A 144,179-nucleotide genomic window follows, 5' to 3' on the forward strand; every position below is an offset into this window, starting at 1 on the left:
AAGTAAAACACTGGAATGGTAGTTTTGCAATGGAAGAATGTGCAAAGTAGAAATAAAAATAATGGGGTGCAAAGGAGCAAAATAAATAAATTAATTAAATACAGTTGGGAAAGAGGTAGTTGTTTGGGCTAAATTATAGGTGGGCTATGTACAGGTGCAGTAATCTAATAATGTATTTAATGATGTTCAAAGTTTCGGATATTTTTGTATAATCCAACCCTGATAATTACTTCTCCACAACTCTGTCCCTGACCTGTTTGGAGAGCTCCTTGGTCTTCATGGTGCCGCTTGCTTAGTGGTGTTGCAGACTCTGGGGCCTTTCAGAACATGTGTATATATACACTGAGATCATGTGACAGATCACGTCACACCAAGTTAAAAAAAATCCATCTGTGTGCAATCTAACTAATGCAACTTATTTAGGGGCTTCATAGCAAAGGGGGTGAATACATATGCACTCACCACTTTTCCATTTTATTACATTTTTTAAAACAAGTTATTTTTTTCATTTCACTTCACCAATTTGGACTATTTTGTGTATGTCGATTACATGAAATCCAAATAAAAATCTATTTAAATTACAGGTTGTAATGCAACAAAATAGGAAAAGCGCCAAGGGGGATGAATACTTTTGCAAGACACTGTATATCATTTTTTAATTTTGTATTTATATACACTGAACAAAAATATAAACCCAACATGTTGGTCACATGGTTGATGAGCTGCAACGGAGACACAGGTGCAGTCCGTGAGATTAATAATAACGAACAGATACAAAACAAGAGAAGCGACTGGACAAGAAAACAGAACCAGTACTGCCTGATGAGTGAGGCTACAAAGTGCTAGATAAGGGGGGAGTAATCAAGGTAGTGATGAAGTCCAGATTTGCATAATGATGGGCACAGGTGTGCGTAATGATGGTTGCCAAGTGTGGACAATGATGGGTTGCCAGGACTGGTGGTTAGTAAACCAGCGATGTCAAGCACCCAAGCGGGAGAGCGGGAGTAGGCGTGACATGAGCTGAAATAAAAGATCCCAGAAATATTGCATACGCACAGTAATCTTATTTCTCTAAAATGTTGTGCACAAATGTGTTGACATCCTTGTTAGGGAGCATTTCTCCTTTGCCAAGATCATAAATCCACATGACAGGTGTTTTATATCAAGAAGCTGATTAAACAGCATGATCACAGGTGCACCTTGTGCTTGGGACAATAAAAGGCCACTCTAAAATGTGCAGTTTTGTCACACAACAGATGCCACAGATGTCTCAAGTTGAGGGACTGTGTAATTCGCACGCTGACTGTAGGAATGTCCACCAGAGCTGTTGCCAGATATTTGAATGTTAGTGTCTCTACCATAAGCCACCTCCAACGTCATTTTAGAGAATTTGGCAGAACATCCATCCGGCCTCACGACCGCAGACAATGTGTAACCACACCAGCCCAGGAACTCCAGATCCGGTTTCCTCACCTGCAGGATGGTCTGGTACGAGCCATCCGGACAGCTGATGAAACTGTGGGTTTGCACAACCAAAGAACTTCTGCAAAACTGTCAAAAACCGCCTCAGGGAAGCTCATCTGTGTGCCTGTCGTCCTTGACCTGACTCCAGTTCTGCGTCGCAACAGACTTCAGTGGACAAATGCTCACCTTCGATGGTCACTGCTATGCTGGAGAAGTGTGCTCTTGATGGATGAATCCCGGTTTTAACTGTACAGGGCAGATGGCAGACAGCAGCGTTGTGTGGGCGAGCAGTTTGCTGATGTCAATGTTGTGAACAGAGTGGGGTTATGGTATGGGCAGGCATAAGCTACGAACAAAGAACACAATTGCATTTTATCAATGGAAATTTGAATGCACAGAGATACCGTGACGAGATTGAGACCTATTGTCATGCCATTCAACCTCTGCCATCATCCCATGTCTCAGCATGATAATGCACTTCCCCATGTTGGAAGAATCTGTACACAATTCCTGGAAACAAAATGTCCCAGTTATTTAATTGCCTGCATACTTACCAGACATGTCACCCATTGAGCATGTACGACAGCGTCTTCGCACAGCCAGACACAATTCCACAGGCCGCAATCAACAGCCTCATCAACTCTATGCGAAGAAGATGTGTTGCGCTGTATGAGGCAAATGGTGGTCACACCAGATACTGACTGGTTTTCTGATCCATACCCCTACTTTTTTAAAAAAGGTATCTGTGACCAACAGATGCATATCTGTATTCCCAGGCATGTGAAATCCATAGATTTGGGCCAAATTAATTTATTTCAATTGAGTGATTTCCTTATATGAACTGTAAGTCAGAAAAATATTTAAAATTGTTGCTTGCTGCTTGTATTTATTTGTTCAGAGTAGTTAGCTATTTATGGAGCCATCCCGTGTATAATTTCTAGGCCTCCCAGGTATTTGCAATGACAGTAATGTATATGATTATTGCCGCTAGGGGGAGCTGTGATGTCAATGGGGAGCGTAGTGGGATCGTGAGGTCTTGGATGTTTTTTCTTCAATCTTGGAGAATGCTAACTTTTCTCAGTTTCATCATTCCACCCTGTTAATTTGGGTATATTATCTGCTGACCACATCTCAGTCCGATGCGTGTAACAGTAACAAATTGGTGTACCTTGAGCTGACACTCCTAACAAGGTGTCTGTGTCCTTTAACCGTCTCTGAAAAGTAATAAAGAATGACCTGACCATGTCATCAAACAGAAAGCAGCTGTGTGATGTGCCAGCAGAGGGCAGGTTCTGGGGGCAGGACATAGGCCATATGGCATCACCCTGCACTGCCACGTTGCCCGCCACACTCCTGGACAGAGCAATTAGACCTGCCGCCTCACACACTGTACTGTCGCCACCGCAATTAACAAGTTCCGGAGGAGCCTGAATAACGACAGAGTGAAAGACTGCACACACAGCATGCGGGATGAGAGGAAGGTGGGTGAAAGAGGGAGGTGAGAGGTAGGGTGAAGGGAGAACGGAGAGAAAACCCATGCAAAAGGGTGGACAGGCCCGGTTGCCGGGTTGTAGTGAACAGCCGGTGTAGGCGGGTGGCAGAATCATCACAACAATCAATGCTGTCCATTTACTGAGAAAATAATGCTTCAAATTCTGAGAGTTGGATGCACATCTTTCTTCCTTGACACAAACATGATTAAACTGTTTTGGGTTGAGTCTTTTCATGCTCCGTTTTGATGATGCAATCCAGGGTTCCATTGTTTTGTTGTTACCTGTACCTGTGGGAGAACAGAGAGTTTGGATTATAAACTCCTGGAAACTGTTGCGCTTTTTTCTCTCACACCCAGAGTCGTGAATATGATTCATCATCTGTGTTGTTGAAATTCTGCACCTGGGAGAGGGGGAGACGGGGGGAGAGAGATGGTGGGGGTGGAGAGAGAGAGAGCGCAAGTGAGAGAGTGGGAGATTTGCTACGGCTCCCAGATGGAACACCAAGAGGATGGGTATCTGCCGCAGCCTTACATTTTATTCAAGCACATGTTCAGTATTCACCGACTGAGAAGGAACCAACCATCTCTACACACACACCCAGAGACAGACAGATTCAATGGGCTAACAGACCTAGAGCAGACAGAGAACGCAAACAAGGACAGACAGACAATTCCAGACACACAAACTGATCTAGATCCAGTGAGAACCAGAAAGACCTACAAACAGATTGATGGACAGGAGGTCATGTTGTAGGCCGAGTGACAGAGAAGAGCGATGAAGACTGTCAGTGAGAGATGGATCTCTGGACCCTCTCATTTCCACACAGTCATCGCTCATCAGTGTGTGTTGCCAGACACCGGTCTTTCCTTGTCACACCTTACAGATGCCTCCTGTCACTCAGTCTGGGATTGGCCAAAGCCTCAGACAACGTTATCTGTCTCACTCATGCACACACGGACGAACTTAAAGATGGAATACGCATTAGGGGAAACAGTGCCACTGTCCACCACATGGTCATTGCTTCTGCTCTATCGTGTGTGCAGTGAATTCCAAGGGAAAGAAATACAGTGTTTGTTGTTTGCAGTAATTTCTTTGTTGTTATATTATCAGAAACAGAAGTGACAGTTTAAGGATTTCAGCTTTAAGGACACAAATACACACACAAACACAGGACAGAGCTTTGGTCCCTGCAGCTTCTGATTCAGGTATGAGCCTCCACCTGCAATGTAGGACAGGCAGTTGTGGAAGTCCCACTTTTCATCCCGTCGGCTCCCGAAGACCAGATGATGACGATGATGAGCCAAACCCCAGACCAAACAGTCACTCTTTGATTCAGAGCTCCAGGAATAGGCATTTTAGTCTGCTGTGTTTTCAACTAGCCCAGACAGACACAGAACTAATCAATCTATTGAAGCAGTCCTCTTTCAGGTTAAAACATCTTAGGGCTAGGCCCCCTTTTTTCCCAATATCCGTCTGAATGAGGTGCCCAAAGTAAACTGCCTATAGCTCAGGCCCTGAAGCCAGGATATGCATATAATTGGTATCATTGGAAAGAAAACACTTTGCAGCATCTGCTAAAATTGGTTTCCCATTGAACATACTTCTTTCTGTAAAAAATATTATAGTTTGATTACATTTTAGGGTATCTGCGGTGTAAATATTAATGTTTTTTGACTTGTTGAAACAAAGTTTAGGGGTAGATTTTTGGATTCCTTTCTCTGCATGTTGAACGAGATGATTACTCAAATCGATGGTGCCAACTAAACTGACTTTTTGGGGCCTCTATGGAAAGGTGAGTCTCTCATGTCCATTTTGCTCTAGGACGCCACAAGCCTCACAACACTCGTCTGAAGGTAGCCCGGTACCAATTAAAAACATTATTGGAAGTATTAATACTCCTTGACTTTCAGGAAACTAGGCGTATGTCTCACATCACTGCTTCACAGGAGAGGCATTTAACAAAATGCATTTTTTGGAAGAAATGCCTTCTGGGACACGTGAATTTTATGTGCCTTAATTCCAAACTTGTATATCGTCCATAAATACAAATAAAATTGGTAAATTACGAGTTGCCGAGAGATGAGCTTGGATTGGTCTGCCATGTAGCATGCTTCTGTCTATAACGTGAGCTGCTCAGTATACGTTGATAGTCCTTTCTACCATGCCGTTTTTGAAAGATATAATGCCAGCCATCAAGAACTACTAAAGTTTGGCTACTTTTCTCAACAACATTGATGTCCTGAATTTACCAGGCGCTGTTGACAGATCAGTTGGAAAAAGTGATGGGCTACTTTCTGCACAAGCCACGGTCAGTGTTAACCAGAGTGACTTGACACAACACCTGCCAAACAAGATGAAGCTACAAACAAAACTGAGTTAAATGGTTCCAGTCTGCCGTGAAGCACTCATCCATGTTTACAAGTAGGAGTCGAGCAAAATGTTCAGATATTATACATTTTAATTTTAATTGCAAGTTAAAGTGTACTGTTAGCCAGCTAGAAACATTAGCTAAAGTTATGTGTATGATCTGTGTAGTAATATTATTTGAATCAGAAAACTATTTGCATTACTAGTTATAGCCTAATGTTAGCTAGCTAACATTGAACCTAGTTGTTAGCTTTAGCTACCTGCAGATTCATACTACAGCTGTGACAATGTTTGTATTGGTAGTAGTATGAGTCGGGATTATGCTCGTTCATTGTTTAGCTAGCTAGCTAGTAGCTACGTGTTAAGATGGCACCAGAGATGAAGGTTGATGCTTTATGTGTTCATATCCAATTGTGTTTTTTTGTTTAACTTATTTTTTTTAAACTTATTTTGTACATAATGTTGCTTCTAACATCTCTTATGACCGAAAATAACTTCTGGACATCAGAACTGCTATTACTCACCACGAACTGGCAGAATCCTTTTTTCCCCGTTAACTTCTTATGGCTGCAGGGGCAGTATTGAGTAGCTTGGATGAAAAGGTGCCCATTGTAAACGGCCAGCTAATCAGTCTCAGTTGCTAATATATGCATATTATTATTAGTATTGGATAGAAAACACTCAAGTTTCCAAAACTGTCAAAATGTTGTCTGTGAGTATAACATAACTGATATTGCAGGAGAAACCCTGAGGAATATCAAACCAGGAAGTGGCTTCTATTTTGAAAACTCCATGTTCCATAGCCTCCCTTTGCTCCATTTAAAAGGATATCAACCAGATTCCTTTTCCTATCGCTTCCTCAAGGTGTCAACAGTCTTCAGACATTGTTTCAGGCTTTTATTTAGAAAAATGAGCCAGAACGATAACATCGCGTCAAGTGTTCGCATGAGTTTTGCTCGTGCAACAGAGTTTGGGCAGACATTGCCGTTCCCTCTCCTACTGAACAAGACCGTTGTGGTTGATATATTATCGATTATATATTTTAAAAACAACCTGAGAATTGATTACAAAAAAACGTTTGACATGTTTCTGTGGACATTACGGAAACTATTTGGAATTTGTCTGCGTTGTCGTGACCGCGCTTTCCTGTGGATTTCTGAACATAACGCGCCAAACAAATGGAGGTATTTTGGATATAAAAATTATCTTTATGGAACAAAAGGAACATTTATTGTGTAACTGGGAGTCTCGTGAGTGAAAACATCTGAAGATCATCAAAGGTAAACAATTAATTTGATTGCTGATTTTCGTAACCGAGCTACTTGATGCTAAGTGTACTGAATGTTTTGTTGAGCGATCGATAAACTTTGCTTCGCTGTAAAGCATAATTTCAAAATCTGACATGACAGGTGGATTAACAAAAGGCTAAGCTGTGTTTTCCTATATTGCACTTGTGATTTCATGAATATACATATTTTTAGTAATATAAATTGAATGTAGCGCTATGCTATTCAGCGGTTGTTGATGACAATTATCCCGTTAACGGGATTGCAGCCATAACAAGTGACGATCCCGAGGTGAATATACAGTAACCATACTGTTTTCCCGGGAACAGGCCCAGGCCCAGATCCCCGTCATTTGCGTGAAGAGAAGGAAAAGGGGCGGGCGGGCTTCTGAGAATTCGTAGGTGATCATATAAACCCCCACTTCCTTCCATTCTGCTAGCAAATGTGCAATCTTTGGAAAATAAAATCAATGACCTACGTGGAAGATTAAACTACCAACGGGACATTCAAAACTGTAAAATCTTATGCTTTTTTATTTTACCTTTATTTAACCAGGCAAGTCAGTTAAGAACAAATTCTTATTTTCAATGACGGCCTGGGAACAGTGGGTTAACTGCCTGTTCAGGGGCAGAACGACAGATTTGTACCTTGTCAGCTCGGGGGTTTGAACTCACAACCTTCCGGTTACTAGTCCAACGCTCTAACCACTAGGCTACCCTGCCGCTCCTGCTTCACGGAATCATGGCTGAACTATGACACTATCAACATACAGCTGGCTGGTTATATGCTGTACCGGCAGGATAGAACAGCGGCGTGTTGTAAGAAGAGGGGAGGCGGACTACTTATTTTGTAATAAGAGCTGGTGCACGATATCTAAGGAAGTCTCAAGGTTTTGCTCGCCTGAGTTAGAGTATGATAAGCTGTAGACCACACTACCTACCCACTTCTATTGTACTCCACACTTCCCTTTCCGATCTGGACAAAAGGAACCCTCAACGTGATCAAGACAAAGGAGATGATTTTGGACTACAGGTAAAAGAGGACCGAGCATGACCCCATTCTCATCGACGGGACTGTAGTGGAGCAGGTTGAGAGCTTCAAGTTCCTTGGTGTCCAACAAACTAACATGGTCCAAGCACACCAAGACCGTCGTGAAGAGGGCAAGACAAAACCTTTTCCCCTCAGGAGCCACTCCAGCCACCCTAGTCATAGACCGTTCTCTCTGCAACCGCATGGCAAGCAGTACCGGAGCGCCAAGTCTAGGTCCAAGAGGCTTCTAAATAGCTTCTATCCCCAAGCCATAAGACTCCTGAACATCTAATCAATTGGCTACCTAGACTATTTGCATTGTCGCCCTCCTTTTATACCGCTGTTACTCTCTGTTGTTATCATCTATGCATAGTCACTTTAATAACTCTACCTACATGTACATATTACCTGAATTAGCCCGACTAACCGGTGCCTCCGCACATTGACTCTGTACCGGTACCCCCTGTATATAGTCTGGCTATTGTTATTTTATTGCTGCTCTTTAATTACTTGTAACTTTTATTTCTTATTCTTATTTCTATTTTTTATTTTTTAAACTGCATTGTTGGTTAGGGGCTCGTAAGTAAACATTTCACTGTAAGGTCTACTACACCTGTTGTATTCAGCGCACTAATGTCACTAATAAAATTTGATTTGATGTCTAAACAAAAGACTCAACTTCAAAGGATGATTGCATGAGCCATCTAGTTAGCCAGGTGTGTCTGGGGGTGATTACGACATATATTTTAATTCATGAATGTGTAGATGTCTAGACAATAGTGACCCATCCACTTAGCTAGATGTGGCTGGGGGTTGGTTATAGTATTTCCTTCACATGCCCATCAATTTAGACAAGTGTGTTAGGTAAGCATCATCTAATTATAAACTATTTATATCCATACACTTTCTGTTTTTAATATTGCTACTATGCATGAAACCATTTCAATGTACCATTTACACCTTCTGAATCATGTGCATGTGACAAATAAACGTACATTTTATTTGATAAAGAGTGTGTTTACCAGAGATGTTAATGTAAAGGACAACATGACCTGCACCAAATTCAGATTAAGGACTAGATAAAGTGTATATTTACCTGCAGTTGTTCCTTATTGTAGGTTACTACTTTTACCACTTTTAGTCTTGAAATCTTTGGTTGTTTAATAAATGACTCACTCTGTTTAGCACATGGCCTCACATGTGAATCCTTAAAGAGATGTGTGGGGCTAAGGCTTAAGAGGGTGTGAATGATTCTGAATGGGTATGTGATAAAGAAGAGCTCTCCAGTAGTAAATTATTTATCCTGAAAATCTTGTTTCACTCAGTACTTTATTGAAGCACCTTTGGAATCAATTAAAGCCTTTATTCTTCTTGGGTATGATGCTACAAGCTTGGCACACCTTTATTTGGGGAGTGTCTCCCATTCTTCTGTGCAGATCCTATCAAGCTCTGTCAGGTTGGATGGGGAGCGTCACTTCCCAGCTATTTTCAGGTCTCTCCAGAGATGTTCAATCGGGATCAAGTCAGAAACTTATCCCGAAGCCACTCCTGCATGGTCTTGGCTGTGTGCTTAGAATCGTTGTCCTGTTGGAAGGTTAACCTTAGCACCAGTCTGAGGTCCTGATCACGCAGGAGCAGGTTTTCATCTGTACTTTGCTCTGTTAATCTTTCCCTCGACCCTGACAAGTCTCCCTGTCCCTGCTGCTGAAAAACATCCCCACAGCATGATGCTGCCACCACCATGCTTCCCCGTAGAGACTTTTATAATACATTATTTTGTCGTTTTATGGGACTTCAATCACGGCCGGTTGTGATTCAGCCTGGATTTCAACCAGGGCGTCTCCACTGAGATGCAGTGCCTTAGACCGCTGCACCATTCGAGAACGCCAACCCCATGTTTCCTCCAGACTCTTGTTACTCTTGGCATTTTTTTTGTGTAAATGTAACCTTTATTTATTTAACTATTTAAAGAGTTCAATCTTGGTTTCATCAGATCAGAGAATCTTGTTTTCATGGTCAGAGTCCTTTAGGCGCCTTTTGGCAAACTCCAAGCAGGCCGTCACGTGCCTTTTACTGAAGAGTGGCTGCCTTCTGGCCACTCTACCATAAAGGCCTGATTCGTGGAGTGTTGCAGAGATGGTTGTCCTTCTGGAAGGTTCTCCCATCTCCACAGAGGAACTCTGGAGCTCTGTCAGAGGGACCATCGGGTTCTTGGTTACCTCCCTGACCAAGGCCCTTCACCCCCAACTGCTCAGTTTGGATGGTCAGTCAGCTCTAGGAAGAGTCTTGTTGGTTTCAAACTTCTTCCATTTAAGAATGATGGAGGCCACTGTGTTCTTGGGGACCTTAAAAGCTGCAGAAATGTTGTTGTACCCTTCCCTAGATCTGTGCCGACACAATCCTGTCTCGGAGCTCTACGGACAATTCCTTTGACCTCATGGCTTGGTTTTTGTTCTGCACTGTCAACTGTGGGACCTTATATAGACAGGTGTGTAATCTTCCCAATCATGTCCAATCAATTGAATTTACAACAGATGGACTCCAATGAAGATGTAGAAACATCTCAAGGATGATCAATGGAAACAGGATGTACCAGGATGTACCTGAAATCAATTTCGAGTGTCATAGCAAAGGATTTGAATACTTACGTAATTAAGGTAACTGTTTTTTAATTTTTTTTATACATTTGCAAAAATGTCTAAAAACCTGTTTTCACTTTGTCATTATGAGATATTCTGTTTAGATTGATGAGGAAAATGTTTAATTTAATCAATTTTATAATAAGGCTGTAACGTAACAAAATGTGGAAAAAGGGAAGGTATCTGAATACTTTCCAAATGCACTGTATGTGTGAAATTTGTTTTGATTTAGAATGGACAAGTATAATGCACCTGTCTCGAAACGGGCAGGGAACCGAAATAAACTCAGCAAAAAAAGAAACATCCTCTCACTGTTAACTGTGTTAATTTTCAGCAAACTTAATATGTATAAATATTTGTATGAATATAACAAGATTCAGTTAACAACAGAGGTAAACTGAACAAGTTCCACAGACATGTGACGAACAGAAATGTAATAATATGTCCCTTTAACAAAGGGGGGGGGGGGGGGGCGGCAAAATGGCCCTGGCCCTCACCCTCCAATCCAACAGGTTCCAGACGTGCTCAAAGGGATTGAGATCCGAGCTCTTCGCTGGCCATGGCAGAACACGGACATTCCTGTCTTGCAGGAAATCAGACACAGAACGAGCAGTATGGCTGGTGGCATTGTCATGCTGGAGGGTCATGTCAGGATGAGCCTGCAGGAAGGGTACCACACGAGGGAGGAGGATGTCTTCCCTGTAAAGCACAGCGTTTAGATTGCCTGCAATGATAACAAGCTCAGTCCGATGATGCTGTGACGCACTGCCCTAAACCATGACGGACCCTCCACCTCCAAAATCAATCCCGCTCCAGATTTCAGGCCTTGGTGTAACGCTCATTCCTTCGTCGATAAACGGGAATCTGACCATCACCCCTAGTGAAACAAAACCGCGACTCGTCAGTGAAGAGCACTTTTTGCCAATCCTGTCTGGTCCAGCGACGGTGGGTATGTGCCCGTAGGCGACGTTGTTGCCGGTTATGTCTGGTGAGGACTGCCTTAAAACAGGCCTACAAGCCCTCAGTCCAGCCTCTCTCAGCCTATTGCGGATAGTCTGAGCACTGATGGAGGGATTGTGCGTTCCTGCTGTAACTCGGGCAGTTGTTGCTGCCATCCTTTACCTGTCCCGCAGGTGTGATGTTCGGATGTACCGATCCTGTGCAGATGTTGTTACACGTGGTCTGCCACTGCGAGGACGATCATCTGTCCGTCCTGTCTCCCTGTAGTGCTGTCTTATACGTCTGACAGTACGGACATTGCAATTTATTGCTCTGGCCACATCTGCAGTCCTCATGCCTCCTTGCAGCATGCCTAAGGCACATTCACACAGATGAGCAGGGACCCTGGGCATCTTTATTTTGGTGTTTTTCAGAGTCAGTAGAAAGGCCTCTTCAGTGTCCTAAGTTTTCAGAACTGTGACCTTAATTGCCTAACGTCTGTAAGCTTTTAGTGTCTTAACGGCCGTTCCACAGGTGCATGTTCATAAATTGTTTATGGTTCATTGAAAAAAGCATGGGAAACAGTGTTTAAACCCTGTACAATGAAGTTGTTTGGATTTTTACAAATTATTTTTGGAAGACAGGGTCCTAAAAAAGGGACGTTTATTTTTTTGCTGGGTTTACATGTTATCTATGCACTTAAATAGCGAATGGAGGATGCTTTTCCAGTGGCTAATTTTCATGCCAGCCAGGTAGGCTATACATCTGTTGTAAAGAGAAGCAATGTGCTTAAAATTATGAAATAAATAAAGCTGATTGGATCCTCCTCTTTCTAAGAGGCCATCCCTCTGTTCTCATGCAATTGCATAGTCTATAGAAATGTTGCACAACATGAGCTTATGGGCTCTCATGAAGTGTTTGATTAGATTTTTGATTTCATTTGCATTGATGTCAGAATTATTAGAGGGACAATAGAGTGCTGAGTAGCAGGCAGTTAGCAAGTTCGGCAGGCTACGAATGACAATCAGCAGCATAAGAGTTTTGAGCAGCCTAATTACCATGACTAAATGGTCACGTGGAATTAGATTGCCGTCATGACTCGTGACAGCCAGTGTGGCGTTAATACGGTCACCATAACAGCCCTAGGCAGGGGTGGGCCTCGTCAAATAAATGGATGCCATCTTAGACAGGCACACACACACCCACGCAAACACAACCACAGGCTGTCTTGTAAAGCTAACCTTGTGGGACACACAATTCAGTCCCATGCAAAATTCTATTTTCCCCAAGCCCTAAACCGTACTCTTTCTCTAACCTTAGCCAAAAACCTAACCTTAACCCTAACCAAATGTCCCCAGTTAGTCACATTTTTGTTTGTTTACTATTCTTGTGGGGACTTCTGGTCCCCACAAGAATAGTTAAACACTTCCACGTGCACACACACAAAAGTACAGCCACATATTGAAAAGGGCAACCGTACAACCAGGTTTGAGCCTCTTGCAGTGTGTGGTACAATTTCTCCCTGCTACTCCAGGCTTGCATGCCAATAAGCAGAATCATTAAAGCATGTCATAGTGGGAAGGTGGGCGTCTGAGCTGCTCTGTTACTCTGAAACCACAGCCTACAGACGTGTTTTAAAATTATTAAACACACTAATTAAAGCCACCCGCCACTAGCATCCCTATCACGTAACTAATTTCATCTCACAACCCACAAAGCAATTAATTCCTGTCAATACAAACAAACATATTGTCTATTTTGCCCATCGGGAAAATGGAGGTCTAACAGATGTGTGCGTGCGTGCTCTGCGAGGTGAGCCCAGCCTGGGAGAGCAGGTGTAATTGGATGTGGGAAAAAAGGAAACTTGTGGTCTCTCTCGCTCAATTAGATCAAACAATCTTCTCCTCTCCATTTCCTCCTCAGACAACAGGGTGCATTGTTCCCCCTCAGGTCTGTTATTATTGCTTTGATCATGTTGGAATCAACGATCGAGGCGACGTAGATGACAGGCTAATGATAACGCGTTGAAACCAGCCCTCCTTTGATAGCATAAAAGCCCCTCTCCATCTATACATCTTGTCTGGACAAAATCAATTTAGCTGCACAAAGAGGAAAAATATGCCCCACTAATAGGGTTTTAGTGCTTTGGTCCGCTGACACTCAGCAGTGGCTTAGCCATGCCTGCATGGGGATCAATGACTCCTACAGTAAGTCATTAAGGCCCATGTCTATAAAGGGAAACAGGTGAGGAGAGAACATGTAGAAAGGCATACTAAGCTCCAGCTGACCATGGCCAGTCGTTTATAGTCGTTGAGTTCTCAATGCAAAGACATTGGCAGGTCTGCTGAAACTGCAGCTCCACACTTGATGGAGCGTTCCATATACATTTGAAAGCAGGTGTGAAGCCGCAGTGTGCTCTGCGCCAGGATTCTGTTAAATGCGTAAAAAGGGAAGTGGGGGGAGCGGAAGATGAGACAAAGAGTTTTCGACTGTGACTGTGAGAGAGAGAGAGAGTGGTTCTAGCTTGGCGGAAGATGAGACAAAGAGTTTTCGACTGTGACTGTGACAGTGACAGTGACAGTGAGAGTGAGAGTGAGAGTGAGAGTGAGAGTGAGAGTGAGAGAGAGAGAGAGAGAGAGAGGGGTTCTAGCTTGGCGGGGTTTACGGGGAATCTCTTTCTGGCTGTTGACTGCAATTAAATGGTGCCGGCTGTTAGAAGACATAATTTAAGAGCAGCTATCCTTCTCCCCTTTCCCTCCATTCCTCTACTTCCCCAACCCCCAGTCCTGTCTGAATGAAAGGGTGCCATGAATCTTGATTAAGGAAAGACAGAAAATTACTCCCTTCCTTACCCAGCTCATCTACCCCTCCTTCCCTCCCTCCCCTACAAAGAAGTGCTGTTGAGGTGCCGAGAAGGACGGGTGATGGCAGATGTTTTGAGAAATGGACCTCACAGATGGAGGTGGAAAACACCACAGAACTTAGCTTGTCTAATAAATAATTAAGGGAGAAAATATGCTTGTGAAACAATTATTTGTCATTTCATTTATTAAGTCATTCAAGGCAACAGCATTAATAAACAATTTCATATCCTGACTATTTACCTTTACTCTTACCATGATTGCTGAATCAAAATGAATCTATGTATATGTGTGTGTGTGTGTGTGTGTGTGTGTGTGTGTGTGTGTGTGTGTGTGTGTGTGTGTATATATATATATATATATATATATATATATATATATACATACTATGTATACAAAACTATGTGGACAGCCCTTCAAATGAGTGGATTTGGCTATTTTAGCTACACCCGTTGCCTATACTGAAGAGCTCAGTGATTTTGAACGTGGCACCGTCATGGGATGCCACCTTTCCAACAAGTCATTTCGTCAAATTTCTGCCCTCCTAGAGCTGCCCTGGTCAAGTGTAAGTGCTGTTGCTGTGAAGTGGAAACATCTAGGAGCAACAAGGGCTCAACCGCGAAGTGGTCGGCAACGCAAACTCACAGAACGGTACCGCCGAGTGCTGCCTCTGTAAGCAATGTCAGCCCAAGAACTGGTTGTAGGTAGCTTCATGAAATGGTTTTCCATGGCCATGCAGCCGCACGTAAGCCTAAGATCACCATGCGCAATGTCAAGCATTGGCTAGAGTGGTGTAAAGCCTGCCGCCATTGGACTCTGGAGCAGTGGAAATGCGTTCTCTGGAGTGATGAATCACTCTTCACCATCTGGCGGTACGCTGGACTAATCTGGGTTTGGAGGATGCCAGGAGAGCGCTACCTGCCCCAATGCATCGTGCCAACTGCAAAGTTTGGTGGAGGAGGAATCATGGTCTGGGGATTTTTTCCCATGGTTTTGGCTAGGCCCCTTAGTTCCAGCGAAGGGAACATCTGAACACTACAGCATACAATGACATTCTGTGCTTCCAACTTTGTGGCAACAGTTTGTGGAAGGCCCTTTCCTGTTTCAGCATGACAATTCCCCTGTGCACAAAGCGAGGTCCATACAGAAATGGTTTGACGAGATTGGTGTGGAAGAACTTGCCTGCACAGAGTCCTGATCTCAATCCCTTCGAACACCTTTGGGCTGAATTGGAACGCCGACTGCGAGCCTGGCCTAATCGCCCAACATCAGTGCCCAACCTCACTAATTCTATTGTGGCTGAATGGAAGTAAATCCCCGCAGCAACGTTCCAACACCAGAAGAGTGGAGGGTGTTAGTTATAGCAGCAAAGGGGGGATCAACACCATATTAATGCCCATGATTTTGGAATGAGATGTTCGACGAGCAGGTATCCACATACTTTTGGTCATGTAGTATATATATATACATACTTTTGGTCATGTAGTATATATATATATATATATATATATATATATATATATATATATATATATATATATATATATATATATATATATATATATATATATATATATTACATGACCAAAAGTATGTATATATAAATAAATAAATATATATATATATATATATATATAACTTATTTTGTAGCAGTCATGAAATTATTATATATCTTTCTATTAATCATTTCATGACTGCTACAAAATAACATGATCCATTGGGTAGGGCTTGGTCCTGGTCACAACCCAAATCATATTGATTAGGTTAAAGGTTACTTTCTCCTTTAAGACTAAATAGACCGCATCAAAATAAAATAAAAACTTGTGTGTGATTATTGAATGACATGATGGAGTAAGACAAAGTACTGTGTGCAGTTAGTCGTCAGGAGTCAGGACTGCACTGTCTGTTGTACACTGCAGATTGTCTCGGGTAATGAGGCATGGTATTACAGAGAACGCTGACACTGCACAAAGAGCTATTACATACAGGCAAAATACACTTCGATTCCCCGTAACATGTACGCAGCAGCTCTCAGAAATCAATATGTGCCAACGCATCATCTGATGAGGAATCTGACAAACACAAGAGGAAGGAGGGGAGATAATTTGAAGGTGAGGACAAACAAGAGAAGAGGAGAGCAGTTAGTAAGTACTAGGTTGTGTTTATACATCAAGGCAGATTTAAGACACTTGTGATATATTTCCCTTCAGAGTATAAAACAGGAACACCCACCTTGTCCTGTACATTCTATATTCCTCCTCTGATCTAAGGTGTTCTGTCAACTTATTTTGCCTGGCTTTTTTTTTGGTCAATGCTGCTTGTCATTACTAAATACATAGAAGAAATGAATGTAAAGCACAGCGTGTCACATTCAGAATTTCATGATCCAATCCTGACATCTGCTGGGTTTTAGCAGGTCCTCAGCTTTTCTACCTACACTCCTCACTGAGCACAGCTCACCAGACAAGGATCTGATTGAGTGTGAAAATTTTGCCTGACGGGAATAGATTGCAATCGACTCATGAACCTCAATTTAAAAAAAAGACTTAGCAGAGTTTTAAAAGTTCTGAAAGCAGAAAGAAAGAGCCATCCATTTTGTTACAGCCTTCTTCATTCTCACTCCATTTTCGTCAGACATGGAGAGGAGAATCTCTCTGGTTTTGTTGGTCTCCTGGACAGAAGTAGGAGGAAAGAGAGGAGTGGGAAGTGATCTGTGATTGGGCAGATGGTGTCAGGGGGCGTGTCCCATTGAGGATCTGGACCCACCCTCTCCATAGTCCCTGGGGTCCTGAGGGTCTCGTCTCGGCTCTGGGAGTCTGAAGGAACGAGACACACAAGAAGATCTGGTGAGAGGAACATCTCTTTTTTCTTTCTTTCTTTCTCTTTCTTTCTTTCTTTCTTTCTTTCTTTCTGTCTTTCTTTCTTTCTTTCTTTCTTTCTTTCTTTCTCTCACTCTCTCTGCCACACACACATACAAACATTTGTTTTACTATCCTTGTGGGCACCAAACAATTGACTCCCATTCAAAATCCCATTTTCCCTGACCCCTATCCCTATCCCTAACCTAACCTTAACCCCAAACCCTAAACCTAACTAATTCTAACCCTAACCACTAAGCCTAAAATGCCTTTTTCTTTGTGGGGACTAGTGAAATGTCCCCACTTGTCCAAATTTTCCTTGTTTTACTATCCTTGTGAGGACCCAAAAAACAGACACATTTGCGGGTGCATGCACAAACACTACAGTACATGTCACCAATCAAAAGTATTAGCTTGTATTATTTTGAGATGTTAAGTAGAAATGCTTTATTCTACTTAGTGGCTGTCGAGTGACGCAGGTAAAGTGATTGCCAAATTGGTGGAGCCTATTGCAATCAGAGACAGTGTGATAGATTCCATTCCACCGGGGACAGGCTGCACTAATCATATCCCCTAATTGGACAACCTTCTGAGGGTGACAGAATGACAGAACAGCCCTCCTCCCAGAGGGAGAAGGGAAGGGACAGGAAAAAAATACTTCTCTCTCCTCCCAGAGAGAGAGAGAGAGAAGCCAAGAAACAGACAGACCCCTCCTCATTTCTTCCTCCCCTTATCTGCACACTCATTCTCCTCTCTTTCCCTCTATATCCTTCCCTCTCTTCCTTCTGCCCACTTCCTACCCCCTGATCTCCTCCCAAAGACCACATCTTTGCTGGATCTCACTTTGTCTGAATTCAAACATCCCTCTCCTGCCTCTAGGACCTCCTCAGAGGCTACTACTCTGTTATCTCCTCTTTAACAACCCAACAGCCCTCTTCTGCCTCTAGGACCTCCTCAGAGGCTACTACTCTGTTCTCTCCTCTTTAACAACCCAACAGCCCTCTCCTGCCTCTAGGACCTCCTCAGAGGCTACTACTCTGCTCTCTCCTCCTTTAACAACCCAACAGCCCTCTCCTGCCTCTAGGACCTCCTCAGAGGCTACTACTCTGTTCTCTCCTCTTTAACAACCCAACAGCCCTCTCCTGCCTCTAGGACCTCCTCAGAGGCTACTACTCTGCTCTCTCCTCCTTTAACAACCCAACAGCCCTCTCCTGCCTCTAGGACCTCCTCAGAGGCTACTACTCTGTTCTATCTTCCTTTAACAACCCAACAGCCCTATCCTGCCTCTAGGACCTCCTCAGAGGCTACTACTTTGTTCTCTCCTCCTTTAACAACCCAGATATTTGGCCTTTCCCCCTCTCCTCCTCACTCTCTTGCTCCTCTCAGACTGTGGTGCAGCCTCAGGCAGCAGAGCAGCATATCCATGAAATCATCCTAATTTGTGGATGTTCATCACTCATTTCGTACCATATCTTACGAATTTCAAATCGTACAATATGTTATACATTTGCAATTTGTTGTGGCTAACATTAGCTAGGTTAGTGGTTAAGATTAGGGTTACGTTAAAGGTTAGGAATAAGTGTTAGGGGTTAAGGTTGGGGTTAGTGGAAGGGTTAGCTAACATGCTAAGTAGTTGCTAAGTAGCTAATTAGTCAAAATGCTAAAGTTGTCCATAATGTTATTCAACCTTTGGGTTGCTAGATCTTCACGTTATACGCTCACCTTCTTTTCGTTTTTTGATGTAACCTTCTGTCTTATGTAACCGTTTACTATGTTATGTCTTTTAGGGCAAGTTGTTGTTGTCTTTATATTTTTCTTCAACAAAGTCAGTGTGAAAGTATACACCTTCGCACCTCTGATGCCTGTTATACTCTAAACGCCTTTTCTCAGAGTGAGAGCAAGACAGAGAGAGAAGAGAGAGGTTTGCGAACACACACACACACACAGAGACACTGTTATCCCATGCCTGATATGAGGGGGAGAAGCCGTGTTTTGGGAGTAACTCAGAAAGTCTTATTTGTGTAAGGCAATTTCATCTTTCATCTCCAGTCAACCAAAAAGTCTCCCTGCTGTTTGATATGAAAATGTAATTATACATATATTCACATGGCTCCCCTACGGTGGGAAATTAACTATTTCTATTGCAATAGTCCTGGCTCAGCCCTTGGACGTAATAACTTATTTATTTCACCCGCAGGAGACAGGGCAGTACGTCAAGAGAGAGAACAGGGATAGCGTTAATAAGGAACAAAATGTCAGGATGAAGGGAGAAATATTCCCTACAAGGTTAGATTCCTGCTCTCTGCTTTTCCCTCTCTCTCTTTCTGTAAACGTGCACAAGTTTGTACACACCTCTCCTCCAACACCTCTCTTAGTCGCTCTCTTTCTTCCTTTCCCTTCACCACCACCACCACCCACTCCCTCCATCTTAAGTACCGTCTTACTGAGGACTAATGCAGTCCATGCATTATTGATTAACATCGATACGTTTTTCGTCCCTTTGCCTGTGATCGTGGCCTGCGGCTAGGGGGCACGTTGAGCTGTTAAGCCCAACGCGGGGCTCACTGTCTGGGGTCGGGAGAGTTCTGAGACCCCTGGGTGATGGATGCATAGATGGGGTCTCAATGGATGGGATCAGATGTGTATGTGTGCGAGAGACAAATGTGTATGTGAGAAAAAGAGCGTGCTCTAGGGGAAAGGGTTTCCAAAAAGTCTCTGAATCTTACTAACATCCACTGACTGTGTAAATTGGAAATGTCTCACCCTTCCTCTTAAAATGAACCAATTGTTCATTTTGGAAAACTTTGTTCTCCCCGCGAGGAACAGGGGGCAGGATCAAGCACGGTGTTGCTGACTTTGTTCTTTATTTTTTTTTGGGGGGGGGGCTGGGTTGCTGAGGCCTATAGAGACAGACAGAGAGGAAAGGAGAGAGGGAAGGAGGGGAGCTGTGGCCTGATTAAGTTTGATTCCCAGGATATGAGAAATTGCAGGGCTTCTAAGTCATCATCCGGAAATGCGCCCATCAGGCTCCAGCCTTGCCCCGTCAATCTAGCATTACTGCTCCGTGCATAATCAGACTGCGATACTCTGGAAAGGCTCAATGTGGGGGGGCAGGGGTGGCAGGGGTAGGGGAGGTGGGGGGCGAGGTCCCTACTGATTTAGCAGTACTTTAGTGCTTGAAGGCGACTGGGGGAAAGCGGGAGTAGTGGAGACACGAAGAGGAGAGGCTGATGAGGAGGGGACAGGGAAGTAACTTAGGTCTTTCCTGGTTAAGCATAGAGGTTGTCGGAGTGAGCACTTCACCAGAGCACCAGAGTAGAGACACTCATGCCAGTCATCCAAGTGGTAAATAAATATCCCCCATTTGCATTTCCAAACAGCGGTGATGCCGCCTGGGGAGAGAGGCCCATTTCTCAGGACCCTTGGGGCCTGTGAGGGAAGGGGGCTGTAATGAGAGAGGATCCTTAATGGTTATCGATAGGGCCTCCAGGACAGTCTCTTACCCTGGCTCTCCAGTAAGCACTGTACTCTGCCACTACTTAATGAAGTAAAACTTGAATCTTCTCCGGGATGATTTAACATCGCACACAGCTCTGAGACATGGACCAATCGAGAAGTAGATGGGGGAGTGATATAGGAAAGGAGGGAGAAAGGGATGAAGAGAGGATGAGAGGGAGTATGAGTGATGAAGATTGAGTTGAGGGTTATTAGCAAAAGAATGAGAGAAGAAAGAGAGAGAGAAAGAGAGTGAGCGAGAGAACAAAAGAGAGAGAGAGTCCAGATGGCAGTCCGTTGTGGAAAACGGAACCAGGAGTATGATGGGTAATTTGACATAGCAGAGTGAACACTCCACTGGGCCTAATTGGCCATTGTCCTGCGAGGCACTACATCCCTTTCCTCCTCTCTCTCTGTCTCTCATTCTCTTTATTTAGCGCTCTTCCTCTTTCCCTCTCTATCCTCTCTCCGTCTCCATGTCTGCCTCGCTCGCTCTCTCTCTCTCTCTCTCTCTATCCCCATCTCCCTCTCTCCATCCCACCCTCTCTGTCTCATGGTTAATGTCAGTAGATCTGTCCTCTTCCATCTGACATCTGCTATGTGTGAAATGTGTAATTTAGAAATGGCCCCTGCTCATCCACCTGTCCCTGGGAGACCCTGTGCCATCCCCCAGCACTTTGTACTGCAATCATCCTGCCACAGAGAATCTGAGCTGGGGATGGAGTGTGATGAGGGGAAATGCAGAGTGGAAGGAGGCGTTGGAGGGAGGGTAGGGAATAAGGGAAAGGGAGAGATGGAAAGGCAGAGAGGAAGACAAAGATATACTGTATCAGTGCTTCACATGAAGCTTGAGGAGGAAATGGATTCTCTGTCAGAGTGATTCAGAGGAAGCAGGAGGAACTACTATTATGTAAATTGGAGATTGTGTGTTTGTCAGCGCATAGCGTTTCATAGGTTGAAAGGGTGAGAGAGGATTTTGTAAATGTATGCTTTCACCACCGCGCCTCTAGATAAGAGCTGTCAATAGCGATTCAGTGCGCTGGATAAGAGTAGATATTCTTTCTATAAAAAGCTGTTATTGATATTGGAGTGTATTATAAACTGGAGCGGCTTGGTGATGCAACCTACCCCTGAGAGGGAGTGAACGCCTTCACGCCCATCCACCCACACATCATCTCCCTCCTCTTCACTTCACACCAGCCCACACACAAGCATGCACACTAAAATAGAGACAAAGAGTGAACAGACGGGCTAATAAAGCTGTGAAACAAAGCCGCAGAGGGAAAAATAACAAGAGTAGAGGGATATTTTTCCATGAGAAAAGAGATATCATCGCAAACCATTCAGTGATGCCTGACATAATTCCCAGAACATTCTTGAAAACAATTCCTTTGATAGAGCTACCTCACACCTAAGTTGCAGTAGAGAGAAAGTGAAAACGCAAAAGCTATCTAGCCACCAATCATGTCCTGAGTCGATGGAGAAGCCTGTCATGTGACGCACACACATACCATTCTATGTACTAACCATTCTGTAATCTCAGCCCACAGCCAGATAGATACTGCATTCCCTCTCATCCGTATCCATACATATATTTATACAGTACTGTCAAGGGTACAGCAATAGTGTACACCAATGGGAGAAGTGTGATGCTACAGGCAGAGGAGCATAGGATATGACCTTTAGTTTACATTGCATGTGATTGATGTGAGCAAAATGCTGCTCAGTGCAGTTGGAGATGAATCCATCTCATTAGCTTACTGATCCACAGCCTCCAGCCGCCCTGATTCCAGCTCATCTTCATACATGCCATTATGTAAAAATTTACATTATGAAATTCACTGGATACTACCACCCACTCGCCAGAAGAAATCCATGCAATCCCCCCACCATATGAAGTGTAGCATACATTAGCCTGAAAATGCCTCTGTGTGCTACCGGCTCTGAACCACAACTCTGGAACACACAAGGTCAGTGATGTGGAATTAAAACAAGCGTTGGTGATGTTTATCCAATAGAATAATCATTGAGGAGATGTGAGTTAGCAGCAGTTTTGCAGCCGGTATGAACACTTATCCACCCAGAGCCAATTTCCTGTGCGTGTCCGACAACGTACGCACCTGCCTTAATCGTTTACAGGAATTAACAAAGAGCCGTTCTGATAAGAGCATTAACTATTGTAAAGAGTCAATCTGACACAGGCTCATTTAGTGCTTTTACAATCACTTGTTGCCACAGGGAAAATTGAGGAATTAGCCTAATTGAGGGGAGTTGCATTGAGCAACACTGTCTCCGCCGCCTGCGTAGGCCGCAGAAATAAAATCTCTCATTAATTAGTAGTGTGAAATTTCATTTGGCGGCTCTGTGCTCCGGGGAGGGCTGTTAGTGTAGCGCGGCATCACGTGGCTGATAATTCCCCCATAAAGCTAATTTTCACAGAGATGTAAATAGATTGATAAACAATTAGAGAGCATTCAGCACATCCTGGATCAGCCGGCGCCTGCCTCCTATATCTCCTTCAGAGTCGTTAAAGTCCTATTAGGCAACTTAATTCATGTCTTAAAGAGCATCCTAGAGAAGATAGGAGAGAGAAGAAAAAACCCAAAAGTGGAGGGCCAGGTATAGAAAGAGGAGCCGGAGGGAGAGAGAGGTTTAGTTTATTCATTCGACCATTTAAAAAAAACGGCACACTTGAAACTTGAAAAGCCATACATGCACATGAGTAAAATCACGGAGGATAACACACAAAGTCTGGGACTTATTTTCATTGTGATCTTGAGACAAGATGACTAGGCAAGATCCAACACGGCTGCGCACAGTTTGACAGCGAGATAATAAAACATAAAAACAAAGAAGAAAACATCTCATCATTGCAGTTGCATCGTAAGGTACATTCAAACAGAGCACATCAAACTGTTAACTGTATTTTTAAAGTTGCCCAGAGAGGACATCGTTTTTATGGGCAGAGCCAACACATTCTACTCTGAGGTTCCAGTATACAAGAAAGTACCTTTCCCAGCATTACTCTTGAACCTGTATAAGCACACATCAGCAACACCTGATCTGGTGCTGTGATTGTGTGCATCCCTAACATGGGGAAAGTAATCAGTTAGATATCTGGGCGCAGAACCATAAATTCTCCTGTAAACCAAACCCAGTCTAAATCTGGGACACCCTAGCCTCAACAGGCAGCCAGTTGAGTTCCTGAAAGCAGCTCCTGCCTATGTAAGCATGTGGACTCACCTTCAATACTACCCTGATCAGCTTATTCTGAACTATCTGGAGCTTCCCCCCAATCTGGATAAGCCCCCAAACCAGGAAGTACTAGCGTAGTCAAAACGGCATTGAATGAGGGTAGTTGCTAGCACTATCATGGAGTACTTATCAAGCAGATTGGACTTTCTAGCCACAAACTTAGTCCAGGCATGAACCTTTCCTAGCACTTTAGTGGCCATGCTCACACCTCCCAAACTCCCTAACTCCACTCTGACTTCCGAGGACCTACACAATTTAGGTCTGGATCCAAAAGTAATGGCCTCAGTTTTACCTAAGTGCAGAGATAGCAATTGGCTTGGAGATAATAAGCTAATGTTAGTAAGCTATGTGCAAACTATCCTCTCCAACAAAGTTTTACTTTTATGAGACACCAGAAGTGTAGAGCCATCCGCATAAAAGGAAAAGACGGAAAGAACAAGCATATTTCATATCGTTTATATACAGTAAAAACAGTAGAGGTTTCAGTTTGGAAATTAGACAGTGGTTAACTGTATCAAAGGCCTTCTGTAGGTCAAGCAGTACCAATCCACAGCGTTTTCCCTCATCAAACTCTTTCCTGATGTAGTCAGTCAAGTAAAGTCAAATTGAATCAGTGTAATAGGTTTTTTTTAAACCACGACTGAAAATCATACATTAGACTTAGCTTTTTTTTAAACATTTATAAATATCTCATGTTCAACTCTCTCCAGGATCTTTGATGTTATACTGAGGATAGATACAGGCCTATAGTTCCCAGGGTGAGACTTGATCCCCTTCCTATACAGAGGTATAACTTTAGTGTGTTACATGTCCCTAGGAAAGATGCCTTGTTCAAGAGAGAGATTAATGATATGCGTAATACAAGGGGAAATTTGCTCAGCAGAATCTCTAAGAAACCTTGCAGGAATATTATCCAGGCCTTTGGCTTTGGAGCATTTAAGCTCTGCTAATATACAGGCTACTTTGGTTGTTGCTACCTTTGCAAAAGAAAAACGTTTTAGCTGAACCCCTAACTCTGCATAATACTCCTTGACTTGGGTGTTTCCATACAAACCAGAATTGGTGATCAGCTTGCTAACCAGCTTGCTGGCAACAGACGTAAATAAAGAGTTGAATTCATTGGCATCCTCTGCTTTTCATATACCATCTCCCCCCTGATGTTCAGTCCAATACTGTTTAGTTTGTTTTTGGTAGTACTACAGCCTAGTTCCTTACATTATTTCTAAAGCTTTTTAGGGTCATTTTTGTTCTCAATTATTTTCTCAGCAAAGTAACCCCTCTTAGCTTCATCCATCCTGCTCTGTGCTTCATTTCTGTTATGTTTATAAGGGAGAAAATCTGGCTGCTCTTGAGAGTTCCTTTTTCCTTGCTTTAATAGATTCTAGAATCTCATGATTAAACCAAGGAATAGATCTCAGCTTTACTCTGACCCATCTAATGGGAACCATCACATTCACCACCTCAAGGAATCTACATTTAAAGGCTTCCCAGGCACTGTCTACCCCTACACTATCCAGCACAGATGCCCATACAATTTTACCCTCTTGCGCCCTAAATATTTCAACATGGTATTTTTTTTTAGTTCATTTGATTCAAATCGTTTTGTGACACTTAACAATATCTTGAAAAACCCACCTTGTGCAAAATTTAATAAAATGATCACTGATTCCATAGACTATTACTCTGCAATATTTTGGATTTATCAGACACCAATATTAAGTAAATCATACTTTGCACTGTTTCACATACCCTGGTGGGTACAGTACACTGACAGCAAAGGTAAGTTTCATTGAGCCCATGCCCAAAGCTAGGATCGCTGTATTTTAGATGAATCCACTGCGTGTATTCCAAACATACCAGAGCTTTGCTGTTACTCTAACCCAATGTTCGCAGGAGGTGCATGACTGCATAGGCCGTTTGTGTTCATGATAAACTGAGGCATTGATGTATATCACCTGATAAGAGAAGGCATAGAGTTATTATAAGATCTCCATTAATTTGAGATTTCAGACTGGCCTTGGATGATCGTTTTGATATATAACATTCCTTCCAAATCCGAAGTGTGGGATGCCATCAGAAGTGTTGGCATGACAGAAGTTACTGAGAATGTATCGTTCTTTAATGTAGAGTAAAGTAAAAAAAGTGCTGCCACCATGCCGAACTTGCCAATAGCCATCTGGCCTTGCCGAGAGACAGAGAGAGAGATAGGGGAGAGAACAATCATCTCTAATGGAAGTGATGGATCAGGCCTGAAAGGCAGACAATATTTGTTTCATTCTCCACCATAGTTCTATTTGGGGCCAAATGGAGAAATGGAGCATATCAGTGCCTCCAGTAATGCTGTAGTATAATGCAGGACAATGTGCCGGGATCCCCGGCAGTGTGTTCTGCAGCCTGCAGAACACACTAGACAGCCTGGAAATGAGGAAGTGAAGGAAGGACCCGTAACAACCAAGGTCTTGGTGCTGAAGCCCTCTCTGTTTACAATGAACTATAAAGACTGTCCCCATAGTGCTGCAATGCCATTTGGTCCTGGGTTTCATTGGGACTGCATATGAGAACAGGGCCTGAAGCGGTATGGTACTGCACTACTAACTAGCTCCCAGACGATGACAGTATAGGTTGTGTCCCAAATGGCAGCCTATTCCCTATATAGTCCACTACTTTTGACCAGGGCTCTGGTCAAAAGTAGCGCACTATGTAAGGAACAGGGTGACATTTGGGGTGCAGTAGTGACTGTAGAGTATAGAGTTCCACCATGTGTCAGAGGGTAACAGAGTAGAGGCTCTAATCAGCTTGGACAAGCCATTCTTATGGAACTGCTGAGCTGTCACACTACGATCACACTGCATTCCGGAACATTGCTAAAATTATAAGCTCTAGAATGTGGTTGAATGGAGAAAAAGTCCTTCGGAGTGACAAGGGGGTGGTAGAATTATTGAATTAGAGCAGGGATGGACTTTGATTTACTGAATCAGCTGATTCGGAGAAGGGCTGGAACAAAATCCTTCGTACCCAGTCAGTGCTCCAGGAGGAGGGTTGGGCACGCCGGAATTATAGTTTTGTGTGGGCTCCACCCCTGGAATAGGTATTTGTATCTTTCTGCGGTATACTCTGACATTTCTACAGAGGAGAGCAGAGTTTGGAGGAACCTTTGTCATTTCTCTCCAGCTTCTTGAAACAAGGTTTATTTTCCTCTCAGTTTAAAAAGCCTCTTTCTTCACCACTGCTCTAAATATACCTTAAACTTCCCTTCAAAAAGCTGGAGCGTCAAGGCCAGCAAAGAGAAAAACGATTTAGAGCCAGATAAACTTTTATCTATCCCTCTATTGAACAACACCTCAAGTGTGTTGAGAAACCATATCAATAGCTAACAGGGGATAAATAACAGTGAAACCCTGCCCTATCCCTACACTCTTCCTCCCCACCACCCCCCCTCCTCCCAGAGCCATCAATCCTGCTCTACTAGAAGTGGCTCTGCTAGAGGTGGACTCCCCCTGGTTTTATTTGCATATCTGTCCCATGTGATGTATGGGAGTCGTTCTAGGCTGGGCCATTATGAAGAGTGACTGGTCACAGTGCCCACGCTCCCACGAACACACTCGGCAGACTGGCACAGCTGCGTCCCGCCCTCATCTCCCTCCCTAACGGTGGACTACTGTCGCCGCCACCATGGAAAAAAAACAACAATTGCCCAGGTGCCGAGGCAAGCTGTCCGGGAATGCCTTGGAATGCTGTGTCTGTGTGTGCTGTGTCTCTGAGCGATGTCATGGAAAGGACTTTTCCCCATTCTCTCCCTTCATCAGAGATGGAGAGATGGTAGAAGACCATATGGCAGCAGAGGAAGAAAAGAAGGAGAGATTAAAAGAGAGAGAAAGAGAGAGAGTGTGACGGAGAAGAGACAGCCTGGCTAAGTCTTCTGTTATGTGAACGCTCCCCATCCAAGTTCTGTCATCCACACGTACATAGCCTAAGTCTGAAGGACACAAAGGAAGACTATAGCATCCTCTCTGCCTGCTGCCTGCCTGTATACTGCCGTCACAACCCTTTTCTCCTGATAAACATTCCCTGTCCCTCAGTTCCACCTGTCCTCTCAAAAAAACAAACACAGAATTAGAACCTTCGCCCAGAATACTTACCACTGGGGATATCACATGTTTAATGTTTGAGCATACAATCCTGTGCTAATGATGAATACAATAGAAAGAAGTGAATACAATAGAATAGAGCTGTGTTGACGGGTCCCTGTAGTTGTGTGTTCCTGCAGTAGCAGCAGTAGACTCGACAGTAGGTCAGAGACCTGGCAATGTGGTGCCAAGACAACAACCTCTCACTCAATGTGAGCAAGACAAAGGAGCTGATCGTGGACTACAGGAAAAGGAAGGCCGAACAGAACTCCATTAACATCGACAGGGCCGTATGTGGAGCTGGGCGAGAGTTTCAACATCACCAACAAACTATCATGGTCCAAACACACCAAGACAGTCGTGAAGAGGGCACGACAAAACCTATTCCCCCTCAGGAGACTGAAAAGATTTGGCATGGGTTCCCAGATCCTCAAAAAGTTCTACAGCTGCACCATCGAGCGCATCCTGACCGGTTGCATCTCCGCCTGGTATGGCAACTGCGCTGATCTGACCGTAAGGCGCTACAGAGGGTAGTGCGTACGGCCCAGTACATCACTGGGGCCAAGCTTCCTGCCATCCAGGACCTCTATAATAGGAGGTGTCAGAGGAAGGCCCCCAAAATTGTCAAAGACTCCAGTCACCCAAGTTATAGACTGTTTCCTCTGCTGCCGCACGGCAAGCTGTACCGGATCGCCAAGTCCAGGACCAAAAGGCTTCTTAACCCCGTCCATTTGTTTTGTACACTGCTGCTACTCACTGTTTATTATCTAACCTGTACCCCTGCACATTGACTCGTTACCGGTACCCCCTGTATATAGCCTCGTTATTGTTATTTTACTGTGTGTTACTTTTACCTTTTGTTTATTTGGTTAACTCTTGAACTGCACTGTTGGTTAAGGGCTTGTAAGTAAGCATTTCAAGGTAAGGTCTACACTCATCGGTGCGTGTGACAAATAAAATTTGATTTGATTTGACACTGAGCTGGGACAGGAGCAGAAAGAGAAACAGACACTTTCACTGGGCCCTGACAGCTCCACAGTGCTAGTTGGATGACTAATACATTTTTATGGGTGCTAATGCGTCTTGTAAAACATCTGTCATAAATGCCTGCCAGCCCCTGGAACTAATATTCCCCCCATTATATTTTATCATAGCACAAGACAGAAGGCAATTTCAGTGTTTTGGGAAATCCAGTGGCCTGTCCATCCATGCCTATAAGTTAAAACACAACCCCCCCTCCCCAGACAAACACCTTCAGTGGAGGCTAGGATGGAAACAACACTACACTGTCATTTAAATCAGGACCAAGCCCGCAGCAACCACCAAACCTTTACATATATATTTTTCCTATATGAAGATATTTCTCACCTACCACCAGAAAGATGGAGAAAAAAAAACCTCTAAAATGTCATTCAAACAAAGAAAAACTGATCTGTAATCTCCCTCAACACCCCTCGCACCATCCAATGCAAAAGAGAGAAAAAACAAAGTCCAATAGTAAAAGAGAAAGAAGCTTTTCTTGATGTGTGACCAGTGAGAGGTGGTGTGCTATGTGGTGTGCATACTAACACTCCTCTATAGTAGGGTAATTAAGAACCGTCTCCCTTCACACTCCTCCCGTTCTTTACATTCCACTCAAGGTTGCCTTCTCCCGCCGCTGCCGAATACTGATACTGATGTGCTAGGCAACATAACGCCACAGCAACACATAAATTGCAACAGTGACAGCGCCTGTCGGGAGGCTGCTGAATTAAACATGACCATGACAACCTTCGTGCTCTCCCTCTCTCTCTTTGCGCTCTCTCCAGCAGAGGAATGGAGGCAGTAAAAGAGGAAAGGATGAGAGAAGAGACAGGCATCTTCGGCCCTTCCACTCTGCTGAGCCTGGGGTCCGTGAGCCGTGTGTTGTGATGTCACACGATTCAGCGGGCCCCCGTCTGCATGTAACAGTGTTAACAGTATATTGGTGGTGTAGTGGGCCGGGAGGGAGCAGGGCTAGGAGATGAGGCGGTGTGATATGGTTCTGCTGCTGCCGTGTTGACAGGTCATAGCGAGGGGCAGGATTCATCAGCCTTTGTTCAGCTCACCACTATCACCCCGCCAACATCTCCACTGAGCTGACACCAGACCTGGAACCCTACCCCGGGGTGTCAGACTGTGTGTATGTTTGTGTGTGAGAGAGAGGGAGAGGGGCACAGTGAGCATCGTCTTCATGTGGCTGAAGGAAGGAATATTTTACATCAGGCTCAAGAAGTATGTGTGCATGTTGTGTTTAGTACTTGGGAATGCAATAAATAATGTTTGTGTGTTCTGTAACTTCTAGAGTGGTGTGTGTGTGTGGGATTACCCTTAACAGAGATACGGGGTGACAGTCTGCTTTGGGAAAACCACTGGCACTCAAAGAGAGAGAGATTGCAACTTTGTTGTCTGTATCGGTTTCTGTATGTGACAGAGGAGGGAGTGTTATACTTATTTTACTAAGTCACATCACCCAGTTATTCCAACTCAACCCTCTGTCTCAGTAAACACTGAAGCAGGCATTCACGGTCTTTTACCCAAGATTCTACCAGCCTGGAGACTGAGACTGCTAGATTGACTGGCATCTCCTAGTTTGAGTGGTTGACATACGTGGCCAGTGTTCAGTTAGCCATCATAGCCCATTACAAACCATTAAATGTTCTCCATCGTTCCTGCGTCAGCTCCTTACCGATGGCGATGCCATCTGGTCTCGTCAAGCTGTACCAGAACGACTCCCTATAGACGATGACTAGTGTTTGATGGAGTCACACTGTACACACAGAATCACAACACATCTGTGTTCTACTATACACTGCTCCTATCTTCTCCAGCAGTCTACCTCTCTCATATAGGCTCTCTCTCTCTCTGACACGCACTCTCCATTTTCAGTCTGTCTTAAGCTCACTTCATTTCTTACTCCCTCGCTCTCCCTCCTCAACAGCCCAGTCTTTCAAGCTAGTGCTGACAACGAGTGGCATGATTACTTTCCAGGAAAGGAGAGCAGACTAAAAGAGGAGAGCAGACCCTTTTAATGAGCAGGTGCAGAGAGAAAGAGACAAAGAACAAACAAATGAGAAAGGATGAGTGTTTCACAAAAACAAACCATCAACGTTGTGATTAACCAGCAACCAAACAAAATAAATATTCAGATATAATGTATTAGAGCCACAATTTGGAGTCTGTTTCAGCCCAAAAGCAGCCCCACTACTTGGTTTGGAACAGAACAAGCTAAACATACAACCACTCAATTTAATTGACAGAGCTGCGGATGCAAGGACTGACAGTCCATGCAGTCAAAACAGAAACAATCCGTTAATACATTTGGAGTTTGATAGGGTCAAACAGTTGTACTGAGCTCATGAGGTATTCATAAACAGTACATGGACTTGGTAGGAAGTGTAATACTTGGTAACATATTGGATACCACAAGCTTATCAGCAAGGGTATCACTGGAAGCAGATATAACTCAATGTGCAACACAGGAGAAGATAGCAAACTGTTTAAACCACCGTACATGGTGAAGTTGGCTGTCAGACTAAGTTATTGTTGTTGTCTTGTGCACTGGAGCCCTATGAGATATGATTCACCAGGCTTGCTCCCATTTTTCATGCCCTGTCCTTCTATATTACCCCGTGCCCAGAAAGCTTACCCCCCCATTTTACCATCTCCCCTCTTTCCCTTCTCTATTCTGAGTTAAACATGATCTCTCCTTTCTTGAATAGTTAAAGCGGTAACTGGGGGTATATATATTAATATTTTAAGTTATCCTCTTGATTCCCTTGTTAAATAGTTAAAGTGCATCCTCTTCTGGCTCCTTTTCAATGTCAGCAGAAAACTTTAACGGATTTCAAATGAATTAGATATAAATAGATATACTTAACTGACGAACCGACAAACACGCACTAACACACACAGAACTACTGTAGACAATCCATCATTTATAGCCACTATAGATTTGAAACATTAAAGGGATACTTCGGGATTTTGGCAATGATGCCCTTTAGCCCCGAGTCAGATGAACTCGTGAATACCATTTTTATGTCTCTGTGTGCAGTTTTAAAGGAATTTGCTAACTAGCTTTAGCACAATTGCTGACTAGCGTTATCGCAATGACTGGAAGTCTACGGGAACTTCTAGCATTCTAGCTGTTCCTGTAGACTTCCAGTCATTGTGCTAATGCTAGTTAGCATTTGTTCGCAAAACTACCTCTAACTTCCTTCACACTTAACGCAGAGATAAAAATGATATCCACGAGTTCATCTGACTCTGGGGAAGTAGATACATCCCGAAGTATCCCTTTAATGTTTCAAGCCTATAGTGCCTATAAATAATGAATTGTCTGCAGTATTTGTGTGTGTGTCGGTTCGTCAGTTAAGTATATCTAAACAGTGTGTTTGCCTACTCATTCATTTGAAAGCAGTTATCCTCACAGTTTTCTGCTGCTATTTAAAAGGAGCCAGAAGAGAATGCACTTTAACAATTTTACTGCCAGAATCCCTTAATAATACATTGCCCAAAGTATCCATTAAAACTAACCATATTTCATTGAATTTTATTGAGCAAGGATAATCCACTCAGTAACACTTGCCACTGTTTTCTTAGGAGTTCTGGGATCAAAGTCCAGGCAGATAACTAGTCTGAGATTGGCACTTTACACCTCCCTTCTTCTTACTGGGGATGATAGTCAACACAGAACAACACACATGACCAGAGTCTATTATTTACTCCAACCCCTAGGATTCAAAACTTAACTCCACAGACTATATCTAGCTATGGTTGTTTAAAGTCTACCTCTCTACAACTCAACAAAATCTGAGCTCCTCCACATCCATTATAAAGCCAGACACTTTCAGTCACATCTTTTATCAAAATATATTATTGTCAACTGCACCATTTTCTTGATGTGCGAGAATACAATCTTATGATTCAGATTCTGACATTTCAGAAACTCTATTAATCTAAAAAGCTTTACATTTTCCAATCCGCTTTAAGCAGCACTACCCTTTCCATTTAGGTCCACATCTCTTCAGAATGGCTGAACAGGGGAACAAAATACAAAACCATAATGTACGAGTTGCTATGGCAACTCCCAAGGTTAAATTGTGATTGTTATCGGAAGCCTTGTTGTGGTAAATTGACCTTTTTTGCATTCCAGTTAACCCTGAGATAAACATTATAAAAAGATCACGCAAGACACCCGAGCACGCACGCACGCACGCACACAGGTTTAAGATTAGAGCTGCTGTGGCTGTCTGTCATTCGATAGTGGACCTCAAAGTGAGTACCAGTGACATGAACCTAAAGAAGTCTGTGGGTTGTGTGTAGTACATGTGACTCTTTCGATTAATAATGCATATTTATTTGTGGTGTGACATTCAGTGAGTGGTGTGTGTGAGTGTGTATATATGTGCTTGCACAGAGAACAGTGTTATGTCAGTGTGTGTGTTAGTGCACACATGCCAGTGCATGTTTAGCAGGATAGTGTAGAGGGTGAAGTGTGGGATGCGAGATCCACAGTCCCATTGGAATGTGAAAGGAAAGGAGTGTGATCCTCCATCATCATCCAAAGCAGCCAGCTGGGCCTTGTTACTCACGCACGCATGCACGCAAGGACGCACGGACGCCACACACACACGCACCAGCAGTCACTTAAACCATGTTGGCTGGTGTTTCCAACTACAGCCACTTAAATTATTAAGTGAGGGCATGTTGATTACACCGCGGCATACAGTTACACACAGTAAGACACACACACGTTCACGCGCACACACACACACACACAAATGTGATGGGATAATGGAGAGGGGGAGGAGGCTGCAGTGCCTTTGTTCTCTCTGGGGATTGTAAATATTTCATTAGCGGAAACCAAGCTCTGTGTTTCCATCTCAGGGGTCTTTCCCCAGCCCTCTACCACTTAACTCCTCTCTTTCCTCCCTTCCACCCATCTGGTTGACCCTCTGAAGGGCAAAGGGCTCAACATAGTTTCTAAAGCTGAGCCAAATCATCTCAACACCACACCCTTCCCTCTCCTAACCCTGGATGTGTTGACTGAACATCAGGAGGGCAACGCCAGAGAGATACCAGTTCCTCTTCCTGTACAGCCTTGCCAGCACAACCAAAACACTACTAACTAACCATCCATTCAAGGAGAGAAAGATCACAACAGCAACCGATTTCACAGTTCAGGCTGTGTGTGTTACAACAATGTCTTGGAGTTAGTAGCGTATGTGAGAGCGAGCGAGTGAGAACGAGAGAGCGAGTGAGAACAAGAGAGCGGGTGGGGGGGTGAGGGAGATAGCCAGGGGGAGAGAGTGAGAGAGAGCGCAAGGGATGGAGAAAAGGAGCAAGAGAGAGAAGAGTATGTGTGATTACATAAAGGCTCTGGTGAGAGCACTAGCCCTTAGCCCTGCAATCGCTACTCTCCGAGGTAACGCTATTTCTGCTCAGGTCTTATTCATGATAAAACAGAGGAAATGGGTGTGTATGTACGCGCACAGGTCCCACGCATGAAAAAGCGGGTCTGGAAATCAGGGTGCATTGCATGGCTCCAGAGAAAGACCATAGCGATGTGACAGAGTGGAGGAATAAGTGGAGGGACCTCCTATCATCCTTATAAGTGCCAGACTCCCCAGCGTGCCTTATCATATTAGTGTGATTACACTGCATGATTTATATGCTTGCCAAGCCTCCCCTGCTAAGCAGACTTTCTGCACATCACAGTCCCGTAACTCTTTCTGACACACATATCTTCGTCACAACTGGGGTTGTAAAGTGATGGTACATTACTGGAAACTTTTGAAGTTTGCCAGTAAACTACCCGAATTGTGGTATCTTTCAAGGATTTAATGTAATCTATCACAAGACATGTACAGTGGGGCAAAAAAGTATTTAGTCAGCCACCAATTGTGCAAGTTCTCCCACTTAAAAAGATGAGGCCTGTAATTTTCATCATAGGTACACTTCATAGGTACACTATGACAGACAAAATGAGAAAAAAAATCCAGAAAATCACATTGTAGGATTATTTATGAATTTATTTGCAAATTATGGTGGAAAATAAGTATTTGGTCAATAACAAAAATGTATCTCAATACTTTGTTATATACCCTTTGTTGGCAATGACAGAGGTCAAACGTTTTCTGTAAGTCTTCACAAGGTTTTCACACACCGTTGCTGGTATTTTGGCCCATTCCTCCATGCAGATCTCCTCTAGAGCAGTGATGTTTTGGGGCTGTTGCTGGGCAACACGGACTTTCAACTCCCTCCAAAGATTTTCTATGGGGTTGAGATGTGGAGACTGGCTAGGCCACTCCAGGACCTTGAAATGCTTCTTACGAAGCCACTCCTTCGTTGCCCGGGCGGTGTGTTTGGGATCATTGTCATGCTGAAAGACCCAGCCACATTTCATCTTCAATGCCCTTGCTGATGGAAGGAGGTTTTCACTCAAAGTCTCACGATACATGGCCCCATTCATTCTTTCCTTTACACAGATCAGTCGTCCTGGTCCCTTTGCAGAAAAACAGCCCCAAAGCATAATGTTTCCACCCCCATGCTTCACAGTAGGTATGGTGTTCTTTGGATGCAACTCAGCATTCTTTGTCCTCCAAACACGACAAGTTGAGTTTTTACCAAAAGTTATATTTTGGTTTCATCTGACCATATGACATTCTCCTAATCTTTTTCTGGATCATCCAAATGCTCTCTAGCAAACTTCAGACGGGCCTGGACATGTACTGGCTTAAGCAGGGGGACACGTCTGGCACTGCAGGATTTGAGTCCCTGGCAGCGTAGTGTGTTACTGATGGTAGGCTTTGTTACTTTGGTCCCAGCTCTCTGCAGGTCATTCACTAGGTCCCCCCCCGTGTGGTTCTGGGATTTTTGCTCACCATTCTTGTGATCATTTTGACCCCACGGGGTGAGATCTTGCGTGGAGCCCCAGATCGAGGGAGATTATCAGTGGTCTTGTATGTCTTCCATTTCCTAATAATTGCTCACACAGTTGATTTCTTCAAACCAAGCTGCTTACCTATTGCAGATTCAGTTTTCCCAGCCTGGTACAGGTCTACAATTTTGTTTCTGGTGTCCTTTGACAGCTTTGATCTTGGCCATAGTGGAGTTTGGAGTTTGACTGTTTAAGGATGTGGACAGGTGTCTTTTATACTGATAACAAGTTCAAACAGGTGCCATTAATACAGGTAGCGAGTGGAGGACAGAAGAGCCTCTTAAAGAAGAAGTTACAGGTCTGTGAGAGCCAGAAATCTTGCTAGTTTGTACGTGACCAAATACTTATTTTCCACCATAATTTGCAAATAAATTCATAAAAAATCCTATACTTTTTTGCCCCACTGTATGTGGCCCTTGTGCACTTCAGATTATCACAGGTGTCTGTAATTATCTCTGGACATCTATGTGGCCTCATCACAAAAACAGATAATTATTAAATAAGATCCTTTTAAAATACAAAAACTAGAATAACAAAGTTGTAAAACATTATCCTAAATATAAACCATCAACTTAGTTAATAGCACTGTGTTAAATAATGGGGTTTCGGCATGAAATTTTTTCCTTTTTTTTACTCACTTATTTGACTGTCAGTGTGTATTTGGTGCTAATGTTTTGGTGTCAAACCGGTGGTACTTGTGAAGAAAGTCTATAGTTGGACGAGTTGCAGAGGTAATTGATTGTCTCTTAAACCATATGGTCTACATACTGGAAACTAACAGACAATATGGACAGATAAAAAAGGAATATAATACAGTAACAGTCAAAAGTTTGGACACACCTACACAATGAAGGGTTTTTTATTTGTACTATTTTCTACATTGTAGAATAATAGTGAAGACATCTAAAGCTATGAAATAACACACATGGAATCATGTAGTAACCAAAAAAAGTGTTATATCAAAATATGTATTATATTTTAGATTCTTCAAAGTAGCCACCCTTTGCCCTGAAGACAGCTTTGCACACTTTTGGCATTCTCCGAACCAGTTTCATGAGGTAGTCACCTGGAATGCATTTAAATTAACAGGTGTGTCTTGTTAAAAGTTAATTTGTTTTATTTCTTTCCTTCTTAAATGCGTTTGAGCCAATCAGTTGTGTTGTCACACGGTAGGGGTGGTAAACAGAAGATAGCCCTATTTGGTAAAAGACTAAATCCAAATTATGGCAAGAACAGAATAAATAAGCAGAGAGAAATGACAGTCCATCATTACATTAAGACATGAATGTCAGTCAATGCGGAACATTTTAAGAATTTTCAAAGTTATGATGAAACTGGCTCTCATGAGGACCGCCACAGGAAAGGAAGACCCAAATTTACCTCTGTTGCAGGGGATAAGTTCATTAGAGTTACCAACCTCAGAAATTGCAGCCCAAATAAATGCTTCACAGAGATCAAGTAACAGACACATCTCAACATCAACTGTTCAGAAGAGACTGCATGAATCAGGCCTTCATGGTCGAATTGCTGCAAAGAAACCCCTACTAGAGGACACCAATAATAAGAAGAGACTTGCTTGGGCCAAGAAACATGAACAATGGACATTAGACCAGTGAAAATCTGTCCTTTGGTCTGATGAGTCTTTATGAGACGCAGAGTAGGTGAACGGATGATCTCCACATGTGATGTTCCCACCGTGAAGCATGGATGAGAAGGTGTGATGGTGTTTTGCTGGTGACACAGTGAGTTATTTAGAATTCAAGGCACACTTAACCAGCATGGCTACCACACCATTCTGCAGCGATAAGCCATCCCATCTCATTTGCGCTTAGTGGAACTATCATTTGTTTTAACAGGACAATTACCCAACACACCTCCAAGCTGTGTAAGGGCTATTTGACCACGGAGAGTGATGGAGTGCTGCATCAGCTGACCTCGCCTCCACAACCACTCGACCTCAACACAATTGAGATGGTTTGGGTTGAGTTGGAGCGCAGAGTGAAGGAAAAGCATCCAACAAGTGTTACACATATATGAGAACTCCTTCAAGACTGTTGCAAAATAATTCCAGGTGAAGCTGGTTGAGAGAATGCCAAAAGTGTGCAAAGCTGTCGTAAAGGCAAAGGGTGGCTACTTTCAAGAATCAAAAATATATTTGGATTTGTTTAATACTTTTTTGGTTACTACATGATTCCATATGTGTTATTTCATAATTTCTACAATGTAGAAAATAGAAAAAATAAAGAAGAACCCTTGAATGAGTAGGTGTGTCTAAACTTTTGACTGGTACTGTATATGAACACATTTTTTTAAAGTTATTCAAGTATAAATTACCAAAGTTATGATTTGGTATTTTTGGGGCATTTTATTAGGATCCCCATTAGCTGTTGCAAAAGCAGCAGCTACTCTTCCTGGGGTCCACACAAAACATGAAATAGTACAGAACATTAATAGACAAGAACAGCTCAAAAACAGAACTACATACATTTGGTAGACTGCCATAGATTCTGTTAATTACCAAAATTATTGAAGATTCCGGTGGCATAGGCCTCAGTGAATGTCCAGCCTTTCTTTTTATCAGAAAACTAACAAAAACCCTGCTCTCCTAATCTTCGTCCCTTAAGGACCACCTGTCTAGCATAACTTGCAACTCACCCAGGGTGAAAAACAATCTAAAAATGCAAGCAATGATCAACTTTTAGAGATGTAGAGACTCCATCGATTGGGATGTTTAATTTGCTTTCTTTAGTACAACTCACCCTTCTCATTTGCAAAGTTGCACAATGTCTCTGTCTCTCTCTCCCTCTCATGCACTCCACCTCCATCTCACCTCTTTTGCTGTCCCTCTCCCCCTTTCTCTCCAATCCTCCTATATTCTCCAGGGAGACACATTGGCTCTGTGAAATTAACTGTTTATGGCCCATCCCCTGCTGTCCCAGGATGCTGTGAGGAGGTGTGTGTGGAGACACTAAGCACCTCTCCTGTTCCTCCATCGATCAGAACAAACTAACACACACCCATGCGCACACACAAACTATTGATCAGTGGGCCTACCATCTCCCAAACCAACACCACTCTCTGATCAGGGAAGAGTTATTTCAAGGGGGCTCAGGGACGATGATGAGAAACCATTAACCAAATCAATGTGTGTGTGTGGTGTATTATGTGAGAGATGTGCAAGGGGGGCAATGGCACCTCTTGGTAGGATATAAATTGATTCAATTAAAGAGAATCTCATAATACATCATTAGCACACACAAACAGGCAAACCATGACCAAGTTCATAAAGAGGCTTCAATTGTGCGATTAGAGCCAGATGACAAGTATGGTCATGACCTGTGTCTATGTAGAACTAACACTGGGGAGAGGGGGCTAGGGAGAGAGGCTCATCACTAACACTGGGGAGAGGGGACTAGGGAGAGAGGCTCATCACTAACACTGGGGAGAGGGGACTGGGGAGAGAGGCTCATCACTAACGCTGAGGAGAGGGGACTAGGGAGAGTGGCTGCTCACTAACTCCGAGGAGAGGGGACTAGGGAGAGAGGCTCCTCACTAACACTGAGGAGAGGGGACTAGGGAGAGAGGCTCATCACTAACACTGGGGAGAGGGGACTAGGGAGAGAGGCTCCTCACTAACACTGAGGAGAGGAGACTAGGGAGAGAGGCTCCTCACTAACACTGAGGAGAGGGGACTAGGGAGAGTGGCTCCTCACTAACACTGGGGAGAGGGGACTAGGGAGAGAGACTCATCACTAACACAGGGGAGAGGAAGCTAGGGAGAGAAGAGTACAGTCGTGGCCAAAGGTTTTGAGAATTTTCACAAAAAGTCTGCTGACTCAGTGTCTAGTTATTTTTGTCAGATGTTACTATGGAACAATGAAGTATAATCACAAGCATTTCATAAGTGTCAAAGGCTTTTACTGACAATTACATGAAGTTGATGCAAAGAGTGAATATTTGCAGTGTTGACCCTTCTTTTTCAAGTCCTCTGAAATCCGCCCTGGCATGCTGTCAATTAACTTCTGGGCCACATCCTGACTGATGGCAGCCCATTCTTGCATAATCAATGCTTGGAGTTTGTCAGAATTTGTGGGGTGTTTGTTTGTCCATCCGCCTCTTGAGGATTGACCACAAGTTCTCAATGGGAATAAGGTCTGGGGAGTTTCCTGGTCATGGACCCAAAATATTGATGTTTGGTTCCCATAGCCATTTCGTTATCACTTTTGCTTTATGGCAAGGTGCGCCATCATGCTATGAAAAGGCATTGTTCCTGGATGGTTGGGAGAAGTCACTCTCTGAGGATGTGTTGGTACCATTCTTTATTCATGGCTGTGTTCTTAGGCAAAATTGTGAGGGAGCCCACTCCCTTGGCTGAGAAGCAACCCCACACATGAATGGTCTCGGGATGCTTTACTGTTGGCATGACACAGGACTGATGGCAGCACTCAGTCTTCTCTAGACAAGCTTTTTTCCGGATGCCCCAAACAATCGGAAAGGGGAATCATCAGAGAAAATTACTTTACCCCAGTCCTCAGCAGTCCAATCCCTGTACCTTTTGCAGAATATCAGTCTGTCCCTGATGTTTTTCCCTGGAGAGAAGGGGCTTCTTTGCTGCACTTCTTGACACCAGGCCATCCTCCAAAAGTCTTCACCTCACAGTGCATGCAGATGCACTCACACCTGCCTGCTGCCATTCCTGAGCAAGCTCTGTACTGGTGGTGCCCAAATCCGGCAGCTGAATCAACTTTAGGAGACGGTCTGGCGCTTGCTGGACTTTCTTGGGCGCCCTGAAGCCTTCTTCACAACAATTGTAAGCTTGTAAGCTATAACCCTACAGAAATGAAAAATACATGTATTCCCTCCACTTTCCCAGTCACATTCCTCCCTCTCTCCTTCCTTTAGTTCCCGTTCTTCTTGCATTAGGACTTCATTATGTTTTATACGAGTTGGTATCTGATGCCTTCATCCAGGCAGGGAGCTGGGCTAAATTCTGCATCCACAGCATTTTATGAAGATGGAAAAGAGTAGTGTATGTGCATACATTTGTGTACACTATCGTTCAAAGTATTAGAACACCTACTCATTCAAGGGGTTTTCTTTATGTGTACTATTTTCTACATTGTAGCATAAGAGTGAAGACATCAAAACCACAAAATAGCACATATGGAACCATGTAGTAACCAAAAAAAGTGTTAAACAAATCCAAATATATTTTATATTTGAGGTTCTTCAAATAGCCACCCTTTGCATTGATGACAGCTTTGCACTCGCTTGGCATTCTCTCAACCAGCTTCACCTGGAATGCTTTTCCAATAGTCTTGAAGGAGTTCCCACATATGCTGAGCACTTGTTGGATGCTTTCCTTCACTCTGCGGTCAGACTCATCCCAAACTATCTACATTTTGTTGAGATCGGGGGATTGTGGAGGCCAGGTCATCTGATGCAGCACTCCATCACTCTCATTCTTGGTAAATAGCCCTTACACATCCTGGAGGTGTGTCGTGCCATTGTCCTGTAGAAAAACATAGTCTCATTAAGCGCAAACCAGATGGGATGGCGTATCGCTGCAGAATCCTGTGGTTTAACACTTTTTTGGTTACTACATGATTCCATATGTGTCATTCCATAATTTTGATATCTTCACTATTCTTCTACAATGTAGAAAATAGTAAAAAAAAAAAAAAACAACAACCTGTGAATGAGTAGGTGTTCTAAAACCTTTGACTGGTAGAGAGTGTGTGTTAGATATCTATCTATGTGGGTTAACCTTGACCAAGGGCATTGTAGAAGCGTTATCCAACCGTGGGGTCCCAACTCTCAGCCATCTGGTCTGGATAGAGAGTAGTGGATTGTGCTTGGGTCTCAGCATTACCATTGGCAGGCCCATCAGTTACAGCCCCTGAGCTGGCAGTTATACTGGGCCTCTCCATGGCTGGGTCAGGGCCATTAAAAACAAAACACTAGAATCTGCAAATATTGTACATTTCTCCAAAACAAATACTCCAACTCCTCTATGTACTTGCTCCATATTCTGCAGGTGTGTGACAAAACAAGGCAATGCTGATTGATGTGTTTATTCAGTTTCCCTGCCGTAGCTGCTATTTGGTTATTTGTGTTATCACTTATCTGTTCTGAAAATCCAACAACATTCCAAAGATAAAACACAGAGCTGTCTGTCTTTCTCTAAAGCTTTTAGTTCAAAGCTTGTTGATGGTGTCTGTCTTAAAAGACACTGTCTTCTTTAACCTTTATTCAACCACAAAGTCCCTTTCAGATAAAGCATTTATTTCCCACCGGATATACTGAGGCTGACATTTCAGAAAGGCAGACAGAGGCACTGCCTGTGTCTCAGACCTTTACTGAGCGAGCGAGTGAGTGTGTGCGTGTGCATGCGTGTGTACGTGTGAGAGAGAGGTGGGGAGGCAGCCTGACATCAAGGCCGGGAGAGACACACACACCAAAGGGACACAGCAGGGGGTGATGGGAAGGCAGCTGCTCCGAGCGAGCAGCTCCTCTGAGATCCATGTCAGTGTCAGGGAATCAATATGTGTGTGACTGGGTAAAGGCTATCTGTTACACCTACTGTCCCACACTAGCCTACACACCTTTACAAGTCAGACAGTCGGAGAGAGACAGGTGGACAGATGGACGGCAGGATGAACAGACAGACTTACAGATAGTAGGCAGGCAGGCAGACAGACAAGACACACACACACCCTACACGACTACCTACCAGACCGCTTACTACAACACAGACCGTGCTGCCGAAGCACGGTCGATCCACCTGAAGGCTTGAGTTGACCCCAATAATCAGACTACAGCTTGACCACACACTAGTGGACAGTGTGTCTCTCCAGCATCCAGCCCGGCTCGGCCCAGTGTCCAATGAAGCGGACAGGGGCAGGTCATTCTGTGTTGCCGTGTGATTAAAGAGGGCAAGTCGTCACCTTTCCAAGCATTTAATTCCAGCGGGGACAGAGATTAGAGCAGCTAATTGCCTGGCTGGGCCACGGACGTGACACACATACAGTACTAAAGGTGAGGAGGAGGAAAGGAGGGGGGGACACTGTGCAAGGGCTGAAGAGAGAAGTGTGTGTGTGTGTGTGTGTGTGTGTGTGTTTTTAGTTTTACTATCCTTGTGGGGACCAGAAGTCCTCACAACGATTGTAAAACAAGGAAAGTGGGGACATTTTGGCTATTGCCTTATTCCTTGTGGGGACCGGCGAAATGTCCTCACTTTCTTTGTTTTATCATCCTTGTGAGGAATTCTGGTCCTCACAAAGACAGTAAACGCAACGTCCGTTAGGTTTAGGTTTGCAATTTTGAGTTAAGGTTAGGAGTTAAGGTTAGGGAAAATAGGGATTTTGAATGGGAATCAATTGTTTGGTCCCCACAAGGATAGTAAAACAAGTGTGTGTGTGTGTGTGTGTGAGTTTACTGTACGTGCGAGTGTGAGCATGGATGTGTGTCACATACTGATCCCCTCTCCCTGTAAGCCCACTGTAAAACCACCTGAGTGTGGGGATTTAAAAGGGTATTTTTCTCCCAGTTCTGCCAGATGCTATAAAAAGAGGTTGTTATGAATCAGTCTTACCTTGGCCTGGCCTCAATGTCGCGCTGCTGAAAAAGACAAGAGAAACAGCAGTTTAAATACAGGAGACTATAACACAGAACTGTGGTTGACACTGACACAATCAAACATCTACACAGATGGCAAGACCTCACACAGCTGGCATCACATATCAAAAGCTATTCTCAAAGATATCGGTGTGTTACATGAGAGGAGAGTAAATGAGCCCAGTGGTGGATCAGTTCTCTGACAGTAGACACTGTTCACACTTTAATTAGCAGCCACCTCAGTCACCATCTATAGCCAGCCGCCAGCTATAGAGGAGAACCGCAGAGACTAACAAGACAGTACTATACTGTAGCTTCCCCTGGAGGGCCCTGCTAACTCCATCTCTCGGCTCCGTTTCATTAAAACAAATGAAATCAAATGTTGTTATTTGTCACATGCGCCAAATAAAACAGGTGTAGACCTTACAGTGAAATGCATACTTACAAGACCTTAACCAACAATGTTTTAAGAAAATACCTAAAAAAAGAAATAAAAGTAAAAAATAATTAAAGAGCAGCAGTAAAATAACAACAGCGAGGATATATACAGGGGGTACCGGTAGAGTCAATATGCGGGGGCACCGGTTAGTCGAGGTAATTGAAGTAATATGTAATGTAGGTAGAGTGACTATGCATATATAATAACAGAGTGTAGCAGCAGCGTAGAAGAGGGAGGGGCAATGCAAATAATATGGGTAGACATTTGATTAGATGTTCAAGAGTCTTATGACTTCGGGGAAGAAGCTGCTCAGAAGCCTCTTGGACCTAGAGTTGGAGCTCCGGTACCGCTTGCCATGCGGTAGCAGAGAGAACAGTCTATGTCTATGACTAGGGTGGCTGGAGTCTGACAATTTTTAGGGCCTTTCTCTGACACCGCCTGATAAAGAGGTCCTGGATGGCAGGAAGCTTGGCCCCAGTGATGTACTGGGCCGTACGCACTACCCTCTGTAGTGCCTTGCAGTCGGAGGCCGAGCAGTTGCCATACCAGGCAGTGATGCAAACCGTCAGGATGCTCTTGATGATACAGCTGTCGAACCTTTTGAGGATCTGAGGACTCATGCCAAATATTTTCAGTCTCTTGAGGGGGAATAGGTTTTGTCGTGCCCTCTTCACGACTGTCTTGGTGTCCTTGGACCATGTTAGCTTGTTGGTGATGTGGACGCCAAGGAACTTGAAGCTCTCAACCTGCTCCACTACAGCCCCGTCGATGAGAATGGGGGCTTGCTCGGCCCTCCTTTTCCTGTAGTCCACAATCAAGACACAATGAACAGAACTACCCTCCTTCTTCCCACTTAGTTAAAAGTGGACTATTTGATATTAAAATATAAGTTGAATAGGTGCAGAATTAAAATCAATTGTAAAAATAAGAACATATTGTGAGGCTGGGTGGGCCAGATGGGTGGGGTCTAGTTTACTATAGTAACCCAGGTCTGATTGAGACTGGTGAAATGTCAAATGAGTGATATCTACAGTGATGGCATTAATTTCTCTCTCTATGGCTGCGTTTAGACTGGCAGCCAAATTCCCTTGCTTTTACATCTGCATTGCCTTGGCGTTTTAGGCTGTGTTTCTGTATAAGCACTTTGTGACCTCAGCTGATGTAAAAAGGGCTTTATAAATACATTTGATTGAAATCTGATTTTTTCACTTTTGACCAATCAGGTCAGCTCTGATGTGAAAAGATCTGACATGATTGGTCTGGTTTAGGAGCAGGTCAGGTTGAGGCCTGGGTCAACATGGTCAGCACACTGGGCATCTAATGACAAGCTAATGGCTGATTGGACCCTGTCCGAGGCCAGTTTGAGGCCAGGAGGCTTTACACATGATTGTACCCACTGCTTCTACTCTCTATTGTCAAACACTCACTTGCTCACACACAGGCATGCATGTACAAATGAGGAAACTACTGTAACTTGCTCAAACAAACAGCCACACTAATTCTAGTATGCACACTAACACAGATTCATATGGGTGCAAACACATCTCACACAATTCAATGGAACGTGTTAGTCTGTGTATTGGTGCACTGCGGCATGTGAGAGGGTCAGTGTGCATGATTGTCTATCTGTATGGGTATCATTCCAGTCTGTGCACTTTGCTGTGTGTGTGTTTATGCTCTGCGGTGTGTATTTGTCTGTATGCTTAGCTGTGTGTGTTCTGCAGTGTGTGTGTGTGTGTGTGTGTGTGTGTGTGTGTGTGTGTGTGTGTATTCTCTGACTATGTGTGTGGTTGTGTGCATGTGCTATGTGAGACTTTGTGTGTGTGTTCTGTCAGACAGGCTGAGGGATGATTTCCTCCGGGGTGACAGATCAGTGCTCAGTAATCATGGTGGGTGGTGTTTGGAGGGTAAACACAGCGGGCGTACGTCTGTAGAGCTACTTGCCTACCTACCTACCTACCGCCCGCCAGCCCGCCCCGCTCTCTATTGATTTAATGACAGATCTGTAGATTACACTGCAAAACAGGAGCCCATTCATTCTGTAATAAATGTACACAGCAACTGCCATAACAGCTGGCCCATTCTTTATCAGCTTTACCTCTATTTAGGCTAACTGCCTAGCGAGCATTAACACAAACACACACGCACAAGCATCATTCTCCATTTATGCACTGGACTTCTCAAACTAGTATGTATCTTATAGGATAAATTATGGGATTATGTTAATGTTTTTGCCTAAAATTGCAAAACTATCAGATAATTTGGGTAATTAACAAGTCATGTATGACAATCTATGGTAACTTTGGTAATTTACACTTGAATAACATTTAAAAAATTTAGTTTTTCTAAATTGTGTCCATATTTCCCATGAGTTTCTGGAGGATAGACCATATGGTTCAATAGAAAATAGCCTAATTTATGAAAAAAAGCATCTAATCAACAATGGAATTATTTTGAATTAACTCTGCAACTCTTCCAACTATTGACCTTTTTCAAAACTGCCACCAGTTTGGCGACAAAACATTTTCAACAAAGACATATTGACATAGTACAATTCATGCTGAAGCCCTCATATTAAACACCAGTGGCATTCACTAAGTTGATGGTATATATTTAGGATAATGTTTTACAGCTTTGTCATTCAATTTTTTGTTTAAAAACCATGTGATATATTTTACATGTGAAAAGGCAAAACAGAGGGCCAGAGAAAATGACAGACACCTGTGATAATCCGAAGTACCCAAAAGGGAAACTAGATGTCTTGTGATAGATTACCTAAAATCCTTCGAACATTTCCAGTAATATTCACTACGTTTGCCTGATCTAAAGCAAGCGGACTCATCTCAATTATGAGAAGTATGCTTTAGAGAGGGGTTTGAGGAAGGATAATTATCAGGATGATATTATTCCATCCTAAATTATTTCCATAGTCTTATTCTTTCAGATGTGGTTTGTGGTTGCTGGTCTGTTGGTATTCATACAGTGCATTTCTGTTGCTTTCCTCTCTCAGATCTTTTGGCATCTTTTCCATCTTGTAAGTAGATACTGGGGCCACTACATCAGAGAATACAGACGGCAAGAACTGAAACGAGCTCGAGAATGTGATTAGATTGTGTGTATAAATTGGTATTAGGGTCTTCTCTCTAACTCGTTCCCTATCTTGTATCTCTTGCACACACACAAATGTTTATATTTGTACCTCATCATACACACACATATATCCCTAAGGCATCTCAAACACTGTACATGTCTCTCTCTCTCTCTCTCTCTCACTCCTATAGACATCTCTAAGTCACAGCGGGGCATTACTCAGAGCAGAAATTACTTACAGGAGAGAACAAACAGGGCAACCATCACCATTCAATTAGGCCCTTAATGAACTCGGACCACCACGAGCTGATCATTTCACACAGGAAAGCAATCTGCAGGCTGGCCATAGACTGCCAGCCACCCTGACTGGCTCATGCCTGAGAGGCTCCACCAGGGAAGACAATAGTCCAGTCTCCAACAGTTAAACTATAGCAGTTGAGTAATGGGCCAGGAGGATCTTTTAATTTACCCCTGTAGAAATAAGAGCCTTCTTTTAACTAGTATGAGGGAGGGGGAGTGGGTGGGGAGGGGAAGTGTGCATGTGAGTGAGTGAGAATTCATATGTGTATGTGTGTGTAGATGTGTACGTATGTAAATGTCAGTGTGTCACTGTATGAGTGTGCGAATAATGGTGTGGGCGTATGAGAAAGTAACCTTGGCAGGGATTGGTATGTAGAAGAGGAGGTACAGTATTTCCAGCTGGCGTCTCTCTCTCTCTCTCTGTGTGTGTGTGTACCTGACAAGCAGCCAGAGGACATACATAGTTACACTTAAGCCCCCAGCTATGCAGTGCTAAACATGTTTACATCTAAGAAACCACCCTAGTTTTACACTCGCAGCTTCCCAAATAAAAAACCTGGTCTCAGGGCATTTTGTATTATTCTGTGGGTAAATCCGGGACAATCCATTTAGCATCATATGTTACGTTTCATATAGTTTGTATTAATTTGTGGATAACCATCACCCATTTTATATGATATGTTATGAATTACAATTCGTATTACATGTTACGAATTTGCAAATTATATAATATGTTACGAATTTGAAAAACGTATGATATGTTGCAATTCTAGCTAGGTGGCCAACTTTAGCTAGCTGGCTAACGTTAGCGAGGTTAGGGTTAGCTAACATGCTAAGTAGTTGAAAAGTTGCTAATTAGCTAAAATGCTAAAGTTATCAGTGATGAGATTTGAAATCTAAACCTTCGGGTTGCTAAACATTCGCGTTCTACGCCTGCCCATCCACCAAGAACAACCACCCTAATTTCATTTTTGCCTTAAGTAACCATCTGGTCTTATGTAACCATACCAAACATAACATATAATACTAATTTGAGTGAACCGTATTTACATTTACTGTGTTAGCCTGGTCTCATAGACTAAACATGAGTTTAAAAAAAGTGGTGTAAACTGATTTTATCCCTTTGTACTCAGCACCGACCTTATAACTGACCTTATAACTGACCTATATAAATGTTTCATCCTAACCCACCATCATACTAGGATATCTGAAAAGGCACAGCATGTTGAATTACCAATCAACATGCTGTGGCTTTTCAGATATCCTAGTATGATGGTGGGTTAGGATGAAACATTTATATAGGTCAGTTATAAGGTCGGTGCTGCGTTACACACCCAATGATGCACTGATCCAAGATCAGTGCCTACAGTGGTAACATCTACCCTGACAATGGTGGTGTATAAGGGAGAGGTGCCTCACCGCTGGTCTGGGGCATGGTCCTCCCTGGGCTATGGCGGCTACTCCGGCTCCAGGCTGTGCCTCAGCCTGGTCCAGCTGGCCCAGCTGCTGCGTGATACAGGCCATCTCCTCCTGGAGCCGCTCGGTGTGGACGGTGATCTCAGCGATCTTCTCGGCGGCGGCGGCGGTCAGGAAGGCTTCTTTCAGGTCCACTAGGTGGAGGGTCCTCTTCTCCTCCAGACGAACTAGCCGGTGGAGCTCATCAAACTGACTGTTGACATACGCCTCCAACTGCTCTGTAGACATCTAGAGAGGAGAGGAGAGCGAGAGAGCAAGAGAGAAAGCGAGAGAGAGATGGAAGGATGTGAAAGAAGGTGAAGAGATGTGAGGAAGAATAGTAGGATGAAAAGGTGCAACAGTCGCATTGACGGTCTACAGACAGTCGGCCTGAGTCAGTGTTTCCCCTATATCAATTTCTCAAAAAAAGAACAAACACATTTTTTTTAAGTAGTTGAAAAGTTGCTAATTAGCTAAAATGCTAAAGTTATCAGTGTAAACTGATTTTATCCCTTTGTACTCAGCACGAACCTTATAACTCACCTTATAACTGACCTATATAAATGTTTCATCCTAACCCACCATCATACTAGGATATCTGAAAAGGCACAGCATGTTGAATTACCAATCAACATGCTGTGGCTTTTCAGATATCCTAGTAAATATATATTTTTTTGTAAATCGGGATTGTAAAAAAAAATCTGTGTAAACTTAAACAACTAAGACCATCTTCTGTGATGTGGTTCACAGCAGCACTAACAGGTGTGTTGACATGACAACTGCGTTGGGGTTTTGAATGACCCTTGCCCCCCTTTGTTCCATCCTGGCTGAAGATCTAGCTAGCCAGTAACTAGCCAACAACAGACACAGATGAAAAGGGAAAACATAAGTATCTTTACCATAGATGAATATGGTAAACTTTTAATTATATAATACTGGGCCTCCCGGGTGGCGCAGTGGTTAAGGGCGCTGTACTGCAGCGCCAGCTGTGCCATCAGAGTCCCTGGGTTCGCGCCCAGGCTCTGTCGTAACCGGCCGCGACCGGGAGGTCCGTGGGGCGACGCACAATTGGCTTAGCGTCGCCTTGCCTTACTGGGCGCAGTGTGCGCTAACCAGATCCTCTAGATCTGTGTGCGCTAACCAGATCCTCTGGCGCATTGGTGCGGCTGGCTTCCGGGTTGGATGCGCGCTGTGTTAAGAAGCAGTTGGTTGGGTTGTGTATCGGAGGACACATGACTTTCAACCTTCGTCTCTCCCGAGCCCGTACGGGAGTTGTAGCGATGAGACAAGATAGTAGCTACTACAACAATTGGATACCACGAAATTGGGGAGAAAAAGGGGTAAAAATTTTAAAAAATAAAAAAAATAAAAAAAATTATATAATACTGACACCCTACAGTAAAATGTTCCCAACATCTAGCTATTTGAATCACACCACTCCTTCTTTGATGTTGGTTACGGTACTTATTTAAATTAGGGAAGAAAATATCATGGTGTATTAAAATTATGATGTCACGCTATACCATTAATAATCCTGCCTCCTGAATCCAAGTGTTTGATACGGGGGAGACGAGTAATTTTATGATCAAACTTTATCAATGTAAAAGCAACATTCATTATTCATAGGAAATTATCTTTAAAATAGTCAAATGTCTCTGCGGCCAAGAGGAGAGCCACTACAATTTTAGGTCGGAGACTGCATCATTGACTAAGCCCACCACCACACCCACCACCTAAGCCCCATTTTGATCCAGAAAAACACCTGAAGTGGCAAGTTTAAACGTGTATTTGTAGAATATTTTGGGGGGTTTCAATTAGGTAAATGCAGATGGGCAGCCTATTTATTGAATGACGCAATGCTGCATTAGTTGGGATACAGGTTATAAATGCTTTTAAAGGGAAATTATATTTCGGATGGTGTCACCATAATTTAATTTAAATGGATTTTGGTGTAGAATGTCCTTTTAAAAAGTCACCAGAAGTGACCTCAGTTGTTTTACAAATTGATTGGTGTTCACCTGTTGTAAATTCAATTGATTGGACATGATTTGGAAAAGCACACACCTGCCTATTTAAATGTCCCACAGTTGACAGTGAATGTCAGATCAAAAAACAAGCCATGAGATCGAAGGAAGGCACATATCTGGGGATGGGTACCAAAAAATGTCTGCAGCATTGAAGGTCCCAAAGAACACAGTGGCCTCCATCATTCTTAAATGGAAGAAGTTTGGAACCAACAAGACTCTTCCTAGAGCTAGCCGCCAGCCAAACTGCACAATCGGGGGAGAAGGGCCTTGGTTAAGGAATGGACAGATAACCTGATGGTCACAATGACAGAGCTCCAGAGTTCCTCTGTGGAGATGGGAGAACCTTCCAGAAGGACAACCATCTCTGCAGTACTCCACCAATCAGGCCTTTATGGTAGAGTGGCAAGACGAAATCCACTCCTCAGTAGAAGGCACATCACAGCCCACTTGGAGTTTCCCAAAAGGCACCTAAAGGACTCTCAGACCATGAGAAACAAGATTCTCTGGTCTGATGAAACCAAGATTGAAATATTTGGCCTGAATGCCAAGCGGCACGTCTGGGGGAAACCTGGCGCTATCCCTACAGTGAAGCACGATGGTGGGAGCAGCATAATGCTGCGGGGCAGGGACTGGGAGACAAGTCAGGATCGAGGGAAAGATGAACAGAGCTAAGTAGAGAGAGATCCTTGATGAAAATCTGCTCCAGATCACTCAGGACCTCAGAGTGGGGACAACGACCTTAAGCACACAGCCAAGATAACGCAGGAGTGGCTTCGGGACAAGTCTCAATGTACTTGAGTGGCCCAGCCAGAGCCCAGAATTGAACCAGATCAAACATCTCTGGAGAGAACTGAAAATAGCTGTGCAGCGACACTCCCCATCCAACCTGAAAGTATCTGCAGAGAAGAAAGGGGGAAACTCCCCAAATACAGGCGTGCCAAGCTTGTAGCATCATACCCAATAAGAATGAGATACAATAGCCGGACCCCTTCTACTGCCGGTACGGGGCACGGAACCCCGCCGGTCCTTTACGACCGGACTACGACGTGGTCTGCTCGAGGGGGTACTCAACTGGCCCCTACATCATGACGTCCCCTGAATGCCCATCTGCTAGCCGCAGCCCGCTAGCTGTCTAGAGAATATTGGACTGTTAGCTGTATACACCCATCGGACAATTTCTTGGTCCTCTATACCTATTTTGTCAATTGGACTTGGACCCCTCTGCTACTCGGAACCCTACTAATCCATCACGACTGGTTCTATCGACGTCACCGCACACGGAGGCTAAAACAGACTTTTCCTCCATCAAGACGTCCCTCTAAGGCCCCTCTGCTAGCTTGCTAGCCCCGGCCTACTAGCTGTCTGAATCGACGTGTCTCCAGCCAGCCCAACCACTCACTGGACCCCTATGATCACCAGGCTACGCATGCCTCTCCTTAATATCAATATGCCTTGTCCATTACAGTCCTGGTTAGTGATTGTCTTATTTCACTGTAGAGCCTCTAGCCCTGCTCAATATGCCTTAACCAACTAGTTTCACCTCCCACATATGCGGTGACATCACCTGGTTTAAACGTCTCTAGAGACAATATCTCTCTCATCATTACTCAATGCCTCGGTTTACCTTCAATGTACTCACATCCTACCATACCTCTGTCTGTACATTATGCCTTGAATCTATTCTATCGCGCCCAGAAACATGCTCCTTTTAATCTCTGTTCCGAACGCACTAGGTGACCAGTTCTGATAGCTTTTAGCCGTACCCTTATCCCACTCCTCCTCTGTTCCTCTGGTGATGTAGAGGTTAATCCAGGCCCTGCAGTGCCTAGCTCCACTCCTACTCCCCAGGTGCTCTCATTTGTTGACTTCTGTAAGCGTAAAAGTCTTGGTTTCATGCATGTTAACATTAGAAGCCTCCTCCCCGAGTTTGTTTTATTCACTGCTTTAGCACACTCTGCCAACCTGGATGTCCTAGCCATGTCTGAATCCTGGCTTAGGAAGACCACCAAAACCCCTGAAAATTCCATACCTAACTATAACATGTTTCGACAAGATAGAACTGCCAAAGGGGGCAGTGTTGAAATCTACTGCAGAGATAGTCTGAAGAGTTCCGTCTTACTATCCAGGTCTGTGTCCAAACAATTCGAGCTTCTACTTTAAAAAATGTACCTTTCCAGAAACAAGTCTCTCACCATTGCCACTTGCTATAGACCACCCTCTGCCCCCAGTTGTGCCCTGGACACCATATGTCAATTGATTGCCCCCCATCTATCTTCAGAGCTTGTGATGCTAGGTGACCTAAACTGAGACATGCTGAACACCCCGGCCATTCAACAATCTAAGCTTGATGCCCTCAATCTCACACAAATGATCAATGAACCCACCAGGTACAAGCCCAAATCCGTTAACACGGGCACCCTCATTGATATCATCCTAACCAACTTGCCCTCCAAATACACCTCTGCTGTTTTCAACCAAGATATCAGCAATCACTGCCTCATTGCCTGCATCTGTAATGGGTCTGCGGTCAAACGACCAACCCTCATCATTGTCAAACGCTCCCTAAAACACTTCAGCGAGCAGGCCTTTCTAAATCGACCTGGCCCGGGTATCCTGGAAGGATATTGACCTCATGCCGACAGTAGAGGATGCCTGGTTATTCTTTAAAAGTGCCTTCCTCTCCATCTTAAATAAGTATGCCCAATTCAATGTTTTTTAACCATGAACCAATATAACCCTTGGTTCTCTCCCAACCTGACTGCCCTTGACCAGCACAAAAACATCCTGTGGCGTTCTGCATTAGCATCGAATAGCCCCCGTGATATGCAACTTTTCAGGGAAGATAGGAACAAATATACACAGGCAGTTAGGAGGCTATATTCTTCAAGCAGAAATTTGCATCCTGTAGCACAAACTCAATAAAGTTCTGGGACAATGTAAAGTCCATGGAGAATAAGAGCACCTCAAGAGCTGCCCAATGCACTGAGGCTAGGAAGGGATGACAGTGTTTCCCCGATCAACAGACCTCCACAGCAACTCGCCCAAGCCTTCCCCATTTCTCCTTCACCCAAATCCAGATAGCTGATGTTCTGAAAGAGCTGCAAAATCTGGAACCCTACAAACAGACGGGCAAGACATCTCTTTCTAAAATTATCTGCCAAAATTGTTGCAACCCCTATTACTAGCCTGTTCAAACTCTCTTTAGTATCGTCTGAGATACCCATAGATAGGAAAGCTGCCGCGGTCATCCCCCTCTTCAAAGGGGGAGACACTCTAGACCCAAACTGTTGTAGACCTATATCTATCCTGCCCTGCCTTTCTAAGGTCTTCGAAAGCCAAGTTAACAAACAGATCACCGACCATTTCGAATCCCACCGTACCTTCTTCGCTTTGGAATCTGGTTTCAGAGCTGGTCATGGGTGCACCTCAGCCACGCTCAAGGTCCTAAACGATATCATAACCGCCATTGATAAGAGACATTACTGTGCAGCCGTATTCAACAACCTGGCCAAGGCTTTCGACTCTCTCAATCACCACATTCTTATCGGCAGACTCAACAGCCTTGGTTTCTCAAATGATTGCCTCGCCTGGTTCACCAACTACTTCTCAGATAATAGTTCAGTGTGTCAAATCGGAGGACCTGTTGTCCAGACCTCTGGCAGTCTCTATGGGGGTGCCACAGTGTTAAATTCTCAGGCCGATTCTCTTCTCTGTATAAAACAAAAATGATGTCGCTCTTGTTGCTGGTGATTCTCTGATCCACCTCCACGCAGACGACACCATTCTGTATACCTCTGGTCCTCCTTTGGACACTGTGTTAACTAACCTCCAGAAGAGCTTCAATTCCATACAACTATCCTTCCGTGGCATCCAACTGCTCTTAAGTGCAAGTAAAACTAAATGCATGTTCTTCAACCAATCGCTGCCCGCCAGTCCAGCATCACTACTCTGGATGGTTCTGACTTAGAATATGTGGACAACTACAAATACCTAGGAGTCTGGTTAGCCTGTAAACTCTCCTTCCAGACTCACATTAAGCATCTCCTTTCCAAAATTAAATCTAGAATCAGCTTCCTATTTCGGAACAAAGCATCCTTCACTCATGCTGCCAAACATACCCTCGTACAACTGACCATCCTACCGATCCTCGGCTTCGGCAATGTCATTTACAAAATAGCCTCCAACACTCTACTCAACAAATTGGATGCAGTCTATCACAGTGCCATACGTTTTATCAACAAAGCCACCACTGCGACCTGTACGCTCTCGTTGGCTGTCCCTCGCTTCGTAGTCATCGCCAAACCCACTGGCTCTAGGTCATTTACAAGTCCCTGCTAGATAAGCCCCGCCTTATCTCAGCTCACTGGTCACCATAGCGGCACCCACCCATAGCACGCGTTCCAGCAGGTATATCTCACTGGTCACCCCCAAAGCCAATTCTTCATTTGGCCGCCTTTCCTTCCAGTTCTCTCCTGCCAATGACTGGAATGAACTTCAAAAATCACTGAAGCTGGAGACTCATATCACCCTCACTAGCTTTAAGCACCAGCTGTCAGAGCAGCTCACAGATCATTGCACCTGTACATAGCCCATCCAACGACCTCACCCCCATACTGTATTTATGTATTTATCTTGCTCCGTTGCATCCCAGTATCTCTACTTGTACATTTATCTTCTGAACATCTATCATTCCAGTGTTTAATTGCTATATTGTAATTACTTTGCCATGCTATGTATTGCCTTAACTCCCTTATCCTACCTCATTTGCACATGCTGTATATAGACTTCTTCTACTGTATGTTTGTTAGCCTACCTGGTTAAATAAAGGTGAAATAAAAATAAATACAATTTTTAAAAGAATCAAGGCTGTAATCGCTGCCAAAAGTGCTTCAACAAAGTACTGAGTAAAGGGTCTGATTTTTTTAATCTACAGTTGAAGTTGGAAGTTTATTTTCACTTAGGTTGGAGTCATTAAAAATCATTTTTCAACCACTCCACAAATTTCTTGTTAACAAACTATAGTTTTCGCAAGTCGGTTAGGACATCTACTTTGTGCATGACACAAGTAAGTTTATCCAACAACTGTTTACAGACAGATTATTTCACTTATAATTCACTGTATCACAATTCCAGTGGGTCAGAATTTAACATACGCTAAGTTGACTGTGCCTTTAATAAACAGCTCGGAAAATTCCAGAAAATTATGTCATGGCTTTAGAAGCTTCTGATGCTGAGGCTAATTGACATAATTTGAGTGAATTGGAGATATGGATGTATTTCAAGGCCTACCTTCAAACTCAGTGCCTCTTTGTTCGACATCATGGAAAAATCTAAAGCAATTAGTCAAGACCTCAGGATAAAAGGTGTAGACCTCCACAAGTCATTCATCCTTGGGAGCAATTTCCAAACGCCTGAAGGTACCACATTCATCTGTACAAACAATGGTAAGTATAAACACCATGGGACCACGCAGCCGTCATACCGCTCAGGAAGGAGACGCATCCTGTCTCCTAGAGATGAACGTACTTTGCTGCGAAAAGTGCAAAAAAAATACATTATTTTTTTAATTTTACCTTTATTTAACTAGGCAAGTCAGTTAAGAACAAATTCTTATTTTCAATGACAGCCTAGGAACAGTGGGTTAACTGCCTGTTCAGGGGCAGAACGACAGATTTGTACCTTGTCAGCTGGGGGATTTGAACTTGCAACTTTTTTGGACTACTAGTCCAACGCTCTAACCACTACGCTACCCTGCCGCCCCCCCAAAAAATAAAATCAATCCCAGAACAGCAGCAAAGGACCTTGTGAAGATGCTGGAGGAAACAGGTACAAAATAATCTATATCCACAGTAAAATGAGTACTATATCAATATAACCTGAAAGGCCGCTCAGCAAGGAAGAAGTCACTGCTCGAAAACCGCCATAAAAAAGCCAGACTACGGTTTGCAACTGCACATGGGGACAAAGATCATACTTTTTGGAGGAGTGTCCTCTGGTAGAATGAAACAAAAATAGAACTGTTTGGCCATGATGGCCATTGTTATGTTTGGAGGAAAAAGGGGGAGGCTTGAAAGCCGGAGAACACCATCCTAACTGTGAAGCTCGGGGGTGGCAGCATCATGTTGTGGGGGTGCTTTGCTGCAGGAGGGACTGGGGTACTTCACAAAATAGATGGTTCATGAGGAAGGGAAATTATGTGGACATTTTGGAGCAACATCTCAAGACATCAGTCAGGAAGTTAAAGCCTGGTCGCAAATGGGTCTTCCAAATGGACAATGACCCCAAGCATACTTCCAAAGTTGTGGCAAAATGGCTTAAGGGCAATAAAGTCAAGGTATTGGAGTGGCCATCACAAATCCCTGACCTCAATCCCATAGAAAATGTGTAGGCAGATCTGAAAAAACATGTGCGAGCAAGAAGGCCTACAAACCTGACACAGTTACACCAGCTCTGTCAGGAGGAATGGGCCAAAATTCACCCAACTTACTGTGGGAAGCTTGTGGAAGGCTACCCGAAACATTTGACCCAAGTTAAACAATTTAAAGGCAATGCTAACAAATACTAATTGAGTGCATGTAATCTCCTGACCCACCGGGAATGTGATGAAAGATATTAAAGCTGAAATAAACCATTCTCTCTACTATTATTCTGACATTTCACATTCTTAAAATGAAGTGGAGATCCTAACTGACCTATGACAGGGATTTTTACTAGGACTAAATGTCAGGAATTTCAATGTATTTGGCTAAGGTGTATGTAAACTTCCGACTAACAGATTAGATAGATAGACATTTTCTGTTGATTAAAACAACATGAAATTTAACATAAATACAGTGTGGACATTGTTAATGTTGTAAATGACTAGTGTAGCTGGAAACAACTTATTTTTAATGGAATATCTACGTAGGCGTACAGAGGCCCATTATCAAGAACCATCACTCCAGTCTTCCAATGGCACAATGTGTTAGCTAATCCAAGTTGATCATTTTAAAAGGCTAATTGATCATTAGAAAACCCTTTTGCAATTATTTTAGCACAGCTGAAAACTGTTGATCTGATTAAAGAAGCAAAAAAACTGGCCTTTACTCTTGTTGAGTATCTGGAGCATCAGCATTTGTGGGTTTGATTACGGGCTCAAAATGGCCAGAAACAAATAACTTTCTTCTGAAACCCGTCAGTCTATTCTTGTTCTGAGAAATGAAGGCTGTTTCATGTGATTGCCAAGAAACTGAAGCTCTCGTACAATGCTGTGTACTAGTCCCTTTACAGAACAGCTCAAACTGGCTCTAACCAGAATAGAAAGAGGAGTGGGAGGCCCCGGTGCACAACTGAGCAAGAGGACAAGTGTCTAGTTTGAGAAACAGATGCCTCATAAGTCCTCAAGCTTCATTAAATAGTACCCGCAAAACACCCGTCTCAAAGTCAACAGTGAAGAGGCAGAGTTCCTCTGTCCAGTGTCTGTGTTATTTTGCCCATCTTAATCTTTTCATTTTATTGGCCAGTCTGAGATATATTTTTTCTTTGTTATATTTTGTCTTTTTCTTTGCAACTCTGTGTAGAAGACCAACTTCCCGGAGTCGCCTCTTCACTGTTGACGTCGAGACCGGTGTTTTGCAGGTACTATTTAATGAAGCTGTCTTTTTAGAATAAGGCTGCAATGTAACAAAATGTGGAAAAAGTCATGGTGTCTGAATACTTTCCGAATGCACTGTAGACATAAAACTGTGAACAGTGACCAAGACGGGGAGAGCGAGTGCATAAATGTAGAAGTAAAAAATACATGAGGAGACTATAAAAGAATAGAGGATGATGAGGTAAAAGAATAGCACCAGACGGTAGCAGAGAGGGAGAGGTATAGCGAGAGATCGACACACAAATAGCAAAATAAATCAGGACCATGAAAGAAAGTGAAAAAAAGAAAGAGTGAAAAAGGGATGGGTGAGTAACTGCCAGGCCTCAACCTCCGCTTGCTTTTTAACAGTCTCTCTATATTTCTTTCTTTCTTTCTCTCTGTCTCTCTCTGAGTGGTGCATCTCCTCCCCAGGCTCTCCTCCACGGTGCCAGGCTGTAGATAGAGACCTCAGAGCCCATCTGCACCGCCGCCATGCCATCTGTTTGGCTTTCAGGGCAATTGAACTCCAAACTGAGATTGCATTTTAATCAATTTCCCAGCTCCCCAGGCTTCTGGGCTCTCTTTAGCTACGACTCATTAGAATACGACACCTTCACTAGCAGGCCCCTCGCTGGGACGCCTCCAACGCAACATGCCAACATAGACGGTGATGCATTGAGGAGTTCCAGCCAGCCCCCTACCAAGGTCTCCTGGCACCCCCTCTGCCCCTGAATGCCCTCATGTCACCTTACCTGTCCTCAACATCTCTCACATTGCCTCCTATCTTTACCTCCTTTCCCTCATCCCTCCCCCTAACTGCTCCTGTGGAGCAGTCTCACAGAAGTTAGCATAGCTGAGGCCATTGGATGAGGCCATTGGAGACCAAAGTCTTGTCAGTAGCTGCCATTTCTGCACAAGCAATCAGATTCTCCAAATTACCCCCCAACTCAATAGAGAGATTTAAAACATTTAATTAACTTTTTTTGTATGGGGGGATAGAAACATGCCCATCACTCATTCAGATTCCAGGAAAATCGAATCACAGCAAATTAGTAGGCATGGAGTCACTGTACCGAATCTAAAAGTCGTTTTTTCAGTCCCAGCTATCCCATTAGCTTTAACACAGATCAAATTGAGAAATAAGATCATCCATTGAAGAATTAAAAGGGAAGGACATTTCAGTCAGCATAGCTTGCAGCAAGGTTCTTAGGTCATGTCCCTAATGCAAAAACATGTCATCAATCTGGCACAGTTGACACATTCTCTCACCACCTATCCCATCCTCCAGGCCCTCGATTGAGCCCCCTGCCCTTTCCTGCTGGGTCCCCACGACCCCTGCACCAGATGGGGGACATGCTCCTAGCACTGCCCCCCTGTTTGTGGAGCATGGCCCTCTGCCCTTGGACCTCTCTCCCTGGATGGAGCTAAGCATCTGCCCTGATAGTGAGAGGGGAGTCAGCCATCCATGCTAATCTTCATTTACACTGGAGCAGACCGAGGCCTTCAACTGGAGACACCAGAGAGAGCGGGTACAGGACTTGATGATGAGAAAGAGCGAGAGAAACAAAGAGAGAGAGAGGCAGGGAGAGAGAGGACACACTGGCAAGGCCATGAGCATTAGGCCACTGTGCCTCCGAGGCTACACAAAGACAGAGAACGACTGCTAGGAATCAAAATGTTACAGAGGAGAGTAGTGGGTTTGACTAAATATAGTAAACTTCTTAGACATAGGCCATGAGAGAGAGAAATAGTGCTGTGCACATGACTTCAGAAGTCTAGACACTCCAATGAAATTAACATCAGACAGTGGCTCCTTTGGGATTAAAGATTCAGAAGGTGCTACCAATTAGTACAGATAGAGAATGCTAACATTGAGCCAACACTCTTTGGACCAGCAAAACATCACATTCTCATAGCTGACAGCTAAAGCCTGTACGTGTTTACAATTGTATTTGACCATCACTTGAACTCGTAGTCATGCATACATTAGAAATCAAATCAAAGTTTACGTGTCACGTGTACCGAATACAACAGGTGTAGGTAAACCTTACAGTGAAATGCTTCCTTACAGGCTCCAATCAATAGTGCAAAAAAGGTATTAGGTGAACAATAGGTAGGTAAAGAAATAAAACAACAGTAAAAAGACAGGCTATATACAGTAGCGAGGCTACATACAGACACTGGTTAGTCTGGCTGATTGAGGTAGTATGAACATGTAGATATGGTTAAAGTGACTATGCATATATGATGAACAGAGAGTAGCAGTAGAGTAAAAGAGGGGTTGGCGGGTGGCAGGACAATGCAGATAGCCCGGTTTGCCAATGTGCGGGAGCACTGGTTGGTCGGCCCAATTGAGGTAGTATGTACATTAATGTATAGTTAAAGTGGCTCTGCTTATATGATAAACAGAGAGTAGCAGCAGCGTAAAAGAGGGGTTGGGGGGCACACACAATGCAAATAGTCCGGGTAGCCATTTGATTACCTGTTCAGGAGTCTTTTTGGCTTGGGGGTAAAAACTGTTGAGAAGCCTTTTTGTCCGAGACTTGGCACTCCGGTACTGCTTGTCATGCGGTAGTAGAGAGAACAGTCTATGACTGGGGAGGCTGGGGTCTTTGACAATTTTTAGGGCCATCCTCTGATGCCGCCTGGTGTAGAAGGTCCTGGATGGCAGGCAGCTTAGCCCCAGTGATGTACTGGGCCGTATGCACTACCCTTTGTAGTGCCTTGCAGTCAGAGGCCAAGCAATTGCCGTACCAGGCACCAAATGAGGGGGAAATAGGCTTTGTCGTGCCCTCGGACCATTCTAGTTTATTGTTGATGTAGACACCAAGGAACTTGAAGCTCTCAACCTGCTCCACTACAGCCCCGTCGATGAGAATGGGGGGGTGCTCGGTCCTCCTTTTCCTGTAGTCCACAATCATCTCCTTAGTCTTGGTTACGTTGAAATATTTAGCATCAGCGTTTCCCCTATATTCATTCCTCCCCTGCTGCAACAAATATGTGACTCGATTCAGAAAACTAGGCATATGTCGCACATCATTACTTCACAGGAGAGCCATTTGAATGTAAACATAAAAAATCTATCAAAATGAGTTTCTTGGCAGAAATGTCTTCTGGAACATGTGAACTTTCATGTGCTGCAATAATAAACTTGTATTCCATCCATAAATACAAATGAAATGGTTAAATTACGAGCCTAGTTTGTTTAGCCACGGACAAAGACAGGAACCTTACCACTAGCCATGATTGGCTGAGATAATGGATGGGCTGGACATGCCGGGAGATGAGCTTGGATTGGTCTGCCATGTAGCATGCTTCTGTCTGTAAAGTGAGCTGTTCAGTATGTGCTGATAGAAAGGACTAACACGCCGTTTTTGAAAAGTATATAATGTTAACCATCGAGAATTACAAAAATGTTGCTACTTTTCCTCAACAACATTGATGCCCTGAATTTAGCAGGCGCTATGGACAGATCAGTTGGAAAAAGTGATGGGCTACTTTCTGCATACGGTGAGTGGGAACTGGAGTGACTTGACAAAACAAGATGTAGCTACAAACAAAACTGAGGTTCCAGTCTGCCGTGAAGCATTCATCCATGTATACAGGTAAGAGACTAGCCACATATTCAGATATACGCTTCTAATTTTATCAGAAAGTTGTTGATCTATGAAGTAAAAGTATTTGAATCAGAAATCCATGCGCATTGCTAGTTAGTCTAATGTTAGCTAGCTAACACTGAACCTAGATTGTTAGCTTTAGCATCCTGCGGATTCGTACTACAGCTATGACAATGCTTGTATTGGTAGTAGTACGAGTTCGGATTATGCCGGTTCATTGTTTAGCTAGCTAGCTACATGTCTAAACAAAAAGACTCCACTTCGGACAGATTATTACATGACTCATCAAATTAGCCAGGTGTATCTGGGGGTGATTACAGCCATCTATTGTACTTCATGAACATGTGTACATGGCTAGACAATAGTGACCCATCCACTTAGCTAAACATGGCTGGGGGGTGGTTATAGAATTTCCTTCATATGGCCCATCAATTTTGTGTGTTGAGTAAGTGTCATCTAATAATTATAAAATATTTCTAAAATATTTTTATCTGGACACTGTTTTTGATATTGCTACTATGCAAGTCACCATTTCAGTGAACCATTTCTACCTTCCGTATCCTTTGCATGTGACAAATAAACATAGATTATATTGTATATACTGTGTGTTTACCACATGGCCTCACATGTGAATCCTTAATGAGATGGGTGGGGCTAAGGCTTAAGAGGGTATGAAAGATGCTGAAAGGGTGTAGACAAAGAAGAACTCTCCAGTAGGTGTAGCAAATTATTCAAGGGCCATTTTCTCAAAAGTGGGGTTACAAGTTTATCAACTTTCAAAGCAGAATTACTTCCCATTGTTCCTCAACTGCAGTGTATGATATACCATTTACTAGCTCGGAGTCATTACTTTTATCCATTGTAAAAAATACTATTTCAAATTTGGCTACATAAGACCGAATCGAGGAGGTTGGTCACATATGTATATATTTTTTAAAGGGATTGTTGTTGGCTCAATGACAGGAAGCCTATGGGAACTGCTAGCATGTAATTGTGCTAACACTAGTAGCAATGCACCCAGGTGCTAACAACTTTAAAAGTGAAAAGCACCACATTAAATGTAGGAGCACCAGAAAATAAGATTTTCTAAATTGACCGAGAAACAGCCTATATTGGGTCAATATGAATTCTACTCACTGGGCACAGACATCAATTCAAGGTCTATTCTGCGTTGGTTCCACATAATTTCATTGAAATTACATGGAAACAACGTTGATTCAACCAGTGGTTTATTATGAAGCACATGTTGTGCCCTATAAACTAATGTGTAACAATGTAAAGACATGAGTTTATTATAAAAGCTAAATTGCTTATACAAATACCTGGAATTGAAAATGCAAAGTCATTTGTGAAATATTAGGTTTCTACATGGTGTAAAAACACTATTTCCCTGCATTATTTTGAAAATTGTACACGTCCCCTAAAAACATAGTGATGATGACATGCAAGAGATCTGTCAATCATTCATTGCCATGTCTATGATCATTGATCTCCTGAAGAAGCTATCCCTTTAACTTTCTTTCTGTGCTCCAAATGTTTGGCTATACTGGTAAATCTACCAGGTTATTAACTAGCTAGCCAATGAGGTAACATGACTGAACAGAGTGTAAACAAATGGTTAGACCATGCGGTCCCTGAGATCCGCTATAGGAAGAAAAAAAATTTTGAGTCGGTAATAATGGGTCAGATCTTTAGACCTGGTTGGGTTAAAAGCAACACTGAGCAAATCATAAATGAAACATTAAGGTCTGTACACTTGTTGTAAAACTTTCTGTGCAGATCATCTCTCTCTATATACTGTAGGTCCGGCTGGTGCTTATCCCCAGTGCCAGGCTCTGCGTACTGTTTTTACAAGGCCTAAAAAGCATTAATGGAACATTAGGACTAAATGGCTTTGAACGGTCTATCCCTCCCTCTGGCAACAACGGCCCTGCTCTAAACACTTTTCCAGAGAGATCCAAAGCCCCATTCTTCTCTCTCTCTAACTCTCACTCTCTGTTATCGGCATTTCTCTGCAAGCAATCACATTCTCCAAATTACCCACTAACTCAACAAAGGAGAAGTACATTTTTTTTAATGTACTTTCTCCCTTTTTCCCTCTAAAATAATGTACAAATGGGGAAAGCAAGAGAGGGAGAGTGAGAGAGAGGGTCAGAGAGAGGGAGAGAAGGAGAGGGTCTGTGACATCGGCTGTGAAAGAACGTCAGCTACAGTGAGCTCCTGTTTAATGATACATACGGTAATTAAATTAAAATGCTGTGAAAAGAGAGAAAGAAGGATAACTGGAGGTAGAGGCAGATAGAGAGGGAAATAGAGAGAGAAATACTTGAAATCAGTCAGAGCCCATTGCCCTTTATGGTTGTGAGGTCTGGGGTCCGCTCACCAACCAAGACTTCACAAAATGGGACAAACACCAAATTGAGACTCTGCACGCAGAATTCTGCAAAAATATCCTCCGTGTACAACGTAGAACACCAAATAATGCATGCAGAGCAGAATTAGGCCGATACCCACTAATTATCAAAATCCAGAAAAGAGCCGTTAAATTCTATAACCACCTAAAAGGAAGCGATTCCCAAACCTTCCACAACAAAGCCATCACCTACAGAGAGATGAACCTGGAGAAGAGTCCCCTAAGCAAGCTGGTCCTGGGGCTCTGTTCACAAACACAAACACACCCTACAGAGCCCCAGGACAGCAGCACAATTAGACCCAACCAAATCATGAGAAAACAAAAAGATAATTACTTGACACATTGGAAAGAATTAACAAAAAAAACAGAGCAAACTAGAATGCTATTTGGCCCTACACAGAGAGTACACAGCGGCAGAATACCTGACCACTGTGACTGACCCAAAATTAAGGAAAGCTTTGACTATGTACTGACTCAGTGAGCATAGCCTTGCTATTGAGAAAGGCCGCCATAGCCTGTATTCTCTTGAGAGCCATGTCTGCCTATGTGCTCACTGCCCACAAAATGAGGTGGAAACTGAGCTGCACTTTCTAACCTCCTGCCCAATGTATGACCATATTAGAGAGACATATTTCCCTCAGATTACACAGATCCACAAAGAATTCGAAAACAAATCCAATTTTGAAAAACTCCCATATCTACTGGGTGAAATTCCACAGTGTGCCATCACAATAGCAAGATTTGTGACCTGTTGCCACGAGAAAAGGGCAACCAGTGAATAACACACACCATTGTAAATACAACCCATATCTACGCTTATTTATTTTATCTTGTGTCCTTTACCATTTGTACATTATTAAAACACTGTATATATATATAAATATATATATATATATATATATATATATATATATATATATATAAATATATATATATATATATATATATATATATATATATATAAAATATGACATTTGTAATGTCTTTATTGTTTTGAAACTTCTGTATGTGTGATGTTTACTGTTAATTTTTATTGTTTATTTCACTTTATATATTCACTTTATATATTATCTACCTCACTTGCTTTGGCAATGTTAACACATGTTTCCCATGCCAATAAAGCCCTTGAATTGAATTGAAATAGCCCATCACCATATTTTTTTTAATGCATTTCTGTCTGTTCCTGGCCTTCCCTGTAACGGCTTTCTTCGGTAGAAGGAGAGTCGGACCAAAATGCAGCGTGGCTATTGCAATCCATGTTTATTTAATAATAAAGAAACACAAACTTTACAAAAAACAATAAACGTAATGTGAAAACCGAAACAGCATAAACTGGTGCAAACTGACACTAAGGACAGGAACAACGACACATAGGACAATCACCCACGACAAACTCAAAGAATATGGCTGCCTAAATATGGTTCCCAATCAGAGACAACGATAAACACCTGCCTCTGATTGAGAACCACTCCAGACAGCCATAGACTTTGCTAGATCACCCCACTAGCTACAATCCCAATACATACACACCAAAACCCCAAGACAAAACACACCACAATACAAAAACCCCATGCCACACCCTGGCCTGACCCAATACATGAAGATAAACACAAAATACTTCGACCAGGGCGTGACATTCCCGTGACAGCTTTAATGTGTCTACTGCTCTTGTAGATTTTCTGAAGCAGGGTAAAGAGATGGAGACAGATGGTATATATACTGTATGTATTACTAGGTGCTCCTGAAACGTAGTGATTCCTCACAAAACCCAGACAAAAAAAAACATTTTTAATGATTTGGTGGGTTTTCACAAAATGTAATCCATCGAATAGTCCTTTGGAGGAAAGAATGTTGACATTTTTATCTAAAAACAAAATTGAGAATAATTGATCAAAGTTGGCGTTTTTATGACATTTTGGCCACACCCAGGCCTTCGAATCAAATTTTATTAGTCAGATGCGACGAATACAACAGGTGTAGGTAGACCTTACAGTGAAATGCTTACTTACGAGCCCCTAACCGACAATGCAGTTAAAAAAATATGGATAAGAATAAGAGATAAAAGTAATAAGTAATTAAAGAGCAGCTCCTTATTAAAAAAATAACAATATATACAGGGGGGTGGCGGTACAGAGTCAATGTGCGGGGTCACCAGGTAGTTGAGGTAGTATGTACATGTAGGTAGATTTAATTAAAGTGACTATGCATAGATGACAACAGAGAGTGGCAGTGGTGTGGAGAGGGGAGGGGCAATGTCTTAAGAGTCTTATGGCTTGGGAGTAGAAGCCTCTTGGACCTAGACTTGGCGCTCCGGTACCGCTTGCTGTGTGGTAGCAGGGAGAACAGTTTATAACTAGGGTGGCTGGAGTTTCTGACAACTTTTAGGGCCTTCCTCTGACACCGCCTGGTATAGAGGTCCTGGATGGCATGAAGGCCATACCCAGGCCTTCTTTAAGAGAGTCTATAATGTTTAACCTATAGATGATACAAAGCATAAATTGGTGTCATATGAAGATTTAGCGCCTGCTATGCAATGAGTATTTTATTCAAATATAATAATTGTTACATTAATTAATGGCTATGGAAAAATAAGCACATTTTTCAATAAATTACACTCCATGTGCAAATCAAAGTTCCAAAGTGGGATCTCAGCTAGTTTCAGCTAGTTTTAAAGAGCAAATTCCTAAAAAGCAAGTAATCCCTTTGAAAATGGCCTGTGGCATCGATATGGGTCAGTAACATATATTCTCGTGTCGAAACGTAGTTTGGAACGTCCGTGCGTCACAACAAGTAAATGAAGGTTGCGTTTGGGTGAACAATTATGACAAGAAATCATGCCCCGTTATGCCAAGCTCCATATGCAAATCACCCCTCTGCCCTTCCCTTATGATTAGGGCTCCGTTGTGTCATCTCCCCCAACACGCTCAAAGGATCACTGCCATTAGAGACTGAAAACCCAAATACGTATTGACCATGCCTCTATGGTGTGCATGCTCTGCCGAAGGACCCTAGTATGCAGAATAGGTGCTTGGAGTTCGTCGGCCCCTGTCTGCACCAGTAATGCTAGCTTGGTGTGCAACGACCCGTGGTGGTTAATTATAACCAGAGATACTAGAATATAATGCACTCTCTGGTATAATTGAGGACTACATGAAAAGGCGGGCAGAACAGGCCACCATTAACATTGACGGGCTGTAGTTGAGCGGGTCGAGAGTTTCAAGTTCCTTGGTGTCCACATCACCAACGAACTATCATGATCCAAGCACACCAAGACAGTCGTGAAAAGGGCACGACAAAACCCTTTCCCCTGAAAAGATTTGGCATGGGTCCCCAGATCTTCAAAAAGTTATACAGCTGCACCATCGAGAGCATCCTGACCTGTTGCATCACCACCTGGTATGGCAACTGCTCGGCATCTGACCGTAAGGAGCTACAGATGGTAGTGCATATGGCCCAGTACATCACTGGGGCCAATCGTCCTGCCTTCCAGGACCTATATAATAGGAGGTGTCAGAGGAAAGACCATACAATTGTCAGAGACTCCAGTCACCCAAGTCATAGACTGTTTTCTCTGCTACAGCACGGCAAACGGTGCCGGAACGCCAAGTCTAGAACCAAAAGGCTCCTTAACAGCTTCTACCCCCCCATTGCTGAACAATTAATCAAATGACCACCATTATTTACATTTGTGACCCGATTCAGGAAACTAGGCAAGTCATGACTTCACAGGAGAGCTGTGTGAAAGTAAAACATTTTTTTCAGCAGAAATGCCTTCTCGACCATGTGAACTTTCATGTGCCTTAATATCAAACTTGTATGCCATCTATAAATATGAATAAGAGTTCAATTACAAGCATAGTTGGTTTAGCCACAGAAAAAGCAGGCAACCTTCCCAATAGCTATAATTGGCTGAGATAATGAGTGGGCTGGACATGCCGAGAGATGAGTTTGGATTGGTGTGCCATATAGCACTCGTCTGTCTATTGGAGCTGGTCAGTATGTCTAGGTAATCGTGTCAAACGCAGCTTTAAAAAACAAATTGAGCTCAGGTTCATCATGTTTCCATTGATCATCCCTGAGATGTTTCCACCTGTGGTTTGGAAAGGCACACACCTGTCTATATAAAAAGGTCTCACAGTTGACAGAGCATGTCAAAGCAAAAACCAAGCCATAAGGTTGAAGGACTTGTCAATAGAGCTCAGGGACAGGATTGTGTTGAGGCACAGATCTGGAAAGGGGACCAAAACATTTCCGCAGCATTGGTTCCCAAGAACACAGTGGTACCCATCATTCTTAAATGGAAGAAGTTTGGAACCATCAAGACTCTTCCTAGTTCTGGCTGCCCAGCCAAATTGAGCAATCGGGGAGAAGGGCCTTGGTCATGGAGGTGACCAGAAACCGAAGGTCTCTCTGACAGAGCTCCATAGTTCCTCTGTGGAGATAGGAGAACCTCCACCAATCAGGCCTTTATGGTAGTGTGGCCAGACGGAATCCACTCCTCAGTAAAAAGCACATGACAGCCCGCTTGGCACCTAAAGGACTCTCAGACCATGAGAAGCAAGATTCTCTGGTCTGATGAAACCAAGACTGAACTCTTTGGCTGGAATGCCAAGCGTCACCTCTGGAGGTAACCTGGACACCTGTGGGGATGTTTTTCAGCGGCAGAAACAGGAAAACTAGTCAGGATTGAGGGAAAGATGAACCTGCTCCAGAGCGCTCAGGACCTCTGGGTGAGGGGGTGGGGGGGGTTCACCTTCCAAAAGGACAACAACCCTAAGCCCAACGCCAAGACAACGCAGGAGTACGGGCTCCCTACCTGAGCCCGTACTTGAACCCGATCTAACATCTCTGGAGAGACCTGGAAATGGCCGTGCAGCGAAGTTCCCCATCCACCCTGACAGAGAATGAGAGGATCTGCAGAGTGCCAAGCTTGTAGCGTCATACCCAAGAAGACTAGACTGTAATCGTTGACAAAGGTGCTTCACCAAAGTATTGAGTAAAGGGTCTGAATACTTACGTAAATGTAACAACATTTGGAAAAGGTCAAGGGGTCTGAATACCTTCCGAATGCACTGTTCAAACGTCAACATTTTGCCTGTTTTGGTAAAACATAGTCACTGTTCTATTACCAGTGGCAGGTACTATGTGTGTATCTGTTCACAGAAACATGTATGGAGCCAGCACATGGAGAACAATGTGATGAAGTCCAGACTGACAGACTAGCTTGATACTGATGTAACTAAATGGAGAGACCTGGCACTCAGCACTAACATTTTACTAGACAACTGACTTGTATTGTATTTTTTTTGTTATTGATTTGAATGGTATGATTCAATATGGGGAGGGAGAAACCCTGTGTTTTCTGCACCAGGATCAGGGAACCCCTGCTGTATACAGGACACCACACAGGAAGGTGTGTGACATGTTTGCCAAAGTAATTTCATTACCACCAGACAAAATGCCCATAGGCACAGTGTCTGTATCAGCTGGGAATGGTGAAAGGTACACATTGTTTCAGCAGAATACTGCTTCTATGGTATTATATAAAAGGTTGTTTGTCAAGGACACATCCAAGAAACATCCACATCAAACCACACCCCCAAACCAACTCACGCTTGGCTTCTGTCATGGCCACCAGCAATTCTTGAGGAGCAAGTTCTGCTTTAAAGTTATTGCCCATTTTATACAGATAATTTCACATAGTAGGCAGTGTAACCAATCCCAGCCCTCTTTTTACATGTATCATTGCACATCCAGCAAAATACCAGCAGAGAGCAACCTTTTTGAATCAATTTTCACATTCACTCTGTTGGTAATGCCTACAAATCGGATCATAACTCTAAAAGTAGCAGAGCCCCCCCTAAAGAAAAAGTTATTGAAATCAAAACACTACTGATATTACAGAGCAAACGATAAAGCTTCATATGACACCAATGTTTGCTTAGTAGCACCTACAGATGAAACACTATGGAGTCTTAAAGGAGACCTGTGGAAGGCCAAATGTCACAAATATGCCAACTTTTATCAATTATTTCTCAATTATGCTTTTAGATACAAATGTCAAATATATGTCAACAATTCTTCCTCCAAAATGGATTATGGATTACACTTTGTGAAACCCCACAAATCAATGGGTCCTGTCTAAGGTGATTGAGCCAGCAACACCACAGAAGGCAGTGCGCCACTGACAGAATTATGCAGAGGAGACAGTAAATAAAAAAAGAGAGAGGTAAATATGCTGACTACCTGCTGCCTTGATCTAAACCTCCCCGCTTCACACAATGTTACCTGCTCTCTGAGACAGACACATAGACACACACAGAGAGACGCCCAGACATAGAGACATGCAGGCAGGCGGTTAGGTATGCAGGCAGGCGGTTAGGTATGCAGGCAGGCGGTTAGATATGCAGGCAGGCACATCCCCCATGCTATCCTAATCCCCTGGTCACCCATTAATATGTATGGGCTGAGTCACAGCATTACTGTGCTTTTTGTATAATATTCCATTCTCCCTGCAGGTATAGTGTGTGTGTGTGTGTGTGTGTGTGTGTGTGTGTGTGTGTGTGTGTGTGTGTGTGTGTGTGTGTGTGTTCCATCCCCCTGCAGAGCATGGAGATATGAGTTAAGAGACGTGAAGATTAAAATCCCCATACCTGAGGCAGAGTACATAATTAAGTAGAGGGAATTTAATAAGTAAACAGCAGCTATGGGTTAAACCTTTTTATCCACTCACCTCCCTGAAAAGCATACACACGCACGCACACACACACACTCCCTTGGGACCATGCTAAAGTTTAATCTCTTCAAACTTCCCCTTCACACACACACCCTTCCCTCTGCCAGCATTAAACTGTAGTAGTCTTGCATAATGAGAAGCTGTGACATTTGAGAGCATGGAGAGGACACACTGACAAATCGACCTAATGGTTCCTGACGCTTCAGCCTGTGAGTGAGGAGGGAAGTGGATTCTCCTGAACAGGCCACACCTCTCTGGTGGGAAGACAGGAGACAAAAGGTCCAGGAAGGCCCAGGGGCAGCATTGGTATTCTAGTATGATAATATGCCAGGGCTGGTATTCCAGTGAGTACCATATTAAACTGATTATGACAGTAGGCAGATTATGCAATAGTCACAGAAACACCTTAATTCTGCTTATATTAAATCGCCATGAGGTCCAAATTGAAGTATGCATATGTCGATTAAAACACCTGGTTTTCTGAGCAATCTCTCAACTTATTAGGACATGTAAAGACCTCAATCAGCGTTCCAGCGGTGTATTTGATCAGCTCATGTGCTACCACCAGCCGAGAGCCTTCCTCTTTAGCACAAGTGAAGTGAGTTCGTAACAACGGAATGCATGTGTCTTAGAAGTAGTTTTCACATACAAACTTTAGATATGTCTGAACTCAGAATCAAATAGGCTTCCCAAACATAACACTGTGGTAGGACGTTTATTTTGATTGGATAAGAGTGCTAGCAGGTAGCCTGATTTCAGATGTGTCAATGTAAATATTAGGGACATGCAAAGCATGTCGTTTTAATCAAACTATTATATTAATCTGACTATCCACAATAATCATATTATTGTGTACATGTAACTGTACTCAGTGACTACTTGCCAATAAGGGTATTACCTTTTCACAGGGTGTTCAAATGAACCTGCTACATTATGGTGCTTGACAGCGGGTCAGCTCTCAGAGGGGACGGCGTCACGCCGCTCCGCTCACAGAGAGAGACATAGTTATGTAACGACACAGCAGAGTGTTAAGGCTGCAGGGTTCGCTGGAGGGCCAGGTTCAACACTGTCTATGGTAAATAAATTAGACCTGGCTGATTAGCAATGACCTCCCGCGTGCGCACGCACGAACACACAGTTTTACTCCCAGTGACTGTGTCCCCGCACTAAGTTATGTAGGGTGACATTAAAGACATTATTTCCAAGGTTGACCGGGGATACAGAAAGTCTATTTGAGTTGCTGTGTGTTAAAATGGGCCAACCTGGCAAGAGGGAGCGCAACTTAGCTACCTGCCAATCCTATATATAGCCTACTGTAGGAACCAACAGCACAGAGGGAAATTATTAATATCACTCTGACCGCTGCCAAATAATCAATCCCATACACTGAACAATAAACTCCTTAGAGGAAAACCTACAGTCACTAACACAGTATAAAGGACTCTGTGCTAAAGGACTCTGTGCTATTTTCTATTTTATTTAACTAGGCAAGTCACTTTAGAACAAATTCTTATTTACAATGACGGCCTACCCCAGCCAAACCTTGACGCTGGTCAAATTGTGCGCCGCCCTATGGGATTCCCAATCACGACCAGTTATGATACAGCCTGGAATCGAAACAGGGTCTGTAGTTACGCCTCTAGCACTGAGATGCTGTGCCTTAGACTGCTGTGCCACTTCTGAACCATCTGCTATGTCTCAGAAGTAAACCAGGTGGTATCCCTGTTACTCCAGTACTGCTCAACAAAGTCATAGATGTCTGTCTGAGAGTTTATGAAGACAGATTTAGGTGGTGATGTCATAAATATCTAGATTTTTAGAAAGGTATGACGCTCCAGAAAGCCAAGTGGAAGCCTTCTCAGTGAACGGAACACAGTGAGTAAATAGGAATAATTGGCTCCCATGTATACTTCCTCCGTCTCATTTAGGATGTAATCTCTGTGTATTCCATCTTTAGCTCACACTAGACTGATGTGTGTCATACTGCCACAGCTGGATTTTGTTCTTAGAGAATTAGGAGAATAAATCAGACTTTCTCGTTCAAAGCAGTGTTCCCGAGGTAGAAACACTGTCGGCCATATTGGAATGTTAGTTGTAATAGTGTGGTTGTACTGACCTCAGGGTTGGTCCACTTGGTCTTGATATGGTCAGCCATGTTCTGTGTGCAGCCCAGCAGGTCATAACCCTCCCTGCTCTGGAGGAGAACAAAGACAACACAGAGACAGACAGTCACACAATTTGAAGTTGGTTTGTTTTTGAATTTTGTAAAATTCCATCACTCCTAGGCTTCATCTATTCCTCAGAGGCAAAATTATGATGATGATTACCCCACTTGGTTCATCACTAATTGGTACTATAATGATACGGGGTGTAAATGGGGCCATGATAATGTCATCTCTCTCCTCTCTGCGTAGTGATGATGATGTGTCATTCCCTCTCCTGCACATTATCCATGATATCTCCTCTGCCCACAGAGAGCAGTCAGTTAGTCAGTTAGTCACGGGATGGTGCGGGCTGTAAAACGCCTGCAGTAAAAAGCCATCTGGGAAGGAATCGCTCCCTAGCCAAACAGACATTGGAATATGTTAATCATATTCAAAAAGAAATAGATGTTGTTTCCATACAAATTATTAATAGGGCTTAATAATTGGAAGGATTTGTCATGAGGTCATTGTAGCCTTTACATGGTGGCATACTATTATTATTTTGACATGAAATCATTGTGTTAAACATATGGAGATAGTCCGCTCAACTTTTAGAAATCCCTAGTGTGTTGACTGGAGGTAGTGTATCCGTGCATGAGAGCTATTAGTCTATTGTAATCATATAATATTACAGACACTACATAAACAATATTGATAGTATTGTTTCTCCTATAGCGGATGTAATTTGCAGTAGAGGACTTAGAATGAGTTACATGCAGGCTGTGTCACTTCACTGTATGCCAGTGGAGGCTCCTCAGAGGAAGAAGGGGAGGACCATCCTCCTCAGTGAATTTCATGAAAATTAAAACGGTAAAACATTGAAAAAGTTATCCTTTTAAATACAACTATACTAAATATAATCACGTCATCAAATAATTGATTAAAACACACTATTTTGCAAAGAAGGTCTACAGTAGCCGTAGCCTCAACAGCTATCTGTAGGGTAGCACCATGGTGTTGCCGGAAGACAGCTAGTTTCCGTCCTCCTCAGGATACATTGACTTCAATACAAAACCTAGGAGGCTCATGGTTCTCATCCCCTTCCATAGACTTACACAGTAATTATGACAACTTCCAGAGGAGAGTCCTCCAACCTATCAGAGCTGTTGCAGAATGAACAGACATGTTGTCTACCCAATCAAAGGGACAAATAATTGATCTAGTACTGAAAGCATAAGCTACAGCAGTGCATAAAATGTGGTGAGTGGTTTACTGAAAGAGAAAGAACGACAGTAGTTGTAAATTTCTTCCAAAATGAAAGCGAAGCAAGAAAGAAATAGAGAGTGTATTTTTTTCTCACTTTGTTTCCCTTACTTAGCTATCAAATGCAGCTAGCAGGCTTAGCCTACTCAAACAGAGGGATGCTATGTTAGCTAGCGGGCTATGACTATCCAACAGAACACTGGAACTCTTCCAAGTCTAGGTAAACTTTGGTTTGACTAATTTATTGCCACCCCGCAGGTGTAAGTGCTTACTGACTTTACACTGTAACGTTACTGCATGATTGTAGCGGGTTTATAAACGCGTTAGTTCTATTGGCTATGCAAACTATGACGTTACTTTAGCTAATATGGTGACTACGATGTAGGCTGTGTGTAGTGGTTTGGCTTGGAAAGGTTTTTTCACCTGGTCACATACAGCTGATGTGCATTGAAATCCACAAGCGAAAGGAAGAGTTGAGAGGAGGAGAGCCCATAGACGCAAGAAGAAATACTGATATGATATGAAAGTGAATGTGATCAGGGGTGTATTCATTTCGCCAATTCTGTTGAAAAATTATTCTTATAACAGAAGCAAACGGACCAAAATGGGGATAAACATACCTGAACTTGTCCAATAGAAACTCTTGTTTGCAAATGTTGGACTAATGATTACACCCTATATCAGCTAGATGCAAGCAGGAGTGTGTAAGGCTGTATGGAATGTCACTGTCTGTCCATGTGTTGCCTCAAATTTGTCTCTCAACCTGTGTGCACCTACATTGTAAACTTTCATTCATAGACTAGGTTGTAGCAACCTCGTGATGGGTATCGGGAAACATTGAGTATCGTGTAGTAGTCTAAACCTATCGCTGATACATTGAACTGGGTGAATGGAACATGAATGACAGTCATCCAATATGCTGTAATAGAAATAAGGCCATGCCGAAGAAAAAAAAACGAAATGCCTCCCTCATCTTAAATGGCAATGACTGCTACTGCTATATGATTTCTATCCATGAAGAATACCTTTGCAGGTCATTTAATCAAGGACACAGGTGGCAAGGATCTCTCTCCCCCTTTACAATAAAATGCAAGTTTAGAACTCTTGTTGGCCGTTGTTAAAAGAGCCTGCATGTTTGTATACACTCTATATACAAAAGTATAAAAGGACACCCCTTCAGAATAGCGGATTATCTTGTGGCTGAATGGAAGCAAGTCCCCCCACATCAATGTGCCAACATCTAGTGGCAAGCCTTCCCAGAAGAGTGGAGGCTGTTATAGCAGCCGGGGGGGGGGGAGAGACCAACTCCATATTAATTGTTAAATTGTGGGACTGTGCTTAAATCCATGTTATTAATGTGGTACTGCGCTTATATCACGTTTATTAACAGTGCTACAATGTAATATCTATGTTATAAACATGGGTTGACAGGTAGTGATCATTCTTATGTGAAGTCATTGCGAGTCCGCCTGCAGGTATGATATTATTTAAGTGCGACTCACCTTTTGCCAGATGTAGGCCTCGCGCAAGGTGATGATCTCATGCTCGCGGTGCTCCCCCTGCACGGCACACACCACACAGATGACCTTCTCGTCAGTCTTGCAGTAAAGAGAACCCTCCTGGCCATGCTCATTACAGCGCAGCCTCTCCACTGTCACCGTCTCCCTCTTACTACCCCCCTCTGGGGCTGCCACCGCCTCTTCATCACCATCATCTTCATCATCAACTTTCCCCTCCCCTTGGACTCTCTCTCCTCCACACGCCTCGTTCTCTTGTACCCCAGTCCCACCGCATGCCCCATTTTCCATCACCTCTTGCCCTGCCCTACGCCCAATCTCTCGAAACCTTTCCTCCCCCTCCCCTGGGTCTCTGTCCCTGGCCGGCTGTTGGGACCGGGCCTGGGGCTGCGCCACTTCCTGGTCGTAGGGCGTCAGTAGGTGTCGTGTGCTGTGGACATGTTTCTCAGCGTGGGTAGAGCAGAAGGCGAAGCTGCAGGTGTAACACACCTGGGTTGCCTGCTGGGCCTCGTCAGGCTCACAAGCGTCACATGACCCATCCATCTGTGGTAACTCCTCCTCCTCAGGTCCTCCACTTCCTCTCCAGGGTTTCCCTTGGTCTGTCATTGTGGTGGGTATGAGTAGGGTGAATAGGGGGCTATGAGCAGGACACCCTGTTGGAGAGATCAGTAGTACAGGACAGAGTATATAAATAGTGGTGACCAGGGAACATACTCACACCAAGCTCTGCAGAAATGTTATGTAGTCAGAATGTTACAGTCAGCTCTTCTAGACATATCACATGTGTTTGGGAGGGACAGACAATCTCTCTCTAAGAAAACAACAGTAATCTACACCTTTAACAAACACATCCTCCTACTGTACATCACCTAAGCAACAGTAACAGGTTGTAGCGACTACTGTCAGAGGGAAAACACAACCCAATTCTTCCACAGGTACTGTACTGGGTAGGTTACTTTCTAAATGTAATCCGTTACGTTACCTGTCCAAAATTGTAATCAGCAAAGTAATTTTTGGATTAACCAAACTCAGTAAAGTAATCTGATTACTTTGGGTTACTTTCCCCTTAAGAGGCAATTAGAAGAAGACAAAGATATATTGCAGGATAAACCAATGTTAGCATTTACATAGCTGGACATAAATCAATGTTGCGTTTTCATTTATGGGTTGGTTATGTAGGCCTCTTATAACCCATTGCTTTCTACTACAGATAATAATACGATTAGGATGTATCGTTCCAAAAATCAAAGTCCGTCAGATTTCCCGTCAATCCAATTAATTTAATACCCCTTGATCTTCAAGAATATTAAATATGGAATATGGAAATATAGACTAGCCAAAGTTTTACCTGAGCATATACACACACATATTTTATATACTCAGTCGGGGTCTCAATTTACTGTTGAGAATTAGAATAGTAGGATACACAAGGTGCAAATTTGAAATGTTGTGTATCAGCAGTTTTTATCTTGTTACGTCACTCAAATTAGCCATGTCAGCTAACAATTTTTTGATTGGTAAATTAGTCTAGCCAGATATCTAAACTATTAATAATGGCCGAATACCTATCGGCACATACCCAGGGGCTCTGACCTCCAGGGAGCCCTCGTTGATTTTGTTAGTCACTCTCACTCAGATATAATTAACATGGCATAAATGATGGCAAAATGTGTAGAATTGCAGGTAATTCGTTTTAAAACTACAACATTTTCTCTACACCCCATGGCAAAATGTGTAGAATTGCAGCAAGTGAACTTCTCTGCCGTCAAGAGGGTGGTGACTAAAGTGTTTTGCCCGAGAGGTGTGTGTGTGTGTGTGTGTGGGGGGGGGCATCCAAAGCTCGCTTAGGGCCTCCAAAAGGCTAGGGCCGGCCCTGAATCATTTACCCAACCAAGGAGAAGTTTTAGAACACCTACTCATTCAAGGGTTTTTCTTTATTTTTACAATGTAGAATAATAGCGAAGAAATCAAAACTATGAAATAACACTTATGGAATCATGTAGTAACCAACAAAAAAAAAGTGTTAAATCTAAATATACTTTTATATTTGAGATTCTTCAAAATATCCTTGACAGCTTTGCACACTCTTGGCATTCTCTCAACCAGCTTCACCTTGAATGCTTTTCCAACAGTCTTGAAGGTATTCCCACATATGTTGAGCACTTGTTGACTCCTCCCAAACCATCTCACTTTGGTTGAGGTCAGGGGATTGTGGAGGCCAGGTCATCTGAGGCAGGTAGGTAGTAGGTAGCCATGCTGCTTAAGTGTGCCTTGAATTGTGTGCCTTGAATTGTAAATAAATCACTGACAGTGTCATCAGCAAAGCACCCCTACACCATAACACCTCCTCCATGCTTTATTTAAATACACATGTGGAAATCATCCGTTCACCTACACAGCGTTTCACAAAGACAAGGCGGTTGGAACCAAAAATCTCCAATTTGGACTCCAGACCAAAGGACAAATTTCCACCGGTCTAATGTCCATTGCTCGTGTTTATTGGCCCAAGCAAGTCTCTTCTTCTATTTGGTGACCTTTAGTAGTGGTTTCTGTGCAGCAATTCAAACATGAAGACCTGATTCACGCAGTCTCCTCTGAACAGTTGATGTTGAGATGTCTGTTACTGAGTGTCTGTTACTTGAACTCTAAGTAGCATTTATTTGGGCTGCAATTTCTGAGGCGTGTAACTCTAATGAATTTATCCTTTGCAGCAGAGGTAACTCTGGGTCTTCCTTTCCTGTGGCTGTCCTCATGAGAGACAGTTTCATCATAGCACTTGATAGGTTTTGCGACTGCGCTTGAAAAAACGTTCAAATTCTTTACATTTTCCGCATTGACTGACCTTCATGTCTTAAAGTAATGATGGACTGTCGTTTCTCTTTGCTTATTTGAGCTGTTCTTGCCATAATGTGGACTTTGTCTATTACCAAATAGGACAATCTTCTGTATGCCAACCCTACCTTGTCACTACACAACTGATTGGCTGAAAAGCATTAAAGAAAGAAAGAAATTCCACAAATTAACTTAACAATGCACACCTGTTAATTTAAATGCATTCCTGGTAAACTACAATTTATGCATATTCAACGGGAATTGAATATGCCACTGCGGCCATCCTTACTTCCAAGTATTTATTCAAGTTGGATAATCTTTGGATGCCGACAGCAGTCACACATTGGAAGACATAGCTTGGACTACGGCCTATAAAAGCGTATTCCTGCTCTTTTCCCACAATCCATCACAGATTTGGTAATAGTGGTCTCTGACTTGTTGTCAGACTCATGTGGAACAAACTTTAACTTGTGCCTTTTTTCAATGCTGATTTGAATGTAATTGAGAAAACAGAAAAATGTTAAAGATAAATATTTTCTTCTAACCCTAGAAGTAATCATCTGTAATCTGATTACCATATTTTTGCTGGTAACGTAACGGATTACAGTTAGGTTTTTTGCTATACGTTACTCACCAACCCGGAGACTGTACCTGCCAAGGTTTACTGTCTTGGTCTGCACACACACTCTTTTTTTGCAGACTTTGCCCCACATACATACATACACAGTCACACAACTACTGAGAATGCATACCCAGCAACAGCACAAGCAAATACACACACTCTCTCTCTGGGCAAGTTCGTTTTCCATGGACCAGTGCCATGGGTGGGTGGAGATTTTACTTAAGGACCAATGGAATTGTATAAAATGTACAAACTTCGCCCACCCCGGACACCGGCCACGCAGAATGAACTCCCTTTCTCTCTTCCCTCCTTCTGTCAACCGTCAGAACTTGACCTTTTTTTAATCGCGTCACTCGTCATCTTTTGCTCCTGTCCCTTTCTTTCATTTCACTCTACAGGAGAGCATATGAGAATGCAGGCTACCCGCACTGCCTGCCTGACACACACAGCAGGACCTAAGCTTCATACAAACCCATTATGTGGCACTATATTGAATCACTCCAATATGGTATCCTTCTGCGCGGAAGGATACTTGGAATGTAAGATTAGTCCCATGTACCGGGTAGTGCAGCTGCCGCCGCACTACTTCCAAATCTTTCATTTCTTGGCTCATTCCAGAGAGGATTTGCTTGGTAAGAGCTCTATATTAGAGAGTGTATAAGCGCAGAAGTATACCCGCTGCTATTCAATACCATGGAGCAGCTAGCTAGCCTCTCCATTTGGGTGCTCTGCTGTCCCCCCACTCAGTTTGACTTGTGTCATCTCGTTCGGGTTTTGTTCTTGTTTTTAAATCACTCGTGACAGTGTACCAACATGGGCAATACTCAGTTTGGTCGACCAGTATTGCGGCGCTGGTGGTTTGTCTTAGTTGTCTGAGGGACTCTGTCCACCAGAACCCTCGCGGTTTTAGCCTTCCGGTTCTGGGACCGCCTACCCTGCAGCCATCTTGCCTAGACTCTTGCTCTTATGTGTTCCACAGTGAACAAGCTATGCAAAGAAGCTAGCTTAATAAGGTGTGACCATTGCAGGACAAAGCACAATTATAAATACACTGTACACTTCCCATAAGTCCTGCCAACACTTTCCTTAAGTCCCTGCATTTATACCAAGAAATAAGCTATAAAAAAGGTGGCTTGAATTACAACTGACCCACACGTATAAAGCAAGAAATAAGATATAAACGTGTGGTAAAATGCCCTGCCCCTTAACGGTCAGACAGTTCACACTCCATGTGTCCACCTTCACATAGTCTGTGTTCAAAATACCCACCTGCATTCTGCGTTCTCCTGTTCTTTCAAGGGTGATCTTCTGAGAACACCTGAAACAGCATATCGTGTAGATTGGGAGAACACAGAGCGCTTAAAATCCCCCAAAATTGAAAGGTACCTCGATGTGACCACTAACCTAAACAGTAAAGTTCATCACGCACCTGGCGTCAACAAAGATATATTGTGTAGCATAAAAGCATGTGGACCCTCCTTCAAATTAGTGGTTTTGGCTATTTCAGCCACACCCGTTGCTGACAGGTGTATAAAAATCGAGCACACAGCCATGCAATCTCCATATACAAACAGTGGCAGTAGTAGAGCTCAGTGACTTTAAACATGGCACCATCATAGCATGCCACCTTCCCAACAAGTCAGATCAAATTTCTGCCTGCTAGAACTGCCACGGTCAACTGTATGTGCTCTTATTGTGAAGAGGAAACATCTAGGAGCAACAATAGCACAGCTGCAAAGTTGTAGGCCACACAAGCACACAGAACGGGACTGCCGAGTGCTGAAGTGGGTAGCAAGAAAAAAATATAGTCTGTCCTAAGATGCAACACTCACCGAGTTCCAAACTGTCTCTTGAAACAATGTCAGCACAAGAACTGTTTGTTGGGATCTTAATAAAATGGGTTTCCATGGTCTGGGGCTGTTTTTAAATGGTTTGGGCTAGGCCTCTTAGTTCCAGTGAAGGGAAATCTTAACGCTACAGCATACAATGACATTCTAGACAATTCTGTGCTTCCAACTTTGTGGCAACAGTTTGGGAAAGGCCCTTTCCTGTTTCAGCATGACAATGCCCCTGTGCAAAAAGTGAGGTCCATACAGAAATGGTTTGTGGAGATCGGTGTGGAAGAACTAGACTGGCCTGCACAGAGCCTTGACCTCAACCCCATCGAACACCTTTGGGATGAATTGGAACGCCGACTGTGAGCCAGGCCTAATCGTCCAACATCAGTGCCCAACCTCACTAATGCAGTTGTGGCTGAATAAAAGCCCCCACAGCAACATCCCAACATCTTGTGGAAAGCCTTCCCAGAAGAGTGGAGGCTGTTATGGCAGCAAAGGGGGGGACCAACTCCATTTTAATGCCAATGATTTTGGAATGAGATGTCCACATACTTTTAGTTGTGTAGCTAGCTACGTCCATTTACAATATACCCAATGTAGTAGTGTTAGCCACTAGTGCTACCAATTCAGTGAAGGACTATGCCAGAATTAAAATATTGAACACAAATACTAAGTAAAGGAACAGAATCAATTTTCAGTAGTTCGCTAAATTAAGCTGAAACCAACCAGAATTGCACAACGAGCAGGCTTACATTGTGATAAATTCATACAACAACCATGCATATTATTAAATTACACCGATGCTCAAGACAGCTTGAACCCTATGCATTGATAACTAATTGATAGGCAATATAATTCAATACAACTACATTAGGTCTAGACTACTTCATCTTAATGTATTGGATTCAAAACAAACACTGGCATATTATAAAAGGAGAACAGGTCCAATTTAATTATATGCATACATAAACAGGAATATCTATTAAATGAATACACCAAATATGATTAATGCCCTTCTCTCTCCTTGCAGGGGATTAGACAGATGAACTGCAGTCCCCAGATGCCCATGCCTCAAAACCAGAATTGTGTGGAGACATCAACACTGGTTATTTCTTATAAAATATTAACCCTGTTGTTTTCCTGTATCTGTGTACAGTATGAATACAACAGGATACATATGGTCCAAAGAAGTGCTTACGTGCATGTTCATTCTCGACAAAGTAATAAGAAATAAAATGAATACCAACCAAGAGTAAATGGCTCAGTAGCATAAACCTTTAATCAACCCCAAGAGACACATCAAGGAGATTAACATTCAAAAGTTTTTAAATACACAGGACATGAGTTTATAGGTTTTTATTCCAACCTTTCACCAACACCTCATTCAACTAATTGTTGTCTAAATTGTAGACAAATAGTTGAACATGGTGTTTGCTGGGCAGTAATAAAATGTGCACACAGTACAGTACCCAGGGGCAGAAATCATTTTAGAAAGAGCTTCATATGTTACAATGAGCTGACAATTCTGCATGATGGAGAATACTGTGTGGATCCACTTCTAACATAGTGACGTTGCACACTGCTGAATAAGTTCCTGACTAAACTCCTGTGATAGGGTGATTTTCCTGGTGGACAGGGGGTCCTCAAGTTCTTCACATCTGTCTGGGTGATGGGGTGGGATGTGTGTCAACCTAAGGAAAACAGAGCAGAAACATAAAGCCAAGGGAGGATAAATTAACCTCACTGCTCAAATGTAAAATGCTAGTTGAAGCTGCTGAGAACCACAACTAGCTTTGTTAATGTGCAATGGTTTTTCATATTCCTTGGCTTGATCACGTTTTAAGTTTTAAAACGTTCATTTCATTATATGCAATGGTGAAACAAGAGGGGGGGTGACAAGAAGAAAGTTAGCTAACGTTAGGTAAACATACTACATGCATGTAGTTACTGATAATTTAAGAATGCACAAATAACTTGCCTGGCTAGCAAGCCTAGACTGAACAGAACACAGTTAGCTGCATTTCCTGCAGTTTTTTTATCCGATGTTAAAATGTCTTGCCTCCAAACCAGTTGGCGCAGTGACTCAACATTTGAATAAAACATTTATATGAAAGTAATTCGTTCAATATTAACAAAATATGGTGAATCAATAAACCTAATACTTACATTTTACAAAGTTATTCCTTATTCGTCTGGAACATTTTCTCCCAAGCAGGAACCTTAGACCCCGTTAATTTAAAAGTCTCGCTCTGTCGCAAGGTGTTATGGGATATCCTCCCCGGTTAACGAAAAAATGTGTTCCAATGCGTTCTTTGTTTTCCAGACTTTTCGCTTATAGAACTTCCGGTAAACTTAGTACATACTTGCCTTTTTGCGTTTTTATGTTTGGACTCGCACTTGAAAATGACAGTTGTCTTACGTACTCGCTATACGCTCTAGATAGAACACGAGTATGCATTTTGGAACTCAGTAATAGTGTATGAGACAAAGGCTGGTACTGTAGGTCCGTAGTAATATTTACGATTATACACAGCAGGGCCTAAACTTAATTCAAATCCGCTATTTTGTTTTCTCTTCTGTTCTCCTTCTCTGTGTTGGGGCCTATTCCCTCCTGGACAATGCTCGGGTATTCTCTCTCCTTCCTGACACGAACAACCAGCACAAACCGGGCTTCGCTGCAACAACAAAAAACAACCATCTTTTCCCCTCTATATCCAGTTCTCTGACTCATTCAAACACTCACTTTTCCCCTGTGAGGCCTACCAGTGGGCAGCTCAGTTCAAATGGGTACTCACTGCTGGTATTTCTGTGAGGCAGGCGCTGCAGTCTCGTTCTCTTTCTGCCGCTCTTCGTTAAACTCTCTGCTGGGGAGAGCACAGACAGTGTTGACGTTAGCTAGCTAGCACTTCCTTATGCAAACTGCCCTGGTCTACTTTCACTTCACAGCTGAAGCTCTGGCTGCATTCACTTCCTTGTTTTCCTCAGCTGCTGGGTATTTATTTTCTCCCCCCTTTCTCTCTTTACTTCCTGGTTCTCTAGCGGCAGCCGGAAAGAGAGACACAGAAGTGGGAGAGAGAAACTATCTTGACAACCGTAAAGGCAGAGGGAGCAGCCCGCTAGCAAACACAGACAACGGAGCAGGATTAGAAGGCTTCAGAGGGAGAGGAAACAAACTCTTCCACCGCTCTCCTCAGATATAGCTAAGAGGCTATTGAGCTTAGGCTCCACATAAGCAGAAGTGTTTGGTCTGTGTTTAGAGTGCTGCCTCCTACTCAATGGTGAAACATAAATACATTTTCCATTAACTAAACCGGTTACGTTGAGTGGCCATGTGCAATTTTAGACGATTGACACGCTGAAAGTCCGCCTCTCCCATCTACTAATTGTTTTTTAGGAGAATACTAACCCACATGGGTGATTGAAAAATGAACAAGGTCCACATTCCAGTCCTGTTGGTGGCGGTAATTCACCTTAAAGTTGGTTGCCAACTGCCATATAGAATTCACAGAAGAAGAAAAATACGAAAACTGAGAGATTAATAAAAGAGAACTAACTAAAAACGATCTAGGTTTCCCCTTTATCTGTGGATTAAATGTCAGATTAGAAAAAATATGACACAAAATGGGTCAAAATTCTACAAAGATCCAGCTAAAAAAAGTACCACATGCATTTCAGGTAAAAAATTAAAAAAAACAACAACCCAATGATTATCTAACAAGACAAATTACCTAGCAACAGCAAGCTTGTCCCCAAATGAATATAGTTGGTTCACAGTTGGTTTTGCTATTTTAACCGGCGTGTCATGAATGCATCTGGTGGGAATAGACAAAATCAACATGCGCATGGTGGAGGATGCATGCACAGAGCCAGTTTGGTCAAGGTGTAAACTGAAATCACAGTCTGAGTGGGCCTCAGAGGATGTGGACAAAGATGTGTTGTCAATTACAAAATATAAAATAACAAAGCCAGACAAGCCACACTGCAAGAGAATAAACAATAGAGACAAAAAAAAGCATTTAGCACAAACAGATGAGAAAATTATATTGTCCAAATCTTTAGTGAGTTCCAGTGGAAAATAAGGGCGGCTAAAAAAATAAATCAGAAGGTCGGATTTCAACGAAGACAACACTTGATATATCGCACTTGGGTAGTTTCACAAGAGTCCCTTTTTGGGTTGTGTAACTTGGTGGGGAATAAAACATTTACCTAATTTGAATTCTGTCATGACCAGCACATTCAACTTAATAAAAAACACATTTCCCATCTCAAGATGTTAAATAAAATAAAACATGTAATTGTTAAAACATTTCTAGCCTGTCTATGGGTAACATTGTTGAGGTGTTACGCTCGACCCACTCAGTTTTTCACTAGAAAGTGGCCAAAAAGAGTAGAACGAGCTCACTTGCGTTTACACTATGATTTGACTATTAGATGTTCAATGTTGATTTTGAAAAAAATATTTAGGAAGGAATAGCTTCACCAAATTAAAAGAGTTCAGTTCACAGTTAACCTTAAATTGAGGGATGAACCCACATGAAATATATAACAATCATCAGGAATAATGTTCTCAAAGCAACAAAGTAACTAGGGTTTTACAAGGATGGTGAAAACCTGGAGAAGGGTGAAACTATGCAGAGGGTTAAGTAAGCTCTAATTGACAAGATATGGCAAGACCACATAACTTACTCACTATAGAACATCATTGCCTTTTTATGCACTTTTTCTCTATGCTTATTCTGACCTTGAACTTTAGTATGAGAATAGCATGCTATTCACCCACTAACCGTTTGAGGTGGAGCACAAATAAATGTACAAATAAATGTAGGTGTGGTGGTGGTCTAAAGATACAACGTATTCGGACCTTCCCTTTAAGCCATTTAAAAGCCAATTTACAGTGCATTCGGAAAGTATTCAGACCCCTTCCCTTTTTCCACATTTTGTTACGTTAATTAAAGCCTTACTCTAAAAGTGATATTAAAAAAATAACAATCCGGGCCTCCCGGGTGGCGCAGTGGTTAAGGGCACTGTACTGCAGCGCCAGCTGTGCCACCAGAGATTCTGGGTTCGTGTCCAGGCTCTGTCATAACCGGGCGCGATCGGGAGGTCTGTGGGGCGACGCACAATTGGCCTAGCGTTGTCCGGGTTAGGGAGGGGTTGGCCGGTAGGGATATTCTTGTCTCATCGCGCATCAGCGACTCCTGTGGTGGGCACCAGCGCAGTACGCGCCAACCAAGGTTGCCAGGTGCACAATGTTTCCTCCGACACATTGGCTGGCTTCCGGGTTGGATGCGTGCTGTGTTAAGAAGCAGTGCGGCTTGTGTATCGGAGGACGCATGACTTTCAACCTTCGTCTCTCCCGAGCCCGTACAGGAGTTGTAGCGATGAGACAAGCTAGTAGCTACTAACAATTGGATACCATGAAATTGGGGAGAAAAAGGGCAACAAAAAAATAAAAAAAACAATCCTCAATCTGCACACAATACCCCATAACGACAAAGCAAAAACAGGTTTTAAGAAATGTTTGGAAATGTATTAAAAATTAAAAATAAAGACAAAAATTATTGACATAAGTATTCAGACCCTTTGCTATGAGACTCAAAATTGAGCTCATTGATCATCCGTAAGATGTTTCTACAACTTGATTGGAGTGCATCCGTGGCAAATTCAATTGATTGGACATGATTTTGAAAGACACACACAACCTTATATAAGGTCCCACAATTGACAATGCATGTCAGAGCAAAAACCAAGCCATGAGGTTGAAGGAATTGTCCATAGAGATCAGTGACAGGATTGTGTCGAGGCACAGATCTGCAGAATTGAAGGTCCCCAAGAACACAGTGGCCTCCATCATCCTTAAATAGAAGAATTTTGGAACCACCAAGACTCTTCCTAGAGCTGGCCGTCCGGCCAAACTGAGCAATGGTGGGAGAAGGGCCTTGGTCAGGGAGGTGACCAAGAACCCGATTGTCACTCTTACAGAGCTCCAGAGTTCCTCTGTGGAGATGGGAGAACCTTCCAGAAGGACAAGCATCTCTGCAGCACTCCACCAATCAGGCCTTTATGGTAGAGTGGCCAGACGGAAGCCACTCAATAAAAGGCACATGACAGCCCGGGACTCTCAGACCATGAGGAACAAGATTCTCTGGTCTGATGAAACCAAGATTGAACTCTTTGGCCTGAATGCCAAGCATCATGTCTGGAGGAAACCTGGCACAAGCATGGTGGTGGGAGCATCATGCTGTGGGGATGTTTTTCAGCAGCAGGGACTGCGAGATTAGTCAGGATCGAGGGAAAGATGAACAGAGCAAAGTACAGAGAGATCCTTGATAAAAATCTGCTCCAGAGTGCTCAGGACCTCGGAATAGGACGAAGGTTCACCTTCCAAAAGGACAACGACCCTAAGCCAAGACAATGCAGGAGTGGATTTGGAACAAGTCTTAATGTCATTGAGTGGCCCAGCCAGAGCCGGGTCTCTCTGGAGAGACCTGAAAATAGCTGTGCAGGGATGTTCCCCATCCAACCTGACATAGCTTGAGAAAATCTGCAGAGAAGAATGGGAGAAACTTTCCAAATACAGGTATGCCAAGCTTGTAGCGTCATACCCAAGAATTCTCGAGGCCGTAATCACTGCCAAAGGTGCTTCAACAAAGTCCTGAGTAAAGGGTCGGAATAGTTATGTAAATGTGATATTTAATTTATTATTTAATTTTTTATTTCTAAATTAGCAACATTTTCTAAAAAACTTTTTTTGCTTTGTCATTCTGGGGTATTGTGAGTAGATTGACTGTTTAATACATTTTAGAATATGGACGTGATGTAACAAAATGTGGAAAAAGTGAAGGGGTCTGAATAATTTCCAAATGTACTGTATGCTTGAAACCGAAAATGTGTCCGAAAGCTTCTTATGGAAGTTGTGACACAATTGCGGAGCCACCGGGAAGCATGCAGAGGCCAAATTGAGCTTGGTACTTCATCACTGTGCGCCTCCCAATTTTAATAACAATGCGTAGGGCTCCATATAGCTCCGCATTGACATGATTCGTTGACAGTAGGTGGGGGCAGGAAGTCCTATATAAACACAAACTCACTTCCTTGACAAGATCTCTGCCCAACAGCTCTGCACTGCTCTGTGAAGCGCAAGCAGTATGAATGCCCTGACTTCTGCAGAGACCATATCACCATAAATGCTGCACGGCCAATGCAGAAGTCAGTTTGACCATGCACAGCCTTTTATTTCCCTAATAATTCGACCACCATTAATAAGTTCTTGCAAATCTGTTAAGGGAATATATATGTTTAAAGTAATGACTAAAAATTCCACCCTGAAATGTATAAGACTATGTGAAATGTATTGGAATTGTAAGACTATATTCCAATAATACATGTGTGGGACAAGTTAAGAGGGAGAAATGTATGGTTGAGAAAACAGAGGCTGGTAGACTACACATGATATCTCTGAAAAAGCTGACAACAGGAGGGCCCTTCCAAGGTCTCTCTAATCTAGGGAGGAGAGGAGAGAATGGCGAGAAACTGCCAAGGCTGGTAGAAAAGTGATAAAACTGTGTGTGTGTGTGTGTGTGTGTGTAGAGGGGGTTATAAAGACTGTTCAAATTTTGGATGACTTTAGAACGTTCTCGTGAATAAAGAACCAACCTTTTGCAGAAGCTGAGTCTTTGCCTAATTATTATTAAACCCAGGGTCTTACAAACCTTGGGGATTGGTCAAAGCTTAAATAATTGTTTAGTTATCATCATTGGGATTGAAAATTCTCGTAACATGGTCCCAAGTGGAAAAGCATCTACTTTATTTTTTCCTGATAGAAATAACACCATTCTCAATGCACTGTAATTTCCAAATTAATACAAACTGTTGAGTAATTAATTTGCATAAGGGGATTGTGAATATAAATTATATAAGCTTACTTTTTTAGATTTATTTATCTTTTGATCACTGGAGACAAATGTGAAACCAGTCATACGGCAGAAAACTGAAACATATCAACTTTCCCACAATAAAGTTTATGAAATGCTGTGCCATTGTCAATCAATCAATCAATCAAATGTATTTATATAGCCCTTTTTACATCAGCAGATGTCACAACGTGCTATGCAGAAACCCAGCCTAAAACCTCAAACAGCAAGCATTGGATATGTGGAAGCACGGTGGCTAGGAAAAACTCCCTAGAAAGGCAGGAACCTAGGAAGAAACCTAGTGAGGAACCAGGCTCTGAGGGGTGGCCAGTCCTCTTATGGCTTTGTCAGGTGGAGATTATAAGAGTACATGGTCATTAAGATTGTTCTTCAAGATGTTCAAACGTTCATAGATGACCAGCAGGGTCAAATAATAGTCACAGTGGTTGTAGAGGGTGCAACAGGTCAGTACCTCAGGTGTAAATGTCAATTAGCTTTTTATAGTCGAGAATTCAGAGGTCGAGACAGCATGTGCGGTAGAGAGAGAGAGAGAGTTGAAAACAGCAGGTCCGGGACAAGGTAGCATGTTCGGTGAACGGGTCAGGGTTCCATAGCCGCAGGCAGAACATTTGAACCCACGGACAGGGCCAACCAGGCAGAATATAACCCCGCAGCCCCCACACCACTATAGGTATATCAACAGACCACCAACTTACTACCCTGAGACAAAGCTGAGTATAGCCCACGAGGATCTCCTCCACCGAAACAAGCCCAAGGGGGCGCAAAAATGGACAGGAAGATCAGGTCAGTGACTCAACCCACTTGTAGTAAGACATTTCTGTCCTACTAGTGTCTGTGTCTTTATTGTCTCCATTCTAGTTCCCTGCAGCTAATCTGGGCGTATTGTCACTAGAGATGACTAGAGCTGACAAATCAGTTCAAGACTGCATTACATACTGTAGACAAGAATGTGTTTTACTAGAGATAGCATAGGAGTAGAACAATCCCTCATTGTCTCAAAATCATCCTTGCAACTGGGAAACTAAGCCAGGGTGGGGTTAAGACAACAACCCTGTGCAGATAACGACCGGATGAACCCAGAGTGGTTTATTATTCCTGTTGGTCTGCATGAGAGGGGCTGAACCAACCACGACGAAGCGATTTTAGTGTCAGCTATATATAGTACTCTGCATTTGTGTAAAGGTTAGGTTACTCGGTCCAAAACTCAAGGGTGTGGGGTCGACCAGCCTCATTATTGCATTAATTAATCAATTTGAAATAAAGATGTTTGTTTGAAGAAATGGCAGTCTCTCTCAGTATGAATTTCCATGACAAGGGACGCACCCCTCCTAGGTAAGGCATGGAAGAGCACTAGTAAGCCAGTTGAACAGCCCCCGTAATAGGGTCAGAGGCAGAGAATCCCAGTGGAGAGAGGGGCTGGCCAGGCATAGACAAGGCAAGGGTGGTTCATTGCTCCAGTGCCTTGTCGTTCACCTTCGCACCCCAGGGCCAGACTACAGTCAATCATAGGACCTACTGAGGAGAAAAGTCTTCAGAAAATACTTAAAAGGTCGAGACCGAGTCTCACATGGATAGAAAGACCAATCCATTCAAAATGGAGCTCTATAGGTTAAAGCCCTGTCTTCAGCTGTTTGCTTATAAATTCTAGGGACAATAAGGAGGCGGGTAGCTGGAGAGTAGAGAATTGCAGAAGTCTAATCTGGAAGTGATAAAAACATGGATTCGCTTTTCTGCATAATTTTTGGACAAACAGTTTTCACTTTTGCAATGTTACAACAATTTAAAAAAGTTGTCCTCTAAATATTCTTGATATGTTTGTCAAAAAAGAGAGCAGGGTCCAGAGTAACACCGAGGTCCTTCACAGTTTTATTTGAGATGGACTGTACAACCGTCAAGATTAATTGTCAAATCCAACAGCAGATCTCTTTGTTTCTTGGGACCTAGAACTAGCATCTCTGTTTTGTCCAAGATTAAAAGTAACATATGCCACCATCCTCTTCCTTAGGTCTGAAACACAAGCTTCCAGGGTAGGCAATTTTGGGGCTTCACCATGTTTCATCGAAATGTACAGCTGTGTGTCGTCCGCATAGCAGTGACATTTGACAAATGACGACACAAAGAGGTAGAATATATAGTAAATAATAGTGGACAATAATATATAGTGGACCATAATATATAGTGAACAATAGTGATCCTGAAATGGAACCTTGAGGAACACCAAAAAGTACAATTGATTTGTCAGAGGACAAACCATCCACAGAGACAAACTGAAATATTTCTGACAGATAAGAACTAAACCAGGCAAGAACTTGTCCATGTAGACCAATTAGGATTTCCATTCTCTCCAAAAGAGTGTGGTGATCGATGGTGTCAAATGCAGCATTAAGGTCTAGAAGCATGAGGACAGATGCAGAGCCTTAGTCTGACGCCATTAAAAGGTAATTTACCACCTTCACGGATTTTTCTAAACATATTTAGAGGAATGGTAGGTTCGATATAGGCCGATGGTTTTTTACATTTCGGGGTCAAGGTTTGGCTTTTTCAAGAGAGGCTTTATTACTGCCACTTTTAGTGAGTTTGGTACACACACCGGAGGATAGGGAGCCATTTATTAAATTCAACAAAGGAGGTTCATGCACAGGAAGTAGTTATTTCAGTAGTTGGAATAGGGTCCAGTATTCAATTTGAAGGTTTGGAGGCCATGACTATTTTCATGAATGTGTAAAGAGATACAGGATTCAGAAACTTGAGTGTCTCCATTGATCCTAGGTCCTGGCAGTTCTGTGCAGACTCAGGACAACTGAGCCTTGGAGAAATACGCACATTTAAAGAGGAGTACATAAGAATTTAATTTTTAAGGACTTTTCATATCAAATGTTATTTGTCACATGCCCGGAATACAACCGTAAGCCCTAAGCCAACAATGCAGTTCAATTAAATACATAATAAACAAAGTAAAAAATATATATTTTAAAAAGTAACACAATAACAACAACGAGGCTTTCTACAAGGGGTACCTGTAGAGAGTCAATGTGTGGGAGTACAGGTTAGTCAAAGTAATTTGCACATGTACAGTTGAAGTTGGAAATTTACATACACCTCAGCCAAATACATTTAAACTCAGTTTTTCACAGTTCCTGACATTTAATAACTAGTAAAAATTCCCTTTTTTAGTGCAGTTAGGATCACCACTTTATTTTAAGAATGTGAAATGTCAGAATAATAGTAGAGAGAAGGATTTATTTCAGCTTTTATTTCTTTCATCACATTCCCAGTGGGTCAGAAGTTTACATACACTCAATTAGTATTTGGTAGCATTGCCTTTAAATTGTTCAACTTGGGTCAAACGTTTCGGGTAGCATTTCACAAGCCTCCCACAATAAGTTGGGTGAATTTTGGCCCGTTCCTCCTGACAGAGTTCGGTTTGTAGGCCTCCTTGCTAGCACACGCTTTTTCAGTTCTGCCCACAAATTTTCTATGGGATTGAGGTCAGGGCTTTGTCATGGCCACTCCAATACCTTGACTTTGTTGTCCTTAATTAAGCCACTTTGCCACAACATTGGAAGTATGCTCAGGGTCATTGTCCATTTGGAAGACCCATTTGAGACTAAGCTTTAACTGATGTCTTGAGATGTTGCTTCAATATATCCACATCATTTTCCATCCTCATATTACCATCTATTTTGTGAAGTGCACCAGTCCCTCCTGCAGCAAAGCACCCCCACAACATGATGCTGCCACCCCCATGCTTCACGGTTGGTATGGTGTTCTTTTGGCTTGCAAGCTTCCCCTTTTTCCTCCAAACATAATGATGGTCATTATGGCCAGCAGCTCTATTTTTGTTTCATCAGACCAGAGGACAATTCTCCAAAAAGTAAGATCTTTGTCCCCATGGGCAGTTGCAACCAGTAGTCGGGCTACTTTATGGCGGTTTTGGAGCAGTGGCTTCTTCCTTGCTGAGCGGCCTTTCAAGTTATGTCAATATAGGACTCGTTTTACTGTGGATATGGATACTTTGTACCGGTTTCCTCCAGAATCATCACAAGGTCCTTTGCTGTTATTCTGGGATGTATTTTCACTTTTCGCACCAAAGTACGTTCATCTCTAGGAGACAGGACACGTCTCCTTCCTGAGCGGTATGATGGCTGCGTGGTCCCATGGTGTTTATACTTGCGTACTATTGTTTGTACAGATGAACGCGGACCACCTTCAGGCATTTGGAAATTGCTCCCAAGGATGAACCAGACTTGTGGAGGTCTACAATTTTTTTTCCTGAGGTCTTGGCTGATTTCTTTTGATTTTCCCATGATGTCAAGCAAAGAGGCACTGAGTTTGAAGGTAGGCCTTGAAATACATACACAGGTACACCTCCAATTGACTCAAATGATGTCAGAAGCTTCTAAAGCCATGACATCATTTTCTGGAATTTTCCAATCTTTTTAAAGGCACAGTCAACTTAGTGTATGTAAACTTCTGATCCACTGGAATTGTGATACAGTGAAATAAGTGAAATAATCTGTCTGTAAACAATTGTTGGAAAATGTACTTGTGTCATGCACAAAGTAGATGTCCTAACCGGCTTTCCAAAACTATAGTTTGTTAACAAGAAATTTGTGGAGTGGTTGAAAAATGAGTTTAAATGACTCCAACCTACGTTTATGTAAACTTCTGACTTCAACTGTACCAAACATAGATCTCAATGGACAACCTCTGCCATGCTTTAAATAAACCTCATTGTGATAGGAAATCACCAGTCCATTTCAATACATACCCCCAACTGTAGGTAGGGGTAAAGTGACTATGCATAGATAATAAACAGCCAGTAGCAGCAGTGTCAATGTAAATAATCTGGGTGGCCATTTGATTAATTGTTCAGCAGTCTTATGGCTTGGGGGTAGAAGCTGGTATTAAGGAACCTTTTGGTCTGAGGCTTGACGCTCCGGTAGCACATGCCATGCAGTAGCAGAGAGAACAGTCTATGACTTGAGTAACTGGAGTGTTTGAATTTTTGGGGGGCCTTCCTCTGACACAGTCTGGTATATAATTCCTGGATGACAGGAAGCTTGGCCCCAGTGATGTACTGGGCTGTTCACACTACCCTCTGTAGCGTCTTAAGGTCAGATGCCTAGCTGTTGCCATACCAGGCATTGATGCAACCGGTCAGGATGCTCTCAATGGTGCAGCTGTAGAATGTTTGAGGATCTGGGGACACAATCTTTTCAGTCTCCTGAGGGGGAAAAGGTGTTGTCGTTCTGTCTTCACGACTGTCTTCATGTGGTTGGACCATGATATTTTGATGGTGATGTGAAAACCAAGGAACTTGAAACTCTCAAACAGCTACACTACAGCCCAGTCGATGTTAATGGGACCTGTTCGGCTCACCATTTCCTGTAGTCCACAATCAGCTCATTTGTCTTGCTCAACGTGAGGGAGAGGTTGATGTCCTGGCACCACACTGCCAGGTCTCTGACCTCCTCCCTATAGGCCATCTCATCGTTGTTGGTGATCAAGCCTACCACTGCTGTGTCATCAGCAAACTGAATGATGGTGTTGGAGTCATGTTTGGCCACGCAGTCATGGGTGAACAGGGAGTACAGGAAGGGACAAAGCGTGCACCCCTACGGGGCCCCGGTGTTGAGGATCGGCATGGCAGTAAGTACAAGATCCAGTGGCAGAGGGAGGTGTTTAGTCCCAGGGTTCCTAGCTTAGTCAGGAGCTTTTAAGCAACTATAGTGTTAAAATGCTGAACTGTAGTCAATGAACAGCATTCTCACATAGGTGTTCCTTTTGTCCAGGTGGGAAAGGGCAACGTGGAGTGCGATTGAGATTGCGTCATCTGTGGATCTGTTGGGGCAGAATGTGAATTGGAGTGGGTCCAGGGTTTCTGGGATGATATTGTTGATGTGAACCATAACCAGCCTTTCAAAGCACTTCATGGCTACCGACGTGAGTGCTATGGGGCGGTAATCATTCAGGTAGGTTACCTTCGCTTTCTTGGGCACCGGGACTATGGTGGTCGGCATGAAACGTGTGTATTACAGACTCAGTCAGGGAGAGGTTGAAAATATCAGTGAAGACACTTGCCAGTTGGTCAGCGCATGCTGGGAGTACACGTCCTGGTAATCTGTCTGACCCTGCGGCCTTGTGTGGTGTTGGCGAAGTAGGTCTCCCTGTTTGCCGACCATCTGGGAGATGTCTCGGTTGGTTGCTGGTTCCATTTTGTGAGGCAATATTCTGTAATGTAGACACAGGGAGTCAGGAAGTGCAGTTAGTGAGTTTAGTGACAAAGGACATTGAATGATACAAAACAAGAAAGTGTCTAAACATGGAAACATAAACAATATTGCCTGGTGGGTGATTCAACGGAGGGCTGTATAAAGGGGAAGTAATCAGGGAGGTGATGAAGTCCAGGTGTGCCTAATGAGGCGTAGGTGTGCAGAATTAAGGGTGCCAGGTGTGCGTAAGGATGGGTTGCCAGGACAGGTGGTTAGTAGACCGGTGACATCGAGCGCCGGAGATTCCACAAGGTTTGGTTGTTGACTTACTATATACTATATGTTACAGGAGGGTTTCCCAAACTAATGTCTATTTTGTGATGTCATTAAAATGATCATACAGACGTTATAACAGAAACATTGTAACTTTAAGACTGTATATATCAGATTTACATCTAAATGTTGTAAAAAATTCTATGATTAAATATTTATTTTTTTAAAGATGGAAATGTGATCTTAGCCTTCTAAATCGATTATTTTTTCTTGCAAACTTTTGCTGACTGTCTAGCTTACATGATTAATAGTGAGCTGGACACCGTCAATAAGCTGTAGGTCCGTTATCATTTCGATTTGGATTTAATAATTTGAAAGCTTACTGAACAAAAATATAAACTCACCATGTAAATTGCTGGTCCCATGTTTCATGAGCTGAAAAAAAAGATCCCTGAAATGTTCCATTTGCAAAAAAAGCTTATTTCTCTCAAATGTTAATTAGTTTACATCACTGTTAGTGTGAATGTATCCTTTGCCAAGACAATCCACCCACCTCACAGGTGTGGCATGTCAATAAGTTGATTACACAGGTGCACCTTGTGCTGGGGACAATAAAGGGCCACTATAAAATTAGCATTTTTGTCACACATCACAATGACACAGATGTTTTGACGTAGTGTGCAGTTGGCATGCTGTCTGCAGGAATGTCTACCAGAGCTGTTGCCAGAGAATGAAATGTTCATTTCTCTACCATAAGCCATCTCCAACGTCGTTTTAGAGAATTTGGCAGTACCTACAACCAGCCTCACAACCGCATACCATTTGTAACCATGCCAGCCCAGGATCCCCTCATCCAGCTTCTTCACCTGCGGAATTGTGTGAGGCGGTGCTGAGGAGTATTTCTTGGTGTATTAAAGCCCTTTTTTTGGAAAAATCTTATTCTGATTGGCCGGACCTGGCTACGCAGTGGGTGGGCCTGGCTTCCAAGTCGTGGGCCTATGCCCTCCCAGGCCCAAACATGGCTGCGTCCTTGCCCAGTCATGTGAAATCCATAGATTAGGGACTAATTGATTTATTTCAATTGACTAATTTCCTTACATGGACTGAAACTCAGTTGACTCTTTGAAATTGTGGCATGTTGCTGTTTTTAATTGAGTTCACCCGCCACCCCCCCAAAAAACAACATATTATATTTAATTTACAGTACAAGTCAAAAGATGACACATACTTATTCAAGGCTTTTAATTTTACTATTTTCTACATTGTAGAATAATAGTGAAGACGTTAAAACTGTAAAATAACACTTATGAAATCATATAGTAACCAAAGAAGTGTTAAACAAATCAAAATATATTTAGGTAGCCACCCATATATTTAAGAAGCCACCTGTTGTCTTGATGACAGCTTTCCACAGTCTTGGCATTCTCTCAACCAGCTTCACCTGGAATGCTTTTCCAACAGTCTTGAAGGAGTTCCCACATATGATGAGCACTTGTTGGCTGCTTTTCCTTCACTCTGCAGTCCAACACATCCAAAACCATCTTAATTGGGTTGAGGTCGGGTGATTGTGGAGGCCAGATAATCTGGCCTTCTTGGTCAAATAATCTCCTTCTTGGTGAAATAGCCTTTACACAACCTGGAGGTATGTTGGGTCATTGTCCTGTTGAAAAACAAATGATAGTCCCATTAAGTGCCTAACCAGATGGGATTGTGTATTGCTGCAGAAGGCTGCTGTAGCCATGCTGGTTAAGATTGGCTTGAATTTTAAATAAATAACTGACAGTGTCACCAGCAAAGCACCCCTACACCATCACACCTCCTCCTCCATTCTTCACGGTGAGAACTACACATGCGGAGATTATCCGCTCACCTACTCTGCATCTCACAAAGACACGGCGGTTGGAACCAAAAATCTAAAATTTGGACTCATCAAGACCAAAGGACAGATTTCCAACGGTCTAATGTCCATTGCTTGTGTTTCTTTGCCCAAGCAAGTCTCTTCATCTTTAGTAGAGGTTACTTTTCAGCAATTCGACCATGAAGGCCTGATTCACACAGCCTCCTCTGAACAGTTGATGTTGAGATGTGTCTGTTACTTGAACTCTGTAAAGCATTTATTTGGGCTGCTATCTCTGAGGCTGGTAACTCTAATGAACATATCCTTTGTAGCCGAGGTAACTCTGGGTCTTCCTTTCCTTTGGTGGTCCTCATGAGAGCCAGTTTCATCATAGCGCTTGATGTTTTTTTGCAACTGCACTTGATGTTTCCTCATTGACTGACCGTCATCTCTTAACGTAATGATGGAGTGTAATTTTCTTTGCTTTTTTGAGCTGTTCTTGCCATAATATGGACTTGGTCTTTTACCAAATAGGGCTATCTTCTGTATAGCACCCTACCCTTGTCACAACACAACTGATTGGCACAAATGCATTATTAAGAAGGAAAGAAATTCCACAAATGAACTTTTAACAAGGCCCATCTGTTAATTGAATTGCATTCCAGGCTGGTTGAGAGAATGCCAACAGTGTGCAACGTTGTCATCAAGGCAAAGGGTGGCAACTTTGAGGAATCTCAAATGTAAAATATATTTTGATTTGTTTAACACTTTTTTGGTTACTACATGATTCCATATGTGTTATTTCATAGTTGTGATGTCTTCACTATTATTCTACAATGTAGAAAATATTCAAAATAAAGAAAAACCATTGAATGAGTAGGTGTGTCCAAACTTTTTACTGGTACTGTATATTATATATTTTCTACTCATACCACCAACATTGAAAGTCAATATATATTAAAAAAAATAAACAAATAAAAGGAGTTCTTAACAGGGCGTGTTTTTTTTTTACCCTCGCAGGTGTCGTCTTCTTCAGACATGAGCTCGTCGTGCTATCGGACCCCCTGGCAGGCAATATGTTTGACATACCTGCTCTACAACCTAGTGTGTCCCTCTGTTCATGCACCTTGGTTGAATGGAAAGGTGCAGAATATACAGTACGTTCCTGTTTCTCTCTCACTCATCTCAAAGCAGGTCAGCTCTCTTCAAGCCCGGGACACCCTGCCTGGTATAACACTGTGTCAAATAATAATAATGCAGAATCAATAGGTTTTAGAGAGTAAGTCAGTGTCTGGACTGGTGGTGCTCAGATGGGTCTGTGTGGAGGGAGATTATTTTTGATTTATTTCACCTTTATTTAACCAGGTGGGACAGCTGAGAACAAGTTCTCATTTACAACTGTGACCTGGCCAAGATAAAGCAAAGCAGTGTGACAAAAAACAACACAGAGTTACACATGGGATAAACAAGGCCAATAACAATAAAACAATCTACATACAGTGTGTACAAATGAAGTGAGGAGGTAAGGCAATAAATCGGCCATAGTAGCGAAGTAATTGCAATTTAGAAAATGAACACTGGAGTTATAGATGTGCTGGTGATGTGCAAGTAAATATAAATTATGGTGTGCAAAAGAGCAAAAAATAATAACAAAATCAATATGGGGATGAGGTAGGTAGTTGGATGGGCTATTTACAGATGGGCTGTGTACAGCTGCAGCGATTGGTGAGCTGCTCAAATAGCTGATGCTTAAATTTAGAGAGGGAGATATAAGTCTCCAACTTCAGCGATTTTTGCAAATCATTCCAGTCATTGGCAGCAGAGAACTGGAAGGAAAGGCGGCCAAAGGAGGTGTTGGCTTTGGGGATGACCAGTGAGATATATCTGCTGGAGTGCGTGCTACGGTTGGTGTTGTTATGGTGACCAGTGAGCTGAGATAAGGCGGAGCTTTACCTAGCAAAAACTTATAGATGACCTGGAGCCAGTGGGTCTGACGACTAATATGTAGCGAGGGCCAGCCAACAAGAGCATACAGGTTGCAGTGGTGGGTGGTATATGGGACTTTGGTGACAAAAGGGATGGCATTGTGATAGACTGCATCCAGTTTGCTGAGTAGAGAGAAATGGAGAGGGAGAAGAGATCTAGAAAGGGGGAAAGAGAGAAATAGAAGGAGAGAGAGATAGCGATCCATATTTTTTTAATTAACTTTTATTTAATCAGGGAGCCCAATTGAGACCAGGGTCTCAATTGTGCACTGAGACCATAAAGTAAAATATTTAAAAAATTACAAAATACAATAAAAACTACATTACATTAGAACATCACAGCCATCATAAACAATCAATCAATTAAAACAATTGTCTTAGTTCCCTAGTAGCACCACGGAATCCAAATGTAATACATTTTGCAAGTGATTACAAAAATGTGGAGCGTGAAAATTTAAAGCAGATTTACCTAATTCCGTGGAGACCCGAGGAATCTGAAGAGTTAACAAACCATGCTTGGTTTGGTATCAAATTATTTTAGATGTTAGCAACGAAGTCAGGTAAGTTGGAAGCTTGTGTAATAGGTCTTTGTAAACAAAAAGGGAGTAATTCACTTACAGTGCCTTGCGAAAGTATTCGACCCCCTTGAACTTTGCGACCTTTTGCCACATTTCAGGCTTCAAACATAAAGATATAAAACTGTATTTTTTTGTGAAGAATCAACAACAAGTGGGACACAATCATGAAGTGGAACGACATTTATTGGATATTTCAAACTTTTTTAACAAATCAAAAACTGAAAAATTGGGCGTGCAAAATTATTCAGCCCCCTTAAGTTAATACTTTGTAGCGCCACCTTTTGCCACGATTACAGCTGTAAGTCGCTTGGGGTATGTCTCTATCAGTTTTGCACATCGAGAGACTGACATTTTTTCCCATTCCTCCTTGCAAAACAGCTCGAGCTCCGTGAGGTTGGATGGAGAGCATTTGTGAACAGCAGTTTTCAGTTCTTTCCACAGATTCTTGATTGGATTCAGGTCTGGACTTTGACTTGGCCATTCTAACACCTGGATATGTTTATTTTTGAACCATTCCATTGTAGATTTTGCTTTATGTTTTGGATCATTGTCTTGTTGGAAGACAAATCTCCATCCCAGTCTCAGGTCTTTTGCAGACTCCATCAGGTTTTCTTCCAGAATGGTCCTGTATTTGGCTCCATCCATCTTCCCATCAATTTTAACCATCTTCCCTGTCCCCGCTGAAGAAAAGCAGGCCCAAACCATGATGCAGCCACCACCATGTTTGACAGTGGGGATGGTGTGTTCAGCTGTGTTGCTTTTACGCCAAACATAACGTTTTGCATTGTTGCCAAAAAGTTCATTTTTGGTTTCATCTGACCAGAGCACCTTCTTCCACATGTTTGGTGTGTCTCCCAGGTGGCTTGTGGCAAACTTTAAACGACACTTTTTATGGATATCTTTAAGAAATGGCTTTCTTCTTGCCACTCTTCCATAAAGGTCAGATTTGTGCAATATACGACTGATTGTTGTCCTATGGACAGAGTCTCCCACCTCAGCTGTAGATCTCTGCAGTTCATCCAGAGTGATCATGGGCCTCTTGGCTGCATCTCTGATCAGTCTTCTCCTTGTATGAGCTGAAAGTTTAGAGGGACGGCCAGGTCTTGGTAGATTTGCAGTGGTCTGATACTCCTTCCATTTCAATATTATCGCTTGCACAGTGCTCCTTGGGATGTTTTAAGCTTGGGAAATATTTTTGTATCCAAATCCGGGTTTAAACTTCTTCACAACAGTATCTCGGACCTGCCTGGTGTGTTCCTTGTTCTTCATGATGCTCTCTGTGCTTTTAACGGACCTCTGAGACTATCACAGTGCAGGTGCATTTATACGGAGACTTGATTACACACAGGTGGATTGTATTTATCATCATTAGTCATTTAGGTCAACATTGGATCATTCAGAGATCCTCACTGAACTTCTGGATAGAGTTTGCTGCACTGAAAGTAAAGGGGCTGAATAATTTTGCACGCCCAATTTTTCAGTTCTTGATTTGTTAAAAAAGTTTGAAATATCCAATAAATGTCGTTCCACTTCATGATTGTCTCCCACTTGTTGTTGATTCTTCACAAAAAAATACAGTTTTATATCTTTATGTTTGAAGCCTGAAATGTGGCAAAAGGTCGCAAAGTTCAAGGGGGCCGAATACTTTCGCAAGGCACTGTATCTATGGGCCTTTAATGGGGACCAGCCAACCTGTTGATACAGGATGCAGTGGTGAGTATTAAAACTGTCACCAATGATAAAACGAATGGCGCTATGGTGGACGGCATCCAAGGGTTTAAGAGTGGTGGCTGCTGAAATCTGGTAAATGGTGTCACCATAATGATCTGTCAGGAAGGTGGACTGTACAATCTGCTTCCTGATATTTTGGGAGAGGCAAGATCTATTTAAAAAAAATATATATGCCACTTCAGCTTTTTAACTAGCTCATCCATACTTTTTTAAAACATGAAGTATTTGTCAATACAGATGCTGAGATATTTGTAGATGGGAATCCGATCAATGGGAGACCCATCCAATTAATAAACATAGTGGGAGATATGGAGAAAGAGACCGAAATAGGTCAGACAGAAAGAGAGAGATTATAATGCCAAAGGGGGACATTTGAATTTGCTCCTGATCCTCTGCAGTCCCAGAGGAAAAGCTAATAATTTCAGAATCATCCCAGAATATTCTATATTCAATACAAAACTCTCAAACAATTTTCTGCAGAATCATTCATTCCTGAAAACCCCTAATTTAATATTCAATATAATCTGTATATTTCTTATGCAGTCAGAATTAGATTAATCCTGTACATGCATATGAGGCAAGGAAGGAGAAGTGGAGAGAAGGCAGAGAGAGTGTTTGCTTCATACAATGATAGAAAGGATGACACACACTGTGTGTGTGTGTGTGTGTGTGTGTGTGTGTGTGTGTGTGTGTGTGTGTGTGGTGTTAGGCACAATCTGGATGCAGCATTCAGCTCTGATGTTATTTTCAGTAATGTTGGTGATTTCACATCACTCACACTTCACTAACAGCTCTCAGGCTATTTTATGAGACTGTGAAAGTCTTCATCTGCCCATTTTTCTTTTCCTTCTCTTATATTACCATAGGATCGATACCCAGGTTTAGTGGACACTTTCCCCCAATAAGTCATTGATTCAATCATTTTCTGAGCCAGGTCTGTAGCGTGTCTATTATCATAAAACCAGGCCTGACCTGGACTTTATTGCTACTAGCAGATGGTAACGCTAGGAGTGTGGGAGAGAGCCACTTGGCAGGAAGTTGCAGGTCTTAACATGCCATTTTTCACCACTAACAGAAGAATGGCTAAGACACAACAGGATGGAGTGAAATCTTCTACTCCACATATTTTCTTATTCAACCTTTATTTAGGAGTCATGCTAAGTCCATGTTTTTTTCAAGGAGATGAGCTCTGCATGAACATTACAATAAACAATTACACCTATTCATATCTTTATACATCTTAATTTACAAAATACATGAAAAGAAAAACGTAATCATATGAAACTAACACATTCTTCAATAAAAAGGCCCTCTAACATCTGCCTGAATTGCCCTAGAGGCACCAACATAAGATGCAAAAAAACTAAAAGCTCGGTGGAGATGGAAGGGATCTCCAAGTTTAGACATCCCTGAGTCTGGGTCTGGTAACTTATACTGTACGTCTGAAGGTTAACAATGAGCTAATGTATGGCGGAAGTTTATGTATGAGGGCTTTAAAGTCAAAAAGAGCGCAATGCATCGATCTACGAGACTTCATAGAGGGCCACCCTACTTTCTGATACAAAATGCAATGATGTGTATTGAACCCATCAACCTTAATACTGCCTCCAATACAGTGGCAGCTGCATTCATATAGACAATGTGGCCATTGTCAATAATGATTTATTTTACGCTATTTAACGAACGACAGGACCTGTTCGTATGGAATAAGCCTATTTTCATTCTTAGTTTCTTAATGAACAGCTTTTAGGTCAATCCAGATGCCCAAATATACCGTATATAAGCAGGGATACAATCAATGAAGGGCACCATCAAAGTATGTATATATAAATCACCAGATACATTTTTTATGTGATATGGAAAATAAATGTGAAAAGTATTCAGAACCCTTCCCTTTATCCACATTTTGTTACGTTACAGCCTTATTCTAAAATGGATTTAAAAAAAAGTATATATATATCATAAATCTACACAAAATACTTCACAATGACAAAGTGAAAACAGGTTATCAGAAATGTTTGATAATTTATATATAAAAAACAAAAAAAGAAATACCTTATTACATAATTATTCAGACCCTTTGCTGTGAGACTCAATTGAGCTCAGGTGCATCCTGTTTCTATTGATCATCCTTGATATGTTTCTACAACTGATTGGAGTCCACCTATGGCAAATTCAATTGATTGGACATGATTTGGAAAGGCACACACCTGTCAATATAAGGTCCCACAGTTGACAGTGCATATCAGAGCAAAAACCAAGCCATGAGGTCAAAGGAATTGTCCGTAGAGCTCCGAGATAGGATTGTGTCTGCAGCATTGAAGGTCCCCAAGAACACAGTGGCCTCCATCATTCTTAAATGGAAGAACTTTGGAAACACCAAAACTCTTCCTAGAGCTGACCAAACTGAGCAATCAGGGAAGAAGGGCCTTGGTCAGGGAGGTGACCAAGAACCCGATGGTCACTCCAACAGAGCTCCATAGTTCTGGTAGAACCTTCCAGAAGGACAACCATCCATGCAGCACTCCACCAATTAGGCCTTTATGGTGTAGTGCCTAGACAGACGCCAGTTCTCAGTAAAAGGAACATGAAGGTCCACTTGGAGTTTGCCAAAGAAACCAAGATTGAACTCTTTGGCTTGAATGCCAAATCAAATCAAATTGTATTAGTCACATGCGCCAAACACCACAGGTGTAGACCTTACAGTGAAATGCTTACTTACGAGGCCCTAACCAACAATGCAGTTAAAAACAAATATGAGTAAGGATAAATAAAAGTAACAAGTAATTAAAGCTCAGCAGTAAATAACAATAGTGAGAATATACACAGGGGTTACCGTCACAGAGTTAATGTGGGGGGCACCGGTTAGTTGAGGTAATATGAACATGTAGGTAGAAATATTAAAGTGACTGTACATAGATGATAATAACAGAGAGTAGCAGCGGTATAAAAGAGCTGGGGGGGGGGGGGGGGGGACAATGCAAATAGTCTGGATAGTTTGATTAGATGTTCAGGAGTGTTATGGCTTGGTGGTAGAAGCTGTATAGAAGCCTCTTGGATCTAGATTTGGCGCTGCGGTATCACTTGCCGTGTAGTAGCAGAGAGAACGGTCTATGACTAGGATAGCTGAAATCTTTGACAATTGTTAGGGCCTTCCTCTGACACCATCTGGTGTAGAGATCCTGGATGGCAGGAAGCTTAGCTCCAGGGATGTACTGGGCCGTACGCACTACCCTCTGTAGTGCCTTGCGGTCAGAGGCTGTGCAGTTGCCATACCCGGCAGTGATGCAACCAGTCAGGATGCGCTCGATGGTGCAGCTGTAGAACCTTTTAAGGATCTGAGGACCCGTGCCAAATTATTTCAGTCTCCTGAGGGGGAATAGGTTTTGTCGTGCCGTCTTCACGACTGTCTTGGTGTGCTTGGACCATGTTAGTTTGATGGTGATGTGGACACCAAGGAACTTGAAGCTCTCAACCTGCTCCACTACAGACCCGTCAATGAGAATGGGGCGTGCTTGGTCCTCTTTCTCCTGTTGTCCACAATCATCTCCTTTGTCTTGATCACTATGAGGGAGAGGTTGTTGTCTTGGCAGCACATTGCCAGGTCTCTGACCTCTTCCCTATAGGCTGTCTCGTCGTTGTTGGTGATCAGGCCTAGCACTGTTGTGTCATCAGCAAACTAAATGATGGTGTCGGAGTCATGCCTGGCCGTGCAGAGAGTACAGGAGGGGACTGAGCACGCGACCCTGAGGGGCCACTGTATTGAGTATCAGCATAGCGGAGGTGTTGTTACCTACCCTTACCCCCTGGGGTGGCCCGTCAGGATGTCCAGGATCCTGTTGCAGAGGGAGGTGTTTAGTCCCAGGGTCCTTAGCTTAGTGATGAGCTTTGAGGGAACTATGGTGTTGAACGCTGAGCTGTAGTCAATTAATAGCATTCTCACATAGGTGTTCCTTTGTCCCGGTGGGAAAGGGCAGTGTGCAATAGAGATTGTATCATCTGTGGATCTGTTAGGGCGGTATGCAGATAGGAGTGGGTATAGGATTTCTGGGATAATGGTGTTGATGTGAGCCATGACCAGCCTTTCAAAGCACTTCATGGCTACAAATGTGAGTGCTATTGGTCGGTAGTCATTTAGGCAGGTTATGTTAGTGTTCTTGGGCACATGGACTAAGGTGGTCTGTTTGAAACATGTAGGTATTACAGACTCGGACAGGGAGAGATTAAACATGTCAGTGGAGACACTTGCCAGTTGGTCAGCGCATGCTCGCAGTACACGTCCTGGTAATCTGTCTGGCCCTGCGGCCTTGTGAATGTTGACCTGTTTAAAGGTCTTAGTCAAATCAGCTGTGGAGAGCGTGATCACACAGTCTTCTGGAACAGCTGGTGCTCTCATGCATGTTTCAGTGTTATTTGCCTCGAAGCGAGCTTAGAGTTAGTTATGCTCGTCTGATAGGCTTGCCTCACTGGGCAGCTCTTGGCTGTGCTTCCCTTTGTAGTCTGTAATGGTTTGCAAGCCCTGCCATATCCCAAGAGTGTTTGGAGCCGGGGAGGTACAATTCAATATTAGTCCTGTATTGATGGTTCGTTTGAGGGCATAGTGGGATTTCTTATAAGCTTCCGGGTTAGAGTCGTGCTCCTTGAAAGCGGCAGCTCTAGCCTTCAGCTTAGTGCGGATGTTGCCTGTAATCCATGGCTTCTGGTTGTGGTATGTACGTACAGTCACTATGGGGACGACGTCGTCAATGCACTTATTGATGAAGCCAATGACTGATGTGTACTCCCCAATGCCATCGGAGGAATCGTATTCCAGTCTGTGCTAACAAAACTGCTCTGTAGCTTAGCATCTGCTTCATCTAACCACTTTTTATTGATCGATTCACTGGTGCTTCCTGCTTAAATTTTTTGCTTGTAAGCAGGAATCAGGAGGATAGGGTTATGATCAGATTTGCCAAATGGAGGGTGAGGGAGAGCTTTTTATGCGCCTCTGTGTGTGGAGTAAATGTGGTCCAGAGTTTTCCCCCCTCTGGTTGCACATTTAACATGTTGCTAGAAATTGTGGCCCTTGTGCCAGCATCGGTCTGTGGTGATATGTAAACAGCTATGAAAAATACAGATCAAAACTCTAGATAGATTGTGTGGTCTACAGCTTATCATGAGATACTCTATCTCAGGTGAGCAAAAACCTTAAGACTTCCTTAGATATCATGCACCAGCTGTTATTTACAAAAAATACATAGTCTGCCGTCCCTTGTCTTTCCAGACACTGCTGTTCTGTCCTACCAATACTCCAAATAACCATCCAGCTGTATGTTGATAATGTCGTCGTTCAGCCACGACTCCGTGAAACATAAGACATTACAGTTTTGAAAGTCCCATTGGTAGTTTTATTTTCTGCGTAGGTCATCGATTTTATTTTCCAAAGATTGCACATTTGCTAGCAGAATGGAAGGAAGTGAGGGTTTATTCAATTGCCTACGAATTCTCAGAACGCATCCTGCCCTCTGGCACCTTTTTCTCCGCCTTCTCTTCATGCATATGACGGGGATCTGGGCCTTTTCCCGGGAAAGCAGTATATCATTCACATCTGGCTCGTCAGACTCGTTAAAGGAAATAAAGGATTCTGTCAGTCCATGTTGAGTAGTCGCAGTTGTAATGCCCAAAAGTTATTTTCGGTCATAAGAGACGGTAGCAGCAACATTATGTACAAAATAAGTTTAAAAAATAAGTTAAACAAGCAAAGAAACAAACAAAAAACACAATTGGTTAGGAATACCTAAAATGTCTGCCTTGATCTCCGGTGCCATCTCTACCCTGCCTTAGCTTCACGTCTGGAGGAAACCTGGCACCATCCCTACGGTGAAGCATGGTGGTGGCAGCATCATGCTGTGGGGATGTTTTTCTGCGGCAGGGACTGGGAGACTAGTCAGAATTGAGGGCAAGATGAATGGAGAAAAGTACAGAGAGATCCTTGAGGAAAACCTGCTCCAGAGCACTCAGACTGGGGCTAAGGTTCACCTTTCAACAGGACAACGACCCCAAGCACACAGCTAAGACAACACAGGAGTGGCTTTGGGACAAGTATATGAATGTCTTTGAATGGTCCAGCCAGAGCCTGGACTTGAACCCGATCGAACGTCTCTGAAGAGACCTGAAAATAGCTATGCAGTGATGCTCCCCATCCAACCTGACAGAGCTTGAGAAGATCTGCAGAGAAGAATAGAAACTCCACAAAATAAAGGTGTGCCAAACTTGTAGCGTCATACCCAAAGAAGACTTGTTATCGCTACCAAAGGTGCTTCAAAAAAATACTGAGTAAAGGGTCTGAATACTTATGTAAATTAGATATTCCATTTTAAATTTGTAATACATTTGCAAAATTGTCTAAAATCCAGATTTTGCTTTGTTATTTTGAGCTAGTGTGTGTAGATTGATGAGGGGAAAAAAATATTTAAGGCTGTAACATAATAAAATGTGGAAAAGGTCAAGGGGTCTGAATACTTTCCGAATGCACTGTACTTGGTTTTACCTGCATTAAGTACCCATTTCAGTTCTACAAAGGCTTTCTGCAGGGCAATAAAGGCAGATTAAAGCTATGACAGAGCCTGGTCAGCTGTGGGGGCAAGAGCATACACCACAGTGTCATCTGCAGTCAGGTGAAAGCATTTTTTTTTTACAGATAAACCAATATTGTTCATGTAAGTGGTAAAAAGAACCGGACCAAAAATCGTTTTGTACAGAAAACATGATTTGACACCATCAGTAAGTACACACTATTCTGTCCTTTAAATAATTTCCAAACCAGCTACCTGCAGCCTGGTCAGCCAAATGTATGAATGCCTATGGATAAGTAATGAGTAGTCCACAGTGTTGCTTTAGACAGGTCAATAAAAAGTGCCGCACAGTGTTTCTTCTTTTACAAACAATTAAGAACATAATTTAAAACCAAAGAAGTAGCAGAGATGATGCCAAGACCTAGTCTGAAACCCGACTGGTGGACATTTAGAATAAATGTTGAAGTTAAAAAGGATGTAAGTTGAATATTTACCACCGATTCTATAATTATTGCAAATCAAGAGAGTTTTGAAGTGGGGCGATAATTATTTAAGTCACTGGGGTCCCCAACTTTGTGAAGGGGGAGTATATGGCCACCTTCCAGACCCTGGGGATGGTACCAGAAATAATAGTAAGGTTAGAAATATGTGTTAACGATTCTGCAATCAGAGGAGCAGAAAGCTGCAGCAAGAAAGGATCAAGCAAATCAGCTCCAGTGGATTTATTTTATATCAATCTTGTTCAAGGTGTCTAGTACATTACAAGTACAAAGTTGTTGAAATGAACACAAAGATTCAATAGAAGTGAATTGAGCCAATTAGAGGCTGGGAGAGGGTCTGGCAGTTGACTGGCTGACCAGGGTAAATATCTACAGTATATACAACAGTTAAAGAGGCTCATCCACTAAACCAAAATGCAACCCCAAATCACTAACAATGTCCTCCGCGCCTAAAATAAACCAAAATGCATCCCGAATCATGAACAATATCCTCTGTTAATCTGTTCAAAACAATTCGATTTTGAGAGGATGTATGGTTAGTCAATACGCTACAGTGGCTGGGTTAACACTGGCATTCGTTTGATTGATGAGATGACTGGCACAATCAAATAACTGTTGGAAGGAAAACGGTGTACTCCTTGACAGTGATTCACTGAGTGTTGACAGTACAATATATGGACAATAGCCCCTGTCACTCTGTGGCTCAGATGAAAAGCGTTTCCCCGATGCTGTCAAGCCTGACACCCAGCCAGCTGTCTGGAGACAAACTGAAAGGAGATGCAAGCTTGTAAACATCACCACTGTCATATGCCTTATCAAAGTTGCTTTATATCAATCAGTATACTGATCAAAGCTAATCAACTGATCTCCCGGTCCCAGCTCAGAAAAGCCTCCACGACAGGGAACACTAATTTGTCCACGGAGGCCAATATTTGATGTTTTCACTGCTCAAAAGGGGTGAAAACAAACTGGTCATCCAAAGGTTGAAAGTGTACCATATTTTCCAAAGACGTCAGAGCACAATCCCTTTCCCTACCATTCCGTTGCTCATGCTCTGGGCTCCAGGCGAGCTCCACCGAGCCGCAAACAAAATTCTATCGATTTGGCTACGGTTTGGATCCTGTGCCATGTCAGTCAGTCAGACAGACACGTAAATAATCAGATAAATCGGTGACTCACCATCAGAGCCTTAGTGAACGCAGTCCTGTTCTGCATCCTCGTTCCACCCCACTCGATCCACGACTACCTCTTATTAGTCCCCTCTTCACACAGGCCGTCTCCATGGTAACCATCTTCCACTACCAATTTGAGGGCAGCGATGTGCCTCCGTCGGTTTCCAGCGAGGTCGGCCCCTGCTTTTTCTGACTGCTGTCAGAGCTGGGGAAACTAGAGAGTGTTATTTAGAGTCAAACAACCCATTCAGCTAATATTATGACATTCTGTTTTCCTTCTAATATCTCTCTTGGATTTCCACTTCTGTTTGTGCTCGATCTCCATCTCTCTTATTTGAACAGAACCATAGGTTAGCAAAGTTCCCAACAGCAGTCCCAATACCTTACCACTGCTACACCTGGCTATCAGTAGAGCCTTGTCTGGCAGCAAAATAGTTCATTCAGCCTCATATACTGTCTTAAAAAAAACATAGCTGATATGGCTGACTTGCTTAAACAAATGTAGTTCCTACTGACAAATGAGATGTACAAACTATGGCATAAGAAGATGACAAGCAGATAAGAGGCAATCCATAATTATTATTTAGATTAAGACAATAAGCGAGGTAGGACGGATTTAGTCAATATAACTATTTGCTCAGCACTTTTGAAATGTACAGCGACAGAATTCAGAACATGGGCCGTTCTTACAGTGTTCTCCCTGTACACCAAGTCAGAACCGTAGGATAAATAAAGGGGGCATTTAAGCAGACAATTAAAGTTCTTACGATATTCGATGATTACATTTCTATAAAACAGGTCATAGGCTGCATGTCAACCACCAAGTCAGAACAATAGGCGAAATTAAGAAGGGAAAATAGACCAGTGTTCCTTCATGTATTTTCCCAGTCGGAGCTCATTTTTTCCTGAGTTCCCAGTTGTCTTGAACACACCGAAGTCAGATTTCCCAGTTCTGAGTTAACCTCTCTGGCATCGTTCGGGACGCTAGCGTCCCACCTCGCCAACAGCCAGTGAAATTGCAGGGCGTCATATTCAAAACAGAAATCTCATAATTAAAATTCCTTTTACACCATTTTAAAGATACACTTGTCGTTAATCCAACCATAGTGTCCAATTTCAAAAAGGCTTTTTGGCGAAAGCAGAACATATCATTATGTTAGGTCAGCAACTAGTCACAGAAAGCATTCAGCCATTTTCCAACCAAAGTCTCTTTGTGTCACAAAAAGCAGAAATATAGCTAAAATTAATCACTAACCTTTGACGATCTTCATCAGATGACACGCCCAGGACTCAATGTTATACAATACATGTATGTTTTGTTCGATCAAGTTCATATTTATATCCAGAAACCTCAGTTTACATTGGCGCCATGTTCAGAAATGCCTCCAAATCATCCGGAGAAATTGCAGAGAGCCACATCAAATAACAGAAATACTCATCATAAACTTTGATGAAAGATACATGTTTTACATAGAATTAAAGATAAACTTGTTCGTAATGCAACCGCTGTGTCAGATTTTTTTAAAAGCTTCACGGCAAAAGCACAATATTCAATAATCTGAGAACAGGTTCAGCCACAAAAGCAAGCCATACAGTTACCCGCCAAATTGTGGAGTCAACAAAAGTCATAAATAGCATTATAAACCTTCACTTACCTTTGCTGATCTTCGTCAGAATGCACTCCCAGGACTCCCACAGGAAATGTTTGTTTTGTTCAATTACGTCCATATTTATGTCCAAATACCTCAGTTTTGTTCACGCGCTTAGTTCACTATTCCAAAGGCACAATGTGAGAGCGCAAAATCCAGATAAAAAAAGTCAAAAGAGTTCCATTACAGTTTGTAGAAACATGTCAAATGATATTTACAATCAATCTTTAGGGTCTTTTTATAATAAATCTTCAATAATATTCCAACCGGACAATAGCGTATTCATTACAGAGGAAAAAGAAGGAACGGCGCGCCGTGTGACCACGCATTAAACAACTGATTGGCCTCAGCCTAGTCCACTTGTTGAAACAGTTCTTATTCGACACCCTTCCACAATAGAAGCCTCAAACAACTTTCTAAAGACTGTTGACATCTGCTGGAAGCCTTGGGAAGTTCAATCTGGCCCCAAAGACACAGCATATTGGATAGGCAACCACTTAAATGAAACTACAAACCTCAGATTTCCCATTTCCTGGTTGGATGTCTCAGGTTTTCACCTGCCATATGAGTTCTATGATACTCACAGACATCATTCAAACAGTTTTAGAAACTTCAGAGTGTTTTCTATCCAATACTACTAATAATATGCATATATTAGCATCTGGGGCAGAGTAGCAGGCAGTTTACTCTGGGCACCTTATTCATCCAAGCTACCAAGAAGTTTTAACAGTTGTTTTGAGTGTGGCAGAAATCATGCTGGATTGACAGCATGGCCAATGTTGAATGTTTATCATTTTAAACTAAGAAAGAGAACCATAATCCAAGAATTGGGACAACACACCTACTCCACAGACTAGCAGGCTAGTGATTGCTTTGCAATGCTTGCAATTAGCCACCGATTCCTTCCAAACCACTCATTGTTGAATTTGCGATTTCGAACTTGTGTAATGTTATGTGCAATGGCCGATTAGCACCGATATGTTTTAGCTATAATTTCTCTTCATATGACAAGGATTAAAACGTATTTGCGAGTAGGGTTGTCGACTTGATTCATGACCGCTAGCTAAAATGTTGAAAGTATGATGTTGAAATGATCAGTCCAATCAAAGCTACTCTAGATATAATGTGATTTGACGTCATTTTATCTGTGGTCAATGACCTTGAGCCTTTTTGGATGGGCACTTCTAATGTAACGCTATGGCAGCACCCAAGGGCCTTGAATTTTCGAGCTCCCCCTTTAGATTTGGCAGTGACGTAGTGTCCCCATTAGTGACAGAACCCTGAGCCAATCACGGCGCAACTAGAGCTGAAGCACCTGCATTTTGGAGCTGCCTTACTCAAGAAAGCAAAAAAGAGACAATGTTTATATGGAGATTTTATTATTATTGTTTACATTGTTTGCAAACTGATATGTAACACATTAATGCCAAAACAACATGCAAAACAGGCAACCCCAAAAACATTTTCTAAATGTATTTATTTATTTGCAAAAATCTGGGGCTCAAAACAGGTGGCCCTGAATGACCGGACGCCACTGGTCAGTCTTTCAAACAGAATCCTTACAAGGGAACAGTGGAGTTACAATTACTTTACTGTAGCTTCTGGGCTTGTTAAGTTTGTTAAGGCCTTGTTAAGGCCTTATGCTCCACAGGGAGCAAAGAAGACTAGCTCTAAGTAAGCAAATACTGTCATCTATGTTGTCAAGAATAATTATGTCCTAACACAACACTTAATCTTGTCCAGATCAGCAGAATAGAGACAGAAACACTGACTGCCTCCTCTGCCAGGAAAAGCAGGGTATAAAAGTCCTAACCAAACACAATGGGGATTTGTCTGAGACTGTCACGTGTTGGCATGGGGTACGACACTGAAGGCGCTCGCTGATATACCGTATCAGTGATTCATCGGAGGTTGGCAAGTCTCTGCCTGTTCCTTGTCTGAGTGCTGCTCTACTCTACTTCACTCCAGAGGGCCAGACACTTCAGGACACCACAGACACAGAGATATGAACTCTCTAACAGGCACTGTTAGATAACAGTGTTCTCGGACTATACCATAATGGTTCAATTCAACGGAAGAGTGGATTATAAAGATACAGAAAAGGTATTCCAACATCACACTCATGCATTCACACGCATCACTCATACTTACTCTTTCTTCTCCACAGAGCCTATGCTTTGAACGCCTCCACTCACAGTGCACATATTAGGGCACTACTATCAGTCTGTCTGTTCCATTCTCACATGTTATTCCACCACAATTAGAATCCTCACAGCCGTGACATCATAGCAGAGGACACAGAACATGTCCTTGGACTCCTCCATACAATAAAACCCAGTGCTCCCCTTTCACCAGGGCCCTAACCGTGAGCGCACAACGGTCCTCTGTGTGTCAGTTCAGCTAAACCTAAGGTATGGCAAAGTAGGGTGTGTAGAAGTTGAAGCTCATTTTATGCATTTCTACACAATAAAAAAAAACTCCAAAATGCTTATCACCTCAATATTAGGTTTAAATGTCTGTGGAACGGCATGTACAATGTCAACCACCACTCAACCTCACCATACACTGACTAATTTACTTGTGGAATGGCGTATACAGTGCAACATGAAATAGATGCATATAAAGTATTCAAAGTATTTACACCATTTGACTTTTTCCACATTTGTTGTGTTACTGCCAGAATTTAAAATGGATTAAATTGACATTTTGCAGCACTGGCCTACACACAATACCCCATAATTTCAATGTGGAATTATGTTTTTAGAAATGCTTACTAATTAGTTAAAAATTAAAAGCCGAAAAGTCTTGAGTAAATAAATATTTGTTATGGCAAGCTAAAATAACTTCAGGAGTTAACATTTGCTTAACAAGTCACATAACACGTTGCATGGACTCACTCTGTAATAATAGTGTTTAACATGATTTTTGAATGACTACCTCATCTCTGTACCCCACATATACAATTATCTGTAAGTTCCTTCAGTTGAGCAGTGAATTTCAAACAGATTCAACCACAAAGGCCAGGGAGGTTTTCTAATGCCTCGCAAAGAAGGGCACCTATTGGTAGATGAGTAAAAACAAAATATCCCTTTGAGCATGGTGAAGTTGTTAATTACACTTTGGATGGTGTATCAATACACCCAGTCACGACAAAGATGCAGGCGTCCTTCCTAACTCAGTTGCTTGAGAGGAAGGAAACCATTAATACATTGCTTTATGTGTTAAAATCAATGAAGGGGACTGGCATCACATTTATGACCACACACTCCCAAGGAGACAGTAAGCACAGATAGAACAATGAGACATATATCTCACCGGATGTATAAATGTGAAGCATCCGCTTGCCGTTTCCACTCACTACCAAATATGGAAATAATTTGAAAGAAGGAAATCATTTGAAAGACATTTACAATAGGGGAAAAAACTGTAGCACTTGACAAATATTAAATAAGGATCACATGAAAAAACACTTTTCCATCAAGCAATTATCTCTCCAAATATGGTAGTGAGAGGAATCCCAGTTGCCGGCACTGGGAGAAGATGGAACAAAATTGATTTTGCAAGTCTTTTAATTGATAAAACATTTGATCTCAATACAGTTCTGTTCCTAAAACTAGAATCTGTCATGAACAGAGTGGACTAAGTTTTGACTATAGACTTTACCCATTCCACTGGGTAAAAAAAGAAGAAAAAAAAAAAAGAAGAAAAAAAAAAAGGAGTCCTCTATGACTGATTTTTCCCATTTGAAATGACAGGCTCTGGTCTATCTTGGGTTAGTTATAAAAGTCTTTGCTATAAGACCCAGTCGTTATTAGATACAACGTCACGGCCCCGCCCAGCTGTGGGGAAAACAACATGTGGTTACCTAGGTTACCCCATTAGCTCACAGCAAAAACGTTTACTTTTTCAAACACAATATTCTTGATACTTTGTTTTAGTCAATTACAAAACTACATTTAAGAAAAGTACATGTCTTAAGAATATGTTTCAACATTGCCTGCTCCCGAATGTTCTCAGTACTCATTAAAACGTAATGTTGTAGAACTTCCTTCATGACATTTTTCATGAAGGTGCTAGCAGCCACGTGAACACAAACAGACTATTCAGCTACAAGTAATCAGTGGAGTTACAAACGGACTATACCAAATCAAGTTAAATGTCTTACCTGTGTGTCAATGGTGTATTGGAGGTGAAGTCAGGTGCAGGAGAGCAGAGTATAATGAACGGGCGCACTTTTATTATAGTTCCAAAAACGAGAGCAAAATAACCTTCGATCTCACTGTAATTGACCGTTAATTAACACACTTAGCATCTCCTGCCTTCCACACCTTTAAAAAGTTTAATAAATACCATGTAATATAGCCGACACCTTCACAATAAATCCATTATTTATTTGAGACAGGTCTAAAGAAGCATGATATTAAGAAAATGTAGTCTCTTTAAGAAGAACAGAATAGCATACTCTTGAGTTGTCCTTATGTTAGGTCCTGATCTGGCTATGCCAAATTGCTGTGGGCTACACTAGTTCATTTAGCAGACAAGATTTGCTTAGACTTCCGTGGCATTATTTTATAGTATGAAGAATACAATCGGACAAACTGAATAAAATAGAAAGGATATTTTCTCCAAACAATTTAAGGGAGTGTGCACATGCGGCTATTCTGTGTTGAGCGGTTAACAAAGAAATAGGTATTCATGAATGCTTAATTTACAGTTATTAATGTAACTTTAGTTGTTCTACAAACGTTGGGCTATATGTTTATATTTTTAATACATTTAATACATTGTTTAATACATGATGCAACTTGCTTGAAAGCCATGAGCTCTGCTATGTTTTTTTGCGCAGACTGTACACACTACATCAGTCACTAATTTACAATTTGAAAAGCACTTAAGAATGCCTAGAATTTCACGGACGGCATCCCCTTTGTGTGGCCACAATGCATCCTAAAAAAATCCATGCCTTTTGCGGCCAGTGGCTGTTGTTTCGCTGCGCGCTCTATCACGTGATCTGATCTTTCTCACAGGCTACAAGTGAAGACAGACAAATAGGGGATGAAACTGCGCACGTCCTTATTAAATTCCGAGGTGCATATTGACATTGTAAGAAATTTTCACATTTACTTTTCAACAGCCAACAATATGAGTAGGCCTAACAAACAGCAAAAGCACTAGCCTATGTCAATCTACTATCCCCCATAGTACAATGGTCGACCTATTCTATTCTGTGAGAGAAATACATTTTCCAAACATAGTCTGGGACAGTTGTGGTATGCAATAAATCCTAAATTAAGACAACCACTAGCACCAAAAAAAGTTTCAACGCAATGTGGCTGATGCAACAGATCGGAACGTTTTGCTTAAAATGTTAATAAAGTACTTGACTATTTCTTCACATTATAAGCACAGCAATGCACACATGGCACATATGACAATAAGCTATATATACAATGTTCCATTAGCGGAAAACACCATTATCAAAAGTGCCCATAAATGCAATCATGAATGTAATGCTTTTATTATAAAGGTGCATTTTTATGGTGAAAATTATCTTCCCCAAACTTGAAAATCACACGCTGCTTATGTATGCCAGTTAGGCTCTACACCCCTTGTAAAGCCCATTAATGTGCTTCATTTTAAGAAGTTATTTGGCCACTTTAGTTGTGATACAAATGTTATTAAAACATATAGGCCTATGGGCTAGGCTACTTGAGGCGTGCGACTATGATTAGAAAAAGTCACACACAAGGGCTTTGTTTCTTATGCTGGGCATAATTCACAAGTGATAATATATAGTTCACAAGTGATAAGCTAATATTGTCACCCATCAGACTATTCTTGGTTTAATCTTGTCTTTACATATATTATTTAGTACATGTGTGAAATTTGTTTTAAATTTAGAATGGACCATTATCATGTACCCGTATTGAAACAAGGCCAGTGGGAAAAGAAAATGTCATCTATGCACTTAAATAGTGAATTTAAGTGCATAGATTACATATTTTTTGTCCATTAAAATATCATCAAATTGATCAGAAATACAGTGTAGACATTGTTAATGTTGTAAATGACCTTTGTAGCTGGAAGTGACAGATTTTATATGGAATATTTACGTAGGCGTACAGAGGCCCATTATCAGAATCCATCAGTCCTGTGTTCCAATGGCACGTTGTGTTAGCTAATCCAAGTTTATAATTAAGGCTAATTGAGGCTAATTGATCATTCGAAAACCCTTTTGCAATTATGTTAGCACAGCTGAAAACTGTTGTCCTGATTAAAGAAGCAATAAAACTGGCCTTCTTTAGACTAGTTGAGTATCTGGAGCATCAGTATTTGTGGGTTCGATTACAGGCTCAAAATTGCCATAAACAAATAACTTTCTTCTGAAACTCATCAGTCCATTCTTGTTCTGAGAAAGAAGAAGGCAATGTCATGCGAGAAATTTCCAAGGAACTGGAGATCTAGCCCAACTAAGTAATCATTAATGATTTGCATTATCTCAATTATCATTCTGTCGCTGCATGACAATGCGCATTTGTTATTATGGCTCACAAATGTTATTGTATTTGAAGGAAAAAACAAGACATGTATTTTTGGGAAAGGCTCTAAATAGCAAGTTGTTCAGGGCCCGGTTTCCCAAAAGCATCTTGATAAGGCTAACTTAATCATTAGAACTATAAGATCCTATGGTTCTAACATGAATTTAGCCTTACAATGCTTTTGGGAAACTAGGCCCAGTTGCGTTTATTTTCAAACCAATAAGCCTACATGAAACCAAAATTGCACTATCGTACTGTCAAATGAATGAAAATAACAATTAGGCCTACAGCTATCACAACCTACATTTTAATAGTCACCAAAAAGGAGGGCTCCCAATGCCTGGTTCAATAAATGCATGGATATCAGATTACAAGGTTTACAAGGCCGAGCTCAAATGTCAACATCAAATTCAAAGCAATCTGTGCACTGCCTAAACGACTGACTGGCAAAGCAAATTACACTCTCTGCCCTCTTCTTTCTTAAAGTGACAGAAAAGGTGCACAGACTGGCAGCTGCTCTCTGAGCGATGCTCCACATAGTCCTAAAGCCAGACATTGTATACACTAAACAGACATTGCAGTTTAATCTGGATTGGAATGATTTTAGAGTACCCTTTTGTTTTTTGTTGCCTACTCTAAAATGTTGGTCTTGAGCTTGGGTATAGCGACTGCCATCCTGGCACTGTTGTGGCCCTAGGCGGCTCCCCTACCATGATTGACTGTCCAGCCAAAAGGCCCTAGAGCCAGACCCTGCCAAAGCCACCACTGGGCTGTCTCACCCAGGCCTGCCCCCTGCCTGCCTGCCACTCAGAGCCCCAGACTTTCTGGCTCCCAGCCTGGACACAACCCAACTCCATGGGTTGTTAAGGAAGTAGACTGATTACAGCCAAAATACCTGTATGTCATCATTGCCTTCAGTCTCTGACCTGAAAATGACTGGCAACGCTACTGACCCATGACAGTTTTGTGGTGGACTGTGTTTAAGAGTTACTTTCACTTACAATAACCACGAAAAAGAGATATAAAACAAATATCTGAAAATCATATTATATCAAGTGACAAGCCTCTTATTTCTGGAGTGCGGCTCCTTTTCTTTTCTCTCCTTTCTCGTCCTTCTCTTTTCATACTGTATCTAACCTTCTAACCGGGCCCCATTTCTGCACTCTCTTCAGCTTGGTATGAAGCTCAGAGTAGCTTATCTAAACTGTCAATCAGAAGTCAGCAGCATCAAAACCTTGTCTGTTCTCTATAAGAGTAACATGGGGAGGTGGGGGAGCTGCTATCATTTGGCACAATTGTTCAGGTAATTACAGATTTGAAGGTGAATGTGAATTACATAATGTTCCCTCAAACAACGCCATCCAACGAAGCCTGAGGCGAACACAACAGAAGAAAGGGCTTTGTGTGTAGGGTGGATAGGCTGATGTGGCTGATGGAGAGATAGAGAAGTAATGGGAAGGGGAGGTTGAGTGAAGGAGAAAGGAAAGGGAGCAAGAGAGTGAATAGGAGGTAGAGAGAAAAATAATAAAAGGTAGAGTAGAAAAATAAAGTGTGAGTGAAAGGAAGAAGATTGAATTTCATCTTCGCAGAGATGGGAACACTGCCTTCACCAAAACAAAAGGATAAAACTATGACCTGCCGCTGGTCTCTGTCTCAGCCTGGCTGACGGATGGAGTGTGCTCTCCCTCTCTTTTCCTCTCTCTCTCCATCTCTCTGTGTCAGTGTCCAATATCAACTTCTAAAACAATTATTGAAGTGCCAAAGGGAGTGTAGAGCCAGCGACAGCCAACAGACCAGGGAAGAGTATCTGTCCAGCTAACAATTCTAGGGACAGAGAACAGTTTTGTAATATTACCCGTAATGTTCCCATTCGTGTCCAGTGTTCCATTAGTTAGGGGAACATTCTGTCTATGATAACAAAAACCTCCTGAGAACCTTTTTTTTTAGCTTGTTTTGGTGTTAAAGTTAGGAGAACATTCCCTTAATGTCAAACAGAACTTATCCAGAATGTGCTTACAATGTTCTACGGGACGTTGCAAGAACATTAATGTGTTCAGTTTTCAGGGGGTTAGGAGAATGTTCCATCAACATCCGGCCAAACAAACAGAGAACACGGTTGCCATGTTCTCAGAATACAAGATATTCATGTTCAAGACACATTTCATGGGAACGTTCCAAGAACATTTCTGAGCATCAATTGTTAGGACGTCGTCTGATGGTCCCCAACGAAATGTTCTCCCAAAAATACATCACACCTTGTTAATGTTGCCAAGCCCACACGGCCTGATTGCTTACAGCTCTTTTAGTCTGTTGGCAAAGTTAGAAATAGTCACATAGTCCTTTCAGCTTACACATTTGACATGCATGATTACAATATGCATGTTCATTTAGGCAATAATTATTATTCAACATGTCCTCAACACTGATTTGAACTCAAAACCTCTTGGTTCATAGCATTCAGATCTTCCTGCTATGCCAAAATGCCTGTGTCAGCTATCAGTTGATTTGACTATTCTCTCATTATTTATATCATTGACTTATTGCAACATTTGAAAGGCTTTCTGCATTGTTGTCTAATGTTGGTGGGGTATATTGACCTGTTTTAATTATATTCCTGATTCACTATGATCAATAAAAGTTTTTGTTGAGTGTACTTTCAACAGAGCTGAGATTTACTTCAAAGTGCATTCACCCCATTGCTTACACTGATAAAGTTGTTTCAGATTTACACAAGTGCCTTGGGAGGAGGGGGCTCTACTACCACATTCTTAGTAATATATGTTAATGTTGTTATTTGGCAACTGTCACACCCTGATCTGTTTAACTTGTCTTGTGATTGTCTCCAAACCCCACCAGTTGTCTCCCATTACCTTATGTGTATTTATATCTGCGTTTTCTGTTTGTCTGTTGCCAGTTCGTCTTGTCCCGTCAAGTGTTCCCATGTTTCCTGTGCTCTAGTTTTTGCTTTTTCTAGTCATCCCAGTTCTGACCTTTCTGCCTGTCCTGACCCTGATCCTGCCTGCCGTCCTGTACCTGCCTGACTCTGATTTGGATTACTACTCTTTGCCTGCCTTGACTTACCTGGGTCTTAGCCTGAGCCGTGATAGTACGAACTAGCCATGACTGACCCAGCAGGCTTGGACCAGCTCCGCAACGCTGTCTACTCCCAATGAGTCACCATTGGAAGACATGAGGAGTTACTGCAAAGCCTTATGGAGCGACTCCATACCCTGGCAGAATTCCATGACCATGGGTTAAATACATTGCTGGAGCAATTCCACGGATTACCAACTAGGCAGCAAGCCACAACAGTAATCCCCAGACTCTCAGCAACCCCGCCACCACCGTCGCTTCTTCCCAGCCTACCCTGGTGTACCAAGAACCCCTCTTCTCTCCTCCGGAGTGCTACACTGGAGATTCTGTAACCTGCCGGGCATTTATCTCCCAGTGCTCCCTCATCTTCGAGCTGCAGCTTTCTTCGTTCCCCTCGAACCGCTCAAAGATGGCATACTTGATAACGCTGATGTCCAGGAGGGCCCTGGGCTACGACGGTGTGGGAGCAACAGTCCACCATTTGCCTCAGTCTGGAGGAGTTTGTGGCGCAGGTATGAAAAGTGTTTGATTCTCCGTTGTCAGGGAGAGAGGCTGCTTGTAAGCTGCTCCAACTATGTTGAAGAATTCGGTGTCACCCGAGTTCCCTTTGAGATCACAGAGGGCTGTCGACTCGCCTCCTCTGGAGCCCGTGCAACTGGGCAGGGCTAGATTGTCTCCTGCTGAGTGCTTACGCAGACTAAACACCAACAGCTGTTTGTATTGTGGAGCTACGGGACAATTATTATCTAGCTGCCCATTAAAAGACCAGGCTCATCAGTAGGAATGAGTACACTGGTGAGCCGTACGGGGAGTTTCCAATTTCTCACTACTCGTAACCCACTCTATGCAACCCTGTTGTGGGGAGACCAGTCCATTGACTCTGGGGCTGACGAGAGCTTTATGGACACTACCCTGGTGTCAGAGCTGGGTATCTCCACTCAACCCCTTTCCATCCGATGGACGCCAAAGCGCTGGATGGGCGCTCTATTGGCAGAGTCACCCACAATACGGTTCCTATCAACCTGCAAGTGTCAGGCAACCACAGTGAGGCTATGAAGTTTCTGCTCCTGGAGTCTCGTCATGTACCCGTAGTTTTGGGTGTTTTCATGGCCCCAGAGGCACAACCCCCTAATCGACTGGGTTGGAGTCTGTTTTGCCATGCACATTATCTGAAGTCGGCCGTACCTGGAAGAGAGCCTGGTCTTCTCAAGACCACCGAAAAGGTATCCACAACAGGCGGACCGCCACCAGACCCCTGCTCCCCGCTACCGTCTTGGGCAGATGGCTTTCCACTCGGGATCTGACCCTCCGTGTGGCGTCCCTCAAACTTTCCCCCTGTTTAATCGGCCATTTCCCCATCTCTAAGGTCCTTAGCCCCTTTGATGTTCTCCTTCTGTTGCCAATCACCCTCTGTATACATCCCACTTTCCATGTATCTAGAATTAAACCCCTGTCTCACAGCCCTTTGTCTCCTGTCTCTGATTAGGAATCACATCAGCTGTAGTCATTGTATTTTGATCTGTAATTGTATACATTCATTTTCTTGCAATGTTCTCTTGAAACGTTTCTAGAACATCAATATATTATGTTCTGAGAACATGTCAACCATGTTCTGTGAATGTGGTGTGACTTTGAAGAACCATTCTCCTAACCCACAGAAAACTGGGCACAAATGTTTTTGCAACGTTCCCATTGAACATTTCTAGAGCATTATTACCTTAAGTTCTGAGATCATGATAACCACGTTCTGGGTAAGTTCAATTTGACATTAAGCGAATGGTCTCTTGGAAACATTCCTACAACGTTAATTTATGACCTAATGAGACTCTTAAGGGAACATTCTCTAAAGTTGTCGGAACGTTTGTTGTTAGCTTTGTGTCACAGAGAGCGAGAGGGAAGAGAGAAAAGAGGGGGAAAGAATAGGAGGAGGGAGAACAAAATAATCATCATCAAAATTTAGATTTAATGAAAGTTAAGCCTCATTGATTAGGCCGACAGTGCACATATGAGTGTGTGTATGTGTTTGTGTTTAATTAAGCTTTATGTCAGGCATCTTTGGATGAAAACAAAACTATTCAGGGCAAAAGCAGATTATGAGATTAAGTGATGCAACCAGGAAATATAAGTAAATAATAATACTGTATGTAAATTAATGTACTAGCAAATAGGTTGGAAATCATTCCTCTTCAGCTTGCTAAAATAAATGTGTGTGGATTTGCATCCTTTCAGTGTGCCTGTGTGAGTGAGTGAGATGATGACTTTGTAATGGCATCTCTGAGAGGTGGGAAATGAATCTCTTAATCAGTGCACGGCCTGTTAGCTTAGCAATGGCCTCTAGGTGGGGAATTACCTGCAGAGCATCTCTGCCTCCGATTACTTTTCCCTTTTCTTTTAATTTACTGTAGCTGAGCATTGACTGGACGGCCCTGCCTAAGACTAGATGGCCAGGCAGTGGCCAAACCAATCTGGGATAATACAGTAAACTCTCCCATGCTATTATTTTACTAAGACCTCCAAACAATGTTAGAGCAACACTGAACTGCTTATAACATCAACATAATCACAAAAGTATCCCAGTAAGCAAAATTATGCTGAAAATTTATATTTTAGATGTCTTTTCCAGACATTGACATCACGTGCATTTCTGGTGCTGAATGAAAGGTTAGAAGACATCCTTTCCGGACATCAAAAAGCCATCTTATAATGACGTTTGAAAGACGTCTTATATACGGAAGTCAAAAATACATATTTTCTGGACGTTGAAATCAGTTGCGTTTTAGGTGCTGTGTCACGGTCGTCCTCCTCTTCATCTGAAGAGGAGAGGCGAGATGGATCGGAGGACCAAAATGCGGCGTGGTATGTGTTCGTCATTCATTTTAATACAGAAAACACTGAACACTGAAACCCTATGCAAAAACAATAAACGAAATAACAACCGTGAAGCTAAATGCAAACTGCGCTGAAAATGGCAATCAACATAGACAATCACCCACAAACAAACAGTGCAACCCAGGCTACCTAAGTATGATTCTCAATCAGAGACAACTAATGACACCTGCCTCTGATTGAGAACCATACTAGGCCGAAACATAGAAATCCCAAATCATAGAAAATCAAACAGACTGCCCACCCAACTCACACCCTGACCATACTAAATAAATACAAAACCAAGGAAATAAAAGGTCAGAACGTGACATGCTGAGAGAAAAAGACGTATTTCTGGACATCGAAAATCTATTTTTTCTTGTACGTTGAAAATCCGGAAATATGTAATTTACAGACATTGAAAATACGTATTTTTTGGTCATTGATTCTATGGCCAAATTTCAACTGCTTTACAATTTCAATTAAGTAACCATGATATCAATAAGAAAGAGGAGCCAACTGGAGAATGCAACAAAATATGTATTATTGCTCCCATCTATCACATTCACTTATGTTAGCTTTTTCAAATGCTTAAAAACTGTCAGCGATGATGTTCAAAGTAGTCCAACTTACAGAATAAACCAACAGACCACATAAACTATAATAAAAAAATACATTACCTGATGTCAAATGATTAGTGTGATAGTTTATTTTATTTTTATTAGACTGATATTGTTTAAATGGCAGAATAAAGGACTTGTCAAATCAAATCAAATGTTATTGGTCACATACACATGTAGCAGATGTTATAGTGAGTGTAGGGAAATGCTTGTGCTTCTAGTTCTGACCATGCAGTAATAAAACAATTTCACAACAACTACCTTTTACACACAAGTGTAAAGGAATGAATAAGAATATGTACATATAAATATACGGATGAGCGATGGCCGAACGGCATAGGCAAGATGCAGTAGATGGTATAGAGTACAGTATACATATGAGATGAGTAATGTAGTGTATGTAAACATTATATAAAGTGGCATTGTTTAAAGTGACTAGTGATACATTTATTACATCAAATTTGTATTATTAAAGTGGCTATAGATTTGAGTCAGTATGTTGCCAGCAGCCACTCAATGTTAGTGAGGGCTGAATAACAGTCTGATGGCCTTGAGATAGAAGCTGTTTTTCAGTCTCTCTGTCCCAGCTTTGATGCGCCTGTACTGACCCCACCTTCTGGATGAAGGTGGGCGGAGCAGTTGCCATACCAGGCGATGATACAGCCCGATCAGATGCTCTCGATTGTGCATCTGTAAAAGTTTGTGAGTGTTTTTGGTGACAAGCAAAATTTCTTCAGCCTCCTGAGGTTGAAGATGTGCTGCTGCGCCTTCTTCTCCACGCTGTCTGTGTAGGTGGACCATTTCAGTTTGTTCGTGATGTGTACGCCAAGGAACTTAAAACTTTCCACCTTCTTCACTACTGTCCCATCAATGTGGATAGGGGGGTGCTCCCTCTGCTGTTTCCTGAAGTCCACAATCATCTCCTTTGTTTTGTTGACGTTGAGTTTGAGGTTATTTTCCTGACACCACACTCCGAGGGCCCTCACCTCCTCCCTGTATGCCGTCTCGCCGTTGTTGGTAATCAAGCCTATCACTGTAGTGTTGTCTGCAAACTTGATGATTGAGTTGGAGGCGTGCATGGCCACACAGTAATGGGTGAACAGGGAGTACAGGAGAGAGCTGAGAACGCACCCTTGTGGGGCCCCAGTGTTGAGGATCAGATGGGTGGAGATGTTACCTATCCTCACCACCTGGTGGCGCCCCTTCAGAAAGTCCAGGACCCAGTTGCACAGGGCGGGGTTGAGACCCAAGGTCCCGAGCTTAATGATGAGTTTGGAGGGTACTATGGTGAATACTGAGCTGTAGTCGATGAACAGCATTCTTACGTAGGTATTCCTCTTGTCCAGATGGGTTAGGGCAGTGTGCAGTGTGATTGCAATTGTGATTGCGTCGTCTGTGGACCTATTGGGGCGGTAAGCAAATTGAAGTTGGTCTAGGGTGTCAGGTAGGTGATATGATCCTTGACTCGTCTCTCAAAGCACTTCATGATGAAGGAAGTGAGTGCTACGGGTCAATAGTTGTTTAGCTCAGTTATCTTAGCTTTCTTGGTGGCCCTCTTGAAGCATGTGGGAACAGCAGACTGGGATAGGGATTGATTGAATATGTCCGTAAACACACCAGCCAGCTGGTCTGCGCATGCTCTGAGTACGCGGCTAGGGATGCTATCTGGGCCGGCAGCCTTGCGAAGGTTAACACGTTTAAATGTTTCACTCACGTTGGCAGCGGTGAAGGAGAGCCCGCAGGTTTTGGTAGCGTGCCGTGTTTGTGGCACTGTATAGTCCTCAAAGCAAGCAAAGATGTTGTTTAGTTTGTCTGGGAGCAAGACATCGGGGTCCGCGACGGGGCTGGTTTTCTTTTTGTAGTCCGTGATTGACTGTAGACCCTGCCACATACCACTTGTGTCTGAACCGTTGAATTGTGACTCTACTTTGCCTCTATACTGATGCTTAGCTTGTTTGATTGCCTTGCGGAGGGAATAGCTACACTGTTTGTATTCGGTCATGTTTCCGGTCGCCTTGCTCTGATTAAAAGCAGTGGTTCGCACTTTCAGTTTTGCTGAAATGCTGCCATTAATCACGGTTTCTGGTAGGGGAAGGTTTTAATAGTTGCCGTGGGTACAACATCACCGATGCAATTGCTAATAAAGTCGCTCACCGAATCAGCGTATACATCAATGTTGTTGTTCGACACTATCTGGAGCATATCACAGTCCATGTGATCTAAGCAATATTGAAGCGTGGAATCAGATTGGTAGGACCAGTGTTGAACAGACCTGACCACGGGCGTTTCCTGATTTAGTTTCTGTCTATAGGCTGTGATCAACAAAATTGTGTCGTGGTCAGATTTGCCGAAAGGAGGGCGAGGGAGGGCTTTGTATGCGTCACGGAAGTTAGAGTAACAATGATCCAGAATTTTAACAGCCCGTGTCGCGCATTTGATATGCTGATATAATTTAGGGAGCCTTGTTTTCAGATTAGCCTTGTTAAAATCCCCAGCCACAATGAATGCAGCCTCAGGATATGTGGTTTCCAGTTTACATAGAGTCCAATGAAGTTCAGGGCCGTCGAGGTGTCTGCTTGGTTGAGGATATGCACGACTGTGATGATAATCGAAGATAATTCTCTTGGTAGATAATGCGGTCGGCATTTGATTGTAAGGAATTCTAGGTCAGGTGAACAAAAGGACTTGAGTTCCCGTATATTATTGTGATTACACCATGACTTGTTAATCATAAGGCATATATCCCCGCCCTCCTTCTTACCAGAGAGATGTTGGTTTCTGTCGGCGCGATGCGTGAAGAAACCAGGTGGCTGTACCAACTCTGATAACATATCCCGAGAGAGCCATGTTTCTGTGAAACAGAGAATGTTACAATCTCTGATGTCTCTCTGGAAGGCAACCCTTGCTCGGATTTTGTCTACCTTGTTGTCAAGAGACTGGACATTGGCGAGTAGTATACTCGGGAGCGGTGGGTGTTGTGTCCGTCTACGGAGCCTGACCAGAAGACCGCTCCGTCTGCCCGTTCTGTGGCGCCATTGTTTTGGGTCGCCTGCTGGGATCCGATCCATTGTCCTGGGTGGTGAACCCAGAGGATCCTATTAGAAGATTCATTACACTGTTTCAAATGGATGGAAGTAACACATGCATTGCAAACCGAGCACAGCAAACTTGGTGTGTGCATGTATGTATGTGTGTGTGCATTTGTATTTGTGTGTACTATACGTGGAAATAGTTAGGAGCACTCAACACCCAACAAATGGCAGCAGGTGTATGGGGGTGTTTGAGTGGGTGTGTGTACTGTGCGTGTGCATGCGTGTGTGTGTGAGAGAGAGAGGGAGAGAGAGTGAGCAGATTGCAGAGAGTGCATAGTGCGGAGAGAGAAAGAAGCAGAGGGAGAGAGAGATGAAAGATGAGGAGTTTAGAGGCACCCAACACTTTGCACAGCAGATGCAACATTCTGTCTGGCACAATGATCTGTGGGGCTGCTCTATTTATATCTCCCTCTCTGTCACACCACAGCCAGTAGGTAAGTTGCTGGCGTTCGCTGAGAGAGAGAGAGAGAGAGAGAGAGAGAGAGAGAGAGAGAGAGAGAGAGAGAGAGAGAGAGAGAGAGAGAGAGAGAGAGGTTCATCAGTAAGCAGAGAGTGTTGATATACAAATTCAGGAAGATGTGAGATTGTGGGGTTGGCTCACAAACTAAATCACAACAGTTTGGTTCAGAAACACAAGGTTAACTAAAGCTAAGATCACAAATAGGGTGGGGGGGGGGGGTGACAAACAAAACCAGTGAAGCTTGGAGGGGTCCCAAGCTGGGAAAGGGTTCTCAGTCCATCTCAAACACAGCAAATACCTGCCTTGTCTCAGGGCTGGCAGGCCAGACAGCGCCTTTTGAGAGATAGAAGATTGACTGTGAGACAAGAGAGGAGTGACTGACTGTGAGAGTGGGGAGTGAACAAGCAGTTGGAACATAAAGGGAGGGGTGAGCTGTGCCTTTTGGAGCCCCATATAGTAAGAATAACAGCCATCTTCCATTAGCTTTTTTCCTTCCACTTTAACAACTACAAGAGCTGGGAATAAAAGAAGGAAAGGAAAGTCTAAATGCGTGTTGATAATGAGTTGGGGAGAGAAAAGCAGATAGGGGAGAGAGAGACAAAAAAAATTGAGAGAGAGAAAGAAAGAGGTAAATGAGAGCGAGAAAGTGAAGTGAGAAAGTGATGGCACAGCAACTAATCCTTCAGTTCTCTCACATGGAGAAAGACAATGTAGGAGATAATATTTTAAGACTCCCACCACCAGATACTACCAGATACTATAGGGATAAGTACGTAATAGAAAGCGGCAAGGCAGCAAGAAAGCATGGCGCCTTGACTTGGACTACTCTTCTTCTTATGTGGGTGGCACAAAAGCCTTATTACAAAAGCTCTTTGATTTAACAAGCTGTGCAGTGTGGAAAAAAGTATTGTGGGAATGAATTTTCTCCCTTTTCCATCTCTCTCTCTCTTTCTAGCTCTCTCTCCTCTCTCCTCTTTCTGTCATTCATCTCTGAAGCTGTGTCATAGTCTTAAAAGTCGGGCAACCGCTGCATGTTAAACAATTTCTGTTTGTAATCAATCAGCACAAATGTTACAAGAGCAGAACAGGGTTCATTACACCAGAGGCTCAGAGGAATGACACCAGTCTGCACATCCATCAACTTCACACACCACAGGGCACTGCAATATAACACTCCCTACTCACCAGCAAGGGCACATGGGCGTGGGTGTCCTATAGCGTGGCAGGAAAAGTCATTCAAAACAAATTAAAATACCATTGGAGGAGGCGATTGTCTAAGAGCAGGTTGAATACCTTATGCAGGTGGAATATAAGAAACTGGAAATGCAATCGGTGAAATGTCACCTCTTCTGTCAATTTAAATCGCTAAGTTCACATTTGAGAGAACTGCTAAACCCTGCCACCATCATTCTTTTGAGTACAAACCAATTTCAGTCTGAAATGTTTTCCCCGCGACATAGTGCAGCACCTTGTCCGTGCTTGACCATACCAGAGAAAAAGAGATGAACAGAGAGAGAGCGAAAGAGAGAAAAAAAACTTGACCCCTATCACCTTACCTCCCTTCTTTACCCATCCCCCCCCCCCCTTCTCCCTAGTCTCTCTAGACATCTGCATTGCCTCCCACAATTTTTAAATGATCCGGCTTAAAGGTCTAGTTTTGGAGACCCCTATCACCTTTCCTCCTTCACCCCCTCCCTCTTCTCTCTACACCCCTCACCCCACAGTGAATCATGAATCCATCTCCTCATTTGTCAAGATGCCTCTGCCTCTGAAGTTCAGGAATGTCTTTCCTGGATCTGAGACTCTGTGAGTTATGGGAACACCTGGAAGGGGGGAGAGAAATTGAGAAGAGGGAGAGAGGGAGGATGAGGGAGGGTTAAGATCTACCCCCTCATCCTAACACCTAAATATGGCAGTTTGTTGACAGGGAAGGAGCCTGATGGATTGATTGTGCTAGTCATCTGTATCTAGTTTGGGAGATGAGCATTTGAACTCTAGAATGAGCATGGAAATAGGGCCCTGTCCGTCGGTAACATCAGAGACAGAGGGAGGAGAGGTTGATTGATGGGAAGGGCGTATTTTAGGGGAGTGGAGGTTATAAAAACAGAACATGGGTGAGGTCGTGCCCTGTCCTGGCTCTGTCGTTCCTGCACAGCAAGTCTGCATTCCTCAAGTCTGCACGCTCTAAAGTCATCCAGCCCACAGCAGCTTGCCAGCCTCAGTACACACCAGGCAGATGTGTTTGTGTTCGTGTGTGAGAGCAACAGAGAGTTACTGACAGAGGAAAAGAGATAGCTGTGTGCTATAGCAAATGCTTGTGTCTGTGCTTAGCTGTGCATTGTAGGATAGTGCCTGTGTACACTACACAACCTAAAGTATGTGGACACCTGCTCGTTGAACAACTAATTTCAAAATCATGGGCATTAATATGGAGTTGATCCCTCCTTTGCTGCCATAACAGCCTCCACTCTTCTGGGAAGGCTTTCCACTAGATGTTGGACCATTGTTGCAGGGACTTGCTTCCATTCAGCCACAGGAGCATTAGTGAGCTTGTGCACTGATGTTGGGCTTTTAGGCCTGACTCGCAGTCTGCGTTCCAATTCATCCCAAAGGTGTTCGATGGGGTTGGGGTCAAGGCTTTGTGCAGGCCAGTTATGTTCTTCCACACCGATCTCGACAAACCATTTCTGTACGGACCTTGCTTTGTGCATGGGGGAGTTGTCATGCTGAAACAGTAAATGGCCTTCCCAAAACTGTTGCAATGAAGTTGGAACCTGTCACACTGACCTTTATTTCCTTTGTTTTGTCTTTATTTAGTATGGATTTCTATGTTTGGCCTGATATGGTTCTCAATCAGAGGCAGCTGTTTATCGTTGTCCCTGATTGAGAACCATATTTAGGTAGCCTGGGTTTCACTGTTGGTTGGTGGGTGTTTGTTTCCGTGTCAATGTTTGTCACCACACGGGACTGTTTTGGTTTGGTTTTCGTTCATGTTCACATTTATTGTTTTGTATTTCTTAGTGTTCAGTTTATGTTTTATAATAAACGATATGGACACTTACCACGCTGCGTTTTGGTCCGATCCCTTCTACACCTCCTCTTCAGGCGAAGAGGAGGAAATCTGCCATTAAACACCCACCACAAAAGGACCAAGCGGCATGGTAACGGACAGCAGCAGCGGTGTCAGGATTTCTGGACATGGGAGCGAGTTCTGGACTGTGTCACTACTTGGGAGAAGATAGACAGGTGGGCGGTCGACCCAGGGAGAGTGCCGGAGCCCGCCTGAGATTCTCTGGAGCAGTGTGAGGAGGGATACCGGCGAATGGAGTGAGCACGGCGGCGCGGTAGGAAGCCCGAGAGGCAGCCCCAAACATTTATTGGGGGAGGCACACAGGGAGTGTGGCGAAGCCACGTAGGAGACCTGCGCCAACTTCCTGTGCTTACCGGAGAGCGAGAGAGACCGGGCAGGCACCGTGTTATGCTGTGGAGCGCACAGTGTCCCCGGTGCGGGTGCATAGCCCGGTGCGGTACATTCCAGCTCCTCGTATCGGCTGGGCTAGAGTGGGCATCGAGCCAGGTGCCATGAAGCTGGCTCTACGCATCTGGTCTCCAGTGCATCTCCTTGGGCCAGCGTACATGGCACGATCCTTACGCATGGTGTCCCCGGTTCGCCGCCAGAGTCTCCCGTCTGTCCGGAGCCGCCAGAGTCTCCCGTCTGTCCGGAGCCGCCAGAGTCTCCCGTCTGTCCGGAGCCGCCAGAGTCTCCCGTCTGTCCGGAGCCGTCAGAGTCTCCCGTCTGTCCGGAGAGAGTCGCCAGCCAGCCAGGAGCCGCCAGGAGCTGCCAGCCAGCCAGGAGCTGCCAGATCCGCCAGCCAGGAGCTGCCAGAGCCGCCAGCCAGCCAGGCTGCCAGAGCCAGAATCTCCTTTCACTCCGGCAGTTGCCGGAGTCTCCCACCTGTCCGGGGCTGCCGGAATTCCCGTCAATTCGGGACCTATGTCTAGGGTCCCCAGTCCAAGGTCGGTGGCGAGGGTCGCCGCTTTAAAGAGGCCACGGAGGCGGGCGAAGAGGCGCATTAGAACTATGGTGAAGTGGGGTCCACGTCCCTCGCCAGAACCGCCGCCGTGGACAGACGCCCACCCAGACCCTACCCTGTAGGTTCCGGTTTTGCCGGAGTCCGCACCTGGGGGGGGGGGGGGGGGGGGGGGTACTGTCACGTTCTGACCTTTATTTCCTCTGTTTTGTCTTTATTTAGTATGGTCAGGGCGTGAGTTGGGGGGGCAGTCTATGTGTGTTTTTCTATGTTTTTCTATTTCTATGTTTGGCCTGATATGGTTCTTAATCAGAGGCAGTTGTTTATCGTTGTCACTGATTGAGAACCATATTTACGTAGCCTGGGTTTCACTGTTGGTTGGTGTGTGTTTGTTTCCATGTCTGTGTTTGTCACCACACGGGATTGTTTCGGTTTGGTTTTCATTCATGTTCACATTTATTGTTTTGTATTTCTTAGTGTTCAGTTTATATTTTATAATAAACGATATGGACACTTCGCACGCTGCGTTTTCGTCCGATCCCTGCTACACCTCCTCTTCAGAAGAGGAGGAAATCTGCCGTTACAGAACCACAGAATGGTCAAGAATGTCATTGTATGCTGTAGCATTAAGATTTCCCTTCACTAGAACTAAGGGGCCTAGCCAGAACCATGTAAAACAGTCCCAGACTATTATTCCTCCTCCACCAAACTTTACAGTTGGAACTATGCATTCAGGCAGGTAGCGTTCTCCTGGCATCAATTAAACCTAGAATCATCCGTCAGACTTCCAAATGGTGAAGTGTGAGTCATTACTCCAGAGAACACGTTTCCACTGCTCCAGAGTCCAATGCCTGCGAGCTTTACACCACTCCAGCTGATGCTCGGCATTGCGAATGGTGATCTTAGGCTTGTGTGCGGCTGCTCTGCAATGGAAACCTATTTCATGACGCTCCCGACGACCAGGTTGTGTGCTGACGTTGCTTCCAGAGGCAGTTTGGAACTCGGTAGTGAGTGTTGTAACTGAGGACTGACGGTTTTTACACGCTACGTGCTTCTCCATGTTGAAAGTCACTGAGCTCTTCAGTAAGGCTATTCTACTGCCAGTATTTGTCTATTGAGACTGCATGGATGTGGGTTCAATTTTATGCACCTGTCAGCAACGGGTGTATCTGAAATAGTAGAATCCACTCATTTGAAGAGGTGTCCACATACTTTTGTATAGTGTGTATGTGTGCTATACCGTATCACACTGAATGGTGTCGGAGGGAATGGCGCTCGTTTTACGGGCTGCTGTCCAATTGTGCTATTTTGTGTATTTTACACCGATCTTAACTTTCTTTGTACATGTTTCCACTATCGTTTCATATGACCAAAAATATATTCTTTCTGGATATCAGAACAGGTATCACTAACCTCGTTTTGGACTAGGATTTCTACTTCAATGAGTCAGAGGCGAAGGACATATTGATTAATAAACTGGACGAACTCCATTTGAGAAAATCCTATCTATGGACATTAAGAACTGTGATATACTGTGCTTCTGGGAGTCATAGCTGAACAATTACATGGATAATATACTGTACACCTAGCTGGTTTTTCTATGCATTGGTCGAACAGAACAGCAGAGTCCGGTAAGATTGTGGGGGAGGGGGTGTTGTGTCTCTTTTATTAACAACAGCTGGTGCACTCCAATATTAAGGAAGTCTCGAGGTTCTGCTCGCTTTGAGTTAAAATATCTCATGAAAGCTGTAGAGCATTTTTCTTAGCTGTCTATTTACCACCACAACCAATGCTGGCACTAAGACGAATTACAAACTGAAACCCATCCAAGAACTTCCCAGTGACACAAGCCTACTAGACGAGCTAAATGCCTTCTATGCTCACTTCAAAGCAAGCAACACTGAACCATGCGTGAGAGCAAAAGCTGTTCCAGATGACGGTATTGTCACACTCTTCGTAGACCTTTAAACAAGATAACATTAACAAGGCCGCAGGCCCAGACTGATTACCAGGACGCGTACTCAGAGAATGTGCTGACCAGCTAGCAAGGGTCTTCACTGACATTTTCAACCTCTCCCTGACCCAGTCTGTAATACTTAGATATTTCAAGCAGTCCACCATAGTCAATGTGCCCAAGAACGCCAAGATAATCTGCCTAAATGACTATTGCCCCGTAGCACTCACATCTGTAGCCATGAAATACTTTGAAAGGCTGGTCATGGCTCACTTCAACACCATCATCCCAGAAACCCTGGACCCACTCCAATTCGCATGCTGCCGCAAAAGATCTACAGAAGAAGCAATCTCTATATGCACTCTACACTTCCCTTTCCCACCTGGTCAAAAGCAATACCTACAGATTGTGAGAATGCTGATCGTTCAGTATACATCAGCTTTCAACACCATAGTACCCTCCAAGCTCATCATTAAGCTAAGAAACCTGGGACTGATCACCTTCCTCTGCAACTGGATCCTGGTCTTCCTGATGCACCGACCCCAGTTGATGAGGGTAGGAAACAACACATTCACCATGCTGACCCTCAACACAAGGGCCTCTCAGGGATATATGCTCAGTCCCCTACTGTTCTCCCTGTTCACATGACTCCAAAACCATCATTAAGTTTTCCGACGACACAACGGTGGTAGGCTTGATCACCGACGACAATGAGACAGCCTATAGGGAGGAGATCAGGAACCTGGCGGTGTGGTGCCAGGACCACAACCTCTCCCTCAATGTGGGCAAGACAAATTAGCTTATTGTGGACTACAGGAAATGGAGGGCTGAACACGCCCCCATTCACATCGCGTGGGCTGTTGTGGAGTGGGATCCTCTGTGTCCAAATCTTGGTGTTCACAGTCGTGAAGAGGTTATGACAACACCACTTCCCCGTCTGGAGGCTGAAGAGATTTGTCAAAGGCCCTCAGATTCTCAAAAAGTTATGCAGCTGCACCACTGAGAGTATCTTGATTGGCTGCATCACTGCTTGGTATGGCAATTGCTCATCATTTGACCACAAGGTGCTACAGAGTGTAGTGTGTACGGTCCAGTACATGACTGGGGCCGACTCCCTGCCATCCAGGATTTCTATACCAAGCGGTGTCAAAGGAAGGCCCTACAAATTGTTAAAAACTCCAGCCACCGATGGCATAGACTGTTCTCTCTGCTACCGCACGCCAAGCGGTACCGGAGCGCCAGGTCTGGGAACTAAATTCACCTGAACAGCTTCTACCCCCAAGCCATACAATTGCTGAACAGTGAATCAAATAGTTACCTCGACTATTTACTGCTTTATTAAATCGTTTTTTATTTGAATTGTTTTGCACTGACTCCCTTGCCCTGGCTCTATGCACACTCACTAGACTCTACCCACAAACTCAGACATACTACACTGACACGCCAACACACACACACAAGCTGTTCAGGTGAATTTATGTCCCAGATCTGGTGCTCCGGCTACTCTGTTTATTATACAGTGCATTTGGAAAGTATTCAGACGCCTTTACTTTTCCTACATTTTGTTACGTTACAGCGTTATTCTAAAACTGATTAAATTTTTGTTTTTTCTCATTAATCTACACACATTACCCCATAATGACAAAGCAAAAACAGGTTTTCAATATTTTTGCTAATTTCTAAAACTTAAAAAACTGAAATATTACACTTACATAAGTATTCAGACCCTTTACTCAGTACTTTGTTGAAGCACCTTTGGCGGCGATTACAGCCTCGAGTGTTCTTGTGTATGGCACTACAAGCTTGGCACACCTGTATTTGGGGAGATTCTCCCATTCTTCTCTGCAGATCATTTGAAGCTCTATCAGGTTGGATGGGGAGTGTTGTTGCACAGCTCTTTCCAGGTCTCTCCAGAGATGTTCGATCAGGTTCAAGACCGGGCTCTGGCTGGGCCATTAAAGGACATTCAGAGTCTTGTCCCGATGCAATTCCTGCATTGTCTTGGCCTTGTACTTAGGATAGTTTTCCTGTTGGAAGGTGAACCATCACCCCAGTCTGAAGTCTAAGTGCCCTGGAGCAGAATTTCATCAAGGATCTCTCTGTACTGTACTCTCTGATCCAACCCTTTTTTTTGTATTTTGTTTGTATTTTTTTTGTACCTTCATCTTTGAAATGCAAGAGAAAGGCCATAATGTATTATTCCAGCCCAGGTGCAATTTTGATTTTGGCCACTAGATGGCAGCAGTGTATGTGCAAAGTTTTAGAATGATCCAATGAACAATTGCAAATCTGTTCAAAATGTTGTATCAAGACTGCCCAAATGTGCCTAACTGGTTTATTAATACATTTTCAAATTCATAATTGTGCTCTCTCCTGAAACAATAGCATGCTATTACTACATGTAATAGCTAATGTAAATTAGACAGTGCAGTTAGATTACCAAGAATTTAAGCTTTCTTCCCATATCAGATATGTCTATGTCTTGGGATTTTTTTTGTTACTTACAACCTCATGCTAATCACATAAGCCTACGTTAGCCTAACCGTCCCTTGGGGGGACACCAATCATGTAGAGATGAATCTTTCCCTCGATCCTGAGTAGTTCCCCATTCCCTGCCGCTGAAAAACTTCCCCACAGCATGAAGCTGCCACCGCCTTAGGGATGGTGCCAGGTTTTCTCCAGACGAGATGGCATTCAGGCCAAAGAGTTCAATCTTCTTTTCATCAGACCAGAGAAACTTGTTTCTCATAGTCCGAGAGTCATTAGGTGCCTTTTGGCAAACTTTAAGCGGGGTGTCATGTGCCTTTTACTGACCGGGGGCTTCCATCTGGGCACTCTACCATAAAGGCCTTATTTGTGGAGTGTTGCAGAGATGGTTGTCCTTCTGAAAGGTTCTCCCATCTCCACAGAGGAACTCTGGAGCTCTGTCAGAGTGACCATCATGTTCCTGGTCACTTCCTGACCAAGTGTAACGTGTGCGCTGAGAGTCTGGAAGCAAGTTTAGGGAGAGAGTGTTTTAATAAATAAAATTAACAATGAACACGAAACATAAACGCACTGACATGAAAACAGAGTCAATAACACGTGAGGAAAGAACCAAGGTGAGTGACAGATATAGGGAAGATAATCAAGGTGGTGATGGAGTCCAGGTGAGTGTCATGAGGCGCAGGTGCGCGAGACGATGGTGACAGGTGTACGGAATAATCAGCAGCCTGATGACCTAGAGGCCGGAGAGAGAGCATACGTGACAGTACACAGCCCAGGCCGCTGGACGCCGTCAAAGGGGACGAACCCGGGAATCAGGAGCGGACCGGTCAACCCTGCTGTCACGCCAGGTTCTCTCGCACGTGACACCAAGGCTCTTCTCCCCCGATTGCTCAGTTTGGCCGGGCGGCCAGCTCTAGGAAGAGTCTTGGTGGTTCCAAACTATAATGATTTAGGCCACTGTGATGTTGGGGACCTTAAATGCTGAAGACATTTTTTGGTACCCTTCCCCAGATCTGTGCCTCGACACAATGCTGTCTCGGAGCTCTACAGACAATTCCTTCGACCTCATGGCTTGGTTTTTGCACTTTCAACAGTGGGACCTTATATAGACAGGTGTGTGCCTTTCCAAATCATGTCCAATCAATTGAATTTACCACAGGTGGAGTCCAATCAAGTTTAAGAAACTAATAATCAATGGAAACAGGAGGCACCTGAGCTCAACTTCGAAGTCTCATTGTAAAGGGTCTGAATGCTTATGCAGGTAAGGTATTTCTGTGAGATAAAAACAAAACAAAAAAACAACTGTTTTCACTTTGTCATTATGGGTTATTGTGTGTAGATTGATGAGGAAAATGTTTTATTAAATCCCTTTTAGAATAAGACTGTAACGTAACAAAATGTGGAAAAAGTCAAGGGGTCTGAATACTTTCTGAATGCACCATATCCTGATTCCTGAGTCACTTTTACCCCTACCCACATGTACATACTTTATTACCTTAATTACCTGAACTAGCTGGTACTGTTTCTACTTGTATATAGGCTAGTTATTGCTTTTATTGTGTTACTATTACATTTTTATTCAGCAAATATTTGTTGTATTTTTTAAAACTCTGCCTTGTTGGGAATGGACTCGTAAGTAAGCATTTCACTGTAATGGCTGCACCTGTTTGTATTCGGCACGTGACTAATAACATTTATTTGATTATGGGTCTATTTGTACCGTAGAGTCTGGAGTGAAGCCACGAGGATGTCAGGGCCACTGAGCGCTGTTGCTCTGCAGAGCTGCTAAGACAGGAGAGTGGAGTGAACATAAATCAATGGGTGAATGGATAAATCACATTTACGGCTGTATTTGTCCTTGCAGGGGTTATCTGATTTCCTTCTCCCTGTATTCCACTGCCTAACCATATACATATCCTTTCATTTGACATTTACATTTTTGTTATTTAGCAAATACTCTTATCCAGAGCGACTTACAGTTAGTGCATTCATCTTAAGACGTATGGTTTCAGATGTTTTCGGAAGATGGGCAAGGTCTCTGCTGTCCTAGCTTCAGGAGGAACCTGGTTCCACCATTGGGGTGCCAAGACAGGAAGAGCTTGGACTGGGCTGAGCAGAAGCTTTAGGGTGGGAGGGCCAAGAGTCCAAATGTGGCAGAATGGGGCACTCGGGTTGGGGGGTAGGGTTTGAGCATAGCCTGAAGGTAGGGAAGGGCAGTTCCTCTTGCTGCTCCGTAAGCAAGTAACATGGTCTTGTAGTGGATGCGAACTTTGACTGGAAGCCAGTGGAGTGTGCATTCAGAGTGGGGTGGGAGAACTTGGGAAGGTTGAACACCAGGTGTGCTGCAGTGTTCTGGATAAGTTGATGGTACAAGTGGGGAGCCCTGCCAACAGAGAGTTGCAATAGTCAAGACTGGGGACGACAAGTGCCTGGATTAGGACCTGCGCCGCTTCCTGTGTAAGGGAGGGTCACACTCTACAAATGTTATAGAGCATGAACCTGCAGAAACAAGTCCCTGTTTTGATGTTTGCAGACAGGGACAGGGTGTTGTCCAGGGTCACACCAAGGTTCTTTTTTAAATGCATTCTTCATTTAACTAGGCAAGTCAGTTAAGAACAAATTCTTATTTACAATGACAGTCTACCAGGGAACAGTGGGTTAACTGCCTTGTTTAGGGGCATAACAACAGCTTTTTACCTTGTCAGCTCAGGGACTCGATCTAGCAACCTAGTTACTGGCCCAATGCTCTAACCACTAGGCTACCTGTCACCCCTTTTTTTGCACTCTGGGAGGGGGACACAGTGGAGTTGTTAACTATGATGGAGAGGTCTTGGAGGGGCAGGCCTTCCCCGGAAGGAAGAGCAGCACCATCTTGTAAAGGTTGATCTTGATGTGTTGGGCGCACATCCAAGCTGAGATATTTGCCAGGCACGCAGACATGCGTCTCGCCACGTGGGTGCCACCTGATGAAATAACATAAATACTGTCATTAAAATAATTGTCTCCTATAGCCGATCTCCAGGTCATATATTCTCACTGCCAGTGCACCGTTAAATCTATTTTTTCTTTCCGATAGAAAGAGGAGAACATTTGAAAATCGAAGCAGAAAAAAGTGAAAAAATGAAATTAAACCAAATTAGGTAAAATGGAGGGAATTGATCCCTCTAGCAGAGAATGCAAGTACCATCGCACAAGTAGAGAGAGAGCGTGAGTGGTGAGACAGATTTAGAATCATTTTCATGCTAGCCTGCATGATTAGTCCCCCCAATCAATGGCTCCACAGAGGATCTATCACTGGCAATATTTACACAGGCCAAACTAGCCTCTAACTAGGAAATTAGAATGAGGAGATGGGGAAGATGAAGGAGAGAGAGAGGTGGGGGAGGATGGGGTAGAGTCAGTGAGTGAGTGACAAAGGGGGGAGAGAGAGAAAGCGAAAGAGTGAATGAGAAGACAAAGAGGGAGGGAGAGAGAGATGGAGAAAATGAGCAGGAGTAACAGAGCCTACACATTTCCCTTTCTTGAACAGTTTTTTTGAAGTGTGGGAGTTATGTGGAATGTACACTCAAGCTACAAAATGCATCTTTCTACAGGAAATGGCCGATACTTCCCACTCTCTTGTGTTTGGTTAATGTGAGAGTGTTCTCAGTAGATAGGACATCGAGCTGAGCCCTGTAATTGTTTCAGACAGTGGCCGAATTCCCATACAAGCGTACCCAATACTTAAATTGCATAATATGTACTCATCATCGCATACTGTGTTGCACGTACCATTTAGTAAAAAGTATGCAGGATGCCACGGCCGCAACGTATAAGCAGATCCTGACTGGTCGAGTAGGTGGGGCAGGGCCGACTGTACAAATTCAGAACCGATGAAAAGCTGAAAAGCTAACGTCTCTGTCCCGAAGCAAGCACCAGTTTACAATTGGCTCATTCATCCCCCTCCTCTCCCCTGTAACTATTCCCCAGGTCGTTGCTGCAATTGAGAACGTGTTCTCAGTCAACTTACCTGGTAAAATAACGGATAAATTAAAAAAAGTTAGCCTGGAGCTAGCCTCGAGCTAGGCCCATCTTCCGGCTAGCCGAAGAGATCCATCAAGCAATTCCTAGGCTTAAATTACCTCTTTTGCCAATTGGCCTGGACCCATTGCTGCTGACACGGAGCCCCGCCGATCCATCACGACTGGTCTACCGAGGTAACCGTCCGAGGGGGATTCAACAGGCACTCCCGTTGCAAAGTCCCCCTTAGGCCCATCTGCTAGCCTGCTAGCCCCGGCCTACTAGCTGTCTGAATCGCCATGCCTCCAGCTCACCTAGATACTCACTGGACCCTATGATCACTCGGCTACACATGCCTCTCCCTAATGTCAATATGCCTTGTCGATTATAGTCCTGGATAGTAATGTTTGTCATATTTCCCTGTTGAGCCTCCAGCCCTGCTCAATATGCCTTAGCTAATCCTTTTGTTCCACCCCGCACACATGCGGTGACCTCACCTGGCTTAAATGGTGACTCTGAAGACAAAACCTCTCTCATCGTCACTCAATGCCTAGGCATACCTCCAATGTACTCATATCCTACCATACCCTTGTCTGTACATTATGCTTTGATTCTATTTTTCCGCCCAGAAACCTGCTCCTTTTAATTTCTGTTCCGAACGCGATAGACAACCAGTTCTGATAGCCTTTAGCCGTACTCTTATCCTACTCCTCCTCTGTTCCTCTCTTGATGTAGAGGTTAACCCAGGCCCTGCAGCCCCCAGCTTCACTCCCATTCCCCAGGCACTCTCATTTGTTGACTTCTGTAACCGTAAAAGCATTGGTTTCATGCATGTTAACTTTAGAAGCCTCCTCCCTAAGTGTGTTTTGTTCACTGCTTTAGCACACTCCGCCATCCCGGATTTCCTAGCGGTGGCTGAATCCTGGCTTAGGAAGGCCACCAAAAATCCTGAAATTTCCATCCCTAACTATAACATTTTACAACAAGAAACTGCCATAGGGGGCGGAGTTGCAATCTACTACAGATATAGCCTGCAGAGTTCTATCATACTATCCAGGTCTGTGCCCAAACAATTTGAGCTTCTACTTTTAAAAATCCACCTTTCCAGAAGCCATTCTCTCACCGTTGCCGCTTGTTATAGACACCCTTCAGCCCCCGGCTGTGCCCTGGAAACCATATGTGAATTGATTGCCCCTCATCTATCTTCAGAGTTCGTACTGTTAGGTGACCTAAACTGGGACATGCTTAACACCCCGGGCGTCCTACAATCTAAGCTAGATGCCCTCAATCTCACACAAATGATCAAGGATCCTACCAGGTACAACCCTAAATCCATAACCATGGGCACCCTCTTAGATATCATCCTGACCAACTTGCCCTCTAAATACACCTCTGCTGTCTTCAAACAGGATCTCAGTGATCACTGCCTCATTGCTTGCGTGCGTAATGGGTCCGTGGTCAAACGACCACCCCTCATCACTGTCAAATCCTCCCTATAACACTTCTGCGAGCACACCTTTCTAATCGACCTGGCCCGGGTATCCTGGACGGATATTGACCTCATCCCGTCAGTAAAGGATGCCTGGTAGCTTTTCAAAGTGCTTTCCTCTCCATCTTAAATAAGCATGCACATTCAAAAAATGGAGAACTAAGAACAGATATAGCCCTTGGTTTACCCCAGACTTGACTGCCCTAGACCAGCACAAAAACATCTTGTGGCATTCTGAATTAGCATCGAATAGCCCCAGCGAAGTCAGGGAAGTCAGGAACCAATATACTCAGTCAGTTAGGAAACCTAAGGCAAGCTTTTTCAATCAGAAATGTGCTTCCTGTAGCACTAATTCCCCCCAAAATTGGGACACTGTAAAGTCCATGGAGAATAAGAGCACCTCCTCCCAGCTGCCCACTACACTGAGGACAGGAAACACTGTCACCACCGATACATCTACGATAATCGAAAATGAGTATTATTCTACGGCTGGCCATGCTTTCCACCTGGCTACCCCTTCATCTTAGCATCTTAGCCAACATCTTAGCACCCCCTGCAGCAACCCCCCCCCCCCCCCCGCTTCTCCTTCACCCAAATCCAGACAGCTGATGTTCTGATCAGACAATCTGGCCCTGTCTTCTTAATCATTTATTTTATTTCACCTTTATTTAGCCAGGTAGGCCAGTTGAGAACAGGTTCTCATTTACAACTGTGACCTGGCCAAGATAAAGCAAAGCAGTGCGACAAAAGCAACAACACAGAGTTACACATAAACAAACGTACAGTCAATAACACAAAATAATAGAAAAATAGGAAAAACGATGTACAGTGTGTGCAAATGTAGAAGAATAGGGAGGTAGGCAATAAATAGGCCATAGAGAAGAAAATAATCACAATTTAGCATTAATACTGGAGTGATAGATGTGCAGATGATGATGTGGAAGTAGAGATACTGGGGTGCAAAAGAGCAAGAGGGTAAGTAATAATATGGGGACGAGGTAGCTGGGTCTGCTATTTACAGATTAGCTGTGTACAGGTACAGCGATCGGTAAGCTGCTCTGACAGCTGATGCTTAAAGTTAGAGAGGGAGATATAAGACTCTAGCTTCAGAGATTTTTGCAATTCGTTCCAGTCATCGGCAGCAGAGAGCTGGAAGGTAAAGCGGCCAAAGTAAGTGTTGGCTTTGGGGATGACCAGTGCAATATACCTGCTGGAGCGCGTGCTACTGGTGGGTGTTGCTATGGTGACCAGTGAGCTGAGATAAGGCAGGGCTTTACCTAGCAAAGACTTATAGATGACATGGAGCCAGTGGGTTTGGCGACAGATATGTAGTGAGGGCCAGCTAACGAGAGCATACAGGTCGCAGTGATGGGTAGTATATGGGGCTTTGGTGACAAAACGGATGTCACTGTGATAGACTACATCTAGTTTTCTGAGTAGAGTCTTGGGGGCTATTTTGTAAATGACATCGCTGAAGTCAAGGATCGGTAGGATAGTCAGTTTTATGAGGGTAGCATGATTGAAGGCGCATGAGTGAAGGAGGCTTTGTTGCGAAATAGGAACCAAATCTAGATTTAATTTTGGATTGGAGATGCTTAATGTGAGCCTGGAAGGAGAGTTTACAGTCTAACCCAGACACCTAGGTATTTGTAGTTGTCCACATTTTCTAAGTCAGAATCGTCCAGTGTAGTGATGGTAGTCGGGCGGGGGGGTGCGGGCAGTGATCGGTTGAAAAGCATGCATTTAGTTTTACTAGCATTTAAGAGCAGTTAGAGGCCATGGAAGGAGTGTTGTAGGGCATTGAAACTCGGCTGGAAGTTTGTTAAT

The 144,179-nt window shown here is 43.2% G+C and overlaps 1 protein-coding gene across 5 annotated transcripts; it reads right to left on the minus strand.

Moving 5' to 3' along the window:
* Positions 1-16,103: 16,103 nt before the first annotated feature.
* trim44 (tripartite motif containing 44) lies at positions 16,104-84,603 on the minus strand. 5 transcript variants are annotated; one of them, XM_021600601.2, is made up of 7 exons: positions 84,091-84,600; positions 76,416-76,656; positions 75,989-76,331; positions 73,196-73,273; positions 48,639-48,923; positions 43,368-43,393; positions 16,104-16,894 (listed from the first exon to the last, which is right to left on the minus strand). In XM_021600601.2, the coding sequence occupies exons 2-7, from the start codon at positions 76,607-76,609 to the stop codon at positions 16,810-16,812; spliced, it is 1,011 nt and encodes a 336-aa protein (XP_021456276.1). In that variant the 5' UTR covers positions 76,610-76,656; positions 84,091-84,600; the 3' UTR covers positions 16,104-16,809. The 5 variants fall into 5 exon arrangements, with proteins under 5 accessions (XP_021456276.1, XP_021456267.1, XP_021456247.1 ...); XM_021600592.2 differs by having other exon boundaries at positions 43,368-43,390; positions 75,989-76,656; positions 84,091-84,603; XM_021600572.2 differs by having other exon boundaries at positions 75,989-76,656; positions 84,039-84,602.
* Positions 84,604-144,179: the final 59,576 nt, after the last annotated feature.

Source organism: Oncorhynchus mykiss, chromosome 1 (assembly GCF_013265735.2).
Source record: "Oncorhynchus mykiss isolate Arlee chromosome 1, USDA_OmykA_1.1, whole genome shotgun sequence".
NCBI lineage: Eukaryota > Metazoa > Chordata > Actinopteri > Salmoniformes > Salmonidae > Oncorhynchus > Oncorhynchus mykiss.

Coding starts and splice junctions, on each gene's coding strand:
- trim44 (XM_021600572.2), bottom strand. CDS start 76,609: ATGACAGACCAAGGGAAACCCTGGAGAGGAAGTGGAGGACCTGAGGAG. Junction 73,274..75,988: donor AGGCCTACATCTGGCAAAAG/GTGAGTCGCACT, acceptor GTTCTCCTCCAG/AGCAGGGAGGGTTATGACCT. Junction 43,394..48,638: donor GACCATGCCCCAGACCAGCG/GTGAGGCACCTC, acceptor TGTCTTTTTCAG/CAGCGCGACATTGAGGCCAG.